Source organism: Pagrus major, chromosome 13 (genome assembly GCF_040436345.1).
Source record: "Pagrus major chromosome 13, Pma_NU_1.0".
Lineage (NCBI taxonomy): Eukaryota > Metazoa > Chordata > Actinopteri > Spariformes > Sparidae > Pagrus > Pagrus major.
In genome coordinates this window covers 2,852,543-2,990,006 of record NC_133227.1, presented here as the reverse complement: position 1 = coordinate 2,990,006, position 137,464 = coordinate 2,852,543, and the positions used below count along the sequence as shown (strand labels likewise).

The 137,464-nt window shown below is 40.4% G+C and overlaps 2 protein-coding genes across 2 annotated transcripts; one reads left to right on the top strand and one right to left on the bottom strand.

The window, feature by feature from the left end:
- Positions 1–4,541: 4,541 nt before the first annotated feature.
- Positions 4,542–12,708, bottom strand: LOC141007599 (protein phosphatase 1D-like). Its single transcript, XM_073479963.1, has 7 exons — positions 12,103–12,708; positions 9,884–10,112; positions 9,588–9,712; positions 9,284–9,465; positions 8,816–9,043; positions 8,381–8,468; positions 4,542–7,090 (listed from the first exon to the last, which is right to left on the bottom strand). Exons 1-6 carry the CDS (start codon positions 12,617–12,619, stop codon positions 8,385–8,387), a joined length of 1,365 nt encoding a protein of 454 aa, XP_073336064.1. The 5' UTR covers positions 12,620–12,708; the 3' UTR covers positions 4,542–7,090; positions 8,381–8,384.
- Positions 12,709–34,297: 21,589 nt separating this feature from the next.
- On the top strand, positions 34,298–117,497 carry LOC141007250 (roundabout homolog 1-like). Its single transcript, XM_073479599.1, has 29 exons — positions 34,298–34,355; positions 52,912–53,238; positions 91,975–92,132; positions 96,525–96,645; positions 97,988–98,126; positions 98,230–98,357; positions 101,294–101,418; positions 101,518–101,689; positions 104,248–104,453; positions 104,557–104,638; positions 105,274–105,442; positions 105,550–105,716; positions 105,838–105,959; positions 107,209–107,443; positions 107,815–107,936; positions 108,106–108,277; positions 108,582–108,779; positions 109,503–109,529; positions 110,231–110,270; positions 110,465–110,619; positions 110,769–111,134; positions 111,222–111,341; positions 111,434–111,569; positions 112,705–112,857; positions 112,969–113,414; positions 114,633–114,773; positions 114,869–115,090; positions 115,180–115,334; positions 116,242–117,497. Exons 1-29 carry the CDS (start codon positions 34,298–34,300, stop codon positions 116,254–116,256), a joined length of 4,677 nt encoding a protein of 1,558 aa, XP_073335700.1. The 3' UTR covers positions 116,257–117,497.
- The last annotated feature ends 19,967 nt before the right edge of the window (positions 117,498–137,464 follow it).

Sequence of the window (137,464 nt, the reverse complement as noted above, 5' to 3'; positions counted from 1 at the left end):
TGCAGACTCTAAGAACTGCGGGGGTCAGTTTCATGATTGACAGATACCAGTAGCTTTGGTACTAATGTAAGTGCTAACTGCCGGTAAATAGCTGCCTTTAGATAGTTTGCTTGGTAAGCGTCATGGTTAGCGAATCTATTTACTGACTCAGCCCCGGGGTCCTAGAAGCAAAACCACCAAAACCACATCAGTACAGTATTCCTTGTCTTCAAACTGGCCTCTGTCTTCTCAGAATCAGCGACGGACTGCTAGAGCTAATGGCCAGAGGGGTGGGGGCATAATGCATGTTCAGTGCTATTGGCTACAGCCGTCAGCTGTTCTGGAGCGAGATAGTTCATTCTTGAGTTTCATTTTCAGGTCACCAGATACCAATGCTTTTGGTTGGCCTGGTATTTGAGAACATTCAGCACCTCCAGACTCGCTTACTACACCTGGTGTTGTTCGACAACCAACAAAATAGTATACCTGTAAAAGAAAACCTTGTCTGACACCGTGGGAGCTGCTGAAAAGAGGCAAATTTCAGTCAGTGTCATGCCTTATAAATAGTCTATTTCTGTGTGACGCCATTTAAGAAGATGTTTTAACAGTACAATTGATGGAATGAAACAAAATAAAAGTAGACTATTTCTCCAAATGGTGACCAAAGTGTTTACATTTTAACACCACGGTTTACAGCAGGGCTCAGTGGCATTTTACCAGGACTGATTAATAGCCAGGAAAGTGGCTTAGAGTGAATCACCTACAGAGCACTGGTGCAATTAACCTACTACATTAATCCTTAATCTAGATCACCCACAGGTTTGGTGCATGTAAAACTGCAGGCAGCTGTTTCCAGCAAGCTTTTCACAAAAGTCAAGTACTCTGTCCACCCAAGGAAACACAGCAGAGAGCAAAAGTAGTATGAGCGCGTGTTTGAAGAGGAAACTGTAATTGTTTCGTGTCTCTTTGTGGTCGTTTTGTGTTTCTTTGTGGTGGTTGTGTGCTGCTTTGTAATTGTTTTATGTCTCTTTTTTAATTGTTTTGTGTCTCTTTGTGGTAGTTGTGTGTCCCTTTGTAGTCGTTTTGTGTTTCTTTGTGGTAGTTGTGTGTCCCTTTGTAGTTATTTTGTGTTTCTTTGTGTTTTATTTCTTTCCTAGGTACTAATTCCCAGTATAGCTCCACCCAGAGTAATTGAAAACACCTGCATAGGAGTGCAGGGCCTTTAAATATTGTATTTGTTTATTAAAAAGCATCATTTACACAACACACATTTAAAACATAACCATGTTACCTAAAATACAACATAAAAGACAACCTCTTCATTGGACATAAAGTGGACATTAAGCTCACTCCATGACTCTTTCTCGGGTTATGTTCACTCTGTGCACATGTGCCGCAGTGGGCAGAAAAGAGTCACTTTGAGCTTCAGGCAATTTCGATGACTGTCCCTGTGAGTTTTTGTCTCTGAGCAAAAGAGTGAATAAGTGAGTGGAGTGAGATACGAGGAGAAGAGAAAGCGATTGTGGAGCAAGGCCCTGGACTTTGTGAGCGAGCGTTGAAGCGGAAAGGGAGGGTGATGACTGTATTAGGAGTGAAGGTGCTATCCCTCTAAATGAGTGACTCTCGTCGAAGCAAAAGTGCACACTGTGGAAGTGGATTGGGAAGTGCGCTGTCTACCATGAGGGTCCATGTGATCCTTGTCAACAACACAGACCACACACCACCGGTTTGTAGGCGTAAAAAAATGTGGGGCCAGATCTCATGACCTACCACAAAGGGAAGTCATTGTGTCACAACAAGCCCCCCTATTCAGCAACTATCATCAAGATCAGCTAATGAGCATCACCAGAGGCATTCTGACTCATCACAAGATGCCCGTTAACCATGCCGGTCCAAGGCCCAGGAAGTCAGAGTTTGATTACAACAAGACACTTGGCACATGAATTAGACAATAATGCAATGTTTAAAATAATAATTTTAATGATGAAAATTATTTAATCGCGCTCCTATCTGCCTTCTTTGAGTCAGAGAAGGGGAGAAAAGGAGGGCACGTCATCTCCCATCATCTGGAGAAGTCTTTCTCCTCATAGCACTTACTCTGGAGCCTCCCAAGAGTGGCAGAGGGTGAGCCATTAAAGGCCTGTTGAAACACTACAGATACTGTCAGAAGGAGACAGGAGACCTGGGAGGAAACAAGTTTGACAGGCTCCACCAAAGGCTGCAGTGTGATGGTGCCAGATGAGCATCAGGCTAATTTGATTATCAAAATTTCATGGGACGCTCTTAAGGGAGGTGCGAGGTTTGAAGCTACATGTAAATGTTTGTAGTATAGGTTTTAGAGACAAAAAGAGGGAAAGTAGCAGTCAGAACAGGTGGATGTTCTCTCAAGGAAAGGCAACTTAAAGTGTAAAGCATTGGGCCACCACAAGCTGCCGGACAGCTTGAGTTTCAGGTCTCAGACCTCTCATGACCTGTATGGCAGCATTTGTCTCTGACTCTTCCTCAAGCACCAACATTAAATTATCATTTATGGTTTTAAAGATGCAATATGTAGCTTTGGAGAATACATTACAACTCAGAATTTTAATATTTACAATAATAATGAAGTAATAATACAAACTCAGAAATATTTTTTTTCACCAGTGAATAAACAAGCTGTTCTGAGAGAAAAATAAGGTCCCCAGAAAACTGTTTGAAGCTATAAAGGTGGCAGGGTCCGCCACATATAAACAAAGTTAAAAAAGTCAAAGAAGATCTTTCTCTTCTGATTAAAATTTTAATTACTATTGGATGGTTTACCATCAACTTTGGTCCACACATTCTCCCTTTAGGATGAATCTTTTTGGCGATCCTCTGACTTTTAATCGACATGTTGGTACCAGTCAGAGTGCATGTGTGAAATCCACCATTTAACTACGGGGTCAATTAAATGAACGTTTTTCCATTGAATCCATATTCTCATGAATATGGGGAAAATAAAGGTTTTTCACTGGTGGCAATGTAAAATGAAGTGGGTGTCTGAATTGTATATATTTGCTGTACATGAGTCCCCGCCAGTTGCTGTGATGATGCTTATTTTTTAGTAAATGTGAGGAGGAGTAGGAGGAGGAGGAGGAGCAGGAGGAGTAGAGGGAGAAGTGTTGGACACTGTGATGCTCCGCTGGCTGATGTACAGTGACAGACTGTCTGCAGAAAGAGGGGAATGTTGCATGTTAGGCAGGTCAGCAGATGCTGGGCTGACAGTCAATAAAATATTCAAGCCAAGACGGTGCTATCATGGATCTGATGTCTGTAAAGTCTCAGAAACAGACCATGGTTAAGGGCAAGAAATGTGTTAGAGTGTATCTCACAGGGACATCACAGCACAAGGAAAAAAACTAATTTGGCTATATATCAGTCAAGTTTTCAAGGATAAATGACTGCAATGGTGGGAAGGCTAAGGTACAATCTCATTATCACTACCCGTATTTATTTCAATACCTAACCACAATGTAAAATCCAATGCCAATGAAAGAGTAAATCTTAAAACAATTACAACAAACAATAGTGTTCCTGGAGCTCCTTGCGCTCACTTGATGAAGGTGGAAGATCGATAAACATCGAGTGTTGCCAAAACTGCCATCCATTTACTGGGCAATCTTCAGAATCAATCAAATTTGAGTGACTATATTTAGACCCATTAATACGAATAAATGAATGTGCAGTCTACATTTAAATTTAAATTTCTCTTCTGTGATGGCTTAAAATTTGAGGGGTGCCAGGTCATTCTTCACCTAGGAAACAGGAGTTGACAAAACAACATAAATCCAAGGTGCACTTACTTGCTTGTTGAACAAGTAACTACAAATGTGACTGACAATTCATTTTGTGTATCTATGTAAAAAAAGGAAAATGAGAAATAAAAAAGTGAACCCCACCTTACTATGAAGACATTATCGACCACATTTTATATAAAACGCCGTGATGTATTGATATGTACTGGCCTATACCTGTGGATTTTAAAGTGATTGTAGACATCAGCTTTTCTGATGACCTAACACTGTGTATGAAGATATTAAAGAAGTAAGTTGTCACAACTGTTTAATCCCTTTACATTGCTGCCATCTACTGGAAGATGACATCATTACCACCGAACCCTGAACAAACACGAGTATAACTGTATATTCCAGCTACACACTAGCTAAAGGGGATATGAAAAAGCTTCCGGTAACAAAGTTGATCAACATGTTATTTGATGAAACAGAGACCGTTCGTCCTCCTGGATCCACACTTTTCACATGTATTTTATAATCTACTTGTATCAAATATCTTGTCATTGTAATCTGTATGTGGGATTTTGTGTGGCTGTTCTATACACGCAACATCTGTGGGTCTTCCTGAGGTTTCTTCTATTTTTCCCCTGCCAAAAGGTACAGTACAGTACAGATTGTAGAGCCCACCTAGCCAATGTGATTGTGATTTTCGGCTATATAAATAAAATTGACATGCTAAAGTCATTAATAACAGTCACATTAACAGTTCCATGATTTAATAACAAAGACGCCACAACAGTCATAACAGCACCGGTTGGAAAATGAGAACTTTATTACATCACACAGACACTGTATATCCAGTCACTTTCAAAGCATTTCACTTATACAGTTAGTCCTGAAAACTGGCTGCAGTGGATACGGGAGCCAGACCGAAGTTTTGTAACTGTGAAAAACAAACCACATGCCCATTAACATCCATTACCTCTGAACACTTCACAACAAACAGAGTAGATCTGAGCATGCCAGACTCCTGAAAAACCCACTTACTTTGCATATTAATGTACTGTACAAACTTCTATTGCATATTGACGTACTGTACAAAACCGACAAACTGCTTTGTAATATAATTGGAAAACATCGACCAGGTTGTAGTGAGCTGCAGCGTGAATGGTGACATGACGTTGGTGAAAGAACTGAAAGTGCATGATAAATAGTTGAGGCTGGGCCATGGTCACACTTACACTGACGCAACCTAGAGATTCTCACCTGCTTGAAAACATTTGAAAAAGCACCTCTGACTCAGTTGTGCTAAGGCAAACATGACATTTATGAAAGACGAAGGCAAACAAATCAGCTAGAACAGTAACTGAGCTGCCATATTAACACAAGTTAGAACTTTGATCACTTTCACTATATATATTACCGTGAATCGGGCACTTCTTGTATTCCAAACATGTACCAAAAGGTGTTTATGTGCAGATTAAAACACAAGTTATGGCTGCACATCATGCACAAGGGTATAATATATGAGACGAAGAGGAAGACCTACTGAAATGGTGTTAGGGCTTAGTGGACACTTCAACTAGGAAATGGACGTTCCAAAAACAAAAATCAAGGGCAAAGCAGACTCAAATTCCAGTGAGGTACAGGTATTGACCTTGGCTTTTACATCAACATACAGTACCATTGCCCAACAACCTGTACTTCTGATTGTACCATTAATTAAAATACTTAGTAAGACAGGCCCAAGGTTTTAAAAATGGCATACAACAGTCATTTAATAGGGCAAAGTATGAGATGGGAGAAGTCTGGAATAGACTGACTCTTAAAAGGGTCAGTTCACTAAAATACACATATTGACAGTACCTACATGGATAGACACCACAAGGCCAAGGGAGAGAATATGTTTAAAAGATGCATTCTGTAAAAAAATATCTTGAAAACATTCAAGACTTGACTAAAATTATCAGGAATAACTGTTCTGGCATCATGACATCTATGTACTGTGTTGCAATGTTTAGCATGCTAGCCAGCTAGACCTGGCCCATCTGGAATTCTGTGCTAACACCAACAGTTTCCTGGTGCTCTGAGCTCCCTGTCCAGGCCACTAGCTTCAAGGCTAACTGAGCTAACTAGGTAACGGCAGCAGTTAGTGTTTACTCTGGTGATACGCTGCTCCTTATTTGTTGTGAGTATCAACTAAACAGTTGGCCAATTCTTACAAATTGCACCTTTAATGTTTTTTTTTTCAGATTTTTGTGAACTGACCCTTTAACACCTCCTCATAAGTGATGCATAAGATACATTAGTTAGGAGAGTAGCAACTGGGATGCCATAACAGTACATAATTAGTTACTGGTAGAGACACCGAACAAATAATATAAACTTGAAATCAATACCCTCAGAAATACCTCAGACCACTGCTTGTAAAATTTCTTCTGTTATTTTTCACCCTCGTATTACAACTAGTAACATATTTCATTGAGGAGGAAAGATTCCAAACAACTGGTCTGAGGGTCAAAATATCGTAAAATAGTTCATTTTTTTGGTAAATATCTAAACTGGATTGCACGTGTCGCAATTCTGCTGAACTGATGTCACGTCAAATTGTAATGATCTATCTTCTTCAAAATACGTCTTTTGGATATACTATACATACTCATAAGTATGAAAATAGATTGTGTAGATTCAACAGATCTAATATTTAAAATTTAAGGTCACACTAAAATTAAAGGAGAGGGCAGGAAGAATAGCAAGAAGAAAAGGGTCAAAACAGCAACACATTTAAAATTTCTCACATATTTACAAAAACAAAGACTTTGTATAAAAAGTATACATCTAGGAATAGGCCTGTGGCACACCTGATACATGAGCAAACGGTGCAGATCCTTATAGTCTCAGGGCAAGAACACTGTTTCTGTGATTCAGCACACACACAAGGCAGAGTTGTGGTGCTGTGGTAGGATACTGCAGTCCTCGGAGGAGCCTTTTTCTCCGTTATCAGTTTGGTGGGTTTGTTCACTTTGTACATTGCTATGAGGCGTCTCCTCAGGTAAGCTTTTGTTGGAGGACCGGCCAAGCCGACGGGGAGGACCTCTAAGTTCTGGGGGTGTGTGCGGAGAACGGCGAAACCTTTTCAACGGAGGAGCAGAAGCAGCGCAGTCCATTTGGGTTGTCGAGTCTTGCTTTTCGAAAACATTCACCGAACCGTCTGAGGGGGGCAGCGGGGCCCTCACAGAGTCTATGTCGGGTAAGAGCTGTGCGGTGGCACAGAAAGCTGCTTCGTACAGCCCAAATGCCTGCTCCAGAGTTGTGCAACTTTCTTGGAAGGGGGAGGGAGCATTTGCTGCATCACTCCGCTGAAAAACAAATGAAAAAAAAAGATTGCAATTAAAACTGATTCATTATTAGCTATCAACTATTTTATCTAATCAATTACTGGTATAAATAATACAAAGTTATTTGTACATTTAAATCAGTTAAAATTGTCTGTTTTTGTCAAGAATAAAAAGGGGAAAAAAACACAGCTTGTCATTTATCAAACTGAAATTGAAAATGGGACACACAGATGAATGATAATGATACAAGTGATAATGTGGATTGCAGAGAATGTAGGCAGGAAATACAGACAAGAGTTTTAGTTGAAAGAATACTGAGGCAGGGTAATTTAGGAGGTAGAAGCATTCTCAATGCTCTTTTGTATTGTATCTATTAATGTTTTAAAAATATAACAATCTGTTCAAAAGTATTATGGAGGCAAAATAACAAAGATCGAACAGTCACCTTCTTCCCAAGAACCTTCCTCTCCTCTTAAAATTAGATGAGGGGACAGGATTCAGAATTCTAACTGAGGACTAATGCACAGAAAACCAGTCATATTGTTTCTTAAAGGAACAGTTCACCCAAAAATGAAAATTCAATCATTAATATCTACTCACCCCATAGTGATACAAAGTCAGGACTTGTTTTAAAATGTAAATTAAAAAAAGGCTTCATACAGCTCATCCAGTGTAATCCAAGTCTCTGGAAGCCCCAAGATCCGAAATTTATTTGAATACATTTTATATATATATATATATATATATATATATATATATATATATATATATATATATATATATATATATATATATATATATATATAAAAAAGATTATATTCGGGGTGAGTAGATTAATGACTGAATGCTAATTTTTGGTTGAACTGTTCCTTTAATCTGATGTCAGCTGTTAGCTACTTATCTGCGCATAATATGGCTTTCAATTGGGCATAAGTGACTATGTTCAGGCTGTTATTGAAATAAAAAATAAGCCAGCAATGTCACTGTCTCCCTCTACTGGCTAAAGTGGGAAGATTGCTTAAAGATGGCACTGTTGATGGTTATCTCACTTTCATGAATGACTTCGGTACTTACTGAGACAACGTATTTAAAAAAAAAAAAATAGTGATCTATAGCTCTCGTATAGCAGCAAATTTGAATACCACCACAGAGAAGCATAACCAGCTGAAAGGGAAGGTTGTCATTCCAAATAGCAGAATTTTGCCATCAGGTTCAACAGGTCGAGCCTGGCTATTCGGCTAATAGATACATTAAATCATTGGCGGTTCATGTTTCTGACACTTTGATACATTTTTATAACTGAGCAGTCACCTCACTACCACTCCAGGCATGGCCATCCCTCATGTTCTTCTCCAAATATCTCATCTTCTTCATAAAACATGTCATCCTCATGCTCCGCCTGTTGGCCCCGAAAACAAAGAGTGATTCGTTGAGACCAGTAGTCCACTGATAGAAACTGCAGGTGTGACCTAAAGTCAACAGCCATGTTGACTACAAACCTTCATTATTTTAACTGGTGAAAGCATTAAACAAAATGACACTAAAAAATGGACTGGAATATAGAAAGGACAATACAGTGAAGAGCAAACAAACACACAAAAACATTCAGTATATTTTTCCATCGTCAGCGTGGTCCTGATGTACCCACTCTGAATTAGGAAAATAACTGTCATTTTGCTGTATGATTTATATGGTTTATCCCAGTGAAAACATTACGGGACTATACAAAAAAGCTATGGCACTGACCTTTGGGACCTCACACGTATTATAAGTAGTTCCTGGGTATGGAACATGGTCGATTCCTGTAGCCATGTCAACAACGATCTCATCTCGATGCATAGGTATAGGTGGGCCTCCGCGCTCCTGGAGGGCCAGGACGATAACTGTTGTGTTGTCTGCACGGAGCATGCGTTCTTTCCAAAACAGTAGAGCGGTGCAACCCAGACGGCGGGCGCAAGACATTCCCTTTGGTCCCTTGTAAGAAAAAAAGAAAGAAAAAAGGAGCAGCAGAGGTAGAAAGAAAATCAATGACCTCATAAAATCTTGTCAATATCAAGATCCTGTACAATCTATAACTTACAGGCTCCAACAAGTGTAAATATAATAATAATCTGATAAATACTGATGACTATTTTTGTCAAAATTGTATCTACTATAAATATAAAAAATAAATTACACTCTACATTATTATGTATTAGTCGTACAATTACATACCACCATTTTGTCGTGGCTATAACACATATTAACAGCATTCTTGGGCGGCATCATATTCCATAGTCCATCGCTGCCGAGGATGATGTAGCGATGGCGTTTGGGGTCAAGGGTCATCACGGTGGTATCAGGCTCTGGAGAAACCACAAACTCCCCACTATAGAAATCGTAGCTCCACAGATCACCTTTCGACAGATGAGAAAATATCATCACATTTAGAGGAATACTTTCAACAAAAATGATTCATTAGCAGCTCACTTGAGAATTTCATGGACACTAATCTGGACAAATCGGGTGTCATCTTTACCGAGGGATCGGGCCACAGCTAGGAAGGGGATCTGATCAATGACGGTACTCCTCCTCACAGGGCCGTTATGGGTCAGTCTGGGCCTCTTCCACACGACACGGTTGACCCCAGATTTCTTCATTACACTGCAGTTGCAAGAATAACATATCGAGTTTTGAAGCTTGACCAAAAATACAGCAATGTTGAAAGGAACAAGTGCGAGAAAATATCCGACCTTGACCTTATAATACGATTCAATCATGAAACACGCCTCCACCAAAACAAGTCGTCAATGGAGGTCTACTTCACCGACTCACCTGCCACCCAGTCGTTCAATCCTCTCTTTTTCTTTAGGAAGTTCAGGTTTATGGTCTTGTGTTACTTCAAGAGCCTGGAGCGTGATATCAGAGTCGTTTTCTTTCACTCCAACTACTACTGCTGAATCCCCTACATGGGCGACATACATGTGAACTCCACGGATTACAATCACGCTGGCCGTGGTGCCTGATGTGCTGGGCAGGCCAGTGATAGTCTTTGGCCACTCCGCTGGAAGGGAAAAGGACAAATAAAAATCAAAGTGATTAATGCTACTCACTGATCAAATATGGTCAATGGTCAAGGAAAACACTGTTGGCAGTATGAGTTAGGGCATTTTTGTATTGATTTTTGTAGATATATGTTTTTTTCTAATTTTTATGCCAGTAGCACATTTCAAACAAGTTGGGACAGAGGCAACAAAAGAATGGGTGATAGTATCATGACTAGGTATGAAAGAGGCATCCTTGAAAGGCTCAGTCGATCACGAGGAAGAAGAGGGCAAGGTTCACTACTTTGTGAAACACATGATTGTATAAAAGGATATTACTACATAGGCTCGAAAACACAGTTCACTTGAAAATGACTGCATTCTGTACTTTTACACAGCATCCCAACTTTTTCGGAATCAGGGTTGTAAGTAGTTAAGAAGCCTTTCCACCTGGCACAAAGGTGTTGTGTACCCCAGTCAGGAAGTCTTAACTTCCTCATTTTTTTGACAATAATCGACAACAAGAATGGTTAGAAAACACGTGTAAACAACCATGTAAACTTAAGTTCAGCCTGCGAGCCAGCCAGAGGCAAATATGCACTTTTGAACCCAGCCGTCATACAGCCTATGACCTTGAAAGCTACCCCAGGGAACTGGTGGTTCTGTATCCTCTGTATCTAGGGTTGCAAAGGTATGACATTTTCATATCATCTTAGAAAAAAAACAGGATTTCTCACTTGATATAAACTTGAAATATATATATATATATATATATATATATATATATATATATATATATATATATATATATATGTATATATAGGATTGACAACAATATGTTAAAAATGAATACCACAGATAAGCAAATGTACACAACATGATAACTGTCAATTTTCACACCACAGTATGCCTTGAAGCTAGTATATTGCTGCAGCCCCATCTGTATCTAAACTGAATTAGACCACAGCTTCACCAGGGAGTTAACAAAAGTTACACAATCTCTAGATTACTTAATTTGGGAACATTTCACCATTACATAGCACTACTGAAGAAAACAGCCACCCATCAGAGGGATGTTTTTATAAAGCATGATGACCATATAAGCCAGGCAACCAGACTGAACTCGGCATTCTCTCCTAAACGTCTTTTTGGTGTTGTGTTTTGTTCATTTTCTACTTTCATATTGAATTCTTCATATTGCGTATGTTCCTTGTGCTGCTCCATGGTTGTGGACATAAAGGTTTTCTTAACCTCATAATGAATTGACGTAATCTGACTTCCGTGTGTCACGCCTGTGTTTTAAAGTCACGAGTGAGGAGTTCTTAGCCCGAAAAACGCAGTCTGCTTCTTGTCATTTATCCATTTAATCTGGCCTCGTGTACAATCCTTTCTGCAGAGATATATGCACATGTGCAATGGAGAGTATCTCATATTAAAAGGACAATGCATCGTGTTTCTGTCAAATTAAGTCAAATACAAATTCTTCAGTAAGAGCATTGTTGATACTGAACAGCCACAATCATACATCTAGGTAAGTTGAATTTCCCATCAAAATTAAAAACAGACTGGCTTCTGTTGTAAGCCCTAATTTAATTTACAAGATAATGGTCACAGAATGAGACTTTATTGATGTTTTCTGGCATTGGTTTAGGTTTGTAAAAGTACTTTTCACCCTTTTGACCCTTTATCCAGTTATACCAGCTGCAATGATGAAAAAAAAACATTCTTCAGAGTTATTTTAAAGGGGTTATGTCAACTCTGAAAGCCTTGTTGTGGTCAGATGATGGCACACTGTGTTAATCTGTTATGGGATGGGCCAGTCGGCAGAGGATTGGGCATCATCACACCAGCTGAGGAGGATGCTGCCTCATGTGACACCGTTTGCTACCTAACGTCGATGAGGCTGTGACACGATGAATTGAGAGCAACACGCAGCAATAAACACAGATAGAAAATACATATGAGGAGAGAGAAAAAACACAAAAAGTGATCTTAACTTAGGTGACTTACGTAGCTCTTTCCACATCGCATGGTGACAGGCGATGAAGCCCTTCCGAAGAGCAGCACACACTTCACTGTGATCCTTTGACCAAAACCCCCGCTGCCTCTTCAACAAATCCCACAGATTCTCTCTGGCGAAATGCGCTGCCTCTCGGCCCCCGTGGCCATCAAACACGGCGAAAAACGCCACAGACCTCCGGGTGTCGACTGTACGCTCTGCGACTTTTCCCTCGGATACCGGTGCACTGTTGTTGCCACTGTCCTCATTCGATAGACTCTCTACCCACATAGCAGAGACCGGTCCAGACTCGGCAGGGACGTCGTGGTCTTGTGTCTCATTTTCAGTCCGTTTGGTGGGTTCGTTCTCGGCTTTCCCCTCTCCTCCATGCCTCTGCGACTTTGGATAATCTTCGACTGGCGACGGCGTCGGCTCGTACTCGATTCTTATCTCGACAACATCCTCCATGTATTTCCTCCCTCCTTGCTCGGAAAATGCACTCATACGAAACACCACTGACTCGTCCATGATTGTGAACGCGTAATGTTAAATAACTAAGCAATAAAATGACACATGTAGTTGCTAACTGTAGCTCGCAGGCTAAAATTTTGAACCGATTTTGCCGCGATTGTATGGCCGAAGGCTTCCTTCCTTTTTGTTTATCTTCTCCGAGACGTCCCGCTGTACGCGATGACGTCATGTTTTTTCCGCCTATCAACTTAGCAACGACGCATGGCACGCACGACTATGCTGCATTTACAGTCGCTTGAAGACGTTGGAATTGCATGAAGCGATCACATTACACACCGCAAAAAAAACCACCAAAATAGTCTTGAATGCGGCCCTTTAATGGCTGACTCGATTATATCACCCCCAGTTCGTCACAGACGAATCCCAGCTGATGTCATACGTGCTTTCGCATTGTTATGATAACTTATGATAACTTTTAAAATTTGAATCTTTGAGGGATGAGGGGACATTAAAGCAGCACATTTTGCGCTAAATTCACCCTAGCGTGTAATCGGTAAGACAACAATACTTAGTGGTTTTTCTGTCGTAAGTATGAAATTTATGGTTGTGACGACTCATGGTTTCATTGTTCACAAGTTTTCTGAAGCAATACTGCAGCTTGCAGGTATGCAGCTTTTTGATATTGAGGAAATTTCCATCAATCATAACTGTAAATTAAGCTAACTTTAAACTAAGCGAAGCTAAACCTGCCCACTCAGAGCCACCGTAGTGGTCGTTTTGGACAGGAAAGAAGTAAAAAAAAAACACTTGTTCAGGTTTAAACCTAATTTCCTTGTTGTCTTTTAAATTAAAAAAAGTGTTATTCTAATGCTTTGCTTGTGAAAACTTGGCGTGGCCCAGAGTACTTCACACTTGATGACCTTCATGACCTCAGAATATAGACCCTTTTCAGACATTTTGACTTGTCAGAGCAGGAAAAGCACAGGTGGTATTTATAACATTAATGATGGCCGCATTCCATTTAGGTGAGCTACTTCCAGAGCTCTGGTATTGTGCACGCTCACTCACTGGCATGGCTTATTGAGACACTGAATGGAATGGAGCCACCATTAACGCAACTGGTCACACCCGTGCTTTTCCTGTTTTAAAGTCAAAATGGTGAAAATGGTCTATAGCTGAAAAACTTAAATGTTTTTTGTTTTTTTTTATCTTAAAACCTAAAACTCAAACGTCACATGGGAAGAGCACAGGTGTAAACAATGAAATGATTAATGACTGAATCTCATTTAGCAGCATTGTTTTCATGGTCCTGATATTGTGTAAGCTGGCCCACTGTCACACATGGCTTACTGGGTGCTTGGAAAGAACGAAGCCATTGTTAATGTTATTAATAACATCTGCTGTGGCCTATCCTTCCTCCTCCAATGTCAGGTCAAACAAGATCTACCGGACAGCAACCTCCTCTACACCCCAGCTGTTGTAGAGGTGTGCCAGCCTATCCGTTACTTCATGTGAATGTATTGAATCTGGCTTATATAGATATTTTTTGTATCATGGCACATTTGCTGTACAACCCACTGTGAAGATGCTTTTTATTGCAAGCTGCTAGTCCAGAATTTGTCTTCCATCTGGGGTTGTGTTTATGACTTGGGGTGTTAAACATGTTATCTCAAAGGCAAGGTGCGTGGATCTCCGCAACTGAAAAAACCCCCACACATTTGCACATATAGATCCATTATGTGGTGCAGTAGCTTGGATTACAGTCTCAATGAACACCATTGTGACAGCTTGAGATACTGATTCTCTCACAAAATAATTTGCTAAGCCAAGAAGTGTTTCAGCCTCAGAATCACATAAATTAGTTTGACCATGTAATACAAATGATTCCCTTAACACCATACTTGTTTTTCTATAAGTAAAATTAAAATTTTGCATACATCCCATGCTGTACTCTCTGGGTTTTGTGGGTTGCATTGTAAGCCTAATATAATTTTAAAAGAAAAGGACATGGTCATTTCGTAGTAAGCAGTGTTTAAACAAATTTATAAAAAAGACACTTTAAGAAGAAATGGTAATCATAGTTTCAATAGGGTTTTCTTGCAGCAAAATTGGTGTGTTTGCACAAGCTCTGTGTTAAGTAGTGCTACAGTAATGCCAGGTGGAGGCAGTGTTAATCCAATCACATAACCTTAATTGTCCACCCTTGTCCCTCTTTTTCACAGAAAATCAACAACAGGAATTAAAAAACAAACAAACATAGTAACAGCACATACACAAGTAAAAAAACATAAAAAAAGTCTTTAAGGGATCACCTATGAGAATTTGTCATTATCATGCATGGCCTTCATACAGTGACCACCTTTACATTCTTTGTCATATACACACACATTGATTCATGACTTTACATGGTAATCCTACTCATGGTGTCATGTGTATGTTTATGTATGTACTGTTAATGTGCGTGTGTAAGCATGTATTTATGCCTAAGGTCACAAGTGACAGTGTTGAAGTAGTTCAAGTTTGTGCAGTGTGTTCAGGATGCACAGTGTGTGTGTGTAATGCTCTACCTACATGCCTTTTTGACCTTGAGAGATGTGGTTGTTCACGTTGCAATGTCAAAATGCTGTTTTTATTCCATAAATACACGTCTTTGTGGAAGTGCACAGACATTTTCAAATCTGTGGGTTTCTTTTGAGATGACTGCCACAGTAAAACGATTGGCATTAAAATTAATTTGTCTAACAAGACAAATTGAATCCATGTGGCTTTTCAAAAGAGAAATCATTCTTGTGTTCAAACATTCTGAAAGATTCTGAAACCTATATTTATTCCTCTCGACACTGCGCTTTGCTGATGGATTTCTTTGCTTCTTTCAGGGAAAATCTTTACATCTCTCTCTTGTGTGTGAGAAAGAGAGAGGTAGACAGAGAGTGGGAGAGAGAGAGGATGTTTAAGGGGAGAAATAGGAATTTCCCTCATTATGCTTTCCCTCAGTGTCTTCATCCCTTAATACCCAAAGCTCTGACCTTGACTTTAACCCTGAAAATCCCATATATTAACATCCACTTTCTTTCTTTCTTTCTTTCTTTCTTTCTTTCTTTCTTTCTTTCTTTCTTTCTTTCTTTCTTTCTTTTTCTTTCTTTCTTTCTTTCTTTCTTTCTTTCTTTCTTTCTTTCTTTCTTTCTTTCTTTCTTTCTTTCTTTCTTTCTTTCTTTCTTTCTTTGCTTCTCTTTATCTCTCTCTCTCTTTCTTTCCTTTTACTGTTTGTCCATTAATAGTCTAGCCCTCAGAGAGGTCCTGCCTGCACACAGGCCACTATTACAGATGAAGAGGCAAAGTGATTTCCATGTAAATGGTGTCAGAATGTCATTTTCAAGTGAAGCTGCTGAGAAAATGAATTCCTGAAGACGAGAGAGATTACCAAGGGGCAATGACACCTGGATTGCATTCTCACAGATTCCCCTCGCAGCTCTTGTATAATGGTCCATCCATAAAAATAGCTTTGTTTGGCTTCTTGACTGTGTGGATGCTGAAGTGTCAGTCAGCCCAACCAAAGAAGAGAAGGGGAAAGGGACTCAAACATTACCATATAAATGTATGGTAATATAACCATTGGTCATTTTTTGATACGAAGGAAAATATCACAGTGTCTATGTGTGTGTGAGAGACAGAGTAATCATACTGACAGTTTGTTTCCTCATCAGTGTACAGTATGATAAAAGTGTAATGATTACTTGGTGAAGGTTAAAGTTAGATAAATAGTACTTGGATCTGAGTGGACCTCAAGGCCTCATCAGTCTATGTGACAGGTTCACCATACAGCTTAAGAAACACATGTTAAAACCAAGACCAATAATGGGACAAGACAAAGAGAGGGGTCATTGGGTTTCTCAGACCTCAAACTAAATCTCTTTTTTCTTTTTTTAACAGAGAGAAGACACATCTGGAAAATCAGCAAGATGTTCACAGAGGTAAGAGCCGTATAAGTAAAGGCTTATCATCTCACTGCTTCTGTGTGATTATCCTTAAGTAGTTTTTTGTGAGGTTTGAAATAAATAAGACATATAGGTGGATTACTCAACACTAAAACATTTTCAACACAGTTGTTTACTTGAACAGTCGATAAAAGTAAATATGTATGTGCTGTATTTACCCTGAAATCTGAATTAGTATAAATACATAAGTAGTATGTGGAGGTGATCTCAGTGTTTAGAAGGTCATGGGTGATGCCGTAGTTTATGCACAGGGTGAGAAAGGCCAAGATGTAGTGAGCAAAGATGGACGATTTATTATTCCATAAATCTAATAAGATTTGTTGTGTTAAAACAGACTTTTTCCCTCATCTTTGAACTCCTAACATGTATAGCAAATTGCAATGTGTTATCTTTCTCTGAAGCTGTAAAAGATGTCACACCAGTGACAGCCTTCTGTATTGGAGTGTGTACATGCTCTGCTTAGTAAGTCAATGAAAGCAGTTAGGCTTTATATCATCATCTCAATTCCAAAACTCCGACTCTAATTCAACCGATACTGATACATAGCCGATAATATAAGTTTCCCAGTAAAGTGCAGATCATTTATCAGTCAGATAATATCAGCTGCTTTAAAATGTCCTGCAATTACAGATGCATTAGGACCATTGAAATAGCAATTATTATGTGTCCTATTGCTTTCTGTGAAAACTCACATCAGTAATGACCATTTCCTTTATTTCATAGCTTCAAACCATCAATTTATATTAAATAATGGCGGGATATAAGAGCTCAGATAAAAATTTGGATTTTATAGTATAAGCTAATCACATCTATTATGTTATGCACAATAGTTCAACAACAGTTTTCCTGCATATGTAGGCTGTTCTTAACCTTAGTTTATAGTGTACCTCATATGTCAGGTTCTGGGTTATAATTTTGTCATCATTTTGCACCAGAATCAGCAGCAGACAGTTACAAATGAAGGTGATGATGGAGAGCAAAGGATTCTCATTAATTAACATTTCTTGGTGCTAGATACTTTTTTAGATTTTTAACAGATGATACTTAGTATCATGATGATGATGATACTTAGAATAGTTGTGATGTGTCCCCAGCGTCCCTAGTGTAAATGACACCTATGTAATACAATCACTGAATTACAATGAAATAAAACACAATGCTTGCCCTCATCTGGAGTTTGATGTACACCTTTTATTTATTTGAAAGGGACGGTATAAGGCTCAGAGATAAATGTGGCCATTTGATGTGCTGTACCAGACTATAGCTTCAGGCTAATTCACATAGTCCCTTGGCAGGTTAGAGCAGAGAAACAGTGAGATAACAAATAGTACAGTGTAGAAAAAAACAAACAATGTCTTACAAAAAAGAAGATAAAAGATGCGCAGTACAAAACCAAACACAGAAGCCTATCACAAATGTATGCCTGTCGAACAGAAGCAAGTCATGGAGACCAAACGATGGAATATCAGTATCAGTGAGTGCAGAGATGAGTGGCTTTTAACTTTTAAAATTAGTTTTGAAGGTGCTGATAGGGCTACAGCTAACCATCACAATTAGTTGAATATATAATTAAGGCGAGGATGTGTACATATATTTTAAAGATAACACAGATCAGAAATAAAAGTAATGTAGTAAAAAGATAATGTTGTTGCTAAACTGCCTTCGCAACCTAACCAAATGTTTGAGTGTTGAAACACTGAAAGGCTGAAAGGGAAGTCTTCAGAAAGAGAGGTAATTGTTGTGCAAAAGATGATTTTTTATGTTCAGCTGTCACACATTATCCATCTTGGTGCATCTCACCCCAGGTTCAAACCGCAGGTGACTTGGTCCTTCTGACCAGTAAAACAGCGTTGTTGCCAGAGAAGACCACGCTTCCTCTTGAGATGATTATCTTTCCAATGTCACACTCACAAGTCTGCTCCTGTCAGCATGATAGATGACCATGATATTGACTTGAGGTTGATTCAAAACGGCACCGCTGAGTTAGATGAAGGATCTCGATAAGAGTGCTCTTGATAAGAGTGTTGTTGAAAAGAAAATTGTCTTGGGCCACATGCTCTGATGTCCCTCTATTGCAGCATCAGACTCTATATATTTCCCCATCGTCTATTCTAAAGAATACCTAAAGGCCACAGAGCTGAATGGATTAAAAAAGCTCTTAAACTCATGGATGTGTGTTTGGGTCTATAGTATACTGTGCAAGTGTCAGGCTCCCTGTGATGTTTTGTCAGTTATGAGTAAACATTTGACTCTAGAGATGAACATACCTGAACAAGAAACATTAGTAGACTTTGCATTTGGTGGCAATGGTTAGGAAACTGGTTGGACTCAATGTAACACAAAATTATACTTGAAGCACGTGTATTTGCCTGATTTGTATAATCCACTGAGCCCGTCACATTGCTATATGGTAGACTGAAGTGAATAAATAGCTGCTGACCAATGTTGCGGATCAATTCTCCTTTTGTTACACACACCATTACACAGAAGAAGATGCATTCATCAGTCATTGTGGACATTGTTTTCAATAAGATAAGAAAAATCAATTATTGTAAAACACTATTCATTTGCTGTGAGTGCAACAAATAATGCTAATAAAATACAAAGAGAAGTGTATAAGGAGACTATAGAACAGCGACATGCAAGTCAGGTAGACTGAAAAATCCCAAATTTATATAGGTGTAAATGTGTTTGTCTTTGCTATCTCTATGATGAATTGTTTTCCTGCCTTGCTGCGTATGCATGCTAAGGTTCCAGCACCCCCACTCTGTATACCTGAATAGGAATAGGTAGCAAAAATAAATGGGTGAAAACCAATTCAGTTTCACTGAGTGAAAGAGATAGAGGCAGGCTGCTTTTGCTGCAGGTGAACGTAGACCCTGTGGGATGCTTTTCTGCAGATTGTGAACCACTGTGCAGGCATGTTTGCCCATATTGAATCAACACACACTCTGATTCTCTACTCATTGTGGCAGGTAGCTTGAGCTGGATTGCTTCATTTGGAAATCCATTAAAAATATACAGCATATATATCCACACTTGACTCCAAATTGTGTCAGACCATGGGTAGTAACAGCTCATTTTGCAATACAGTGTTCTGATAAATAATAGATAGCTGAGAACTGTTGATGCTCTAAGACATGCTCACTCTAGAAATATTCAGGTAGAGTTTTATTCAGAATAAACTACATTAACAGAAGGGTTTAAAAGTACATTTAATGAATGCAGAATGATCTTCAACATGCCAAATGTTTATTATCTAGTCCATGATGAAAGGATGAATTGGAAATTGAGAGAAAAAAAACACTTTCTCCTTTTTTTCTATTTTAAAATAAAATCAAAATGGTAATTCTGCTGTTAAAATTCACCATTTGTCTAATGTCCTTGAGTGTGTGAGGTGTCAGGCTTAATCTGTAAGAGTAAATTGTCTGAGTGCAGCCTTAGGACCCTGAGGATATTGGACCTAGGTTGCTGCAGAGGTAGGTTTGTGATTTGTATGCACCCCATCTGATAGCGTCTCCTGGATCACAGATGGATTATTTAGGCTTTTCGTTCAGCAAAAGCTCCTTCTTTTGAATTTATTTTCTCCTTTTTCACATGTCCACATCGTGTCTTCTTTTTTCTCTCTGTCTCTGCTTTCATTGTTTGGTGCTTGGATTCCTGGAAAGCACACACTGGCAGAGATTTGGCTTTACCGGAGAAAATGGAACAATAATGAAGGAGGAATAACCTGGAGGGGTAAGTTGTAAAGTTGTACTCATATTCATATTAGTAAGGCTTGGTTAGTGAATGTAGTAATTTCACCATTGTGAGTGCACATGTTTTTGGCATAGATGGCTTCAGAGGGAATTGAATCCATTCCCTGATCATTGATTCACACAGGAGCAGATGCTGTCCACGTGCTGTGGTGCTGAAAGTTATTTGTGGCTTACACACATTTGTAGTGAATCTTAATTGTATTCTGATGAGTGCAGGTTGCCAAACAAGCAATGAATACAGAGCATACCTCTGATTCTTTAACGTTTCTTCTTTATGTATTTACTTTGACTGGTGGGAAGTTAGAAGTGGATTTCATAAAATGATGGTAGAATTTTTATTGTTATAAAGGTTGTTATTTTTAAAAAAAAAAAGCTATATTACAACTTAATTTCCCTTTGACATCTTTAAGAATAAAACATCATTCCATCATATTGCTGATTAATCTGAATCTATTATAATATAGATTTATTTTAAAGATAAGCTAAAATACCTCACAGTTTGCTCCAAAATCAAGGTCTTCAGGTTTTCTCTCCCTCTGGTCTCTGTTCTGTTTTATTTCTCAGGCTTCTGGTTCTGAAAATCCTTCAGTGGTTTTGAAAACCCTAAAGGGATTAAGCTATGGATGTGTAACAGTTGCTGGAATTACATTTAAAAGAACCCCAAACTCATATCTGAGAACATCACTTAATCTGGTGGATTTGGTTTATTTGGCTGTACTATCGACTCAAACACCCTTCATTGTCAATGTAATGTTGCTGTTAACCAACTTGTTTGGCTAAACAAAGCAAAGGTATGAAGTGTTGTTATCTGCAAACAGTGAGAAGATATGATGGTTATTTTACTACAGTTCTGTGCTGTGAATAGGAGTATTGTCTGAAAAATCCCTTGTCAAGTTGAGTGCAGTCGGTGGATTCAGTTCCTTTTAAATCCTTTAATCGGAACGCCTTCAAGTGGGCCTGAGGTGTTTATCAAGAAGGGATGAGACAACGGTTTGCTGCAGTAGGCGCCTTGCTGTGTGGTCATCAATATTTTCTCCTTTCCTCTTAGCACCTAAATTCTTTCTCAAATCTTTGTGCTGCTGTTAAAATCAGCTAACGGCATGTTTAGACTTCTACGGTTTTGCTGATATATCAGTGTCATTCATCCTCTGGGGCCAAGGGTCACTGCCCCTTGCGTCTCCTCCATGGGATCATCTGTTACTCCTCAGGCTAGTTTTTCTCCTCCACCCTGCCGACTCAGCCAACTATGACTTGTTACTATGAGCCCTGACATAGCTCCTGACATTGCCTTTCATACTTTTAATATCCTTTGTCTTGCTCTAATAGCTCCCTTAATGCTTTATAGTGGCAGTGATGAAAACCCATATTTGTCTCCCCATCCATTTCCCCCCAAAAGACACAGCCATATGTCAGCGACAACTGCCAGCAGTTGATAAGAACTCTTCAGTCTTACACGAGGAGATGGTAAGCCTTGTATGTGATGTAAAAATACTTGATTGACAGTAATATATGCCGGCTGTTTGTGTGTTGTGTGTACATCAAATATCTGAGTCACATACCTCCCACTGTTGCCTTGATTTAGACTCCAGTTCTTGTGCGGAAAATAGTCAGTGAATCATACTTCCTGGTTGTGCCCCCCTGCTTTCACTCAGCACCCTGGTGGAGTTATATACTACACAGCTTCTGATTAACCACCCCACCTGAGTCTACAATGTGCATGGAGATGTATGCAGATTTTATTTATGTTTGGCCTTGACATGAAATATGTAACTCACACATGCAACATTTCTACTAATATAGTCTTATATCCCTGCAAATACTTGGTGCATTGAATTATCTCTGCTTTTCCTTGCGAAGTAAATATGTCTGTTTTATTTAAGTATCCCCTGTACACCTTTTGACATGGCATATCTGGTGTAACATATTGCATTACACGTATCTGCCCCTGCAAGTACAGGGGATTGAAGTTAAGAGGGAGAAAAGATTGGGAGGGGGATGCTGAAAGCTGATTCTGTTCACGCTCCAGTGCTCTCTACAGTATGTGATCTGTCTGCCGTGGTATAGGGGGAGCTCCTGTTCTGTCTTATTGACAATATGTTAGATGGTAAGCTGTGATTATTCCCCAGCAGACAGGAGAAGGAAGGGGAAATCAGCAGTCCTGTCTTCTTTGATCTGCAGACTCTCCCCATTAGCTCAGAGCCTGTGCAGATGTCTCTAATAGATATTTATTGTCATTTATTTTTTAGGGAGGGAAACTGTGCAGTTGTGCATGTTTGTGAGGATGGCAACTACTGTGTATTACAGAGTATAGAAGAGCACTTTTTTTTCACTAGATCCATTCCTTCCTTAGTCTTTCATATCAGGTTTTTAGATGTCTTGGTGTGAAGGTAACATTTTTCCACTGGAGTTACCACCATGTCACACACACACATACACACACTTTGGTGCTTTTTCTGTTGCATTTCTATCCTTTTTCTCCCACTGGCATGTTTTTAAATTACATCAAGGATTTATTATGTTTTTTTTTCCCATCTACACCCACTTCTCTACCATTCTCCTTTCTGTATTCCCCATATAGATATGTTAGATAAAACTAAACAATGCAATGTTATTATTACCACCCACATTTAATATTCAGCACTCGACAAAATGCAATCTTCCCTTCTCATTATGTTAGTAATATACCCATGTGTAGTATGTATCGGCAGATTTTAATATGAATGTTATTCATATTGAATATTATATTACTCTGTGATATTGTTGTTTCTGGCTTTCATAGCTTTTGAAACATCAGCATATTTTCTGGATGGGACAAACACTGTAAAATCTTTAATAGAGTTTATTTTACTAATAAATCACAACACAATAGTTTTTTTTTGATAGTGTAGAAATATGCTAAGCATAATAATAAAAAAATATGATAATCCGACCCAGAATGAAGAACATAACATATAACCAAATGACACTAATATGTGTCTATAGTCTATATAGCTACAAACAGCTCTATGAGGCGTTGCGGCCTTGCTGACAATGCCGATATGTTGATGTTCAGCAGGTGTAATGTTTACCATGTTCACCATCTTAGTTTAGTTTGCTAGGATGGTAAATCTAAGTGTTATATGAAGGCAACTGGACTTGCTTGAGTTTCTTGAAGGCGTTTCACCTCTTATCCTTCTTCAATTCTGATTGAATATTATATTACTATGTGATATTATTCTTTCTGGCTTTAATAGTGTTGGCATTAGCATTACAACACTGTAAAATCTTTAGCGGTTAGAGGTTATTTTGCTAATAAATCACAACAGGATAGTTTTTTTTTTCGATAGTGTACAAATTTGCCAAGCATAATAAAAAAAATATTAGCCTGGTAACATTTAGTAATTAGCGCTAAACTCAGTTTAGTACAGCAGTATAGCAGAGTTTGAAGGAAATCTCAGTAGTTTTGCAATTATTTAGTTATAAAGCAAGGTATTGGACAAATTAAAATTTTGAACTCATGGTGGCACTAAATGAAAAGTGAAAGGATCACTGAAGTTATGGCTCCAAAAGTGAGTCAATCCCCATGTTAAGATGCCCAACTTGGTACAAAGCACAGTTTTGGTCTCTATAGCTAATTTCCTTTTTATTACAACTGTACTAGGGGTAATTTTTTACATAATTAACCTGTTAACATTGTACTGAGGCTTAAACTTATGCATAATTAAGGCCTAGCCATTTGGACTGTCAGTAACCAGGCTTCATTCGGCCCACCTCAGCTCCACCCTTTCTCCAGCTCTGTCAAGTGGCTAGAGCCACCACACTGAGCTTCACAGAGGCTCCTCAGAAATGTATGGGTCACAGAGACTTCCTCCATGTTTTATAGTCTGTGGTTTGAACCAAAGGGCTGGCCAACTGACCAACAGACTGATATTGCCTTCCCTAGAACCACGCTACTAGCACCGCTAAAAATTACATTTCAGACCTTCATATATAATAATAAGTAAGTACATAATATATGTATTATGATTACGATGGATTATAATAAAGCTTTATCTGTATATGTATAATTACAGGTATTAAGAAAATATAAATAAATAGCCATCTTTTTTCCAGGTTTTAAAATAAAATCAGCTAAATTGAAGATTACTGTAAATGGCCATTTTTTAGCCATTTCATGAAAGATTGTTGACAAAAACAAACCCAAAATATTAAACTTGTACAGTAACTAATTAAATCACCAGTTTGTAGTTTCAGTCTCAGTCACAAAAACAATAACCCCTCTCATCACCATTTGCACAGAAAATTCACTTTTGCTCAACTTTTGGCGCATTTACAATGTTGGCTGTTGGTGCGCATTTCTCAGAACAATTAAAGTGGAGCATGGAGCCGGTGGCCACTGGGTGCCAAGACATCCCAGGAATCTGGCTGTCCATCAGACAGCTAGGATGAGTCGCAAAGCTGTTTGTACCACAGATGGCTGATCAGTACAACTGACTTCCTATTCCTCTCGCCTGGCGCTGTCACCGTGTCTCATCACCATTCCCACTTGAGAGTGTGTTTTATGTTGTGTTTGTGTGTGTGGAGGTGTGTATTTGTTTTGGGGGCTTAGGTTGGAATATGCAGCAGGTAACTGTGAGCATCTTTGTATGGTGTTTGACTTGGATTATGTATGAGCACATGCAAGTTTCATGGAGCACTTGAAAACAAAGCGTCTGCATACACAGTTTTGCACAAAGCACATAGGGAGCATATTTGAGATGTACTAGAAGCTGACTCGTGTATTGGAAAACGATGGGAAAAGCAATACTGGAGCCGTAGTAATCTGCATTCCCTCGCTATCTGTGGATTGGATAGGACTGAAACAGACAGACTCAGAGTTTGGCTGTGTGCTGGGTGGGTTTCAGAGGAAAGTCCATCTGTCTCCCTCTCTTCTTTATAGTGGAATTTCACACAGGAACATGGTCTACATTGTGGTCGCCAGCAGGGTAGATGGTGGACAAAGAGTTTGTGTAATTTCACAACTCCTTAAAACAAAAAAAATAATATTTACCATGTTAGGATTTTATTATGCTAATAAGTGTAATAAAAGTCTATTGTTATTCTAGTGAAATTTCCTTTTTTGCAATACTCACAGCAGAATGACACAAGAATGAGTCACACGTCCCATATAGCAAAGGTGGTCCCACAAACACTCAGCCCACATACAGCAATGAATTATGGTCCAGAGGTTGTCGAGATCTGGTAACCGGAATACATGTGCCCATTACATAGGCCTGAGTTCTGAGCATGAATAGGACCAGCTATAGTCATACAGTTGGCTGAACCCAGGCCTATGTCAGTGGCTGCATTGCCCATCACTGTCCCAGAACAGCTTTGGTATGTGGGATGTCCTGTAAAACAGAAAACATCAAGATAATCAGCATGAGGTCAAAATAAAAGCAAAGAATCGGGCTAACTGAAAGCTCAATGTGTGTGATGTCACAATAAGTTTCACCTGTCTCTTGGTTTCAGGTTTGTTAAAGCCTTCTTGAAGGCAGGCAGGGCCTTTTGGGACCATGTTGGCTCTACAATCACCTATCACATTCCTTCTCACCAGCCTGCTCTGTGTCAACCAGCTGCAGCAGGGCCTTGCCATGGACACTTCAGGTGAGAATCTCTTCATTAACCAGACACATGTGACATAGCATCGCCAAAAGTATTTTTTTCTGTCTTGATTAATGTTTTGTTGCATTAATGTAGTGTTCTTTTATGATGAGGAAGTGTTGGGTTGATTTTATAACCCTACTTTGGTGAAAACACTGTAGAAAATAATTTTACTCAATTTTAACTTTACTCAAAATGGTGTCCACTTACAAAAGCAGTTTGTGCACTGCAGAGATCAAAAGGCTGTGAGGGTTTGGGGTTTTTCAGAAATACAAAGATAGAATAACTTTTAAGACAATATTTTTGAACAGTTTTTCACATAAAGCGGAATATATTCTTAAACAGAATACTATCTTCCTGGTGATATGGTTGCCATTCTGAATACCCGATGAAATGCTTTGAAATTGACTCAGATGTCAGCTTTTGATCTATATGAACAAAGAAAAATATATTCACCAAAACTCTTTTAATAGCAGAACTTCAGCACCTTATAGGTGCAGTTATGCTGTCCTCTTGTGGCTAAAGACTTTAAGACACAGAACTCAAGACATGTATTTATTATTTTTGTTAAACGTCAATAAAGCAGAGCACCCCCAATTTGGCTGAAGCTTTAAGTTGACTGAAGTTGTCTGTCCTCATTTATTCAGTATTATAGTAACATGTATGATATAAAGACAAAATGTAATCCCCATGGGCAATTATTTGAGAGGAAAAAGAAGCAGTTTCAGCTATTCAAGAAAGGTTTAATGTCTCACTTCATAAGAACAATGAAATGTATCATAACTTCCACATAGACACTCATCGTCACGGCTTTGTTATAGTGCGACTAATGTCTCTTTATGCATTGCAACCATACAAAGTTATTGTACATCTCTGGCTTTCAAATAGACATTTTGATAATCAATAGCAATTATTTCATAGTCGTAAATGAATTTCTAGTTTATACACATTTTTAAAATCTGCACTATAACACGAGAATGACAAAAAAGAAAAGTGAGATACATGCCTTGGTTAGTGCTTATTGGCTTTAAATCCAATGACATGATGAAGTAGTGGCACCCTCTAGTGGTATATCTTCATACAACATCATGACTAGAGGCCATTGCCACTGTCACTGTATAAAACATGGGTAAATCAATGGAAACTTTATGACTTTGCATGTAAGCATTTAATAAATTGATATTACGTAAAATTCTCATTTTTCAGATGGTGTTAATCAATGATGCAGCAATTTCGAGGGCTCCTAACTGTGCTGAAGGTTTATTGGTTGCTCAGTCAGTAGTTTCAGATGTGTGCTGCATTAGATTTAGTTTTTGCTTACACAGAGGAGATCGTATTCCTCTTGTGACTAAGATGTTAATGCCTTCCTACACTTTGTGTGACTGCATGATTAAATTTGATTACACCTTACAGAGTAGGCACTCCTAATGTGTGCTTCCAGAGCAAAATGTATTCATCTAGTGGCAAGGGAAATATGTCTGTCCCTTCATTCATTTATGAAACAATCGCAAACTAACTTCAACTTGATGAGTCATCGTCTGACTCAGATTGAGTCATTTCTTTATACAGTTTCAAAAATGATCATAAAAGTTCTTTGTTTAAATAAAGGGTAATCATGCACTGGAGAGTAATAGACTGTGTTCAGGCAGCTTGTGTAATCAGTGTTGTCACTGTGATGGCAGCAACAGTTTTCAGCATCTGTAGGTGCTGTATTTCATCCATATATATCAAACTAACGGTGTCTGCTTTGCAGGACATTGGTGCATTGTTGTTTGTTTGTTTTTGATTTTGACTCTATTCCACCACCCTCTTGATAATGAAGACACATCCTAATAAGATGAATAGATATATAAAAGAAAAAAATGGAAGACTTAAATCTACCAATCCAACTGTTGGCAGCCTATAATAAATATAATACTGAACCTTGAACCAAATAGTAGTATAGGAAGATTCCCATACAAGCTGGTCTGAAGGACTAAAAAGACAGTTTTCTTCAGCGTGGCTGCCCCTTTAAAAGTCATTCATCTGTCAGTGAGATTTATTGACTTAGTTTCCTGTTCATGGTTTAACTCAGGCAAAGAAAAAAGACACCCATGTCATACATGGATTAGTTAAAGCCCCCCTCCAGTCACAAAAATGTGTTTCTTCTCGTTCTTACAGTTGAATGTTTGAGCTTGATGTATGTGCAGAGTTTCACACTAGAAGGGTGTTTTCACGTTCATTACTGAAAGTCTAAATCTTCTCTTTGCTAACTGAAAATTAAGGAGGGAGGGCAAGAGCATGTTTTGTGACATGGTGCAGTATTCAACATACACAAGTGTGACTTTCAGTGCATATACACTGAGAATGGACTTTACATAAAGTAGGAGACATCTTACAATTATGTATGTTTTCTTTTTAATTGTACAGATACAGATAGACACAGAGGGAACCGTGAAGTCATCACCCAAACGCCTGCATCTGAACCAGCATCTGAACAAGACAACAGCTTTGGATACAAAGGTACTGTCCTAATGCTAAATGCAGCCCTGTTTCCTAGAAATTACATTGATACAACTGTGTGACAGCTAGTACAATTTGAGAGAAGTGTAATGGCGACCAAATTATGTTTTCTATTTACATAATGAGGAAATGTTCTTAAAGTTCTTAACAAGTCCCAAAAATGTTGATACTAAACGTATCAGTGAAATTTTTATTGACAACATACTTCATGCAGTCTTGCACTATCCAGTCGCAGTGAACAGAACATATTGATTTTAGGTACTGACAGCACTTGTTTACCAAAAAAAGGCAACAGTGAGTTGAGAGGTAATATTTTTGGTATCACAAGCTTTCTCTAACCTGAGTGCTTTTGTGGCCTAAAGTTAACCACAGACTGGTCCTGACATGAACCCTTGACTCTGATGTGACAGTCCTGCATTTTGAACGTCCGCCATCAACTGCAGCCACCTCATTGTGACTCCAAGGCATTTAATTCACTCATAGAGAAGTTCTCTCTAAACATAATCCAGTCAGCGATTACATTGTTCAGCTTAATACACGATAACGAAAACAATTAAGTAATACACAACTCTGCTGGATATGAAACAATAATCATACTTCCCTTTAACAGAGCAATCAAGAGCTATCGTGTAGATCTTACCTGCCTAGCGCTCTGCGCAACATCGCTATCATTCTTCAGTCTCTTGTCATACACCATGGTGTTGTTACTGCAGCCTATAGAGCAGTTAATCCATCATGAGATGCCATCAGTCAAAAGTGTACTCTTGCACCTTCTCCAAGTCAAATAATATACTTATGTTACTGATAGCAGAATATGTTGCTCAGTCTAATAAAAATAGCATTTTGGTTTTTATCATATTATTTCTAAGCTGTCTACCTTTTCCTTGGTTTATCTTGTAAAAACTGTTTCAAAGAAATAAGCTTTGACAAAGGCAGCAGTCAGTAAAGTGGTGCTCAAGGTTGTGCTGATTCTGTATTTGTCCTTTGACAGACACAATGTTGAACCCAATTCCCAGGAAGAGGACTCAGTTTCCTTTTGCTGACAAAGACTCTAATACCACTTAATGCCAGTTCAGCAGCCGAAGACCTTAAGTGCTGTGTCCAAAGCCAACGCAGTTCAATCCCCTCTCCCTTTGCTTTGACATTTTATGGGAAGGGCTCTGACATGGGATGTAGTGGGATAGAACAAAGCTCAACGTTTAAGAGTTCTTCCCTCCTGATAGACACCATGGTTTTGAAAGTTGACAAAATCTGACTTACACGCTGAGCAGTCTTTGCTGACACCTGGAGCAAATTATAAATTTAACACAAACAGAAAATGAGATGCTAAGATAATAATGTTTTTTTGCCTCGTATCTAAATGGGCACCATATCATTTTTTTTTCTTTTATGGAATCTAAATTGGGGCTTTTACTGGTTTTCCATCTGACGTAGTTTATGTGGAGCTAATGGCTCAGACAAGGCTTCTTTATCTGTCTCCTTTCTCAAGATAAGAAGCCTATTTTTTCATACCTAAAATCTTTGTGGCCCAGCAGGAAAAAAAGATGACAGTAAGATTGTGAGAAGTTGAAAGGATGGCCAGGTCTTAACGACTGATAAGACCATCCGGGTGGCTGCGGGTTTGCCAATTTGGAGGGAGATCGAGAAGAGCAGAGGCATGGCCGCTGCATGAGCTTTTCTCACTGTGTTGCGTATGGTGAAGGCTGTCCTCATTTTGCTTCAACACTTTGTGCGACCCTGAGCTACTGACAAATAGGCAGGGATATAAACGAGTGGGGGGAAATGAAAGACCCAAAGAGCTGTCACAGATTATAGGTAAAAGGTAGAGTGGAGAATCAGTATGGAAAATAAAAGCTGGAGTGGGGAAAATAATGTTGTGAAAGGTGCAGCTAATGGCAGTGATGTTTTACAAACACATTGTCTGTACATACATCTGCACAGCTCATACAGTTGACTGCTTTTCACTCCTGATATCAGGTACGGACACAAAAAAACAACAGTCTGTATTTTTCATGGGCAAAACAATCAACAGTCACTAATAGAGGGCTCGTCGAGGCCAAGTTTGTTGCTCTGTGGAGATTCCAAATTATTTATTCCTTCATAAATATTTTTGGGATTTGGCTTTGTGCTTTTTGGAGATATTTTCTCCCCCTGGCTCTGCACCAACTGGAAAGCTACTTTGGAGTGAAATAAATAAATAAAAATAGGTCTCTGTTCTTGGCACTGCCTCCTTGAAATCCTTGCCATTTTCTGTGCTGTGTTGCCATGAAGACGCGCATGTCTTTGTGTCCATTTTTTCACCATCTGTTCCGGGAAATATTGGTGTTGGAGATGCTTTGGATTGTGACCAAATGTGAAATGCATGATGGAACATACCAACTCCACATGTATTGTGCACTGTTGAGGCCACACATGCATAAAGAGCTCCGCTGTTGAACCATCATTTGTGCTTTAGCCCTAATGTTTGTTATTCCTGTAAATGTTATGAAATGAGACTAATTATGCAGTTATTACAATACCAAGATCATGTTGTCCTCTACAGTGTTATGGTACTACTGCAGTTAATCAGTCTCAGCCAAGTGAGCTGCCAGAGTCATATAGTGGGGATAATATTGACTTGGAAGAAATATAGGAATGTGAACAATCAGAACCCCTGTTGATTGTCTCGTAGGGAAAAAGAAACACAATAGCAACAATGCAAATAATTAACGCAGAATACTGAGGGAAATGGCAAGAAAAATAGCAAAAATGTAGGCTATATATATATATATATATATATATATATATATATATATATATATATATATATATATATATATATATATATATATATATATATATACAAATTGCAGTACCATTATGTTGCTGCAAACATGGGAGAAAAAAAGAAAATGCACACAAGAAGGCAACGAGGAGTGTGAAAGGGTTTCATGATTGGAAAAAAATTGAGTGCATGTTTTTATAAAGGCAGAACTGTGCTCGTGGTGGGACTGTAATTTCACATATTTTACTGGTTGTTTACCAACTGTGATGGCTCATCTTAGAGAGCAGGCTCCATTCAGCAGAGCCACCAGTGGTCCACAATGGGCAATTAAAGGATTTGAGGCGGGAGGTCAGGGAGGGCTGAGAACGTAAACTTATTTTATTCAGTCTAAATGTGAATTCAAAGACAAGAAGCATCATTGCTATTTTTCTGTGGCGTGTGAGTGAGACACAGAGAACGAGTTTTGTTTAAATACATAATTATCTCTTTTCTTCTGTTACTAATTTTGGCAGCATATGTCAAGGAATTTTCAAACATTCTTTTTATTGCAGAAATTATGCATGTACTCAACTTGGCATATTTTTGTAGTGTCATGCAGTTTGTGCCTGCCTGCTTATCCAACTGTGGCTCTGGAGACTTCAGTGTGGAGGAAGGAGAATTAGGAAGCAAACAGAATTTTAACCTTGAATACCAATAATGTATTTCAGAACAAAGACTAGAACCTCCTCAAAATTGGCAATTTGGGTAACACTTTATTACAACCGTAATTAATAAATGGCACATTTATAGTTAATTAAACATTAGTTAATAGTTAGTTGCTTTAGAACTCATTTATAAAGCAATTGTAAAGGTTTATAAACATCAGTTGCTACTTTAGAGTGAACAATGGCTTAATGATTGGTTACAAAGGATTCCTTTTCTTTTTGTTAAAGGACAAGTTCACCCAAAAATGAAAATTAAGTCATTATCTCCTCACCCCCATGCTGATAAAAAGTCAGGTGAAGTTTTGTAGTCCACCAAAAATTTCTGGAGCTTCACAGCAAAACAGCATTGCAGCATTCTCCTAAACAAATGAAGTAGACAGGGACTTGTTTTAAAACTTAATAAACAACTGAAATAAAACATGAAATAGCTCCATGCAACTCGTACGGTGTAATCCAAGTCTCCGGAAGCCCAGAGATCCCAAAATGACGTAAAATAAGACATTATTTACACCCTAGAACGACTTGTGCGCCTACTTCAGACAGGTACACGTTAGCACTTTTAGCTAAGCAGGAACTGTGAATATTATGGCTTACAAAAGGGTATAAATAATGCCTTTTCAAATCCATTTGGGATCTTGGGGCTTCCGGAGACTTGGATTAAGCCAGACGAGCTGTATGGAGCCAGTTTACTTTTGCTGTATTTTTTTTTTACATACACAAATCCCCATCTACTTGAGTTGTTTAGAGGGAATACTGCAATGCCATTTTGCTGTGAAGCTCCAGAAATGTTTGTGTGAAACTGTGAAACAAGTTTAATTAACCGTACATTTAACGTTTATTAATGATGTTTTTTAAAGTGCTACTCTAATTTATAACCGCAGTGGAGGACATAGGGGATGTCATGGCTTTTGCTATTACAACTGCCTTTGCAGCAGACTGTGCTGCAGGCCTGCAGCCAGCAGAGGGAGTGCTGGCCTGCTTAGATAACCAAAGACATGCTGAGGTTCACCAGGTCAGTGATATACACTATATTAACTGAATCTTTCTCAATTTAAAATGCATTTTATTGAAGTAGAATTTCACTCAGGCTGAGTGATTATTACTTCAACATGTTTGGTAGCCAGACATAATATGTTCGGCATTATGTTTCTAGTGCACTTTGAATGTCATTTAATTTCCCAGTGGTGTGTTGAGAGGTCAGAGGGTGAAAACTCAAAAAATCGATTTTTGTCATCGAAAGAAGAAGAAGCACATTCCTGCTGCTGCTGCTGCTGGGTGTGGATGAAGGCACATTTAATAGCTCATTAAGAATACAGTATTCTTCATATGTGACACCTGAGCTGCTTCCTTTGGGTTTTTACTAAGGACCCAGAGAAAGTGCACATCCCTCTGTCTTGATAGGAGGATGAAAACAATATAAATCATTCATCAAGGTCAAAATATCTTTTTATCTTCACTTTCAACTGTAGACACGCGTTAAAATATTGAGCACATTTTTGGTTTGGGAATTCCTCAGTTCATAAAAGGCTCTTCTTAACATATCTGATCATGATGGACACTTAAATCGTTTAATTCTGTGCAGCCAATCCGATGCACAGTCTGCTTCAGCTTGAAACCACTTGTATTACGGGACTTGATATTCTTACTATTGGATGTAAAAAAAACTACAACAACCACATCCCATGCTTTGCAGTCATTTTCCTGTTTTTCCAACATTTATCATGCTGTTGTTGCCCGGATCTTTTTTCATAAGGGGCTTCATGTGAAAGCCTAGTGGAGCCTCGTGTTGTGAATGTATCCTTATGCGGTTAAATGGTGCCTGACTCGCAGGAATCTCCTGCGCACAACAGAAAAAGCCTCCGACTGGGTAGGAAAACCAAACCATCAGTGAGCGCAGAGACGCACGGCGCCTCATCCAACCAGCGCCAGTCCCACGAAACCGGGGGTAAAACTACACATTTGAACCATCAAAGTGAGCCCAACTACACGCTTTTCTCACTCTCTGGCTTCTTTTGCTCTCTACTCAGCCGCGGAAAGCTCCTGAAGTGGAACTTACAGCGCCTCTGATCACCGATGAATTCCGCCAAGTTACCAGCATTTGGAAGTGAGGAGTTCGACAGAAGGAGCGGAGGAAACCCAAGTGGCGCTGAGCGGATTACTTCTCAACGATGTCTCCGACTGATCTGAACTTTGATTCAAACATAAATTCACTGTGCGAGGAGCAGCTCTGAACATTATTATCTCTTCTGTGTGCGGAGTTCAGGAACTCTCCTCCAACCCGGACCCCCTCACCACCGGCTCTGCGGTAGAAGTTGCGGTTTTAGATGAAATAGACAACCGGCAAAGCGCATTCTGACTGGATTTACACCGTGTCCAGCTGCTCTTGAATGATGCCTGCCTGTTTGACGGGGATTTACTGTCTACTGGCATTTCTACAGATTTGTTCAGGTATGATTTGCTCATTGCTGATGCAGCTTTTTTCCTTATATCTTACTTTTCGGGACGGGAAGTTTCAAAATAAAAGCTCAAAAGTAGTATCAGTAGCGATGTTGGAACAGAATCGTCTAAGTTTGATCCGTGGCACAGTGCGGGTATTTTCGGACACCTCTTCTCTGTGTCCGCATGTGGCCCCTTACCCATGCTGCTCGCTGCCTGGTGGCTGAAAGTGACCCATCTATCTATATGCGCAAGCAGCTGTTATCACACTAGTGGAAATGAAGTGCCACAATAAGTATAAAAAAAAAGAAAGAAAAGACAAGAAAAAGGAAGATAGAGTCAGGTTCATGTGAGAGTGTGTTTTATGTGTATGATAGCGTCAATGGGATGCACAGATGCATGTGAGGAGTCAGAGCAGGACTAGTAGGTTATCATCCTCAGTCCTCAGTGGGCGCATGCATTACATGAGTTGCAGGTTAATGAGGAACAGAGAGACTTGGGCAGTCCCATTGCACCAGTCAGGCTTGTGAGGATGTGTTATTGCCAATAGATAGAAAGGAGGCTGTATCTATGTCAATGTCATGTATGGTTCATTCACTGCCAGACAGAGATATTTCAATGAATGTTGTTATTTTTGAGAGAGAGAGGGAGATTCGTAGGCACACTGCTATTTAAAAGATAAAAAAATAAAGTAACTTCAGGCAGTGTGCTGCAGACAGAGAGAAAAAAAAGCATTGGATTACATGCTGTGTACCTGCCATTGGTGCTGTTTTGTGTTTAAAGGTCAGTGTTCATTTAGGGAAAATTAACCCAAGCATAACACTGATATAAAACTGAGATTGCAGGTGGTGAGTGTGGTACACATCAGCAAAGAGCAGTTCTTTTTAGAGTGCTGATTATCCTGGACGTAATAATTGTAATTCAGATATTATCCAGATTATCATCAAATTGCACTATAGCGCTTAAGAAAAAATATTGCGCTAATGGAGATCTGAGTGCGAACTGGAATGACTGAATACGTTTCCACACATTTGATTTAACTTTTTTTGTGTGAGGATACTATGCACAAGCTGCACTGTCAGCCATGGTGACAGGGTTAGGATTTTGGAATGACTGAAAAGATGCGGGCTCCACCCTTGTGCCGATTAAAAAAAAATCCCCAAATCTATAAAGGACTGTACGTTAATGATTATCTCGACTCAGGATTACCCTGATAATGGAAATTCAAAAAAACACTCAGGATAAGGATCCCCGATAATATATTTTACTGTCTCATCTCTACTCACCACTATACTTTATTGCCTCAAGCACATTTTTTTCTTTAGACTTGATCCCAGTTGACTTCAGACACTGTGTCACAGTCAAGCAGCAAACCTCACAGGTGTGTTCACTGAAGGAGCATCCGGATACATCACCTCCTCTACCCACTAGGACTGAAAATGCACAATAACCATCCGAAATACATTACGATAAACACCAGGGCCAACAGCACACCTATGCAGAATAATGACTGAATGGATTTCAAAAAAGTTGGGATGCTGTGTAAAACATAACAGAATGTGATCATTTGTTAATCCTTTTGGTATACACCCATATTATAAATATATGCATAATCTGAATTTGATGCCAGCAATACGTTCTAAGAGCAACAAAAGACAACATTCCACAGGTAAACAGGGTTAACAGTAACAGGTGAAAGTGTCATGATTGGATATGAAAGGGGCATCCTCCAATGGTTCAGTCATTCATTAGCAAGGATTGGGGGAGGTTCACCACTTTGTTAAAACACATGATTGGATAACGAGCATTTCTAATTGGGCTCTGGTAAAACTGGTTGCATTCTGTTTTTATTTCCATTTTACACACTCTTCCAACTTTTAAGGAATCGGAGATGTAAACATATATACATGGGCTATACTGTATATGTATATATTGCATATTCTAAGCTACTGAATGGATTTTTGTGAAAATATTCACCAGTAACCTTAGAAAATTCGGGTCCCTCAGATTCCCCACCGGCGCCAGTTGTGTTCACACTGCAAGACAAAGACAGCTGTCAGTAACATTAGCAGTGGTCACAGAATGAAAAAAGAACAATACGTTTGCAGTCTGACAGTGAGTGATGTCTTTCTCTGCTGCTGGACTTCCTTTATTTGACAGTATAGAGGCAGATTTTTTCCAAGCTTTGCCCGCTTCAGAATACATGTGGGTTTAACGTTATTCTTGGCTGTTTCACCACTCCTCGAAATTAACATATTATGATAAGTATATTTATATAACACTTTCCAAACCGAAGATGATTCACCAAATGTTCTTCCAAACATCCCATAGCAGAAGCTGCGTGCTGTACAGTGTAAACATGTGGATATAATACAGACTTTTACCAACTCTTTTCTTAAAATTCAGTGGTGAATCTAAAAAGGAAACATACTAAGGCTTGTCTGTCCACATCAAGAGGACAAAAATGTGTATGACACCAATTTTCCACTTCGTTGTCTCTCAATTTCCAAACTGACAAACTTGGTAACCACGCAATCCTGAGAGTTTCAGGAGTATTCAAGGAGATGTGTGCTTAAGTTAGACATGTTGTCCTGTTCCCCTGTAATCTTTGAGCAAGTTCTCTGATTCTTCGGCAATTTGAACTTAAGTGCAGGCAACAAACTGTCAACAAAGACTTCAAGGGTCAATAAAATCTTTTAATTGCTCCTAACTGTTGCTTTATTCACTTGAGGAACCCGTACAGGAAACCTAGCTCCTACTGGAGGAATGTATTCAATGATCTTGACCACCGAGCAAAGGGAGCTTTCTTCTTCTTTTTTTAGTTTCTGGCCACAGTTACAGTGCAATCGAGCATATCTGACATATTGTCTCTGATGGGCCCAGTACTGCAGTTGTCAGCCAAAATATATAAGTTGAAAGAGTTGATAAGGAACACTAAATGCACACGGCACATCCTGTTTAAACATGCGTGTGCGTGTGTTTACCACATCCCTATCCCCCCGTAGATTGCAGGGATTTTCAAACATTATAGCTGGGAGAGCTGCCAGGCTCATATGCCTGTCCTTGAAAACGATCCATGCTTAACAAATTGCAATCAAACATTTTTTTCCAACCTGCTTTTGTTGAATGTATACCAACTGATCCCCTCTATGGTATCCTGACTGTAGCATAAAAACATGAAATGGTTCATCATTAAAACATCGAGCTCCTAAAGTCACTCCTGTTAAGTGACTTCATCGTACTCGGAGCAAAGGGAAACCTGAACGCCCCTTCGCTGAGAGTTTAATATCCGCATAATAAATCTGCCAACGGTAATTGGATGATACATAATAATCTAAATGGTGGCCATTAAAAGCATATGCTTGTGTCGAGATGGCTTTGTCCCTTTCATCCCGCGGATCTAAATTATGCATCCCCAGAGTGATGCTGTGACTAGCCTTGCCATTCTACCTGCTTTGTTCGATGGCCTGTAAACACTATCCAAAAAAAAAAGGAATCACTGGAGAATAAAAGAATGGCCCCTCCTGGTATTCTTTATTTTCACGGTTGTCTCACAATTGCAGATTTCAAAGCGCACAGGATTAATATCGTCATAACTGAACTAATAACTAGGCTAATTACTTTAGCAATAAGTGACCAAGGTCCTCTGAGGCTTATTTTACCTTTACAGACCCTCTCATCAGTGTGTTACCAGAGAACGAGCGAGTACGAGAGGGGCTCAGAGACCAGCAGAACGCAGCTTAATTCCATCACTGGTGCAGTGCAGTGTGCAACCCCATAGGGAACAGTTTGACTGAGACATGTGGCTGACCTGCTGGAGTTAGCTGCGCACCGGTCAGAGTTCACATGTACTTACTCACGCTGCTTCGGCGACTGACACTCATTGCTGCGAGAGGTTGACTGTTGTGACCCAAAATACTGCACGGCACTTGTTACAGAACGCCGGACTTTAAGCAATGATGGCTTGATTGGGTAGAGGCTGGCCTACTGTGTTGCCCCCTAAGCTAACAAGAGTCCCTGTAGTCTTTGTGATGGTGACAGTGATGAGCTGAGTCCCACTGCTAATGAGGACTTCTTCGCTATGGATGATGGGGCCGATGGGACATCTTTGTACCGGAATTCCTTTGTTTGCTGGATGGAATTGTCAAATTCCTTCTGTTCTTTTCTTAGGAATAATGCAGCTAATAAGCTTCGCTGGAGAACGGCGTGGTTGGAAAAGCATCTTCATTAATGTTGTTTATTCGTTGGAATACTTCAACATCTGGGAGAGGAATAAGAAATGTGTTCAAGGTGTGGCTGCTCTCTGCTTTATTCATGCTGACTGAGAATGTGCTGAAACTACTCTGTTTCTTAAAGAAGGTGCACTGAATGCTAATTTAGCATGCCTCTCTGGCAAACCTTGCTTTTTCAGCATCGAATCCTTTAGATCCATCAAACCCGGTTTTCTGGACTTCAATCAGCTGATTCTGCAATTATATTTTGATGGAGTTCAGTCGGACGTCCACCTTAAACCTTAGACTGTGAGCTCATTGCCATACAGAGCATCCACACACTCAGTCCTCGTAAAAATGAGGTCATGCCAAATGAACGTTGTTTGACACAGATGTTTTCGGGTCATTATTACTCGACAAATACTCATGAGAACTCGAGAACTATTCTAGCAGAATAACCGAGACTGTTTCCCTCTTGTCTCTCAAACCCCAGCAGACCCTGCCGCAATTGTTTGGATCTGACTGAATGTGCATAAATGCATACTTAATGGTGTTAGCGTAAGCTTGTTTTTATTAATGTGTGTTTGTGGATTGTGTGCCGAAAGCTGTGATTCATGATTGTTTCCCTTGTTTACTCGCTGGTTTCCTGTGGTGCTGTGAGGCCGAGCGTGGTTGCCAACCCTGGGGAGGGGGAAGCTACTGAGAGCTTTAACAAGTGCCTGTGGGGCCTGGAGTTCACAGGTCATCACACCTTCACACGGGCGCACACATACCTACACACTCCTGCACACACTACTCCTTATTTTGGCGGATCAATTACTATCTTACCTCCCTACAGAGGTAGCAGGTTCTGTGCCTGAGGGATCCTCACACAGCCCTCCTTCAACCTCATCTCTGTAAAAAGAACCACAGCATAAGTCATTTGTCCAGTCAGCTATTTCAATTGTTTGCATGAGAAAGCTCTTATTAAAGCACAATAATGCCTTCTTGAGCAACTATAATGAAGATAATGATATTTTACCAAATATTGACAGTATTGTAGGGATGACCATTGGTACGTTCTCAAAATATTAACACAATGTGATTTTCGATAAATAATCTTCATTAATGTGGATATAATGACTAAGTGGGTAAAGTCAAGTATTAGGAGAAGTAGAACAGTCTGGAAAGTTCATAACATGATATCACTTTACTGTAATGCAGCCTTTAAAACCAGGAAAAGACAACACTTACTCCATCTAAGAAGATATAAAGTCTCATATAGTGATTAAGTAATGAAATTATTAAAACAACACAATTTTACTTTGAAGGTACAAAGGGACGAAGCTGAGCATAAAGTTGAAATATTAAACTTGAAGTTTCGTGGTCACTGCCACCTCAGTGATGTTCTAAATTAGCCAGACACAATTTGCACTAACCAAATTATTCTGTCTATCTATTTAGGCTGATAAAATGTGGCTGTGTCGACTGTGTCACAGATCGCATCATAAAAAAATGAAGGTCGCAGACGAACGCCACAAAAATAAGCCGAATATTGACACGATATGGCTTTGCAGAACTATTTGTCATGTTAAGTTAATTTGTTAATCTTTCTGCCACCCCGAGATGCTACTCTCAGTTCCTTTCCAAAATAATTGTGAGGAGAACCTTAAATAGTGAGCCAATAGCCATGCTCATCTGGATAGACTGGCTCAGAAATTCCCGTGGGTTTGTGGTTTTCTCCAGGCTGTTTGTTCTCCTTTGGCCTCCATTTCCTGTTCTGAGGTCAGTGTCCAGCTGGCTGTGTGCTGAGGCACTTTGGATAATTACTTCTCTAAATAAATCTGCTCTTTATAGTTTTCAGTTTTTATAAGTGATTTGTGAAGACATCCCACACCTTGTACACTCTAATTATCAAGCCTGTCAGATCTTTCTTTTTTCTTTATCAGACAAACAAAACTAAAACAAAACGTTGTATCCATGTGACCTTACAGCTTGTCCATCTGTGCTGGCAGTGATTGAAATGCTGCAGTGATTGCTTCCAGAGTGACGCTGGACAGTGTTCCTCGAGAGTAATGGGGAGAATTAATATTTTGAAAGGACAGCTTTAAAGGTCATAAACCTCAGAGATGCTTCTCAAGATTACCTCTGTGTGAGTCATCTCCTCGCCAGTCAGGCGGCTAATAATCAATAGAATCCATATGCTCCCGGTGACTTGTCTTATAGAGTCGATAAGCCGAGGCTCTGGGAGCTGCTGATGCGTTCAGTTCAATTGACTGTTAAAAAAATGAATCAATTTTTGAAACATTTGTCAGGCTTGATTTGATGATTTTATGACATTAGCTTGCCATTCTAATATCAAAATTTATTCTGACAGCCTTGATCAGAACACATCTAACCCAGCCCCAGTCCTTCAGCGATGATGAGGAGAGCGGGTGGATCAGTATGAGTATTATGCCCTCAGGACTGACCTTGTTATTACAGGGAGAGGACCTACCTAATGTTACCTTCATTAAGCAGAGGTTGGGGTCGGAATGCGGTCTCTCAAAGCATCTCGAGCATTTTGACATGCAGGCTCATTAACTGGTGGGAGAGCCGGTGGGAGATATTTGTATTATGTAGGAATTGCATGACGTGCGACGCGCTGTGAATGATGATTTAAGGGGAGATATTTGCCAAAGCAAAGCAAAAGTATTTCTGTTCGATCTCTTCTTAGATTCTTAAGCTGATTTCCTGCATTCTGAAGCAAAATTTCAACCCTGTTAAAGAGATTGTTTGTTTACTTTGCTTGATCCAGGGATTTACAGCATCTAACAAGTGATGTGATAGAGGAGGTGGTTATGATATGCCATTATCTATTCCATGGTAATAATGGCCATCATTGCAATATCCTAAGCTTCTTTGATTGCATTTCCCTCATCATATTACAGTGCCTTTATTACATTTCATTGAGGCTTTTGATGTCTCCCTGACCAGTTCACAAGAAAAAAATAATCTATTTATTTTCTCATCAAGAATCTTCAAATTTTCCATCTGCTAATTCAACCCGAGAGTTTATATAACTAAGACTTGTGTCATCAAAAAAGAAGAAAAATAGCGCCTTGGATCCGGGCTGTACTTTCTTACATTCCATTTTCCCCATGCAGCGCTGGGTTACAATGTAGCCGAAGGCCATCTTTCAGAAGTCCATACAACTAGGGGTTGCAGAGTGGTATGGTAGCCAATGGCATCTTATCATGTTTGAAAAAAAAAATTGCCTCAGGTTAATGGGGGCGTAGGAAGGAAAGGCAGTGTGGGAAGGGAGAGTGTCAAGGTGTTAGGAAGAGTGGTGCACTGTGACATCTGCAGACTTTGGTGGCCGTGTTCTGAAACGCAGTAATTAACTTCATGTTCAGAATCTCTATGCATGAACACAGAGATAAAAGGAAACGTCAGACAGTCATTAATCTCGCAGACATTTTCTCCCCATAGCTTTCTAAGCCAATGAGAACTAAGGGCAAAGAAATACACTTTATTTCCAATCAACCAAAATACCTGCACTGTTTTGCTCACTTCAAACAACTACTTTATTGTGACGTACAAGATTGGTATCAAGTGTGGACTGCAGCCAGACTTTAAAAGCTGCTTTATTCCAATCAGTGTTGGTTTGGCAATGAGAGTTATGACAAATTGTTGCCTTCAGCTTTTTTTTCCACAAATAATTACAATAACAGTTAACAGTTGAGTGAACGTCTCGTCAACCAGCAGATCATTATAACTTTTGCCAAGATTTTTCAGATTATAAGCTAAGTTTTGCACTCTTAAAGCAATTTATTAGAGCACACAAAGTCTACCTCAGAAACACCAGGTAAAGCATTTTCTGTCATAATAATCATCAGGAAAAAGACTCCCGCACACTGTCCACTTCACTTGCGATTGTCATAATAATCATGAAAGCACAGAGAGACTTTTGGACTCATACCCTCAAAGTCAATCCACACAACATGGCGATCCAGACTGGAAAGCTGGGCTTTTCTGCCTTACGTCAACAACCAAACCCCTGAGCCCAGTGCCAACATGTGTGATCAACAGCAGCTCTGCGAATGGAGCCAAATAAAAAGCTGTTCACACAGATAAATTCTCAAATTACTACCAGATGAGCAGTTTTAATCACCTTGTGAAAATCAGTTGGAAAAGCTCATCAGAGGGGAAGCTTTTAACTATTCAGCGATTTAAAAAAAAAAAAGGATTGACGTCAATACTTCATAGCAAAAACGATGTGAAAAGCAATTTGTCAGGAACACAGTTAAAATGATATTTGGCCAGTGGAAGTGATTGACACAAGCAGGTTTGCTGTGAAAAAAGAGGTCAGGATATTATTGAGCCCCAGAAGCTGCTTCTCATCCACGCTGAACTCTGACTTCTTGGCTGCTTCCAGTGTGGTGCTTTATTGCCACTTGTAGTATTGCTGCTCCCTGCAGGTACTGTTGTTAGACTAGTGTCTGAAAAAATACATACACATGTTAGGTTTACCTATTATACACTGTATTTATAGATGAAGCTCTTGGCTTTATGTATTAACTCATTGATTCATATCCCCACAATTAATTCAAGATATTAATGTTTTGAATAGGAAGTTGTTGGAGGGACACACATTTGTTTCGTGGCCTGTGCGTGCTGCAACTCAACAAGCAGACTGCGTCAGAATTTCTTGAAAAAAAGATTTACAGTTGTATTTATAATTAAAGTTGCATATTTTCCCCATACTTTCCTTTCCTTTTCCTGATTTCCTGCAACATCAAAACCTGTATATTAGGTTAATTCTCCAGCCAGTGCCCTTGACCAAGGCATTAGCTTAGATCTGGAACCCACTGGCTGCCCACTGCTCCTCAGGATTGCGTCAAATGCAGAGACAAGTTTCACGACGTTGAACATTGTATGATTGATAAATAAAGATTTATCTCCTTCTTAACAAGACCTAATATTTAAAATGTGGACTTTATTTCCACCAGATAACAATGTGGCACCACCAGCAGCTGCGGCAGCAGCAGCAGCAGCTGTGTTATGATAAGATATCCATTTGGTTTTCTTGGCTTGTCAGCCGCCAACACGTCAGACAACCGTTGCTGTTTTCAGACCGTCAGACTGCTGCGTAAAGATTTGAAAACCATTTTGAGTAACACCAAAGCACATTTGAGGTAGCGTGTTAATTTGTGAAAAAGAACAAGTAACATGCCAAGCTTTCATAAATCTGTTGCTTGACGATACATTTTATTACTTGCTTTTTAATCATAGTTTGCATATATATAATTAATTCTATATAGTTAATATATAGAATGCATATTTCTTGATATGCATTTGTAAATGTTTTTCATCCTTCATGAAGTCTTTGTGCACAGATGTTACCAAGAAGCACACACAAGTGAGACAGGTGGCAGGCAGCTCAGATAACTGGACACCAGTATCACGAGAGGGTGTCATGTGGTTTGAAACAGAAAGAGGAGCCCAATATTACTGTTTTAACCGTAGATCTTTGGGCTGATTTCTTTTGCTAAGCTAGGCTAACTGTCCCCTGTTTCTGGCACCCTACCTAACATTTGAGTGGTATCAATCCTCTCATTTAATTCTTGGCTTGACAGTCAGAATATCTTCCAAAGTGTCAAACTATTCTGTGCAAATCAGATATAAATGTTCTCCAACTATAAGGGTATTAAAACCATAGAGCGGCTACCCACCTACTCTCACACCATGGGGCCTTTGAGACTGATCGTCCTCTTCTACTACTACACTGGTTATTAACAAAATTTGAGTGAATCTACACAGCACTAACCTATAATCTCCTGTAGCTGAGTGTACCCTCTCATAAATGTCCTCTTGGACTATTAAGCTAATGCTGTGATTGCTTTTAGTGCCATTGCAGTCCGAAAATATCCATCGCTGTGGCCACTCGCTCTGCCTCTTCATTACAGAGACAGTAATTGAGAGTCAGATGAGCGATTTAGAGGCAAACGGGAGCTTGTTTCTGTGTTGGAATTTACGTGTGTCTGTTGATACGTGTCTGCATGCACACATGTATGGAGTGAGACTTTAGAAAGCAGAAGTCCTGAGAGAGAGCTTACGTTCTGTAGATGGGTTTGATGCTCAGGGCAAAGTCTCACTCCCCTCACAGTGTGACAGTCCGTTCACATCTGGGCTGCCACTACCAGGGGCGCCATTAAGGCCGAAAATAAATGTAGGTCATACAGACATGCACTTTGTGACATGCAATGACACAGCATGAAGCTAATGCAATATTAATGTATTAATTCAGTGTAGTGTTAGTAAGTGTAGCAAGAATGTTTTACAACTTTACAACAAGCCTCAAAGGACAAGAAGGAAACATGACAAACTACAGATGGTCAAACATACATTATATAGTCTGTTTAAGTGTTAACACTAAATACTGCAGACTACAACGTAACTAAGTGATGAGAAGATGAGGCAGCTGTAGCAAATCAGTCTGAAAAATCAACTCAAAGTGGATTCTTTCTTTTGAAACAAACCATCTCTTTGCCACTTCAGGGTCTGTCTGTATTCATGGGAAGTTTGACTTTCAAGCTCTGCCTGAGCGATAATCATTGGCCTATACAGCCACTTTACTTTCCACTGAACATTTAATGGAGTGAGGATAAGCCTCTCAGATGGGCGGCCGGCCTTTCCAGGCAGTCGTGTGCTCCTAAGGTGTTTCTCATCGCAAATATAGGAGGTAAGCCGCTTACAATCAGACACCTCAGCTTAACTGTTCATATGTCAGAGCAATATACAGTACAGTCTGTGTATAAAAGGCACAATGTGTAGGAAATACTGATAATATTTAACATAATAAGAGATTAGCAGTAAACAGTATTTGCATAGCTGGGAATATGCCATGTGCATTTGACCAGCAAATCATTTGAATGTGATATATGAACAAGTCAACTGAGGCAACAAAATATTATTCTATTCCTTCTAATTGCAGGGATATTAGATGAAAAATGCAGTATGTTTTGCTCCCTATGTTTGTTTTTGCTTGTGTGTCATTGACAGCCCAATGAATTTGTTCTCCAGTTGAAGTGTCCCGGTGACCTAGTTGGCTCAGACGTTTACCGTCTACCAGCGATGTTCTGGTTCCAGACAGCCCTGGGGACTTCTCTGCTTGTTACCTTCCCACTGAGCATTTAACAGCTGGCAACCCAAAGTTTTTTTTTTTTTGGTACAATCTTGGATTATTGGGCTGGAAAAAACAATTTAGGCCCTGGCTTCATGAAGCAATACATAAATGAATAACTAAATTGCATTTTAAACTATTTTCTGACATTGTATGGACTAAAAGATTAATTGATTCATTGAAAAAAATAATTGATAGATTAATCGATAAACAAATCTTTCTCTGCATCTTGTAATATGAATTCTTAAGCCATCCCTGTGTTAGCGTATTCCTCATGCATTTCCACTTAGCTGGTATCTTGCCTGAACATCTGGGTGCTGCAGTTGGGAGGTGTTATCGTGTCCATGACCTTGACTCTCCTCTCTGGAGATTGCCTCATTGTGTATTGTGTTGTCAGGACGGGTGCAGAGGGAAGAAACTCTGATTCACAGCATTGTAATCATAGTTTTTCATAACTTCCACGTGATTAAAATGACCTGTACAAATGTAATTTAAGAAGATCAAATGTGTCTGCACAAGGTAAGAGAGAGTCTGGTTGCAGACACCTTGTCCTGGCCACACACAGGCATAGAAACACACTCACATTCCTTCCCCCACATACTTGGGTGAATGACAGTCTTCAACTGTTCCACTTAATTGTAGTTTATACAGCCTGAGAAAGAATGTCTGGCATTTATTGGTTGCCTGTGTTTAACTTTACAAATGAATGAGTGTGTGTGTATGTTTGGAGTATGTGTCTCCAAGGGATGAGCAACACAAATGGTTTATTTTCCAATGAGTCAGCCTGCTGTAAGTTGGGAAATATGCTTATTCACTTTCATGCCGAGAGTCAGATGAGAGCCGAGAGATTGATATCGAACTATATGAAACTAAAGCCAGGAGACGTAACATGTAGCTCAGCTATTGCATAAAGGCTGCAAACCATAACCCTAACCCTGTCCTGTCCCACTTACCTGGATTGTTAAAGCTCACTTATTAACACATTGTATCTTGTTGTTTGTTTAGTCCCTACAGACAGTCGTGGTTTTAGGGGGTTGGTTTTATATCTTGGACTGTTTCTTGGCAGGGCATAGCTTCGCTATGTCTCTTGACTCCATCTTCATATTTAAAAGGAGTAATTTGTAAGATATGGCAAGAAATTTGAGGTTAAAACTTTCAAAAAACCAACATTATCAAAAGAATGTGAATAAACAACAGTGTTGACGTGTCAAAGATGTATATGTACTTCGTCGCAGATTCTAATACGCGTTCCTGGTGTCTCTTATAGCACCTTCGATGCAGCGCTGAATTCAAATTAGCCAGAACTCGGCCTGAGACGAGAGGATTTGTTGGATGTTTTGCTGACATTTCTGTATAATCAGATGTGCTTAAAATACCAAAGGTAGCGCAGTGAAGCACAGCAAACACTTGCATAATATCACCCACTTGTCACACTAATACTTTGCTGCTGTGATTTAAGTGTCACAGAGTCAGAAGGCTGTCTAGTCTGGGTCTGTGAAGTGTATTTTGGGATGGAAGTGCTGACAGCTCTCATCCAGCAAAATACAGTTATGCTTAATCCATTATTTTTGTCTGATGGAGACTTGCGCCGTTTGTCAGGCCAAAGGTGGAGAAGTGCCGACATCCATCTGACAATTTCTGAGCTAATTCATACTGACTGCACATGAAACAACTGCAGTAGTTCACTTAGTTCATTTGAGGCTTTCACTGCAGTACTCTTTGGTGCTATTGTGGTCCTTTCTCTGTGTAACTAAAAGCATATAAGTCTGCATGTGTCATTTAGCTTTGTTCTCTTGATATCTGCCTTGTTGATCTGGCCTGGGATAGCTCTCTTTTCAGACATGTGGTGTCATTTGACTTACGAGAGCATTGCTGTGAACTCAGACACTTCTGGAAATCTCTGTCTCGCCATTAAAACCGTAGACTTTGATCCACGATCTAGCCCACGGATCACAAAAAAAGACAACTAAATTACTTTTACAGACTGAAACAAAAGGGATTTCCTTAACAAGACATAGCTGTTCCATTTACTGCACACTCTTAAGCCTCCACAAAATCTGCCTGCCATTGTTAGCTGACTGCTTCTTTTCCAGAGTGGCATTGGCACTCGAGCACAGGTAATCCCACAGTATGGCAGGTGGAGATTTGCCATTTCCACCACTGTGGCTCTGGTAGGCTTGGTGTCAGAGTCAGTGAGCAAGCTGATTGTGTCACACAGCTGTCAGCAGCAACAAAGGGTGGCAGTCCGCAGCATTCTACATTGATAAATGTCACCCACAAAGAGACAATTATGTAGATTTATAAGAAGTGAATTTGGAAGTTTTTGAGTTTGAGCATGAGACCGAGTTGAAAACTGTAACCTAAGTCTCCAAGTGATGCTTCAGGAACATGTGTGTCAGTGTGTGTGTCCATGTGTCTGTCAGCCTGTCTGTAAGGATCATTTTTCACACTGAGCTGACAGCGAGTGTGACCTTGGTGTAGCACGCTAATTTGATTGTGGTATTTGATATTTCCTCTGTATATTTCTTTGGTTTGGTTCCAAACAGTCATAGTAGCCTCCTTTCACTGTACTGTAAATACATACAGTATTGTACTGTAAATGACACTGGGGTAGGTCGATCCAAGACCACCAGCGCTGCTGTAAATTACACTCATATTTGTCACATTCTGTTATTATAATCTCAGTGCTCATGATTTGTTGTTTTAAAGCCCCTGCCTCCCCCCTTCATCGTCTCCTCTTTTCCACCTCTGTTCCTCCTATAATTTATCCCCTCATGCCTTCTTTTCTACCCTAGTCACCAAACCTACTTGAATAAAATACAAAATACCTTGTTATTCTACATACTACGGCTTTCTACTCAGTTTTTTTTTCTGCATTTTTAGTTGATTCTCTAGAGAGTTGCACAGTAGTGGAGAAAACAGACTCTCTACCCACCTCTTTTCTCGCTGACTGAGACAGAACTACACAGACATACTCCCTTCTCTTTTGTGTTTGCTGCTCTTCACTACCATTCTCGCCCTAGATCTTCACAAGACAACAGAACTGCCTCAGGGATGATTGACAGAAAAAGCATATTTGTAGGGGCACAGGTGCTACAAATGACCTTTGCTGTGTATGTATGTACTCCATTGTGCATCTGTGTGCATGTTTTTGCATACTGATTGTACGCTGGCTGCTGGCCCTTTGCAGATAAAGCCTGTTCTTCTGGGGGCCCACTTGTGGCTGGCTGATATTGCCTTTCTGTAATGCCAGGGAGCTTAGGGAGCTGCATGGACCCTTAGGCATCAGCCAAACACAATTAAGAAAGGTAGGCGGCATGTGTGCACAGCGGACACCTTGTTTATATTGTTTTGTTATAGGTTTAAATGTCTAGACGGTGTGTAAAATTACACGTGAATGAAATATTTACAATTTGTGCCCACTGCTACACAGTGGTTTTACTTGGAATAGCAATATGCTTTTGTTTTCATGTGGTTTATGATTAATTTCCCCATTTTCTACATGATTCAGAACTCTTTCAGCATTAATGCGACAGGAAATTTCCTTCAAGTCTGTGGGGCACACTAATTAGTCTTAGAGCAGGTGAGAATCCAGTTCTGAGCTGTTACCTTCCTAGGCTGTGCCACTGAAGATTGGGTTTATCCAAATTTCCTTATTCGCTCACAGCACTGAGAAATGTCTGAAAATGTTCTTTGGTCAGTCCCCTTAGCTGGTAGAGACAGAGCAGACTATATATATTGTAGTGACTAAGTGTATTATGTACAATTCTGTTGCATTTTAAACTAGGTCCACAATAACATGTAGGGCAGCCTATAGCAGCATGTATAAACAAGTCAGCAGCAGTTGTAGCATGGCTAATGTTTAGCACATGAGTCCTCACCCTCTGTAATTTCTCCGATGGCTTCTGAGGCGGAGGGTGTGTCAGAGTCCCTTGCTCGATAAGTTACTAAACAATCCATTGTGGATCACAAGAATGTCTGTACACTTGGAATAATAATACAGATAACTGGCCAAGATGTTTCAATAATACGTAGTTCGCTGTCTAGTTTGCTGTTTTGAATAGGGCATCAATGTTGCCTAAATTAAACATATGTTTTTTATGAATTAATCTTTCTTAGTAATATGTTGGATTCATGTCAGTGTGTATTTTTAGACTCATTTAAATTAAAATAAAGGACATATTATCAAACAATAATGTGGTGGCCCACCTGCAGTAACTCCAAGACCTCTAAGGGGGTCGCTGACCCTGCATCATCACATACACTAACTAATTGACATTCCCATCAGCCATACTTGGATTTTGTGTTTTTTGACATTGGCATGTTAACATTGTCATTGTAAGCATATTGGCATACTGACTTTAGCTTTTTGCTGAAAACATGGCTATAGCTTCACAAAGCTGCTGTCATGGCTTGTAGACTTGTTTTAATTAAATTCCATTGATCTCATAAATCTCAGGATATCTTAAAACCTTGCCAAAAAAATCCCAAACCATCTCCGTAGCTTGGTACAATAGGGGTAAGTGAAAAAAATGTGTTTTCTTGTAACCTGTGTGAACTTTCCATCTTAAGCTTGAATTTGCTGCATTCAAGTCGACTTGTTTTTAATGCACCATGTAAGCCCAGTTATTCATTTAACTAGCTTTGCTCATGGCCTTAACTGTAGAATATGAACAGGCTTACAGTTGTGCTGTCTTGTTATTTAATTTTGTAATGACAGACTGATGGACACCCCCTCCCATGCTTCATAGCTTCGTCAGCTTGTTACATCAGGTTGAAACTGAAATGGCTAGATTGGTAGGCATGTCAAAATTCGTTTGAATCAGTGTTCTGTGTGCAATAATTTCCCCCAAAATATGATAGTTTTAAATCTCTGGTAGGATAGTTTAATATTTCCCATCTGGAAAGGCTGCTACCAATCTACTGTACATTAGAAACCATCAAGCTATATTTGCACCTTGCCAGCACAAAGAAACAACCTGCTGGTGCTCTTGTTAAAAAAAAAGTCCAGGAGTATGTAACTGAGGACGTTTTTAGGTGGGTAATTACCTGCCTTTGTACAACCCTTTGTCAGTTTTTGCACTCATTTAGCCTTGAGCTATGTTGACCACTTGACAGCATTAAAGTAAAAGGAGACAAAGGAAGCGAATGGAAGGAAAGAAAAAAAACCATAATGTAATAGTCAGGCAGTGGGAGGGCTTATCGCAGCGGTCCAAATCCATTTAGGCAGACTGCTACCATTCAGGTAATGTGGAGTGTTTGGATGCAAAACATGAAAATGTCAGCATACCTTTCAGTTTTTTTAATGATAAGCTTGCACACTTATCAAGCGCCTATTATTCCTCAAATTTGGTGTAAGAAAGGGGGTTGTGCTCTACCTCCTAAATAATATCACATTTTCATTTGTAAGCTATAAGCTAAGAGACAGTAAAATGTAGATTAGTGCAAACACACAAAATATAATAAAAATGTGTAGCCCACCACACAACCCAGTGGATCAAATTCTCATCCGTTTCACAATGTGTGAGGTGTTATCTATCTGGGCAAACACTTGTCTGGGTGGGATTTATTGGTTGCAGCGGGAGTGTAGGAGCTCATCACTCTGTAGCACGGTGGTGATTATCTGCTTTACAGGGCCATTGGCACATTAAAGCGTGACCTGCTGAAGGCTGTGTAAGCTAGTGTTTGCAGCAGCATGAAAGAACGGAAAAGCGTTCCCACATCAATAAAACAGGTAAACAGCAGTTGCACGTCTGACAATAATGCCACATTTCCTTCATCCTCTCCGTCTGTCTTCAGTCTCTCTCTGTCTTGTGTTGATAGCGGGTTTTAGGACAACTGCTCGTGCATTTTGGTTCAGGATTAAAGGTGATTTTAAATCTGTGCTGTGGCTGTTTGGAGATTCCCCACCAGATTCTCCTGCATCCACACAATACTGAGGAGCAGGGAAAAAAGAGAGAGAATGAGTGAGAGTGTGTGTGGACGTGGTTGAAGGGGGGCTGGAATGGATGGAGATGTAAGGAATGTAAGATGCACAGAGGGAGTTGTGTACCTGGATCTCATTAAGGAGGTTTGCTTTGTCCTCTGCCTCACAGGGACTCATTGTTAGACAGTTTCTTTGAGAAGACCAGCGTGATTGACATCTCAACAGTGTATCAGGGATTAGAGGTGATTTTGTGGTTTATGTTGTGTGAGTATGTTTGGAGGTATTGATTCGTATCTCTGTGGCTGGTTTAATCATTTCACAGGCTGTGGTAAAATTGGCTCCAAATGGTGAACACAGAGCAAAATAAATGTATACTCCAGCAGCGTGAAGGAGGGAAGGTGATGGCTCATGTTGAGAATGGGTTTCCTTTTTCTTTTGCTCAGAATATCAGAACAGGGACACTGCTACATGTAGACCTTTGATTAGATTTCCCACCATGTTTGTACATTTATACCTTCCCTGTATTGTCAGCCTCAGTGGCAGAAGTTTTATACACATTTAAAATTGAATTTTGAAATCAATGAATAAAACACAGGCAATGTCTGTTGTCTTGTGTCAGTGGAACCACAGATATTTGAATTTTATTGAATCGTTTTTATAGTTTTTTTTTTTTTTTTGGAACATGTAATAACCAATAAAACGATCGGTAAACATATACAGAAAATTCTACGTAAATAAAACAAAAAAAGACTCAATGCCCAAAAAGGAGTAGGAAGAAGTATACAGTATAGTAAACCCATTTATTTCAGTCTTGGGAGCTTTTTCTCAAAAACTGTTTAGTCTTTAATCTTCCTTTACAAATACTGTCCATGTTTTAAGGCTAGACATGTTGTGAAAGATATTACTTTCTGAGGAGTTCACATGTCAGCATTGTTGTTTTTAATTTGCAGTGCCTCACAGGGTTCCAACTGCTGAAACAAAAGCAAAACACTTCATGAGCGACACGCGATTGTGTGGTAATTACATTGTCAAACTGGATTATTGTTAATACAAGGCACTTGCACAGCAATAATAATGTGCCATGTCTAATTCCTTTAGAGCTGCTGCTGTTTTGATTAGTACTACTCCTTTTTGTTTTGCATGGAAGGATTACTTGATGAATTTTGCTATCGCTTTTTGTGGTGCGTGTTTTTGTATTCCATTTGCATATACAGTAAGTCTCATATACTAACCTGGAACTAATTCTCTAATCTGTTTTGTCACCTTTGCTCCCGTCTTCCTCTCCAGGGTCTCGTCTTCGCCAGGAAGACTTCCCTCCCCGCATTGTGGAGCATCCCTCTGACCTCATTGTGTCCAAAGGGGAACCAGCCACTCTCAACTGCAAGGCAGAGGGCCGTCCAACCCCCACGGTGGAATGGTACAAAGACGGGGACCGCGTTGAGACGGACCGTGACAACCCCCGTTCCCACCGGATGTTGCTGCCCAGCGGGTCCCTCTTCTTCCTACGCATCGTCCACGGGCGACGGAGCAAGCCCGACGATGGCAGCTATGTGTGTGTGGCCCGAAACTATCTGGGCCAGGCAATCAGTCACAACGCATCCCTGGAAGTAGCCAGTAAGTTCTGTTGGTGTGTGTTTGTGTTTGGATGCTACAGTGCTGAGAGCTTTGATAGATTTGTTAAAGGTCCAGTGTGTAGGATTCAGTGGCATCCAGAGGTGAGGTTGCAGATTGCAACCAACTAAATACACCTCGTCTCACCAAGCGCGTAGGAGAAACTATAAATGCAGTAAAACATGGAAGGTTCTCTCTCTCGAGCCAGAGTTTTGTTTGTCCCATCTGGGGTACTGTAGAAACATGGCGGTGCATCATGGCGGACTACATGAAAAAATACATAATACATAATTATGGATATTATGTTCCTTTTCTGCCAATGTCTCCCCTAATTCCTACACACTGGATCTTTAAAAACGATGCAATACACATGCACTCATATTACACATGGTGTAATCATCAGCAAATACACCACATAGAAATGGCCGTAGTCACACATTACTAAACAGACCTTGACTGAGAATAACCAAGAAGCTATCTCTAATACCCAGGCATAATACGCAGATATCCAGATAATAATTATCTTAGCTCTTTTAAATATTTTAATTGATTTTCCAATCTCTCAATGTGCATGATGAGAGCAGGGATTTTAATTTCTCACTTCAAAGAAAGTAAACAGCTTTTTTGAAAATGTTAAACCTTGGAAAACATTTCCTCAGTATAACCTTGAGATAATCTCCTGCAAAAAGTCTTGAAGCAAGAAAGTACTTTTATTTTTACCAAAATGCATGTTGTTATAATTACTTTGCATTGAGCGTTTTGCGCTTAAAGCTCAACCTATTGTATTGATCTAATTAATCCAAGTAAGCCAGTTTAATTTTTTTACTTTCGTTCCAACGTGGGTCATCTTTATGGTTGAGGGACAGGTGGAACGTCACTATGCGACCCACCTGTCAGACATGCAGCAGCTGTGTGTCTGCTTTAGTCCCCAAGGCATAAACAAGTGCTGAGTGTGTCCTTAACAGGTGACAGTGTCAAAACACTGAATCTCACAGTTGCAAGTGTCAAGTGTATGCCAGTTAAACCGCCTTTCACTGCAGTATCTGTCAGGTTCCATGCAGCAACTAAATGTATGTGTGTAAAGATATATGTTAGCTACAGTGAGGGAATGAAGCTTGTGGAGAAGCAGACAGAGGGCAGAGGGCAAGAGGTCAAGGCTTACGACCATCAGAATAGGGTAAGTGCAAATGGTCTCTGAATCCCTATGGAGCACACATCCAAAAACACTTGAATCTGGTGAACAACATTTACTTCCGCGCTTTCTGTTTGCACTGGAAGAAGGAAGTGTGGTGACAAGGGTTAACAACCGCAGCCATGCCCTCATATACTGCACAGCTCCCCATCCTTTACTGTCTCTACTCAGCTGTGTCAGCGCACAGAGCACTATCCTAGCTAGGTCTCCTGGGCAGACTTTTTCGCAAAGGCTTTAGAATAATAATACGCCTCTTGTATCCATTTCACCTTTTGAATTATAATGAAAGAGATGGTCAAACGGTATCACGGTAATGCTAGATCAGCAATCCAACCCTGAAAAGCTCAGGCCTCTAGAGGGAGAGTTTATTACCCGGACTTCACTAAATTTACTGTCAGGTTTTAAGGTCGAGGGAGAACACAGAGAGGACTTGTTGAAGCTGCCCAGATAAGTTATGGCCCCCTGCTTCATCCACCCGAGGTCACACAGATTCATGGGTCACCCCAGGGCTGGATAGTAAAACAGAAGCCCCTTCAGCAAATGCTGCTGAGTTAGGGAGTTTAAAAGAGGACTGAGAAGCTGGGGAGTGTTAAAAGGAGGATTGACCTTACTCTGTCAATAGACCAACGCTTCAGATCATTTGTCCTGAGTTGTTAATGTGATAGTTGTTAATTTTGTGTAGGGTTTAATTGCTTCGAGGATGCTTAGTCTTAAGGGAACTATTCACAACGGTTTCCAGCTTACGTGTTCTGTTTGTGCGATACACAGTAAACTACTGTTTTTTGAACATTTTGCTTTGACAAACAATTTGTGCACATACCCCATCAAATTACCATCATTTTTCACTTATTATGTTTGTCACTCAAAATTTACTGAGGCAATACTACTGCATGATGACACTATAACAATAAAGCAGACTCATGGATGGCGATCATGTACCATTATAAAGAGCTGGAATTGAGCCTGAACAGCCATATCATTATGGTAACACCCTTCACCAGAATAGGTTCATCACAAGTGCCAACATATCCGCATGGCTAAAAGACTGAATAGGTCGATTACCAGTGACTCCCAAAATGACATATTTCACCGTTTCCATTACAGCATGACTGTTGCAGCGTACCAGTGACAGGTTTATGCTATACCTTAGTCATACGATTGCAGTTTGGTTAGGTTTAAGCTCTAAAACTACTTGGTTAGGTTAAGGAAAACATTGTGGTTTGGGTTAAAATAAGTCTCTTAGTTACATACACAACGTCAGTTACGTTATGTAGTATCACTTTACTATATCAGTAAGCTAAGATAACTCACCATTGACTTTTGGTAACACCCTGGACACAAAGTCTCCTAGGTGAAAGTCCTGTGCACATTTAACCCAACTATCCATCCCCGACCTTCTCTCTATGTGGACCTTGTTGTGCTTGAGTTCCTCCTTTGCTGCCGTATTGTTACTAAAACCACTAGATGTCGCCACCTCACAAGAAAGGTAAATATGGTTCGTAATAAGCTGCTTTCACAGTTGAACTATATGGTTGTTTTCTGATGAGGACAGGCAGGCAAGTGCGTAATGGTCATGGCGGATGGGGGTGGTCACATCCCCACCAATATTTATAATCATCAGTCATCAAATACCAAAAATGGGTGTTCAGTGAATACATCCTGCTATATTAAATATAGTGTCTTTATATCATTTCAATTTGAGTATATTCATAAGGATTAAAACATCATCACCATCATTCCATTTCTGTGTAACACAGTATCCCATTTTTTTGGAATGAGGGTTGTATTAATAACTATTAAATATGTTATTGACTTATTTCAGTTACAGCAATTGATGCACGCTGTGACAGTAAAGTACAGTATGTAATATTCTAACAAACATCAAATAGTCATAGTTAATTTACATGATTGCCTGTCTTGAATGTTATATCACTTTATATGAAATGATAAGTATAAGGACTGGGCTACTCATGAAGGGATGATACAGCAGCATATTGCCAAGAATCTCACAGAGCATTAGTCATTTGAGCTCTTATCGACAAAGTAAATGTGAAAGCTAAAGAGGAAAATTAATTACTCATAAAAGCCTCAACTCAATTCCAAATGAATTTACCGTTTTAAAACTTCTTCTGATGCCACTTTTGTTCAAGCGAAATAAGGCAGAGATGGTGATGAAAAGTGTGGAGACTGCTGAGAAAAGACAGCCTGACAGATGTAAAGTGATGGGAGCAGGAATGGAGTGACAGAGATAGACGGTAACAGAAAAGAGAGAGAGAGAGAGAGAGAGGAAGACGTGTCTGTCCTTCAAGGCACAGAAGTGAAACTTGTATGCAGAAAATTGAGGTGACGTGGTAGAGACAGTGACAGATGTAGTATGTGCTGGTGCCTGAAGCGTGACCACAGGGTCGAAATACTGTGTAAGCACACACAACATGCTCACAGAAACGTGCACACACTCACACACATACATGCACACTACAGAAAACCATTTCTGAAAGTGAAATAGATGAAATTCGGGAAAAGGGTGAAAAAAGGAGATATAATGTAGTTCCTATCCAATAAATGTCACAGAAGACACTCAGCATATTTTTTTCCCTGCCTGCAGGGACCCTCGAGGACCCTGGGAAATGAACATATGTCCTATTGACCTCAGCCACTTGATTCAATCATGGAGCGCTTTATTGAGGTGAAGGCAAAGTCACAGCCTGTGTACTCTAAAGGTTATTGGATAGTAGACTTGTTTTTAGGTTCAGTAAGGAAGAGGAATAAATTATATCCTAAAACTAATTGGACAGTGCGATTTGCTAGTGGAAAGTGAGGCTTGTGGCAGGGCTGAAGGTTAGACCACAACACTGCAGTGATGAAGTAATGAGCCAGGGGGAAAGACAACTGTATAGCTACAACACTTCCTACACATGTGAGCACATGAAGAGAAAGACAGAAACGTCCCCTCTGATTCCTTCAGTTGCACACTCAGATAGTTAAGTTTTTATTTACGTGTCATGCATATGTATATCACACATGGGATTACAAGACGCAGCCGCCAAAGGCAAAAGAAAAAACATCAATCATGACATCATATGCTGTATATATTATGAATGTAAACAAATACATGATTCGAATATGAAAAGAATCCAGTTTTCGTTGTAACATTTGTCCTTTCCCCCATGGCTGTTGCACAGCTGTCATTTTTACTCTTCTTACGATCTTATATTTAAGCCCAGTACTTTGTGTCACTCAGTACCCAAGAAACTCCAGAGCTGAAGTTAGGGGACTGTCTCAAAAGTATACAGTACATTTACATAAGAACTGTACGTAAATACAAATTGAAGTGATTACAGTATTTAAGTCTTTTCATTTTATGCCACTTTCCCATTGTACCATGCAAGAAAGGCAACAATTTCCCTCTGAGATGTAGGTGGGTTCTGTCAATAGCTTTCTCATTAATTTTTTATCACACTCGGGACTATTTTAAAACACTCAAGACCAAATGTGTTATTTATTTTAACTGATGAAGTTTATTTTCATCTGGACTTTCTCCAATTGCACACAAACCTCCTTGTAAAAAAATATACAACATGACCAAATGAGCCACTATGGTCTATTTTATTCATCAATAGCTTTTTGATTTTTTTTTATCATACACCCTTCAGACAAACTTTACATTCATGTGGCCTTTCATGGGACCTGCTAGCTCCTTATGTGTACACAACTTACAGTTTTTAAAGAAAAATGCATGCATACATTATACTGTAGCCCAATACAACCCTGAATTTCTTACTGTTTAATCCCATGTTTCTATTTACATTATATTTTTCTACCTAGACCAATAACAGTTGCACAGCTTTTACATTGACTCACTTTAGAATTTTTTTTAGGATAATTTATTCGATTAATTTAGGTGCACAGTTATATATACAATATTTTTCTTAAAGTCATATAAGAATATTATAAATGACAGGAAATTAAGTAGTATGTAGATTTCTTAACAACTCTCGGTGCATCTCCTGCCAACTTTTGGTATACAACAGTATACAGATGATGAACCACATATAGAGTTGTGGCATTACCCCTAATTTTTATACACAGTACATTATTTAAAGTAACATACATACAGTATCTTTATGTAGAGGAGGAGTACGAGGAAACAGAGTAATCACAACTGCTTTAGGCCATTTGTATTTGTATTTGTATCATTATGAAAGGCTTTCTCCTCTTCTCAGGCTTTCCCCAAGTAACTTACAAACCCACTTAAATACCAGATTTCAACTGGACATACAAATCCCTGCTTCTTAGATAAATTGTATGAAACACACCTCACCATACTCTATTTCATCATCCTAAATGTATGCAGTTTTGTTTTCATATGTTGAAAGGGAAAAGCCAGTGGGAGACATGTGATGGCTTGTGGTAATTATATGAATGCATTACCATGACAGACATGTTCATCGCAACACCACACTCTCTGAAGTGGATCATGGGATACGCGCAGCTCAGTCACACTGTGAGATTGACAGCTTAAGGTGGGACCCCTGGTCTGTCTCCCTGTCCACTCCTCTTTGATTGTAATCTTGCTCTGGACATGAGCGAGAGCAGGAGATGTACGAAGCAGCAAAGAGAGAGGCGGATTCTCAGAGGTCAGGTTCCCCACTGCCTGCCCCTATCCATTAACTAATGGTTCCTCACTTCAAATGGCTGTCACTGTAGCTGACAGCATCCTGTTGTTGTCACTCTGGATACACACAATAAAAGATCCTAAGTGGCAGCAGAGCGCTACGTGTTGGATAGTTGTCATTTTCTCTCCATATAGACGAGGAGTGATATTGTTTGATACATAAACACTGACACATTGTAAACGCTCTTCATCCACAGCCACAAAGTCAGATATCAGTGTTTATTTCCAATTGCCTGTGACAGTCCGTGAACGCCGCGCTAGCCTCTTGTTCCTCATCCTGTTTTCCGCTCCCTTGTTCTCTCCCAGTTGGCCTTTAGTTAGATCAGTCAGTGAGTAAGTATCACACTCGGGGGACAGCTGGTTTGTGTTTACAGTCTGGAACGAGTGCACTGCAAGTATTGTCTAAACAATTTTAGTCGCTATATTCCCTTAGGCTCAGCATTTCCAAGAGCCAGATCTGTGCCAGAGTGTCAGGACGCAAGGAAAGAGTTTGTTTGGCTTGCAGCAGCCCAGTGAGGGGGAAAAGAGAAGGGAAGTACTCTAGAGCTTCAGACGAAGACCGTATGGTTTCTGGATGTGTGGAAATATTATCAGAATTGAAAAGTGTTTCTTTTGTGTGCGTCTGTGTGTACATTATGTCAGGATTAAGCTGTATGTATACGTGTGTCAGCTGAAACGACAGTTGCTAGTTTGACAGGAAAGAAAGGACTGACCTTGACACCCTGACGTTCTTATTATTATTGAATGATAATTACAACTTCATTATGTTACAATTTTATTTCACAGTAGAATACGTTGGCAAGATAATAAAAGAAACATCTAGCTTTATGTGTGATGATAAGCTGACAGGTATTATAGATATCTGCATTGTTGAAGGATGTCTGCATTAGACATATGTAGCCTCATTAATAGACCGTTGTGTGTGCAGGTTTTTCCTTTTTTGCTTTTCTTTGAACAATAACTTGCTGACGAGGAGAGACAGATGTGCCAAAGGGGGGAAAGCAGTTCTGGAGAGTCATGTCAACAAATCTGTCTGTTGAAGATAGACTTTATATGTAGAATGCTTTGGGTTTCTCTCAATTTCTTCTGCATGTCACCCTACATCCCTCCAAATCATGTCGGATATCATCTTGTTGTGGATAATGTATTTCAGCTCTGGTTGTTGCCGGGGAGACACTGTTTGGCTCGGCCCATTTCCCCCGACACTAAATCTTTTCCCCCTCTTTTCCCGCTCGGCACTGAACCTCAGCGCTGGTTGCATTTCCCTGCAGCCTCGTAGCAGTAATGCAGCCAGATTTTATCCATTTCCAATAAATCTCCATGCTTGCTGTGTCAGGTTACTCTGATGTCACACTCATTTGCTGATTTGCGACACGGCGAGAGAAACTTCCCGGTGGGCCAAATAACCAGCACTCATGTGCTTAGCTACAGAAGTGTTTGTAACGACTGAAATTAATTAGCAGTGAAAAGCCATCATCAAGTTGCAGCTTGCAACAAACCCTGTTCTGACATAAGCTACGATATGTCTAGTGTGGCCTATATTTTACTTGTGAATTTGTCAGTGTGGCGGTATTAAAGGCTTACAGCATGGTTGAGTAATCCTGCTGTCACTGAGAGAAGAGGGATGGTTGTGCGTTTGCTCAGATATTAGCCTTATCCATCCTCTATCTGTCACTCTGTAACGCTACAGTCAACAGCACCCACCAGCCATATCTGTGCTCAAGGTTAATACTATCTTCCTTGTGGGGTCAAAGGTCATGTCAGTTTTTCATTTCAACCCCTTGTCAGTTTTCATTTGCTAGAGCTTTCTGCCTGCTCTCTCTAAATATCTGCTCAGTGTGATATCATATCACCTAGTAAAAGTTAACTGTAATTCTGTAACGAGAAATCAAGCTGAGTAAAACTCCCCTCAGGGCGTGAAAATGAAAAATGAACTCTCTCCCAGATGTGTGCCATGTAATTGTGGTTTGATGTTTGTTAGTGTTTCTGATTAGGATGCCAACTTCTTAGATTATCATTTAAGCTAATCAAAATTCTTATGTTGGGCAGACACTTTGCTTTATCGCTGCCAACCATAATCAAATATTCAGAGTGAATACCAGACAGCCAAATTGCATGGAAATTTTACTCAGTGTTTATGGTTGGTTTTTAAAAGGTTTTAAAGTAATATAGACAAACATAGCTTTATCACTGTTTGTTCTTAGCCTAAGAAGTAGTAGTAGTAAGGTAAAATGAACGAGTTAAAATTTGAATGCCTTGCTTGCTCTTCGCTTTCGGCAGTGGTCTTGCTGTATCTCCCACATAGGCACACAGTCTCTAATATACACAGATTAAGCTCATCATTGAACTATTATAGCTTGTGTCAAAATCTTTAATACACTACTGCATTATGTATTCATGAATTGTTGGCTCTGTGCAGTCAGACCAATTCACCATTAAAGGTATAGTGTGTAGGATTTAGGGGGATTTATTGGCAGAAATGGGATATGATATTCATAATTATGTTTTCATGATCACCTGAAACTAAGAAACGTTATATCTACTGAGGGTGCAGGTCCACTTCCAGGAGTCCACTGTGATGCACATCCTTTTGTTTCTGCAGAAGCCCAGAATGAAGAAACCTAACAGTGGTCCTTAAGAGGGCATTTCACATTTTTTTGCGACCACCGTAGGGGAGTTTGTTGCACACTGCAACCTCAACATTAGATGCCCTTACAATCCTACAAACTGGACCTTTAAAGTCCAACTAAAATTAGACTGCAAGGTATATTCTGCTCCAACGTGCACATTTGTCTGGTAAATCTTGTGTCATGTGTTCCTCATTGGAAAAAAACAGGAAGGAAAGGGAAACATTGTTGCATCTTTTTGGTCTCTTGATGTCGTCCCCTATCTTTTTCATTAATCTGCCTTAATACTGTTCCAGTCTACATAGTCACTGCCTACATAGAGGTCGTACTTGATTTTATGTAGCCAATGAATTCACTTTATTTTTAAACCATAGTTGCATAAAACTTGGACGTTGCCGTTCTATGATAGGCAGACTCATACTATAACAGCCAGACAGCAGACTGTTACACAATACAGGAACCCCAGAACCCCAAATCCCATATCCCAATCCCATCCCTTTCCAGATAAAGTCTCCTTCTTAGATATATTAAAAAAAGGTGAACATGTCTTGTCCTGGACCTTAAATTTTTGTACAAGCTATTTAGCTAGTCAGCTGCAGCACATTAAACAGAATGTATTTGTGTGTAACTGCAAATACCACTTTGGTTTGTTTAGATGCTGCTGTGGACGTTACTCTTCACTGCCACTACTTACAACACAGTATCTGTCCACGGCTTGTAAGCAACACAGTGCGGGTTTGCTTTCTTTCTAGTTCCCTTGCTGCTGCTCTGCCTGCAAGCTGCTGTCAATCAAACGGACACGACCTTCCAGTGGTTGAGAGTGTTTCTGATATTTCCTCAAGCCATTTTTTCCCTTTCCTTTTAATAACGATTAATGAATTGACAATGAATTCAAAACTAAACAGGCAATATTCGGACAACAGAAAGGGATTATATGGAATTTTAGCTGGAATTAAAAATAAAAATATTAACCTGTTGCAGGCTGTTTTGTGTAACAGTCTTTAAATTATGTATTCTAACTTTGGAAATTTGCTTGGTGTATTTAATCAATATGAGCAAAACAGGTATGTAGCCAACCAGCTGCAATTGTTTGGGTTACCTGTGAGATTTAGCAACATATCATCTGCATAGTGATGAACTCAGATGCTACTATGCTACTACACTGTACACTGTACAGTACTTCACTGAATTACTTCGTGGAGACGAACAGACAGTTGCAAGTGCAGCAGTATAGTAAAACACTGTTTGTGCAGTATTTTTCATCCTGCTTACCCAGCACAACCAAAGATTTGGGTATCTCCTCTAATAGGCTGCAGATGTGGTGAATTATAACATGCAGAAAATAGGGGAGAAAGAGTGAGAGAAAGGAGTGGTTCCTCAATGGAAAGCTGAATAATGAGATGAACAGTTCCAAAGCACTACAACCATTCCTGTGCCTCCCTGGCTGTCAGTTCTGCATCCCTTATTTTCTGCCATTTTCCTCCTCCTCCTCCTCCGCCTCCTCCTCCTTCTGGAGCATCGCTTCATCTCTCTCCTGTGGGAATACTTGGGAATGTGCAGACAGGTTTGTGATGGGGCTGCTGATGCTGAAGCTGCTTACTGAAAGCTTTGATGACCAGCGATGTGTTCCCCATTATTGTCACATACACTATATACAAATTGTGTGTATGTGAGTGTCTATCCATGTAAGGTGCATAGTATGCAGCAGCAGACTGTATAACAAGGGTGTGTCTGTATGTTTTCATGTTGGTGCTGCTCTATGTTTAAAAAGCTAGTGCTGTTTTTTTTATTTTTAATATTAATGTTGAACCACATGTCAAAACAGCAAAAAACTATTTAAATTAGATTCATTCAAGTACCTGAAAAAATAATAAAATAGTGCCAAACCTTGCTTTTAAAAAAGCCACTTTAAGGCGCTGTGTTTTTTGTTAATCTTTTAAACATCAACAGCCTTTTGTGATGTTGACATTGCAGAATTAAAATAGGCAATTTCAATATTTTTCCAATTAATTGTGTTGTGTGCATGTAGTAGTAATTAATATTCACAGTTTGTGTTTGCTTAGCTGGCAGCTTCCTTCCACACCCTGAAATTCCTTTTTTCTGTGTCATCAAGGCCAATTTTCAAGGTCTCAGTTTTATTATGCGAGACAGAGACAGTGAGAGAGAATAATTGAGAGTGTTCCTCAATCTACTACACCTAACAATCTAGTACAAGTATCTACAAGCACCTTTTGGTGTTTACAGGTATGGTTTTCCTTCCATTCATTCTCTCAAATATAGGAAAGTATAATTTTTTCAAATGCAATAGAATATGATAAAATGGAATATTTCATTATGCACGACTCCCTCTGCCAATAAAACCCTCCTCTCTGTTTGCTCAATCTATGTTTTTCTCTGTGGAAAACTCCCCTTACTGTTTCTCTCAGACTTCCCAAGGCTATTGCAGAGATATAACAAAGAAGCACAAATACAGACAGCATGAGATGAGGCTCTGGCAGCTGAAGGAGAGGATAAAGCTGAGAGGTAAAGGAAAACCAAGAGACACCGAAGAGGGACTGGAGATAATTAAAAGGATCTTCAAAGCGACATAGCTCTTAGCGTTGGAACTCATTCTCATTTACACACATATAAACGGCTGTCCACACACGTACATTCAAACCACATAATGCAACTATACTCAAGGATGTGTTGTTTTCATGCTACATTCACGGCATAAATCTGTGTCTTCTACCCGCCCATATGTTTAATGGGGGTTATGCAAAGCACGTCAGGATTCTGCTCATTTTCATAACAGCAATCTACTGGCAATTTATCACAATCAAGCATGAAAAATCTGCTATTATGCCGATGATTTTTTTTGTTTCAGTGTAATATATTTCTATGTTTCTAGGAGAACAATGCAATTGCATTTTTAGGATTAAATGTCACATTGAAATATGGGCGTGATACTAATGAAACGGATTCCTTTTGGAAGCAAGGGGTGTTGCCCTGTTTCACCTTCTCTATCCGTGAGACTTGCATGCAAAAACACAAACACATGATCAATGAAAGTTGTGAGTTTGCAGGTAATCTATCTGACGAATAGGGGATATAAAGAATAAACAACTAGTCTACTATCAAAACCACTAGCTGACACTCGGCATTGTTGTAGATTAATCTTTCATCTGTGATTTTAGCACAGTGTACTATTGAGTGACATCATAATGCATCATATCTGTAGTAGGCTATTTAGAGCTTTTGAGATGACCTAGCTACAGAAGGTGGACATAACCTTAGTTGTTATTGAACAGATATTACTTTAAACAGTTGTTTTCTGCACTATTCCATGTTAAACAACAGAATTCAAGGTGAATGAACAATGTCATCGGCCCAACCCTACCCCAGTATCCAATGCCATACCACCACACTACAATGCAGCGTCTTTCCTCAGGCTCTGAGACTCCTGAACTCATCCTCAACACTCCACTATAAAAAAAGAAGAAGCTTTTTTTCTCTTGAAGCATAAAGGGACTACAACTTGTGTTGTAAAATTAACCTTTGAACTTCTAGTTAAATATTGATCATCTTAATTAACTTACAACGAACGCCATGTGTGACTTTCAGCACTGTCACCCTGCTGCTATGAAGTGTTGCTTAGGGCTTGTAATCATGGCAGTTCTGTCCAGGGTCTCGGAGGTCAGAGGGACGAACAGCTGATTTGACTGTCTGACAACCTGTCAGCAACTGGTCTCCCCCCAGAATAATGTGTGTGCATGAGTGTCAGTAAGAGAAGGGAAGATGAGACAAACACCACCTGTTACTGTGTGAATGGAATATTTCCATCAGACCTCTCATATTCTACTGATTGCTTCAGGGTAAAATAGATGAGAAAGTAGGATTTTAAGATTTTTGCCATGAAACCAAAATAGGGATAGGGCAATAGGTAATCAAAATAGCACGCATGTTCATAAAGCATTACACGGTTTGCTAACAGTGAAATAACTATTGACTAAACTTTAATTACCTAAAAAATGCAAGTGTGTATTCATCAAGCAAACCTGATTGCATGTTATTATTAAGTACTGATAAATGCACAAGGTGACACAACAAAACACAACCAGACTGAAGAGGAAATTCTGAAATAATAACATGAAACACCCGTATGTGTACAAAATTAGGACAAGGACAGGCAACTTTATTTGCTCTGTGCTTGATGGCTTCTCCATTTTCTAGAGCCACATTATCTATGAGGTGAATGACAGGTGTGCTTTCCTGCCCTAATGCACGAATTTGCCTCGGCTGCAGAGTGCTAATGTGGCTGCTTTTAAACATAAGTATATTCAGATGTTCCAGAAAGTCAATATGGACTAAGAGAAAACAAGGCTTTTATACCATTTATGTCACCTTTATGGCTTGGTAATTGATTTCAGTAGTACTCCAATGTCATTACATCCAGCATATCCTAAGAAATGGTTGGCTAGTGTTGGATATATTTGATAGTTTTAGTGTTTTGTTGAGAGGTACATTCTGTCAGATCTCTCCATGCACTGCTACACTGTGGTACAAAAAAGTCTGATCTTCATCTGACTACTTTGTTGACCATAAGCAAACTCCATCTCTGGCTTTTGCATCATCTCATGAAAGATTCACAGACACACATAAGAATATACTTTTCCAGGCTCCTTTCCAATAATTTATCCCAGCAGCCTCCAAGCAGAGCTGGCTAATTATCCACTCGATGAATTTATTTGGAGTGAGTGAAGTGAACTAGGAGTCATAGCTGGATTGATAATTGAACTGATTGCGTGCTGGGTTTCCCGAAAACCTCTCTCTTCTAATATGGTTTTGTGGACCTTTAAATGAGTGCACTAATGTCAAGAAATTAAAAGTTTTCAGTGTGCATGTATGTGATTGTGTTGGTTATGTTGCTGTTTGTTTGTGGAAGCTATAAATACATAGTTTCTATTGGCTACTTTCACCTCTGCTGTCTGTTTTGTTGCTGTTTTGTTTGCTGCTGATGTCTCAAACCTTTCCTCGCATCCCTCTATCAATTATGTGTACGACATATACTCTGTGAGAAATGTGTTACTAAAGGTCTTGCACCAGAGCATCAACAGGCAATAAAACATACACACCCACCTACCAGAGATGTACATCTTCCTCGTTCACTCTGTATCTCGAGTGTGAGAAGCCTCTCTAGACGGGTGGTTGTTTAATTGACAGGTGCTTCACTAACTGGTTCCCTTCACTGACAGATGAGGAAGTTTTTCACACTAATAGCCATCGGACACCTGTGTGTCTTGTCAGTTTTTTTTTCCTTGAGGTTTGTTGACAGCATGTGCAGAGACAGCACAGCCAGTGTGATGTAGGAGCACTGTCAGTTTGATGTCTTATATCCCCGCTGTCACCTATTCTCACTCACTCACAAAGTGCCATTTATAAATAAAGCCGGAGCCATGTGTTGTTGTTGTTGGCATGCATGTCTTTCAGCCCCCTGCATTTCTAGTATCTAGAAAAAACAAGCAAAAAACCATATCAGGGACAAGGACTGATCATGAGCAGCATATCTGATTTAATTAGGGGTTTCATACCTTCTTTTCATGCATTTATTTTTGAAACACATTATATTTATATTCACTTGCAGATTTGTCTTCTTATTTTTCCATCGCTTGTTTTTGTTTATCCCAAGTGCACGGTGTACCGTTTCCTGCATGTGTTATCATTTTAATAAGCTGATGTACAATAAATAAACTATAAAGTCTGAAGAATTCATATGAAATATACTGTACGCAGACAAAAGAATTGTAAATATTTTGGGCCAGGGCACTCATATTCCCTCCTCTCTTAGCGTATTTTCTTTCCCGGTTTTGCTTGTTTGAGTGAACTTGGCCTTGGGTCTGCCTCTCTCCGCCCTCTCTATCTGCTGCTGCTCTGTTGGCATTGATTATCTCAGACCCGAGGTATCGGCTGTGTGTGTGTGCACGTACTGTACGTGCGTGTATCTGTTTCACCGTCTCCAGCTCCACTGCATGCTGAGAAGGCAGATATCTCTGGAGGTTCTGTAATAGAGCGGATACTGTTGCCCGCCTCACATTGCCATGGGGGATGAGGGAGGGAGCGTGGAAAGTTGTTGGGGGATGGAGAGGTATAAGTAGGGGAGAGGGCAGAGGATGAGAGTATCCACCATTTACTAGATATGAATGAAATCCTATCTGTTTGATTAGCCCTTTGACTCCACTGGTCACAAACGCTCCTTGAGCTAATTGAATTATGTTTTTTTCAGGAGATCATACAGAATGTACTGTGCTTGTACTGGAGCAGGTCACTGGTGGGTTTGCAACTATTAATTTAGGGTTGGGCAATATAGCGATAGTACATCATTATCATGATATTTATTAACACATATTTTGTAAAAGTACCAAAAGTCATCCCTACAGTTTTGTCCGAATATTAATATTGAGGCCTTTGGTCAAAAACATCATAATTGATTTTGTTGTCAGTCCAAGCCTATTTGAAGTGCTTTTATCAGATTTGAAATATTGAGATATATATTGTGTATTGCAATCTAGCCTAAAAATATTCAGTGTTTCCCACACAGACTTTACTTGGGCAGGCCGCCTGAGTATATTTGGCAACCCACTTTATTTTTTTAAATGTTATTATTTTATCTGTCCGAGAGAAACAGAGAGACGAGGTAAGCAACTGTGGGTGAATTAAGGGCAAAACTATGTAGTCAAACTTTTAAAGTGATTCTGAATGAGATAGTTGATTTATGAGTCTCATTCTGTAACTTTGGTGAAATGACCCTGTTAACAGCACAGTTTTAGAAGGTAACAGCACAAATCCAAATTCAATAGCAGCATTTATTTCCAAAAACAGTGTTCTGTTACTCTGGATCATACTCAGCATATGACATCAGGTGTTGCACTTTCACTATTTACAGCAATCCTGTATTATTGCCATGGCATATTACAGCCAAGTTATAGCAATCGTGTAGAATATACTGTAAAATATTCCTGTTTGATTAATATTACCCGGAATACAATTCAAACTAAGGAGTTTTGCTGTAACAATGACATATGGGACTGTACTGTAGGTGTCTTCAGTAATGTGCTGTTAAATCTACAGCGACATCTGAGAGTGTCCTTCTCAACGGTTTCCATAGGGACTATTATTTTATTAGAAAGCAGTGCCATTGAAAATTCCTCATGGTGATGCTGTTGGATTATCCAGAGTGATGGGACCACTTGTTCTGGAAAGACACGTAGCTTTATGTGCTTTTTTTCAATGCTAGGAACTCCACAATTCACCATTCATCTCCATTGTATTGGGGGAGCAGCCGAAGTCTTAGAGTCGTATATCTCAGAATCAATCAAACCAAAACTATCTGCATATACAGTGAAGTGAGAAAATGTTTTTTGTAATTTGAGTGAATTAGCCATTTAATGAAAAGAAAGTGCGCAAACAGGCAAGAGTGTCATTAATACTTTGGGAATTGACACATAACCTTAATAGATATTAATGTTTTCTCCCTGAGCGAATGTGTGTAGTGGGGAGCAACAGCACAGCTAGATGACTTCAGTACCAAATTGCTTCTGGGAGGAAGAAGTGCACGAAGCTTCACACTCCCGTGAACACGCAGCAGGGAATGTGCTGTACATTGTTTACAGTATACACAGTCTGCCATGTTAAATAGCCCTCGCTGTCACTCCCATTTGGTTTGTGAACAGAACGACAAGCTCACAAACACCGGGACTTTAAAAGCTTGCGCATGTTAGTCAGTACGCTCCAATGGATGCTATTAAACACGGGTTACCTACTGGGTGTAATCACAGGTTTCAGTCCCAGTAAATCTCAGTGTTCCTTGCCTTGTAAATTACTGTCAGACTACTGGAAATGTATGTTGACCTCCCGCTTTTCATTCAAACCCCCGAGCAGTTGCATATTTACTATATCAAGCAGAGCGGAAAAAAACAGCGCGCCCCAACAACAAACCAATTAATTTGGACACATGCTGCCATATGAGACTGAATCGAAAATTAAGAGAATGGGAGTCAACCATGGCTAGACAGAAAAAACCTTGGTGTAATGTGGAGTTCGGTGGTTTGTTGTGTGGGAGGTGGAGATGCGAACACCACAGACTGGAGCGGAAATGATAATTAACAATGACCTCGACTCGACCCTGATTCCCTCCTTTACACATGCTATTTTTTTCTCCATGAAGGCTTCAGAGACACAAAAGCAACTCTCGCTGCACAGACTGTGAAGGACAACATTTCATTTGAGTCGACAATGTCAGAATAGTCTTCCGAGAAAAGGTTATCCCTTTCCTTGACTGCCCTCTTTTCTCATTTCTTCCTATTTGGATCCAGACAGTGCTGAGTTCACTATGAGGAAGACAGCTGGAGGGATTACAGTCAGCTAATTATAAGATATCTGTCCATAATTGCAGTGGATTACGCTATTATTCATACAGAGCTTAGCCGCGCAAAATGCCTTAACCACCATCACATTACGTAGCATATATCGCTATGTATTAGTCACTATTTATACAGCTGAAACTAAATAGCACAATTCAGTTTCAGTAGCCTTGGTAAGGGTAAAGGATAACCAAACCCTATTACCCAATTACAGCTCTTCTCTCAGTCTGTAACGCATCATTGATGACTCCATTAGGCTCGTGCATTGAGGTTATTGTTGGACAGAAATGAGGAGATGGCATTCAGGTAGCAGATCAATTTATGAGAGTAATTCCAGGGGGAGTGCGTGATTTGACTTCTGGGCTGGCCTTAAGAGGACAAACAGACACTTTAGTGGAGGAAATGACTTGAGCAAATAGCAGATTTGAAGAAGAAGTCCTGTCTTTTTCTCCACCTACCCACTCCTTTCAAACGCTTTAAGAAGTGTCTGTGTGGTTAAGAAGATACTATTTTAAAAATCCTCTTTTTTCTTTCTTGTGTTTACTCATTTATACTGTTGGCGCTGTTGAGTAGGGGTGTCACATTATAAACAAAGGCACAAGTCAATTCAATTTTCTGTTTAAACATTTTTTCTTCTTCAATGACAACTATGCCATTGTTAGACTATGGCATCTGGATTTGTTGAGCTTAACAAATCATTGTTTTTCTGCCCTGATACTGTCATTTACTTCTTTAAAAAGATAAGGTAAGGTAGTTTCTTTACAGCAGCTATAATATTCACTAAAAATAAAGATTCCAGAGTTCAACAAAGAAAAACACCACCTTTCTAGGATCCAACAATAAACAACGAAAGATAGAAATACAGTATGTTAAAAAAGTTTGGTTTCTTTTGGTAAGGATCTCTGAAAAAGGAAATAAACCCAACATCTCCAACTATGGGATGTAGCTCCTTTAGTTGATCATCTTTGTGCACGCAGGATATATGTCTGGAAGTGCAGCTGCAGAATACTGCGGAGCTAGTTGTGTAGTCATTAAGAGAAAAAGAATACTGGGTGATCCTGCTCATTATTTTGATGATTGAAGCTCGTTTCGATCTATTTTCAATTTGGAATTGAAATGGTGACGCCCCTATATGGGAAGTGTATTGATCACTTATAGTTCTTTGGCTATGACATAATCATAGTTTGCATGTTATATTAACTAGCTAAAAACAATCTCGTGTGATAAGTCAAGTATTCAGTATTCCTGACTCAAGTAGGCTATGTTTGTCCAAATTTAAAGATACTACAAGGGCTGTTATAAAACATTCTCAGTTAAAGACTTTTGCCAGTCGCTGGGTCAGAATCCATTTTATGCAGGTTGTATAAGTTACAAAGTGAAACCTACTTTTAATGGCAGGCTGCTGGGGATAAATTGTGGAGTCAAACATCCAGACAAAAGAGGCGCTGTAGTCCGGTGGTACGGTACGGCACTAAAACAAAGTTTACCTTTGTTTTACCATTGTCACTTCACAGTTATTAGACTTACATAGCCACGAATAGATACATTCCCTCATCATTATGCATCCTGCAAACAACATGTGCCTAGCCAGATCAAAAGAACTTTATGTCATGAGGCAGTGGTGCTCATACTACTTTTGACCACAGGGGGCGCCAGATCCAACACAAAATGAAAGTTCCTTGTAGCTGCTTTAATGAACTCAGAACTGTGAATCTGCAGGAAGTTGACATCGTCAGACAAGAGAAATTTGTCATTTTTTTGTCATGGGATTCAGCGGACGTGAATGAGCGACAAAGTGAATATTCACAGAGCATGTCCCTCCTTCCATCTGCATATATCTGTAGCCAGAATGACAGTATGTTGTTTATCGCCCTCGCTGGTTTTTAAGATAATCTATTTAGCAATATGTTCCCTTCACTCCCTCCTTCCTCCTGCCCATCACAGCAGCTGTCTCTGCACACATGGCGCAGCAAACCAACCTGAACGTTTTCTTTGCACTGCTGCTAAAACCAATTAAATTTACGGCAAAGAAATCACCTGATTACAAAGCCCCCCTCATCTTTCCCTCTGGTGTGTGCATTCATGTGTGCACCTGTGTATGCGTGCCACCAAGGGCAATGTTAAGAGCTGATCAGGTGGGAATGTGACATACTTTCTGGTTGTGCGTGTGCCTGTCTCTTTCCAAATCCATATGGGCGCAGCACTAATTAAATCCAGCCGGCTCAACCATTCACACCACCGGCTGCTTGGCACTGAGAAAAAAAAAAAATCTGCTGGTGTTCTGTCAGGTAATATGACAAAACCAGCAGGAAGAGTTTATGTGGGTGTGCGTTAATGTCAGGGAGAGAGAAGGGGGTGTGATTGAGGCTGCAAAATGACTTTGTTTGTGCGCAAAGAGCAAGAGGGAGTGAGCCGGCCTGCAGAGAGAGAAATATTAATTCTAGTGTTTGTAGATGGAGCAGTCAGATTGGCTGTTGATGATGTAGATGTCTTTGTACGAGACAAGATTTTGTCAGCGGGGTTAATAGCGGAGGGGGCGTCATGTCACACAAAGGCCTCCTCACTGAGCTGACCGACAGGCTGCTCGTATCTCCAGAAGTGGGTGCCTCTCTCAGCAATTTCCAGGCCTTATCGAATCTAAACAGTATAAATGTGTTCCTCCCCTCGCCCCTGACCCCATCACTCCTCGTGGCTTTCCACCAGCCCCTTCCATCTCCACAGCAGCAGAAACGTATTACTGTGTTATAAGTGAGGTGACTTTAGCCCCAGATTTATTCTCAGAGTGCATCCCTTCCATTCTGCTCTCCAGAATTGTTTACTAGTATTTTTTTCTCGCACACGTGCATGACCGAGGTCACTTGCACGCACTAATTTTATAATTGTCCTCTTGACGTGTGTTTCCCAGTAATTTCACAGCTGATATGTTGATCTTCTCTACGGATTCCGCTTGGTTTGTCCGTGCTGCTTGGGAGGGCTAATGTGTTGGTTTAACGGCGTTGTGTTAACAGGATAAAGATTTATGGGGGGGCAGAGCAGCATGTGTTTTGTGGTCCACACAACAGATAGATAAATAAATGGAAATTGGGTCCATTTGTCACTGCCCGGGCTTGCCTGGGATGCCGTGTACCTGTGGAGTACAGAGCCCAGCAGAGATGTGACACCTTGTCCCAGCCGGTGCTTCATCGGGTCGTCCGTCACACGTGTTCCCGAGCTTGTTACACCCCCCTGTGCGCATTACTACTGGGGAGAGAGAACAAGGCAAAGAGCTACACCTCTGCTTGAATTCCTGCTTATTGTGAAGCACTGGTTGAGTTTGTTTTTGTAATAAAAAGCCACATGAAGCTTGGAAATAACATCCTGAAAGAGAAGGACACTGAAATCACTTTCTTTCAAACAAGGCCCATATTTTGCATTGATGTGAGAATTGTAATTTGCACCTGGTACTCAACAAAATGTTTTTTTTTATTCCTAATCAACCTCAGTTCAGTTAAAGAATGTGACACATTGTTGATAAAATAAAAACGTAATTGGCACAGTGTAATGGTTTTCATTCACAACATGAATGTCAGTCTCAAATAAGATGAGATTTGTCAGAGACATCTCATTTGTTAACCATACACTAAATCTGTAATCTAAAAGAAAACCACTCATCTAAGCGCATCTGTTATTGTAGGAGATGGCAGCAGCCCTTTGTGTGTCAGATTGACTCGAATTATTGTGTCACATTAAAGACGCAATCATACGCAAACTGACACCGACGTTGTTGTGTAAGTTAATGTCTCATTTAAAGTAATTACCTGCAGAGACCTGGTTTAGGCAACAAAAAGACTTTGGTCAATGTTCGGAAAATGATTGCTACATTTAAATGTTAACTAACATCGTCCGTCAAGTGCTTCAAGTCCTTGGTTAGTTTTGTTTGCAAAAACATTCAGTACCACCATTATGTTGTTGATTATAGTGGGATACTGAGATCATTTACTCAAGTAACAGTACCAATACGGCAATGTCAGTATACTACATTAAAAATATATAAGTCCTGCATGAAAAATTGTACTAAAGTAAAAGGAATCGCAGGATTCAGCAGCAAAGTAAAATGTTGGTAAAGTTGTAAAGTAAACTTGCAGGTCATTTGAACATTTATTTGAATTGAAACCATGTGGAAAAGTTTCAGGGGGAAAAAAAATCACCATTTGGTAGAAATGCAACTTATATATATACAACTTATAGACGTCTGAAATGTGACCCCGATTACAAACCTTTTGTAACGACACAAGCCAAAAAGTTTGGAAACCACTGCTTTAGTCTTTAACAATTTGTCGTATTTAAAAAGCTTGTTATATTATCCGTAGACTGGAATAAGGAATAGGAATAAGTCCTAAAACCTGAAAATAAGTTAGCATTTTTGCACTTCCAGTTCCCTTGTCTTTAAGTCAAGAGGTTTTTTGAATGATTAACGGTAAATGGTTAACACCAGCTTAAGAGATTTTCACTTTTTGCTCTACAACATATAATACCCCAGTAAATACCAGCCTTTGAATTATATTATATTAATTATTACTTGTATTATTTATATTATATTATAGTGTTTATAGTATCTTAAAACAGGTGGTTGCTAACAAGTGGCTAAATGAGACTACAGAAGTTGTCGGGGACATTAACATGGACACTTATCTACTCAATAGTCCGTCTTTACAAGCGGACTTTAGTTGCAAACTATTGTAACTCTAACCTTACAACTTGTAGATTGATCAGTTTATAGTTAAGTGTGTATAGTATAGCGTAGTAAGTCGCTGAGGATTGGTAACCGTAATGTAGTCTATTTATAGCCTAACCTTAGCTTTTTACTTCTGCCGATTTCATTTCAGATTTTAATATATCATAAAAGTGGTGTTCAATTGTGAAGATTATTCTGCTGAACAAAAAGTGCAAGTATGATAAACTTGTGTTTGATAAAGAGCTTATTTTTGGCAATAATCCAAAATCCAACTGGCTTTTTGTCAAGGGAACCAGAGTGTTGCTAACCTCCAGGTTAGCCTACAAAATAAGTCCTCCCTGCAGAACTCTGTTGGATAAAATCCTCATCTTAAAAGTAACTGTGAACTAAAACTGTCTAGTAAATGTTTTGCCTCTGAAATGTAGTGGAATGTAGGAATAAAGCAGCATATAAATACATATACTAATTTACTCTCCATCACTAACATTTCCTCAGAATGTTAATAAATAATATAATCATGTGGCATTATGTTTCCAACAAAACTTATTTAGTGTTGCAAATTAGTAGTGTCTAAACGTCATTTTTAGAAGACAGGATCATTTATTAAACACATTTCCCTATAATTTCCTCAGGGATACACGCTGTGGCACAAAATGGGGAAAAAATCCTCTCATGCACAGTAAATGCTGAGTTTACCAAAAGCAACAGCAGTTGCTTTGGAACATAGGAGAAGTGCGTAATTATCATGTTTAGTGATAGCTTCCATGGCTACGCGGACAAAGGAAACACAAACTTCAGCAAAAAACCCAATGAAATATATGCACACCACCTCACTGACTCCTTTTCATCAAATATGTGTTAAAGATTTCATCAAATAAAAGAATAGACCGAAGCAGAATCTCACAAGTGATCTTGAAATGACAAATGTGCGTTGGCCAGCATGCAACAGAGTGTGCTCCTGTTGGGTTATAAACTTGAAATATAAGACGGAGCTGCATAAAGTAAGTCAAATCTCATTGGAGTCCTTTTTCAGCCGGCAGTTTTTCTATTCATTTTTCTCTCTCATGTTTTTTCATACATAGAAGAGAGAGAGAGAGACGTTGAGGCAGAGACAGACATGAAGCCACAGTGCAGTTGTGTGGTTTACTCTGGTATTCTGCTGACATGGGATCCATTAGGAGGGTTTGGTGGGGGGGGTGGGGGTTAGTGGGGGTGGAGAATGCACAACAGGACTGGGAGAGAGAGTGAAAAAAAAGGAAAGCGTGCACGGGCCCTAAAAATCAGTGAGGGAAATCTAGCATAGTTGAAAGACTTTCGAGAAGGTTTTGAAGCTGAAGAGAAGAAAGAAGAAGACTGGGAGGAGCAAAGCCTTGAGAGATGGTTGAGATAGCTTCGAGGAAACAAAGGAGATGAGAGTAAGCAAAGATTGAAGCTGGAAGACAGGAAAGCACAAGGGAGAATGAAGAGCGATGAGGGTGTACAGTAGTTTACATGCAGGAAAAGAAAGAGAGATGAGAGGAGGCTCGGTGGGGGGCTGATTCACCTTACTTTGCAGTGGCGGAGAATCAAAGCCTCGTGGAGGAACCTATTAAAAAATGCAGAAGTGTGTGTTTAGTGTCACTGAAAAAATATTCAGGTGTGCACTTGCCTCAACCAAAATTACCTATGATGCGCACTCCTGACCTCATCTCGGTCTTCTAATATGCTTCCATCCACTTACATGAGTCACCTAATGTTGCAGACTGAGTCAGGATAGGTGCGTGTATTTCAACAGAGCTTATTCACGGAATGTCTCCTGCTAATGATAAGGCAGGGTGTCTGTGCACACACTCAGTGATCTTTCCTGTGGTGCCCAAATGATACCCTCCATCCCTGTCATCACTGGAGCCTCGCACGCCAACCAATGGGAGTGCCACTGTCAAGGAGATTGAAAACACCTGGAGGCTGGCATCATCCAACGGCGCATCAGTCACTCTTATTTACACGGAATCAAACATTGACAGATGAATGTTTGTAGCCACAGGGCTGCGGCAGTGTTTGTCATAGGGATTTGCGGAATAACACAGAGGGGATGGAGATATAGGATGACATTATTTTCCAGTGGGCTTTATGTTATTACAGATGCTTCTCAGGGATGCTCACTTTTCTAGGAAGATTTTCACATGCAAATGTCCACTCCCCCTGATCGTACCTCTGACCACAACATCAAACAGAATGAGCTATCATAGATAAGACCAGGCGAAGCATCCAATATCTTTTTCTTTTTTTTTGTGTATAATCACATTTTTCTCTCTTCCTTTGCATATCATTTCGAGGCCCCTGCTCTTCCCTCCCCCATACCTATCCATGAACTCTCCTCGTCAGAAAGACAAATTACCCAGTGGGCTGCTCTTTTAGCTGTGCTTTCTGTACAATAATCAATTTGAGGACGAGAGAAAGAGAAGGCTAGAGAAACGTGAAATTATTCATCAGGGTCTCTCAGTAGCAGTGCTACTCGAGGTGTGGGGGATGGTAGGGGCTACCTCGTCCTCCGTGAGATAATTAGGGAGAGGACCAAAAAGCAGAAATAAGGGAAAGACTGTAGGCCAGTGGCGAGGGGGAAAAAAAGACAGAGATGGAGAGTGGTAGGTGCAGAGATGTGGGGATCATTTGCTTCTCTGAGAGCAGTTTGTTGTTATATTTGGAAATCTTGAGATGTTTAGTGTGTTGTCCCAGCAACAGACAGATACACAGGAGAGGATGGAGGAAAGACAGCCGGGGCTGGTGACGAGTGAAGGGGAAGCACAGAGGACGAGGGAGGAGGAAGAGCTTTGAGGGGAGCATGACTCGGAGTTAGCTTCAGTTAAACTACTCAGGAGAAAAGGAGGAGAGCTCGAGGAGAGGAAAAATGAGCCCGGCTCTCTCTTGTGGCGGGTGTTTATTCAGAGACCTCTTGTTTCCTACCAATTAAAGGGGCTGGGGGACTGCTTCAGCACAATCCTCCCGGCCTCCCTCCCTCCTCTGCTCAATCTGTCTTCACGCTCTTCTTCCCCGTCTTCTGCAACGTTTGCTCCATCTGCAATTTTTGATCATATAAATATCTCACCATGCACATGTGTTTTTAACTCCTAAATTCCCCCATCTGACAGCGTCCCTCTATTTGACAGTCAGACACATAAATTTGACATCTAAAACACTTATCACTGCATCTGCTGAATAATCCCTTATGTGTTTATCTTGTTTTGATGACTTGTATTATCTACAACAGCCTGCAATTGCTCCGTTCTTATCTACACCCTTCTCTGCACTGCAGCAATGACCCGTTTTCCCCAGAGGGATCATTAAAGTTTCATCTTTCACCTCTCACTCATTTCTCTCTTCGGTCATTCCTTCCTGGTGCAGCTCGATCCAAACCAAACAAGCCTGTCGTTATACTCGATTTCTCTTCCCATTCCTACTTTAAATCACCAGTCTTTAGCGTCTCCATGACTTGAAGGCGGATAGGCGCCAAAGACTACTGTTTGTAGACTGTTTTGTATTGTAAAACAGTGCATTTGTCAAATTTGTGGATGAACGCTGTGTTTCTCCCAAGTTTATGGAAGACTTAGCTGGATAATATCATGTTAGACCATTGTTATTACCAACATTTTTGTACAAAATGTAGGACAAGCTGGAGCAGATGATAAATGACCAACACCCAAAATGATAAATGATAAAACTTGCTAAAGAAGTCCACTGGGAACTAACTACAACCATAAAATCTGTCATTGTGACAATGTTAGAATTAAAGTCATACTTTTGTTCATTAGAAATCACTTGCCTTTAATTAGAGAAATACATTGATCTAGTTAAGCTCTACTTTTCCATTGCATATAGCACATTAAGAGTCAGATTCGATCCATATTTACAAGGCCATTACATAAAATGGCAGTAAATTATGTTAAAACATATATGTATTACCTAGAAACCTGTTTTTTAACAAACATATACCATATTTTGAATGTCTTTTTTCTGTAGAAATTAAGGTTTTGCTTAATGATGAAATGTTTGAGATATATTGCAAATCTGTAATATACACAGAATAATACCATGAATTTTAGAGTAATAACATGCTTGTGAAATTACTGTATTTTTCCATGAATCTTACCAAAATGTTTTCTACACATGATGGCAATAAAAAATAAAGTTGGGTACGCTGCATCTAAACCTTATAATGTTATAATGTAGTTTTTCATATCTGAAACCCCACTGAACTTGATGGTATTTTGGTGTGTGTACATGTTCGCACCAAGCTCAGACTTTTTCTCCAGAAGCCTCCTTGGGGGGTGATAAATGATTGAGAATTGAGAATGCAACAGAATGCTTGAAAACCACAGTTGTTTCACACCCTCTGCTCTGGAGTGAGTAGTGGTGATGTGGTGCTGTGCTTACCACATCTACTTCACCCCGCCTGCACACATCGTTATCAGTATCAAACACCTGACATGCTGCACTAAATGGCTCGAAATCAGCCTATCATTCATCATTTTTCTTTTTTATGTCTGTGCCGCATCTCGTCACACATATCCATCAGTTGTGAGGAAATAATGTGTATAGTATAGAGTCAAATGCAGCCTCTATACACGCTTAAGAATCACGTGATTCTGCTATCTGTACCTGCACTGTCAGCGTCTTTCCCTGTCACGCGAATGCAATTTTCCCTGCTTGAATAAAAGCATTGTTGCGTTATGTTGTGTATCTCACTGCACAATATATGCCTGTCAATCAGCATAATATAGCTTGGAATATAATGCCATAGTCTCAGATATTTGTGTGAAAACAGCCCATGATTCTGTCTGCTATCTTGGTCTGATTTATATCATCCTTTTTTTTCCCCCCTGTCACACTGGAGAGTGTAACATACCTGCGCTGAGCCTCTTTCTCTCCTGGGCCCTGAACTGTCTCTCAGATTGATGACAGGGGAAGGACTAGGGCACCTCAGGGTACATTAAGATGCGGAATATAGCTGTAAATGTGAGTGTGCGTGCTGTGTGTGATTTGCGTGCACGTGTGCGTGTGTTTGTTAGGACCGAACTTTGCCTATTTTGGCAACCGCCTCGCCATAAAGCAAAAGAACTGCATCGCTGACGAGTCTTCTCTTCCAGTCTTGCGTTCGCTGTATCTCTTTGTTTCTTTGTGTCTGCATCTCTACTCCTACCCATGCTTGTACGTCTTTGTCTTGCTCACTTTTCTCTTTGTTGCAATACATTGCCCTCCCCACCAGCAGCTCTTCCTCATCCTCCTCCTCTCCATCGCTTCTCTTTGTGACCCGGGTGCACTCTTCCCTCGGAGCGTCTCTCCTGGGTTTTGCTCTTTATTATTTCTATCCTACCCACTCTGTCTTCTTTCAAAAACTAAGGCCAGGTAGGAATTAAGGTAGATACTCTAAACAAAGAGTAGCCCACTAAGCTTCAGATTTATGCTCCGTCTGCAGTGTGTAATTGCACATAGCCTGAAGTTTGCCCCCTCTTTGCTTTTTTGTGTACAGTTCATAGAAGGTGCTTATTTAGAACTCAGCCTAGCCCACGGAGATATTTCCAAACACCACTGCTAAGGTCATGCTGCTCAAACAAAGGTTTCCATGGGCGATATACTAGAATACATTTGTCTCAAGGTCTGTCTGCTGTCTGCTTCTTTTGTTTTGTCAAACAAAGCCCGCAAAGTCTTTCTCACCAACCTCGCTCCTTCAGGGGGATTCATTGGCCTTATTAGTGGAAAAATCTCAAAATGTGTTTTTTTGTCAGTGGAAAAAAAAAATTAATTGACACACTCGCACACACAATCACTTACATCCACGCTTCCCTCGGCTAACCATATTTTATCTACTCGTTAATGTTCCCAATTACTCCGTCAAACACTGCCAACGTTTTGCAGCATGGCACGCTTATTGAAATGGTAATGCAACCGTCTCAAAGTGAAAGTCTTTCATTCACTGGCTTCTAAGTGGATTTATTCATGACAATTTACTCTCCTCATGCAGGATTACACTAATGAGAGGGTTAAAGGGCGGTGTGTGTGTGGCTTTTCTCTGCTTTCATGCGAGGGGGACTCTTGCCCCGGAGAGAAAAGAGGCCACGTTTCGACTGCCTCCAGCTCTCTCCATTATTCACAAGAAGAGGACTTGATTTGGTTTTGTTGCGTTCTCATGCTCATTGCTGTGCACTTCCTGCTATTAAAAATGTTCAGGTGTCTGCTGTTGTTGTCAGAGTTTACGGTGGAAACAGCCTGTTTTTTTTTTTCTGAGATTCTGTCTGATTTGAATCACAAACCATCTTGATTGTCTCGACTGAGTCTGAATCGTTTCACACCTGGAGCAGACCTTTAATGTAATATGCTTGTGTGCCACAGGGCCAGATTGTGAGCCATCCCCATGCACGAGGTCAGGTCCCTCTGGGAAGGTATTGTTAGTACGGATCTCAGTATGTAGGTCATTGTGCTTTGAGTTCAACAATCCCCAGGTATTGCCTGTGCTCCCTTGCCATTTTAACCTGCTACTGTCAACGCCCTGTCATACACCTCTCTGTGTCCGAGTGTGTGTCGCTCATTAGTGTCATCCACCCAGCATTCTCAGTTGTTTGCTCCCTCACCTCTTATTATCACTCACACCAGAAGGAATTCCAGTTTTGTTTGGAATAATTAAAGGCTTGTTTCTGTGTGACTGGAGATTATGGTCATTTCACAATCATACTTTTTTAAAGCTTAGGGAAGGTAATTAAAGTAAATGACATTCTTAATGAGTTTAATTCACAACATACAGGCAGTAATGTTTACCTGAGGTGGTTGTATGACTTTATGGCAGTGGGCTGAAGTGAAGGCTACTTACAAAATAACAGGTGGCAAGAGCAGACACCACCCCCATTTATAAACATTTCATTTTGACTCAATCACACGATGCTTGCATCATCACAACAGTGAGAGAGCGGTAAGTCCTTGTAAATATACGACTGCATTGAAAATAGAAAACACAGCAACTTTATGCATCAAATAGACGTCATTTTGACAACACGTTTTAGAGAACTGCGTCCCTCCATATGCATCGTGTTCCCTGAGCAGACACTGAAAGCAATTGCAATGATTGAATGGACCAAGCTGCCATGTTGAGTCTGATTTACTTTGCTTTCATTTATTTTGTTAAACAGAAGCTTGATTTAATGAATCTGCAGAGCCTTTACAAAATTAATTGGAAAACATTCAAAAGTGGTTACCATGTCGTAGGGTTTGGGTGATTGAGTTTATTCAGTTGATGCTAGAGGAAATAATTTAACACAAATAGTATTTAGATCAACCATTTTCTTGATTATTTTTTTCTTTAGTGCAGAGTAAGGAGAGGAAAAACTCAACTTTAACACGCAACAATGAACTTCTAACTGCTTATGGAACAGCCTCGATTTAATTCCGATTCCTCCATTCGACCTACATAAGCCAACGAGACCATCAGCGGAAGATGTCTATTTCTGTATAGTTAATATAGTTATTTTTAACGCCCATCATTGGGTTGGATTCTGACTTATCCATGTCTGATAGCTCATAAAATTAAAACAATCTTTTATGGCAGGCATTACCTTCTCTTCAATCACGCTATTGCCTGATAGCTTTGCACCTACATGATGTGCTAATAACCAGCCTCTCTTTCCACGGTATAGCACAAAAACAAAGTTTACTTTGTTTCACAATTGTTATATTAGCTATTGATCCTGCATACCTACAAATATATACATTACCTCATTGTCAGGCATCCTGCAAACAGCTGGGCAGTCTTTGCACCTAAGTGTGAAGACCTGGAGGATTGTGGGGGACTTAGTTCAGTTTAAATCCCACAATGAACAATCTTAATCTGTGGATCCCAACACAGCTGCGTTGAGACTCTGTAAGACAATGTATTACTTAATATTCAAATAATTGTGGCAACAAATAGGTTACACATACACAGTAGTACACTCATCAACACAATAAACCCCCACATATAGAGGGACAATGTTATGGTAAGATTATAGTTTATACATAGAGCAGATTGGTTGAATACAATGTCAATTGGTTAATTGTTATTTATTATGAAATAATGAAAAAAAGAGATTTGGAATGGATTCGTGAAGTTTGATCAGGTGGTTGACATTTATCAATGGAAAAGGTTCCTCAAATCCAAACATAATCTGATCTGATCCATGTACTGTTCACTGTAGACAGTGTAAACATCATCCATGACACTGGGATTCTCTACAACAGGCAGCAACAATGTTGAACCAAGGTCATTAAACATGTTATACCACTCTTTCAATATAGCTTCTATTTACTTTCTTAAAAACTTGCACTGTGATGTACAGCAGGTGTGGCCAGTGTGATGTATTGTTTGGATCTCCAAAGGTAGAGCGCTCTAGCTTTATGTTGTCTGCTCCAGAGTAAATGAGCGTAAGTTATGTGTGGGAATGTTTTCTATAAAAACACTATGTATCCCATAAACAAAAGAACAAGTGTGTGTGTGTGTGTGTGTGTGTTTCTCTGAACATGTGTAACAACTTGTCGGCCTGTTTTTCCTCTCAAGCTCTCACAAAGCCCGAAGTTGATACAGCTCTCTACGGCTCATAAAGACGTCCACAGCACCGGTTCTTAAATCTTAAAAGCAAACACAATGTAATGTCTGTACAACTGTACTCACACCTTTTCTATTTGATTCTTAAATGATTCAATATTTGACATCGATTTTGTTTTATACTGTACTAGCAATGAGCTCCAGTGACTCTAAGTAGGGAAGCAAAGACTTACAGACATGGTAGTTGTGTCATTTTAGATGTCTTTTTGCCAATTTGTCCTCGCTGCATGCTCTCTGAACCCCCCTAAACCCCCCCATTGAACAGATGATCGTGTTTTGCTTTGTTGTCATGAGGCAAAACGAGAGAAATCAAGACTTTTCAGGCAACAACAGAAACTCAGTCAACCTTTTGCACTTTTCTGTGATTGACAATTTTCCTAACCTTATCAGAGCTGTTTCACCCAGCTCTTCTGCCACTTCACTAATTCTCCTAATCTGCTTCATGTCCGTCTGTCTCTCTGTATCTGCCCTCTCCTTATTCTCAGCCATGCTTTTCCTCTTTCTCTTCCTCCCATCTTCCTTTTTACAGAGGGATAGGATGATTGGAGGAGATTAAAATGGAGGTTACACAATCCTTTTAGCTGGTTTTAATGTCTGCCCCCTCACGAGTGATATGTTCTGCACGTACATCAACAGGATTAGAGTGTCAGAACATTCAAGAACTGATGAACCGGTGCATCCATCCTTACACGCACACTCAGACAGCATCGTTGCGCACATAAAACCCCTGTCAGAACGCAGTGCCTCTTAATAGGTTGTGTGTGTGTCCATTGCACAGGTAACATCATTTCTGTCAGACTTTCTTCTGACTTTAAAATCTGTTGTCATATTGTTTTAAAATAGTGGAAAACGGCATAATTTAACAGATTTAGTTAATGGGGTAATCTGAAAGCATGACTGTTGGTTGAAATTAAGACACAAAAAAAACAAACAAACAAAATAAACATAAAAAAGCAAAAGTTTACTGTGACTGTCAATTTTACATATTCAGTTTCGTGTACAGTTCCTGCAGAGTACGACTGCATATGTGAAATCGGTAGTATAAAGCTTTTGTGGCTCCAGAGGAAGCTGGATGTAATCTGATAAATTGCCTCCAGTGATGTCACTCAGGTGCTAAAGTGTATTGTGGGTAATGTTGGCACTAGGCTTTGAAAAGCTGTCCACTGGTCTAGCTTTTCATTCTTAATGCTGTTGGAAATATTTTATTCCAAGTACGCTTCTTCCTTCTTAGAAACCTGGCGCCTACATTATCAACAATGCATTTTAGCCACTTAGTGACATCAGTGTCGGCAAGTTATCGGATTACATACAGCTTCCTTGGGAGTCACACCAGGCTGAATAAAAAAAAAATTCACGTGTGCAATTGCACTCCCCAAGACCTGTAAACACACTTGTAAAAAATGTGTAAAATTGGTGGACTTCCCCTTTAAATGTGAAGAAGTTAGACAAAACAAAAAGTTGTGTGAAAGTGTAAAATTTGGCCCAAAAATATAACCGAGCGCTTCATCCCTGTAAGTGAGCCTCTATGTTGAGTTAATTGGCACGCCAAACCTAAGATAGATTAATGGCTCTGCATGCAAAAAAATCTGGTTGCCCTGGGACTTTTGTGAGTAATGATTTCTTTGCAGAAGATGAAATTCAAATAGGGGGAGCTCGGGGAGGACAGGCGAGGAATTTTTGTTTCCTTTATAAGCAGTGTGTGGTGTCTTCAGGATGCTAGTGTGTTGTTCCACAATTCTCACGTGGCGTAGTTATGAGACTGAGCTAATGCATGTATCCTAATTTGTATGTGAGACCATAAGACCTTCGTTTTTTATTGGATTTGCTTGGTTGCAGCTCATATTATGTTATTGGCTTTGGTATGTACTTGCAAAGGGGTGCAGGGCCCACTGGCCCTCCTGTGTGTGTCTGTCTGGCTTCTTTTTTTTTTTTTTTCGATCCATCTGACCAGCTATACAGTACATGAGCTGCACATATTGGTTTTTCTGTGGAGCAGCTGTTTCTCCTGCAGCTTTCTGTCTCTCCAGACTGCAGCTTTCTTAGAGCAGAGAGGAGAAGAAGAGGAAGAGGAGGTGGAGGAGGAGGAGAAAGGGGTAGCTGGGTCAAAGCAGAGTGAGAGGGGGTAGGGAGAGGTCACGAGATAGATTGTGAGAAAAGTCAAAGATTTCAAATCTGCTGGGGTTGGATGATTGCTGTATTTTTAAGGTTAGCTTTAGGTATTTATTATATTTTTTGAAGCCAGTGCTCTGGGATATTTTAGTCAAAGACGGCTGGTTTGTATTTGAGCTTAAATGGATGTTTTGAAGCACTAGGAAACATTAAGACTTCAGGACAGTGTAATAGATGCCAGTACTTATTTTAACTTATTACTACTTGCTCTTGGAATAAGTGCGGTTTCAGTCCAGGGTGCCATGGAACAGAGGAGGAACCATAATTCCAGTGTCCGCCTCTGTCTTTTTTTCCATTTCAGTATTTACATATCACTGCCACGGTCTGATGAAATAGAGTCACACTTTACCTACAATATGTAAGGAATAACAAGAGTATAGGCAGTCATTTGTAGAGAAATGGTCTACCTCTGGCTTTCTGTTTTTAAGCTCGATTTTCTAGGCAGCATTTCAATGAAAGTTTCATTTTTCTCCGCTCACTATTGAACCATTTCAAGGAATCCAGAGTGTATGAGATACTTGAATAAGTAAGTGATTAAATCATGCATGTATTCATTAATAATGGATAGGTTTCCAGTGGATTAAGACTGTTATGGTATTCAGTGAATACTTTTGAATACTGCTCAAATACTGTCCATTAAATGTCATTCAATCAGTGACTTTTTCTTTTAACTGTTTACGTTGTATTAAGTAAAAATCAAACAGCTGTGTTTTGCTTGTCATCGGACCGAACATTGAATACTGTGCTGGGCTTGTTTGGCTTTTAGCCATATCATTTTGAGCTTTTTGTAACCTATGATAGGCAGGATTACTGTATTTTTAACATATTTTTCCATTTTAGTGGGATTCTGTTTTGGCTAAAGGAATAGTTCAACATTTCGGGAAAACCCTAGAGTCTTGTCATCACCGTGAGGTTGCCAGGCAACCAGCGCAGACTCAGGAAAGTCACTGCTCCAGGCCAAGTAACAGTCGAGCACAAAACCTCCCCTTGAAACCCCTTTAAAATGTTATTTATACAGATTAAACAAACAAGATCTGGTGTGTTAATTATTGAGCTTTAGAGGTGCCGGTCGGTGGATTTCAGTTTCTCTTAGCTCTTTCCTCCCGTTGACTACTGTAAGCTAAACTAAGTGGCTGCTGGCTGTAGCTTCATATTTAGAAAAATTATATTTCCCAAAATGTTGAACTATTTGTTTCACCTAACCTCATTTCGGCTCCTTAATCATTTTGTTAGTAGGCTAATTAGCTCATTCATTAGTTATGTCTGTTGCTAAGCACACAAATCCTTCTTTACAATAATTTATTAAAGGTGCACTATGTAACTTTTAAAGGGCCTATAAACAAACAGAGACAGAGCTCTTGATACAAGGAAAGGGTTAACAGATCAAGTCTTAAACCTCCCTAATATCAGTTTTCACATTTTTGTGGGGTGATATCAAAAAGAGCCTATTGCCCGTCTAGAAGTCCTACAGTTCAAGAATATAGATAGAAAACAGTTACATAGTGCCCCTTTAAAATGTTTCAACCCAGGCTATTAAAGCAGAGGGAATCTACGAAAATCAAACTGACAACCTACTAAAATGATGCATTTTCCTGTACTTTTGTATATATGATGTTACTTTATCAATTGTGAAAACTGATAACATATTTGAAACCCTTTCTGCAAACAGAGAAAACATGTCTTCAGTTGTAGTCTGTTCTACTGGATCTTAATCTGTTGTTGAAAAGTCAGGGTTACGTGTCTTTCCATCTATTTTTCTCACTCAAAACACTGTATTTATTTCACAGTTGGCAGCTAATTATGCTTATCACACTCAGACGCTGCTGATTGTAAAAGTTTTTCACATATAAATCCTTGAGCCAGCAGTGACTTACACACTAGGGTATGTTTCCTAGCTTTTGTTTGTGTTCTATCTAAATATTCTGATAAATTACAAAGCAAATGAAAATATGAAACATATCAAACTAATGATGTGGAATTGCCAACGTTGTTCTACTCTCTTCTTTCTGCAGTCTGTCAGAAGTCTCTAAACGGGCATTTGGATAAGCTGATTGCTAATTGTGTTCCTCCACTATAATATGAGTCAGAAGCAGCAGCATGCACAGCTGTTGTTCTGCTTTTGGCAAATCTTAAAACTGATATTCAAACCATCATTGCTTTGCAGTAGTGTTGATGGTGACTTTGGGACATGCAGATGATTGCTGTGTAAAACTAGTTGCACAGCTGGACCTGCAGTATGTTAAAGCATTTTGAATGCAAAATGGAGTTACAAGGGAGGGTGAGTTTGGACTTCGGCGACCAAAGGTGCCTCTGGCTGTCACATGCAGTGATGTAGCGTGATAAGGTTACTGTTCGTGCCCCATCCCTCCCCTGTCTTGTGTTCCTTTTTGGTCCAGTTGGACTCTGCAGAGAGGATTATTGGAGCCTGGCTGCAGCAGGCCTTTCAAGCTCTGGCACAGGCTCCAGAGGACTAACAACAAGTCAGACACTGTCAGATCCAGGGTAGTGAGGCCAGGGGCTGATCCTTTGAAGTGGGCTATGAGATTCTCATCTGGAGGGATCAGATGGAGGGAGAAAAGAAAGACAGCGAGAGGTGTAAAGCTCCAGCTAAACAGGCGAGCCGAGCTGGCTTCAGAAGCTGTGGAAGTGGGTTTCATAGCCCACATACTATGAATGACTGCGACAACCTGTGAAACATTTGTAGCTTGTGAAATAAGCGTGATTTGCGAATAAAAAACTAGACATGGTAGCATGCAAAGCCATTAAATACAGATGCAGGAGTCTAAGAGAAGAAGAAAAAACAAGATGAAAGTAAAGTAAAAGCTTCAGTTGTTGAAGTTGACGGGGAGATACAGCAGAAATATTAATGATTCTGCAATCAAAGACATGCTGAGAGAAATGATGTCTGTGTTTTTATTGCAGAGGGAAGAAAGAGGGTTTAATTTGTGGTGATTGACCTCTGCATAATTTGTGAAAAGTCCCTGAAATCAGGGCTTATCCTTATTTTATTAATCAACTTTTAGCATTCAAAGAATGTATGCATCCATCAAATGGAGCCTGGTTCTAAAAACGCCAATGACTTAAGCGATTTAGGGTCAGACAGAGAGTACAGCTTGTTACTTGTACTTTTGTTTTTTGTATTTGTGTGTTTTTTATCTTGTGCCCCTGACTGCAAATCAAGATTCCCATCTGGGATAATAAAATGACTGAACTGAACTGAACTGAACTGTTGGGCTAAGGTTACAGATAAGCAGAAATTACATGAATTGTGCAGAGCAAGAAAAGGTATTCAAGGCTGTCGAGAGCTGTCTTAGCATAGTTTAGATTTTGAGAATCAGGGTGCTTACATTTGTGTATGCTTGCATGGTTTTTACTTGGGCATGCATAATTTCTTATTATGACTTAATAAGCAGATGCATTTTCCCCATCTGAGAGTATAAACAGTCAGTTTTACAAACACATGTTTCAGATTATTTGTGTGCTTACCCTGCACATGCACACTCACGAGAACATTCTTCATTAACCTTCGTAAGCTTCCTTTGCTTTTAACCCCTTATCTCTCTTTGACATATTTCTTAAACTATCTCCAACGCTATCACACAAAATAAATCTTTTTGAGGAAGGGGTTTGAGGAAGTAGTGCAGGCTTTCAGATCCTATGGAGACATTTGGACCTCACACGATAGTAAAAACAGATGTGTAACCTGATTGCTATTAGAGTTATGAGATAGTATCAGTCAATCAATCAGTGCACACACACACACACACACACACTGTACGTGCAGTCGCGATGGTCTCACTTTCTTCCTGTCTGAGGTAACCTCAACCATGTTTTTTTGTCCCACGAGGAATGCCTTTTATCATGTGACATGGTGGTGGTGTTGGTGGGGGGTGGCGGGTGGGGTGGGGTCATCAGACAGCTGTTTCCCATCAGCGCTCAGTCAACTGCAGTCAGCCAGTCGCAAACCCTGCTCGGAGGATCGCAGGGGCAGAGCAGCAGAGTGGAGCTCAAAGAAGTGCGGGGGCCAAAATGCCTCCAATTAGAAGGTCATCCCAATTTGTTCGCCCATATCCACGGGGCTCATCAGGCATCTCAGGCCGCCTTGTCCAGCGTTACGTACAAATCCGCAGCCAGAGGTGAACGGGTTGCCGCCATCTGGGAGTGATTACGCCTTTTTCCTCATTGTTTCCTGTCTTTTCACCCCAACCCAGCTCCACTGAGTTCTGCTGTTCTGCTCTCTCTGTGTTGGCTCAGCTCCCTTGGCTTGTTCAGGTTCTAAGCCCCCCATGTAATTTAAGACTGGGAATGCTTAACAGCAGTCACTCATGCACAGGCATCTACATTAGCACATGTTTTTCACCTCATCAGGGGCAGAAATTCACACAGTTATATAAAACAAAAGGTTGTTTTCAATCGTGATGCCCCCTTTTCTCTTACACATCCAGATTCCACTTTCTTTCTCACTGTAATCCTGCAGCGTAAAGCCCTGACATTATTCCAGTTGATTTTTGTTTTACACACAATGATTTGCAATTTAGAATTGCAGCTTATCAAAAAAAATCCGCAGTTTGGAGCTTGAGGCTGCACAGTCAAGACCTTTATACATATGGTCTATGGTGGAGACAGGAAGGAGCTGCCTGTGGCCACTAGAAATCACACTCTTCTGTTGGGCTTGTAGGAGTGGATGCGAGTTTGCTTTGTCTCCAGTTCAGCATCTGGTTGGTGGGCTCTCTCTCTCTCCCTCTCTCTGTACGCAGGCTACTGGTTGTGGAAAGATGATAAATTGCTGTGGTGGCTTTCTGCTGTCTGCTAGTGGAGCCGTCTGGATCTCACCTTTCCGCATTGCTCTGTAGCAGTGTATCTTCTTGTCTTACTGTCAGCCATTCAGACAAGCCGCTTTCTCAGCAGATTTTTTCAATAGACCTCGTCCCCATGCTCAAGTAAGGAAGTAACGTGGCAGATTGTGTCAGTTACATTGCTGTGCTGATTAACATGATTATATATATACATGATATAATGGATATCTTACAGCTCATCTCAATCAGAATCTTTAATAGTTTTGTATTTTTTTGTATGTTTTTAATTTTTTGTTCATTTTTAGTTTTTTGCTTTCATTTTAGTTTAATTTCAGCTCATTTCCAAAGTGATTTTGTTCCTCCAATGGTGACCCTTTATATTAAAGGTCATATTGATAACATTTTTATGTACAGTAGACAATTATTTTCTTAAAAATCAGACATCAGGGATCTCAGCGTTACGTACATGTTTACTTCAAGATACAAGTTTTCAACACATAACTTTGTGACCTAATGAGTTTTGTTTGTCGTTAGCACCTGCATTACATCTGACAAATTGTTGCAGACCTGGGATTTGTATTTACCACAGTGGTGTTGCACTGAGAAACTGTGGGGGGCGCCAAATCACACAAAAAGCCAATTTCCACAAAATGCTGCTTTAATGTAACAATAAACGTGCTTATGATGCAATTATTAATGCTTATATAGTTGTATTAATGTTAATAGGCACCTGAAAACGACTTACAAGGGCATTTGACCAATTAATTAACACATACTACACAGACTTAAATATAAATCATTACTGCTATTAGTTTGAATAATAGTGATGTTTTTTTTAATCATAATTTGGGGGGTATTTGTCAGGGGGGAGATTACAGGAGTTAAGATTAGGTGCTACAACGCAAACACAACCCTTGGTGAAGACATATGTATTTTCATTTTGTTTTGTCAGCACTCAATATTGTTTTATTAGTCTTGTTTGAAAAAACAACCTTAATCAACATAATGGCATTTTGGGCAGGAGTCGATGTGCTGCGCTTCAAATATGTGATGGACAGAGCTAGCAAACAACCCTTTATGATGCTGCCTTCAAATGGAACTTGTGAGGTTGTAATTTCGACATGTGAAGTCAAGTAAAAGAAAATGTCCTGCTGTTCAATTGGTTTAGGTCTTGTGTATAGTGTTGCTAGGTGACTGACAAGAAAACTAGTAGTGGCCTTGTTATTTACAAAAGTGGAGATCATTTTGTGTTTTGTGCATTTGATTGCCATTCTAGGAACAAGAAAAGAGGCAGACAACAGGAAAAAATAAAAAAGCTATTTTCCTGGTTTCTGACATTTAAAAAGAAATCAGCATACGGTTTGTCACATTACATTCCCACTTGTGAAAAACTGTTAATACCACATCAGTCAGTCACTGAAATGGAGGCTTCTTTTTGACACAATAAAAAAAAAAACCCACTTGAAGGCATGAGCAAATGTTCTGAATGTGGTGTCAAACCATGGCCAAACGTCATTAAATTCCACTCTAATGACTCTTCTGCTTTCCTGTGTGTTTTCTAGTTTTACGCGATGACTTCAGACAGAACCCAGTGGACGTGATGGTGGCAGTGGGCGAGCCAGCAGTGCTGGAGTGCCAACCGCCTCGTGGGCACCCTGAACCCACCATCTCCTGGAGGAAAGATGGCACCAACTTAGATGACAGAGATGAACGCATCACAGTAAGAGATGGCCACATGTACTCCTGACCTTAAAGGAATAGTTCACACACAATTCTATAATTGACAGAAACACTGATTACTGGTTGGTTCATTCACCTGATACTAAACATGCGCTATTGTATCACACATGCAAGTGCTTTGCAACACTTGGATTGTGCTTCAGAAGCTATTTAGTGTAAGTCTTTACACTAAATAGCTATTTAGTGGTATTTAGTTGGCCTTTTTAGACTTTTAGAGAACCAATTACCCCTCCCCTTGGGAATTTTAAAGTATAGAAAAGGAAACTTGTTAAGTCAGGATCACAAAATAACCTTGTGGTCATGAGATATACAGCTGCAACTAAGAATTATTTTCATTATCGATTAATCTACTAATCATTTTCACAATTAATCGATCAAACCTTTTGTCTATTGCTTCTTGTGTCAACAGTGGCCAACAGTCCAAAACCCAAAGAATCTTCATTTACAATAATTAATCACTAAGAAAAGCAGCAAATCTTTACATTTAGGTAGCTGGAACCGGCAAATGTTTAACATTTGTGTTTGTAAAATGACTGAAACTATCAGTCAGTCATCACAATAGGTGGCACATAATTTTCCTTGGATCGATTTATCAACTTATTGTTGTAGCTCTATTGAGAACACCAAATGATAACATCATATGTGCACATGTGTGATCCTGCACATAGATGAAACTGCCAGAAGAAAACTATTGCATGTGCAAAATATATTGCTTTTTAAAATGGCAAAAATACACAATTACAGAAAACATCAACAAGCTGGCATTAGTAGGTGTCAATATATGAGCCACAGCATGATATATGAAGTCATCATGTGGCATACAGTTCAGAGCAGTGAGTACCTTCTTGAGTTGAGTACCTTCAACTCAAGAAGTGTGTTGATTTGTTTATTTGAATGTCTGCATGCTCCCAGGGACACACAAGAGCAGATTCAAGCTCATGTTAGTGCGGAGTGACAGGTAGAGTCTCTCTGGGGAACTGTGATGGACAGAACAGCTATCTCTGATTTAAGGAGAGGCTCGGATCAGAGACAGGAGGGAGTCTCCTCTGAGGGAAATACAAAGGCTGATTTTTGCTTTGTACTTTCTGCGTGCCTGTCTTTGTCCTTTCTAATCATCTTTTTCTATATGGAAATATGTCTTTGCCATGAGAGTTCACTCAAAGACATCACTTACTGTACAAAGACCAAAGGAGTCCACCACAAGTTATTCATGGCTACTTGCCATTCCCCTTGTGGCCTGGTCATCATTTATTAATACTGATATGCAGATAAAGTTGTGAGTTAATTCTTAATAACAAATTTTTAGAAGACTCTCACACGGGAAAAGTGATTCATGGATTTTAATTTAAAAAGCAAAACCTTTTTATACAGTAAAATCCATGTAAATCACAGTATAACACACTATAAGCAGCTTCGGGATGTGTGTGCCTGTAGGGCATTTGAGGCTATGTGAAGAAGAAAGAGAACACACTGACACAGAGCAGAAAAACGAAAGCTGAGGTTTCAGTGTCCGAGATGGAGGATAGACAAACCACATTTGGATGTCTTAGCAATGGAACTGCTGCTAAAAACGAGGAGCGGTCAGTCCAGGAAATCAAAAAGCGCTTGGTCTGCTCTTTAATCAGCTGCTAAAGTTACTAGTGCAGCACTATTTACAGCAAACAGTGAAAAGTTGCAGAGCAGAAGCATAGCATTAGTCAATGGTGCTGGGAAGAGCAGGATCATCTTTGCAGTCCTCGAGGAATACTTTTTTGGCGTCATTACATTGCCAGAAAATTTGATATTGGTTCATTCAGAGACAGTTATTACTCAGCAGTCCAAGTGCAGACGGATGTCCGATGGATCTAAGACACAAATCTCTTTATCCAGGGTTCAGCTGAGTGACCTCAATCACCTGATATTAATATGGTTGTGCATTTATTGAAAATATCAGTGCTTACTCTATGGAATGGAAAACCACAGAATGGGAAAGATTATGAGCCAATAATAGATGGGCCCACTGACATTCAAGTAAATGGAAAAACAATCCTTCATGTCACAGGGTCCCTATCTCATATTTGCTGCTTTATTGTTTTAATTTTATGAACAACTATGAGTTCATTTTGTGCAGTTGTCTTATCTTTAATGTGCACCTTACTGCCATCATGGCTGCTGCACCTTCAACTTGCTTTTTACACCCTGTTTTTACACAGTACTTGTTGCCTCTATACATTTTTGATGTTATACAGTTTTATTGCTATTTATATTATGTTTACACTTATTTCCTTTGCACAATTCTTGTTCTGTTCTTGTTCTTGTTTTATAACGTATTGCTTACTCACTGCTGTATGCTCTGCTTTTTATTTTATTATTACTATTATTATTATTTTTTATACATCATATCTACTATTTCTGTGGTTCAGTCTCTTAGCCAGAATTTCACACAACATACACACATACATTTTTAAGATGTATTTGTTTTGGTCTAATAAAATAATGTAAAGATAAGGCTAGGCTATATGGCCCTTCAAAAATTAGTTAGTTCAGAAAATTACATGACTTTACTGTAATGCAGCCTTTAAAACCAGGAAAAGACAACCCTTATGCCATATCACAATATAATGATATCCAAAATCTAAGACAATATCTACACTCAACATAACGTTATAAAATGTATATAATGCCCATCTCTATGTAAAAATACTGCTGCTGTCTGCCAAGTGCAGCCTGTCTTTGCTGCTGAGGCTCCAACATTGATGTAAGATATCATTCATTGGTCATTCCAGTACGCAATCGTGCTATTATGCTTTTATATATATATATACATAGAACATTTTGCCTTGACTCAAATGTGAGTCCGCACATCCAAACCTAATCCATTAAATACTGACAGGAATGGCTGAATCTGCAATACCAGCTCCCAGATTCCCCCACTTGCTCCTTGTGATTACTGGTGGTTGGCATTGTCTATGCAAAGTACACACGACCACAAGTCATACCACAGTTTGTTAAATCTTCCTTTTAAAACCGCAACATTTGCAACAGATTTGGAATGTCAGCCGTACTTAGGCCAGTCTTGGTTGTTTTTTTTCTTATTTGGTGTACAGTGTGAACTGTTTGTGGTGGAAGGTTAGCCTGCAGGGGGATGACTAATAAATGAAAGGCTGTTGGTTTCGTCCCTGCAGCAGCAATTTAAAGATGTATTCCATCTGTACGCTGGGTGAGTGGATAGTGCTCGCCATGCCAGGTGCTGTGTGGCATGAATCCCTTGCCTGCTTCTGTAGGCAGCCTTGACCTCTGACCCCTGTTAAGAAATAACAGAAATGTGCTATTACAGGCTGTGTGTGTCTGTAGCAGGCATGTATGAATCACTTAGTGTGAGTGGGAAAAATAAAGCTGTCTTTAATCACAATATGGGGGGCTAAAAGTTTAATTGAAGTTGATGCCTGGGAGAAGGTTTCAGATGTCTGGGTGTAAGGAATGACCCGGTGTTTGTTGTTTTTTGAGGTTTTCAAATCAGCATTCCCGCTATAGTACACATACCAGAGCAGCAGTTCACATCATCTCACTGTTGCTCTGGGATCACCTCTAACACTGGGTAGCGGCAGACCGTCGGCGCAGTAGCTCACATTCAAACACTTTAAAGACCGCTATCTTGGTCTGTGGGGGCGTATGGTGGTGAGGTTATGAAAAGAGTGAAAACACTAAGGAGTGCATATATCTTCCGCCTCTTTGTTGTGTATGCGAGCCTGCTTGTGAGTGCGTGTGTGTGTGCAGATCAGTATAGAGACGGTAAAAAGTTTGGGAAAGGCAAAGTGGGCTGACTGAACATCTGAGGAAGGTCTCTACAAAGAGCCAGTGTCTTTGTTCCCAGGGTTCTGTGCTAATGTAGCACTAGATATGAATTATGTAATTTCATAATGGGTGACCTTCCGCGCAGCTTGAAAGGCAGCGCGAATTCTGTTCCTTAGATAAAGAGATGCATACAGATGCACACAAGCACACAACATCACTTGCTGTAACGCCATCAAGGGCATATAAATGTACGTATACATTTTAAAATGGAAGGAAAGAGATGTGAACACGTGATTGTACGTGGGTGGCAATGTGCATCAAAGTCTTGATGTCGACATTTTATCACAAAATGCACTGTTACTGGCTATATTATTGAATGTATTCTTATGTATCTAACAAAAACAATAAGGATTCTAAAGGGGGGCATGATATGGTAAAAAAAAATCCTGTTGGAATTATTTTGACAGATATTGCGATTCCAATATGACTCACAATTAGTGGGAATGAGCATTTGTGCATTCTCAATTTTCATTTTCACTGAAAATACGAATGAAATCATGATGATGTGACATTTGTTGGACTCTGTGCTTTCTTTAAGATCCGCAGTGGCAAGCTGATGATCACCAACACCAGGAAGAGCGATGCAGGGAAATACATCTGCGTTGGAACAAACATGGTGGGAGAGAGGGAGAGTGAGATCGCTGAACTCACTGTGCTCGGTAAAATTTGCAGCTTTGTGATTGCATTTCACAATTTCGCAGTGCTTCACTTAGTCTAAGTACCCTCTCAGTTCACGGTGGTTTAGTTTGCCAGTCCGCTATGTGAGGTCTTTGTCACCGGGGTATAATGACCCATTAATTACATTGATTATGCAGCGCTACCATCTAGTCTGCCAGCTTTGGAGAGGTTTACCACCAAAAACGTGCTGAACATCTACTGCTGCTACATCTAACGCTACAGCCCCTTGAACCTTTCAGTACAAAAGCTCCTAATGCTCCCTCCAGCACCCCCCATCCCAAATGCCCGTTTCCAGCTTCAATTCTCCATCTCCCACCTAACATTTCCCATCAGACTAGAGCTCTTATCACTATCACATGGTTAGATGACCTTGATTGAGGCTGGGAATATATTGTCTCACAGAGCCATTCAAGGGTATGAGAATGATCCAGCTGAATGCAGACACAGGTCAAAATATGTTGTTCAACAAGTTCTGCATACTAAATGACTTTGGAGACTGACATGATCATCATGAGAATATATCTTTTTTCAAACTCTGTGATAATTGCAATATGTAGATGAGTTTCTTCAGTATAATTCCTTCAGCAATTGGTGGAAGTGATGAGATCAGACAGCATTTGTAGTCGTAGTCGATCAAATGCTCGAGTAAAAGGTGATCTTTCTGTCAAAAAGTGTTTTCCGTACCTCACCAGATATCTGCCTTACTGTGCTCATATTCAGTCTATGAATTCCGAAGTAAATGGTCTTATTTTGCGATTATTGTTCCTTGCGTCAAGTGAATATTATTGCAAATTTATGCAAGTAAAACCCTTAAAGGTCTTATATTGTAGAAAGTGAGCTTTCCATGTGTTTCTTTTATTATAAAGCAGGTCTAGGTGCTTTATAAATACAGTGAAAGTATCAAAACACTCAATCCATGGCAAAATGCACACAGTCCATATTCAGAAACTGTGCCTTTAAACAAGCCATCAGGATGTCCGTAACATTGTGATTTCAAAACTTTACAGTCCCCGCCTTCAGCCAAGCCCCCAGCATGGCCGCAGTTGCCAAAAAACAGGAAACAATTCTGACCAATCAGACCTTTTCGAGAGGGGGTCCTTAAAGAGACAGGCACTAAAACAGAGACAAAGGGTGAATAGAGGTGCTGCAGCTATGGACAGGATGAGGAAATAATGTGTTTTTTTAACATTAAAGCATGTAAACATTTTTTCATGGACATCCAATATAAAAGTATGAACCTAAAAATGAGCATAATATTGTACTTTTACTCAAAAGACAATAGACAATGATAATTGTGTTTGTTGCCGCTGTGCTACACTCCAGAGCGCCCGACCTTCCTGAAGCGGCCCAGCAGTGTGGTGGTGTTGGCAGACGAGAGCGTGGAGTTCCACTGTGTGGTTCAAGGAGACCCTGTTCCCACTGTCCGCTGGAGAAAAGATGATTCTGACCTGCCTAAGGGCAGGTAATGCACAAAGGCCCTCTTGACACATTAATTTACCATGAAAGCCATGGCGTTTCAACTTCTTCTTTCATCTCTTGATTTTGTGTGTCCGTCCTGCCTACAGATTCGAAATCCTAGAGGACCATACCTTGATTGTTCGCCAAGTGACCTCTTCGGATGAGGGCTCCTATACATGCGTAGTAGAGAACATGGTTGGAAAATCGGAAGCATCTGCCACGCTTACTGTACACGGTCAGTACAGCTCACCCCTTACATGTAATGTCCTCTAACCACAGCACAGCCTTCTCTTCTGTATACAGTTCACGCACTTTTTTCAGAGCCCCTTTTTTGAATATTTGCAAGACAGCTGCTTCTAGCCTAAATGAAGAACTAATCCAGTCGCGAAGTGTCACAAATTAGCAGGCTGTGACTTTTACCTTTCCTTTTATCCAGACCTAGTTTTCATTATTGTGCCTCAGGCAGACAGGCAGAATTACCTCCTGGGTTTTTGTCTGTGTGTGTGCGTGTGCGTGTGGGTTTTTTTTACTTTTCACTTCCCGGCTTGAGGTCATATAATGTCTGCAGAAGACTCCTAAACAACAAGCTATATAGGACATTGCAGCAGTTTGTTTACAGCATAGTTTCATAGTAATGCCCTGTATAAACTGAGAAGAGCATGCAAAGTAAATGTTTACGTGACCGCGGAAAATGGATTCATTTGGTCTGAGATGTCCTGCCACAATGACACCCTTTAGTCCTTAAATCAGTGGCAGGAAATGAGCAGTAAGATACTTCTCATCGCATCACACACAGAGCCATATATTTACAGTATATACTGTACATATACACATACATAAAACACACACACTCAGCAGTGGCACAGTGGGTGACACAGACTGTGAGGACAGTAGGACTTAATTAAAGATAAGGCAGGGCTGGTTCCATGCTGGGAAATGACATGGTTCCAATTACATCGTGTCCCTCTCCCTCCAAAAACCTGAGAAAACGAGCGTCATGGGGGACCATAGCTAATTTGAGCAGGGAATGGAGAAGGGCAGGAAGAACTGGGAGATGAATAGAAGTTGTATTATGGGAGGAAACAGAGGGCTGTCTAAATGAATGTGCATTTCAAAATTAAATAAAAGAATTCTCTCTGTGATAACCTACTTTCTATCAGTCTTAACCACAGAGTCATTTTTTCCGATTAAGAGGATTTGGTTGATATTAAACAGTTGCAATTTGAAACAGATGTAACAGGCCAAGGAGCACAGGTCCCAAGTAGGAGATCAAATTACTTTTCAGGGTTGTCTGTTTTTTCATTCATTAACTTGGGAGAAACTTTTAGATGATCAAAAGTTGCCTTTACAGTGCATGATGCACCTCTTTTCAGACAGTTTTTCTGCAAAATCAGGAACTTTACTTCTTTGTAAAAAGACATTCATTGAACACAAAAATGTTGCAATCACCGCAGTCATCCTCTCCCAGTCGTTCCAAAACCAGCTGGTTAGCTAACCATTCATTTCACTATAAATCTGCTTTACAGATGTCAAAACGAACAGTAGTTCCCATCTCTAAATGTGTGGTTGTTTGTCTTGTACATTTAGTAGAACAGATGCCTGCATAAAACCAGCAGCTCTCCCTTCTACCTTTTATCCAGACACAATGCTCCTTTCTCACCCCACACAGGTTTATGTCCTCATTAGTGGGTTATATCTCTGTCCCAATCCACCTCAAGGCTGGCTGGCTCTGCAACTGAAACCAGCAATTACATATACTTTTAACACCTCGCAGTCAACTAGTCTACTGGGCCTAATAGGGGCTAAACAACAAGCCATGTCCTTTGTTATTTTTTGGTCATTACAAATTTAGGCATCTCAATAAATATTTAACTTTTCATTCCAAAAGCATAAACACTTTTCATGTACTTAAAAATGTATGAGAACATATAAAAGAGTTGTTCATCCACACTGAATGTATTTCTCTATGGGGAGGTCAAATTTAATTACGCATATAAAATACTAAGCAAATGTGTATTATCCCAATATGAGATTGTAATTTCTCTTTCTCTTCTTTTTCCCCTCTGCCTCTCCATATTTGTGTTTAAAATAATAATAATGAATGAATATCCTCATAAACACTAGGTTAGGGAAGAAATATTATAGAAATAAAATGACACTTTTAATGAAAGGCACCTTTTCAGACCTGGAATTCACATCCGTCCTGAGTGATCCAATCACAAGTGGACAGCTCAAAGTTTGTCAGGCATTAACATGCACTCTACATGCAAGTAAACACATACATCACTGGGACAAACACAATGTGTTTAACACAAAGAAAGAAAGAACTTAATGTATAACATCTGCCGAATTGACAAGAAGGCCTAAATAATTAATAATTTGTCATAAACAGCCTTTTATAAAGTTTATAAAGTTTCTCCTAACTCAACAACACACAGAATTGTATGATATTTTAAGGGAGTCTGGGTACAGTCTTCACAGGTGACAAAGAAGCAGGCAATATTGGTTTTTATTGACTGTATTTGAAAAAAAAAAAAATGTGTGCGTACACACTGCTAAAAGAATGTGTTCACATTCAGCCCAGACCACCTCTGACTGAGGTCTCAGTGATCTCAAATGCGTCCTCAATGCGTCTCGGAGACATTCACAGCTGTATTTAAAGCTGTCCACTTATGGTTGGATCACTCAAGACGCACGTTGATATCAGGTCTGAACAGGGCCTCTCTTGCACCCTAATATTACTGACTGTCTAATGTTTTTTCATACTAATTCTTTAGTTCACATTCATTCAAGCATGTGCCAATACTGTTGTGGTTCCATGTTTGTATACGGTCCTCCATTACTCATCGCACTGCTCTTTTTTTGTCTGTGTCTTTTCCCTTGTAGTCAATACTGGTAAGTTGTCATCCATCCCTCATCTACCATCAGACAGCAACAGGAAATCATGAGCCCCTGTTATTGTCCTATCTGGCACTGTAATTCCATCCACCAATACAGTATGTAATTTATGTTTTCTGTGGGTAAATTGATAGAAATTTGCCTTTTTTTTCATTTTTAAAAGGTAAATAATGACTGTTTCTTGAGCTTTTTATGCATACTGAGATGGTCATAAACTGGGAATGATGAACATGTAACAGGCTGCCATGTAATTAGGACCTTCTTCCTCTACAGTGCCCCCAGCATTTGCCATACGCCCCAGGAACCAGGTGGTGGCAGTGGGCAGGACAGTCACCTTCCAGTGTGAGGCCACTGGCAACCCACAGCCTGCTATCTTCTGGCAGAAGGAGGGCAGCGAGGTGAGACTGACCCTCAGTCTGTCATCACACTAAATCACAGCTCAGTGCAAATAAAGCCAGTGAATGGTTTTCTAACTCTGTGATCTCTGTCTCCTCCAGAGTCTCCTCTTCTCCTCCCAGCCTCAACAGCCCTTTAGCCGTCTTTCTGTCTCTCAGATGGGCAGTTTGACCATTACCGATGTTCAGCGCTCCGACGGCGGCTTCTACAGCTGCCAGGCTCTCAACATCGCTGGCAGTGTTATTACCAAAGCTCTGCTGGAGGTCGCAGACTGTGAGTGAAGAGATGATGATGGTGTTTCTAGCTTCAATGTTTTGTCTTTTGGCTAAACAGACTACTTTGCTGCTGCAGCTTTCATGCGTCGAGCAGGTGTATTAGCCTACAAACTGGCCTTGGTTGGAGACTGGGGTGAGCTGCCCTCCCTTATAGGTACCACACCTATAAGGGAGGGTAGCTCACCCCTCCCCTGAGGTTGGCCTTAGTTACTAAGTGTCGGGGGAGGGATTTCAGGAGGGAAGGGATTTCAGGAGATGTGGGGCTCAAAATGCTCTGTTACCATGGCGATCGTGTGTGTAAAGAGTGTCTGGCTTTATCTCTCTTACCTCTAAAAATATAATTTCCTAACTTGCAACTTAACAGTATATAATCTAAATGAAGAGGCCTAGGGGACATAGAATAATGATTACCTTTAGTTTCTATTAATACAACACAGTCTACTGTAGTTTTCTGCAAATTAAGACTGCAGGATTGATATGTGATATTTTTTTAGGCACTTTTGGTGTGAGGGACTGCAATCCAAATCCTAGGTGATGAAACAACTGTGTTAATTGTTTAAGAAAAGCAATTTAAATATGCTTGGAGGCCCACACCAGTAATTACACACCGCCAGCAAAGTCTACAAGCTCCCAATTAAATGACCTGTGTGATTATGAATACATGTGTCTGGGTAACTTTGTACCTTGTACGTATATTAAATTAATGAAAATAATCGCTTCAGGCTCAAACAGACAGTTACTGCATAAACACAGTGAGTTGTTGGTGCAGCCCTATTAGTTTTAAAGGATTATCTGATGGTAGTGCATTCTGCAACCACCTTAGTAGGGAAATGAGACTGGTCTATAGCACTGCACTCTCTCCCCTCTACCTGTTTCTCTCTACTCTCCCCCCTCCCCCAAATTCTCTCCACCCCACCACACACTCCTCTCATCCCCTTTTGGAGTGGTGCATTTGTATGGAAATAACCGGTCCGCATTACCTCAGGCAGTTTTCAAGGCTTGTTTCCATCACCTCTTTTTTTTTTTTGTATTTTTATTTATTTATCAAGAACCTCTACCCCCATCCACCGGGTTTTAAAATGTAAGAGAGAGAGAAGAGAGCTCCGTTATCTAAGTGGGATTGTTATTAGTTGGGCTTTGCCGTCATGATTGGAGTCAGCTCCAGCAGAACCCACTGTCGAGCGAACGATTAGTTGCTCTCCGCTGGAGGGGAAAAGTTGATTTCTTTTTCCTTCACTGCCTGCACAGCCACCTAAACCTATTGTTCTCTCTTTAGCAATTTGCCTCTCAATATCTTTCACATCTTATCTGTCTTTCATTTTTTGACGGCATTTCGTTTTCATTTTCTCTACTTTCATCTTTCTCACTTTTATTTCCGTCTCTCTCTTCCTAACTTTGATCTTTTGTGAACATCATTCCCCAATTTCCACTTCCATAATATGCTGTTGACTGTGTACTGATTTTTGGCCTTAATCCAATAGTGATAGTGGGGCTACAGACAGGAAAGGCAGGAAGAGAGACAAGAATAACATGCAACAAAGGTCACTAACTGGAATTGAACAGGGGACATTGTGGTTACACGGTATGCATCTTAGCCACTCCGCCTCAGCCACAGTCCTGTGACAGACTTGAGATCTTTCTTTAACCTCATGCAACAAAAACCAAGTGTTTTTGTTGCCTAAGCTAAACCTTACTTTACCCATATTGTGCTTGTAATGACAACCTTGTTCTCCAACCTCAAACAAATGATTTTAGTTGCCTAAACATGACCATCAAAACCTTAAACATACTGTATTCTAGTTGGAATGGCTTTTGTCGACAGAAAAAAAAAACAAAAAAACAATTGTTTATTGAACAATATGAATAATTTGTGTTTGGGGTAAACAGTGAACAGTGATCTTCTCATTTCATTTACAAAAAAAGATACAGGAAGGCAATGAAGTAGAAGCACTGCTGGGTGTTTGTGGTGACCATGCACAGGTGCTCTTTGAATACTTTGGGTGCTTATTCCATCTTGTGAAGGTCTTATTTCATGGATGTAATATTTTCTCAGTAAAATATGTATATCGTATATGTATAAATGTATATATATCAGTATCGCCGTATACAGTATGTTGTCAATATTGGCCGACATGAAAACTCTTTGGTTTTAAAGAACACAATGCAGAAAAAAATACTTATGGTGATTTAAAACTATTAATTTCTCAGTGAAGTTTGCTGTTTCAGTGCACTGCTGTAAAAAAAAATGTGTGTATATCGGCCGATATATCAATATCAGAATTTTTTCAGTGTTGGGTTTGTCTGTTCTGGGCTACTGTAGAAACATGGTGAGGCAACACAGACTCTGTGTTAGAGGTCTTGCTACATCTGTAATTAAAATGGCTCATTCTAAGGTAATAAAAACACAATAATTGTTAGTTTCAGGTGGTTATACACTAATGAAAACAGAATTATGAATATTGTATCCCATCCCTGCCTCTAAATCCTGCACACCTTTAAAACACTCATATTAACATTATTAGTCTTTCACTTCCCTTCTTTTGTTTTTTTTATTAGCTGGGTCAGACCACCCTCCTCCTGTGATCAGGCAGGGTCCGCTCAATCAGACTGTGCCTGTGGACAGCACAGTGGTCCTGGGGTGTCAGACGGCTGGCTCTCCACCTCCAACAATTCACTGGAAGAGGGATGGTGCGGTTGTGTCTCCAGTGGACTCCCGCATGTCCATAGCAAACACAGGTTCACTAGAGATTCGCTACGCTAAGGTAGGGGATGAAGTAATTCATCAGTTTTTAATTAGTAGTTAAAGCGACTGCACTGAGCTGAAACCAACCCACTAATATCTCTCACTGTACTTTCTCTCCTCAGCTGGGAGACACAGGCTTCTACACTTGTGTGGCTTCTAGCCCTGATGGAGAGGCTTCCTGGACAGCATACTTACAGGTGGAGGGTAGGTGACAAAATTGAGATGAAGGTTGTTAAACCCCCATGTCGATGGAAAGAAGTTTAGTTTTGTAGTCCACAAAAAATTTTCACAGCAGCATTGCAGCATTGTCCTAAACAACTGAAGTAGATGGGGACAACCCCCCAAAGAGAAACGGCATAAAATGGCTCCATACAGCACACGAGATCGCTGAGATCGCAAAAAAGATGTTATTTACACCCTCAGCTTGCGGTCAAGCTTGTGCACCCACTTTGGATGGGGTGCACAAGCTCAGAATTGTAGCTGCTAATCTAAAAGCATTAGCTCCAAGCAGCAAGATTCCAATTTAAAAAACAGTGTCAATCTCGTCTTTTCAAATTCATTTGGGATTGCTGGGCTTCCAAATTACACTGGACAAGCTGTATGTAGCCATTTTTACATTATATTTAAGTTGCCAGTTAGTCCCCATCTGCTTTAGTTAATATGAGCTCCAGAAATGTTTTGCAGACCACATAACTTTCCTCTGACTTTCCATTGGCATGAGGGTGACTAGATAATGACTGAATTTAAATTTTTGGGTGAACTTTTCTTCTAATACATGCTGAAGAGACCTACGTTGTGAACTTTATGAATTCATTAATTCGTCGGTATCTCCGTTGCAGAGTTTGGAGTTGTTGTTCATTCCAGTCACCCTATAGACCCCAACCTGATTCCCGGTACTCCATCTAAACCCGAGGTGACTGACGTCGGCCGCAACTCTGTCACTCTGTCGTGGAAATTGAACCCCAGCACTGGTGCAACACCTACATCTTACCTAATAGAGGCATTCAGGTTAGACTTGTGTAGTATCTAGCATGTTAGAACTACTTACTTTTTCTTGTATTTATGATCTGATGTTTCCTTTTATGTGTGTATCATTTCTTCAACTCTCCCTGCAGTTATACGTTAGGCAGCAGATGGGTGACCCTAGCTGAGCATATCAAGACACAAACCTTTGTCCTAAAGAACCTGAAGCCTGCTACTGTCTACCTGTTTATGGTCAGAGCGGTGAATGCTTTCGGCCTCAGTGACCCCAGTCCAATCTCTGACTCTGTCAGAACACAGGGTCAGTGTGGCTGCTTTTCATTCCTTTCTATTAGCTCTTTTCACCTTGCACAGATATCATTGCGACTGCAGATAAGCTGTATGTTTCTTGTGTTCAAATGATGTTTCTTTTGTACCAACAGAAAGCACTTCCACCATGCAGGGAGTGGATCACCGGCACATCCAGAGGGAGCTGGGAGACGTGGTTATCCACCTACACACCCCGACCGTGCTTTCATCTTCTGCTGTCAGGGTGCAGTGGATGGTAAGATGACTGTCCTGCACATGTTCAACATTTAATGTCATACATACTCATGTCAGAGCTAGGATAAATATGGGAAAAGGTCAAACGTGCAATTGTACAAGTAAATGTAAACACATGATGCACTCAAACAAATGATATAAAAGCCAAGGGGTTATGGATAAAAAAAATCCAAGACTGTCTGTAGATGACAGAGTTTTTTTGATCAGGGCTTACTATATAACTGACTCCCTGATATCCTCTGATATGTTTTCCCTTATTCCTCCAAGGAACATGAAGAGGTGAGCTCTCACTGATTAATGAGCAAATACACTTCAACATAGAGATCTTAATAGTTGAGCAGGAGCATCTGGGCAAAAACTGTCTTGTGTGAACACAAAGTGTTTCAAAGATTTATTTCAGGCTTAAATTACGTCTATTTTTCTCTCTAAACATTTATCAACAGACAATGAATCCACTCCACAGAGAATTTATCTGTGGTGTGATACATTGTGCTTTTCTCCACAGAAATCTTTTCAGGAATCCTTTGTCATAATTATGTGGTTTAAATGGAAAGTGCTTAGTCTTCTCCAGGCTTGATTTTAACCAGAACCATGCTTAGGGGAAACTATTAATGACCTCATATTATGGTTTACGGTGAGAATTCTCAGATATGAGGAAATGTTCAACTGTGTCACCCTAAAGGCAAAAAGGGAATTAATTGAGTTTTGACAGATCCTTCCTGCAGGATGTTCACTCTCATACAAGATGAGGCTCTAACCTCAGAGATATATGTTTTTTGGGGCTGCAACTAATGTTCAGTTTGATTGTCAAGTATTTAATCACTTAATTGGTTGATGTTTGGTTTATAAAATGTCAGGAAATGGTGAAAAAGGTCAATCGGTGTTTTGCAAAGCCCAAGATGATATCCTCAAATGTCTTGTTTTGACCACAACCCAAAAACATTCAGCTTACAGTCATAGAGGAGTAAAGAAACGAGGAAAATATTCACATTTAAGAAGCATGATTCAGAGGATTTAGACTTTATTTCTCTTAAATAATTACTCACACTGATTAAGCAATTATCAAAGTAGTAGCGATTCATTTCATAGTTGACAACTGACTGATTAATAGACAAATTGTTCAAACCTCAGACTTTACTTGCGTTAAAGTAATAATAACTACAGTGCGTCCACACATCTCTTTGATTCTGGCTCTCACTATCACATGAAATGAAACACACAGCATGTTTTATCCCCTGCGCCTCCACTAGGTCGAGCAGCAGTCCCCATACATCCAGGGTTACAAGGTGCTCTACAGGCCGTCCGCCGAACACGGCCAGCCAGAGGGGCAGTGGAGCGTCATGGAGGTACGCGCCCCACGGGAGGACGGGGTGGTGATCGGTCAGCTGAAGAGAGGATCCATCTATGAGTTCAAAGTGCGCCCCTTCTTTGATGAGTTCCAGGGAGCTGACAGCGAGGTGAAAGTGGTCAGGACCTTGGAAGAAGGTGACTGTCTGAGAACCTTTGTCCTACAGCATGAAATGCATCTATTATTATAGCAAAGAGGAATTGAATAACATTATTGCATTAAACTCGTTCTATTATTTTATATTTGGATTATGATACATACATTTAATGTAAAGGGTCACATTTAATGCAAAGTTTTTCTATCATGTTGAGTCAATGTGTTTAATTTAAATAACTAGACGTGTGATTTATTACACATTTAACTTACTCTTATTTAATTGACACATTCACACATTGACTCAACATGATAGAAAACTTTACATTAAATACATTGATCTTAACTTAAAGAACCTGTTTGAGGCTAATTATGCTTATGTTTTTGTGGCTAACTGTTTGCTTCATCGTCTTAGCCCCTAGCCGAGCACCCCAGGGCGTTACAGTGACAAAGAGTGATGCCAATGGGACCGCTATTCTGGTTGCTTGGAAACCGCCTCCACAACGGGAAGAGGCTGGACTCATTCAGGAATACAAGGTAGGAAAAGAAGGCTCCAGCCCTCTCCTGTACTCATGCTCCAGACCATCCCAGTTAAAAAATGGAAATGGCATCTTAACGAGGCTTTGTGATGGTGCCTCTTGTGTTGTCGGATGCATCCCTCAGGCAATCACTGTCATCTCGTCTCCTCCTCACCCTCTATCCACAGATCTGGTGCCTGGGTAATGAGAGCCGGTATCATGTAAACCAGTCAGTCGACGGCTCCACGTTCTCTGTGCTCATCCCCAGCCTGGCACCTGGAATTCGCTACAGTGTAGAGGTCGCGGCAAGCAATGGTGCCGGACCCGGGGTCAGGAGCGATGTCACTTTCTTTCAATTAGGTGAGAGAAGAAAGTGTTCATGTCACAAAACTAGACCTGAAAATGGTGACAGTATCTTTGGATCAAAACTTCTACTATGTTTCTTTGCCTTCTTTTCATTAGACAGTTTCATACATATTTAAATACAGCACCATATTGTGCTTAGGCTATGATTACTTCATTTTTTAGGTTAGTTTTTAAACAATATTTTGCATCTTTGCTGCTGCATCAACATTTTTCTACACACTGAAAGCTTCAGTTAGGCTTTCTGCACGTCATTTCTGTTATTTTCATGCGCATGTAGTAATTTCTCCCTCTTTTTTAGACTCTGCAGGCCAGATGATGGATATCAGTGAGGAGAGAGACACTCTGTCCCAGATCTCAGATGTTGTGAGGCAGCCGGCTTTTATCGCAGGCATTGGCGCCACCTGCTGGTTGGTCCTCATGATTTTCAGTGTGTGGCTCTACCGTCACCGCAAGAAGAGAAGTGGCCTCAGCAGCACATACACTGGCATCCGCAAGGGTGTGTGTTTCTCTGTTGTGTGTGTATTGTAGAGAAGCAGATAGATACATGTATGTATGTTCAAGATGCTAACCATATAAGCCAAGTGTGTGTCTGGAAAAACAGGTTATCATGTTACTTTTGTGGATGCATTTGAAGGTCGATATAACTGTAGAAGGGATCAAGCCATGACATGTTGCCGCCAAGCTAAAGAGCATTTCAGTCTTCATAGCGGTGCTATTAAGGAATATTTTTAGACGCTGATAAGCCCATCACATCAAAGGGTGAAATATACTCAGGTCTGATCTTCCTTTGACACCAAGACTTCAGAAACAAATTTGCATTTGCGGCTGTGCCGACAGTCAAAGGCTGACCTTTAGTTTTAGTCATTTGTAGAGTGTCATTTCCTCCACACAGCACAGTTCTTACAGGCACAGACCTGTCAACCTGCCATTACCCTGTCTGCTGCAATATTGCTGTTATTTTCCCCCTCTCTGTCTCGGGTTGCCTGTCACCCCCATTAACCTTCACCTGGACACTCATGTCAAAGACAGAGGCAGTGGTAAGGCAGCTGGCATGTGGTTATTTAAATGTTTGTACACATGAAGAGATGTCCGTCACGCAGCAGAGAGTACGTGCGTAGACGCAGCAAAACCGCATAGTGTAATTATCTAAGCACATGCAGTAGCAGTAGCTCAGTTTGCTCATCCTAATCCTCTACCCTGTCTTTGTCTGTCTATACAGTCCCGTCATTCACCTTTACACCCACAGGTATGTACAGTATGATTCATCTGCTAATGTTTAAGATATTTTATGTATATGGCAAGTAAATTATTGGAGTAATTATTCTGTTAAAACATTCCAAGATGAAACTGCATCCTGTTTCTTTAGAGGATTGTTAAGAGCACCATTCAGACGCAGGGCATAATAATGCATGAAAATAAGACATTAAGACTTCAAGAAAATGTTAAAATTGCATTTAAAAGACAATAAAAACAAAAGCAAGCAAATAAAAGGTTACAGATTACAGACAGTTTTAGCAGACGTCCAGTAGAAGAAGATATTGGAAAGGGAAGGTACGGAGGTAGAGCTAAAGAAAGATTGCTACATGTCAAAAGAACATATAAATGTGATAGACATAAACATGACATTTGATTAAGTAAGGAAAATGTGGAATGTATTCTACAGCAGATTTTCTTTTGTTTGATGATCTCAAACAGTCTCAAGCAGGCAGTTAAGTTATGCCGAGATCAGTACAGGCACAGGCAATTATTTGTGCTGCCTTCATGCACATTAAACCATGGAGTCAGACTCTGTGCCTTCAATGGAAGCATATATTGAAGTTAGTCTAGACTTGACTTAAGATTCTTGCTTCCAATGTCTACCTGTCTTTCATGGTTCCTCTCAGCCTTTGGCACTTCCTCTTTTTGACAGCTCATCAAGGTTTAATGTTTTTATGTTTCTCTCTGCAGTCGCGTATCAAAGAGGAGAATCTGTGTGCAGTGCTGGCAGGTGAGTGCTATTTTTGGTCTTTTATGTTATATAAAGACTAACAGGAGACATGCACTTGCATTGTGGAAACACTAGGGGGAGGTGTCTCCCTGCTTTAAACGATGAACCTCATGCATCCGCCCTGTGCTCATTCATCAGCGAAATATGAGAACAGCAGGTTTTGACTGACAGCTCTGTGGTCCTCCTTGTTGCAGACCTGGCCTTCTCAGCATGGGTGAACCTCTAAACCAGCTGTGGCTGCCAGACAATTGGCCAAATGCATGTGCCAATCACAAGGACTGTAGCATCAACTGCTGCAATAATGGCAACGGCACCAGTGACAGTAACATGACAACATACAGCCGACCAGGTTTGTGCAAGAATGAGTTCATGTCATAGTTCAGGTACTGAAGGAGCCTAAGCCTAAGATGTCTAATAAAAATCAAGCAGCATCCAGCGATACTAAAGCTTTGTGATTTGTGGTCTTGCTGTGTTCATGTGCTGCTTTGTTCCCCTCAGCTGACTGCATAGCAAACTATGGAAACCATCCAGAAAACAAACAGGCGGGACAGCTTGGTTCTGAGACGGCCATTTACAGCGATGTGAACCTCTCCAACAAGCTCAATGAGATTAAAACATTCACCAACTCCAACTTTGGCTACGTGAGTCCGGGCGGAGATTCAGCAGCCACATATGAACCCATCCCGTACGCCACCACACAGCTCATTCAGGCCAACATTAAGAATAAAGCAGCCAGTGGTGGTGCTATAGCTGAGCCTCTGGACATACCAAGCTGGAAACAGCCTCCCAGCTTGCCTCCAATACCGAAGGAGATGGCTGCACAGATGCAATATAACATTATTGAGCAGAACATGCTAAATAAAGGTAAAATAGGCTTGAATTTGATTTGCTTTACATCATTTATATGAAAAAAGAAAGATATTGCAAATTTCCTCACTCCTTTGTTTTCAGATCATCTTCAAGGGAGCGAAGGAATGATCCATCCCAAAACTATCCCCTACAACCAGAGCCGTGATCACAGCACAGGAGGCTCACACCACAGCTCAGACAGAGGCAGCAACAGCACTTCAGGTAAGGCCAACAGCTACACGGCACAGTGTTGAATTTTAACGAGGCATGCCATACGTCGGCACTTACCTTGATGTTTCCCTCTCATTTCTCAGGGAGTCAGAATCAAAAGAAGGGAACGCGGGCTCCAAAGATCCCAAAACATAATGCAGTAACCTGGGGAGAAGCCCCGTCTCCTCCTCATGCTAATGCCTGTGACTGTGATGAGTACAGCCTGCCCATGGAAAGGAAGTAAGGGGGAAGCGATACAGATGCTTGTACTTCTGCACAGCACACAGTAATACACAGACATCATTGCTCTTTCAGTTGGTAGTGTTGAAGTTTGGTTTTAAAGTAGTACTTTGCTTCAAAATGCCCTAAAATATGCACCAAATATATGATTTTATTTCTGTTTAACTGATTATCCAGTGCATAAGCCTTAGCAAAATGCAGCCCACCATATTAAACTGGGCATTAATGACATTGACATCCTAATTCTTAATCAGCATTCAAAAGCTGCCTGCAAAGAATTGTGCATGTCTCTTTATTCTGTTTGAACTCTGTAGTTGCAGATAAATATTAGGATTCACTAATGTTATTAGCATTATACTATTCCAGTGGTGACTGCATAGGATTGTTTACTATTGCTATGGCTCAGGACAGGAAGGCTCTACAGCGGGTGATTCAAACGGCCCAGAACATCACTGATGCCCATCTACTGAGCAACAGTGACATCATTGAAGTGAGATGTCTGCATAGAGCCCAAAGGATACTAAAAGACAACACTCACCCCAGCCACAGTCGGTTCACCCTGCTGCTGTCTGGCAAAAGATACAGAAATATCCACTGTGACATTTAAAAGTACTTCTAAGTCTTTGAACTCCAGAGCGTTGCAAAGTTTCAAAATCTATTTTATAAAGATAGATGTATTTATTTCCAGCATTCATGGCGGTCTAGCAGCAAGACTCAAAAAAAAAAAACAGCCCAATTAAACCGACTGAAAACAAACAATATTATGATAAAGCTATTAGGAGGTATGATATTACCTGCCTACCTGCAAAACATGGCTGTATTGTCACTGCCAACACCAAGCAAATTGCACAATTTCGATTTTTTTGTCATTTTCAGACATTTACCTAATGTAATGTACAATGAACAGAACAGAAGAGAAAGAAGCATGCTTTCAAGAGATGCAATAGAAAAACAGATGGTGCAGAGAGCTTATTGTTTATCATCATAGGTTTTTCTATGATGTAAATGTGTGTTTGGATGGAGGACCAGGGGGATTTGCACAGATGTCTAATGGGCTGTGACTAATCCGTCAGGACTTCCAGCACCCCTCATTCCTTTAGCCATTTCCTCATGTCAGTTGTCCTTTTCTTATCAGTTTTGATCCAGAGCAGAGAATAGAAGGCTGTCCTACTCCACCAGTCAGAGGGGCCGCTTCATCCCCTCCTGAAGTGTCCTATAGTCACCCACCTATCACAACACTACAGGGAGACCTGAGCAATGGCCTGCATGATGGGGCTGAGCACCTCAGGTAACCAGATTAAACCTTTTCCTGACACTGCAGTCAACCATTTTTAACTGACGCTTCAACTATTTTTGTTGTGACAAGACTTCAGAGATTTTTTTTTTATGCACTTTCCAGCCAACACATCAGCAGCCACCCTCGCCCTATTTCCCCAACACACACCTACAGCTCCATACCCATCTGTATGGACCCTGATGGGCAAGAAGATGATGAGGAGGAGGCAGAGGAGGAGACAGACGCAGAGCTCGCTGAAAGTCGCTACAGCCAACACGACAACCGGCAGAAGCACAAACACCAGCTGCACCACCCCTCTCCACACAAGCTGCTCCTCCACGGGCTGGAGCAGACCCCAGCCTCGAGCATCGGGGATCTGGACAGATCAGTCACAGGGTCCATGGTTAACAGCTGGGGCTCAGCATCTGAGGACAACATCTCATCAGGCAGGTCCAGTGTTGTCAGCACCTCGGAGGGATCCTTCTTCACAGATGGCGATTTTAACCAGGCAGTAGCCTCCTCGCGGGATATTGTAGGACTCCGCATGTGCAGATACCCAGAGGAGTCAGGTGAGAAGGCCTCTGGGGAGTAAAGCTTTGATTTTGTGTTCATACACACTCACCACAGCAGTGTTATGGCTCTGGGGATGGCAATGTCAGTCTGCCATATGGTCCACCACTTTAGTACAGACTGAAATATCAGGACAACTACTGTACTGGGTGGATTGCCATGAAATTTATAGACATTCATGGTCCCCAGAGGATGAAGCCTATAGTACTGAATTAAGTGATCCCTTGACTTTTCCTCTACACACGATATTGATTGGTTCCGAGTTTGCATAAAATATTGAACAGACATTCATAGTTCCCAGATGATGTATCCTAATGACTTTGGTGATCCCTTGGCTTTTTCTGTAGCGCCCCCATTAGGTTGACAATGTTTATTGCCGAGTAGGTTTTCACGTACAATGATACAAATATGTACAATAGTATTTTGGTGCATAACAAAGACCATAGTAAGTAGAAAGAATGATAAAAAGCAAGTGCTATAAGTCAAGAAGCATCAATAAAACAGAAAATTGACAATAAATTATGTACAGTAAATGCAAAATATGAACCACACTTGATGATTTTACTGTTTTGAAGACATTTCCTTGTTTAGTGAATTAACAGTTTTGATTTGTATTTCTTCAATGAAATATTTTTCATCCATGAGTTTGAATCTGTCTATGGACTTGTTTAATATCGCTCTGTCTCAACTGTTATTTCCGATAGCATTCAAGTGTTCTAGTTTTAATTAAGGCAAACGTAATTCATCAAAAAAGCTATTGAAAAATTCACAAATACATCCAATCTTTTAGCATATAAACGTTAGTCTAGATTTTATTGACTTAAGCAAATCAGGAATCTAAAAACGTTAGTTTTCCATACACTGTAACCCAAAGGTTTGAAAAGATTGTTCTCCATAAGTTACCATGGGCTTCTCAAATCAGTCACAATATTAAAGCTCTTGAAAACTTTAACCCTAACCCTTGAATCTGAGTATTTCAACAGTTATATGTTAATGACTAAATAAGCAAGAATCAGATAGGGTTAGTTCAACTGGCAAATTATCTGAGGAATAGTTTTTTTCTTTAGAATAAAAAATGATTCCCAAGGATATCTCTAAGTCAGACACTTGAAATGATTGCATTAGTATATATAAAACATTACAACTTTAAGTTCACTGTGAAATGTAACATTTTATCTGATCTCAAAATTTGTGTTAAATCTGTGTGATGATTTCAGGCCGGCGGCACCAGCGACCCAGCAGCCCCATGTCCACAGACAGCAACATGAGCCCTGCAATAACACATAAAAGGCCCAGGAGGCATAAACAGAACCAGTCTGGTCAACAGGACTACCAATCCAAAGATGTCTTCAATGATGGTAAAGACTGAGCCAGCAATAAGATTAGCAATTTACCCCTGTGTATCTCCTAATGGATCTAGCCTGTGGATCTCTGTGCTCTGCTGTGTCCCCAGACTCTTGCATGCCTCTGAGTTTCTCCAGCCAGATGTCCCACGGCGAGTACAAAGTGAGGGGGGCCACGCTGCCTAGGATGGGCTCTGGGGAGGCCCGGGGTCGACGAGGCAGCACCGGGACTCACAGGGTCAAGGAGGCTGCATGTGAGCAGAGAGAGAGCCAAGACAAGCACAAGACTCCACACGGAGGGAAAGGAGGCAGCAAAAGCCAGCAGCACTCAGGTACTGGAGGCGTTATATTTCACAATGTGGAACTTCTTAAAAAGTTGCTACAGCCAACTGAAATGTTATCTTTCTTGTGTCTTCTTCAGAATTTGGGGACATCTTTCTGTACAGTCGTCCCTCTTTCCCATCAGGTCAAGCTCAAAGGGAGCCTGATGGTACTAATTCATCCAGCTTTATGTCATGTGGGGACTCGAGGACCAAACAGAGAGCACAGGTGGCACCTACAGGACAGGTGGAAGGGGTAAATCAAAATGAAGATTCCAGATATAAAGTTCTCTGTTAGTTAGGTATTTGGTGTGAATTTATCATACCCATATATATTTGTCTTTTATTATCTATGGCTATTTAAGTGCATTAAAGGGAAATTTGGGAATTTTTAATTCGTGTTTCCATATTTTTTGGTGTTTAAATGATTTATATACTCACACTCGTAAGTTTTGGAATCTATCCAACAGATAGCTTCAGCTGGCAGGCGAAACACAGCTGCAATGGCTGCAATGTAGTCCTTTGGGGCAAGAAGCGACTGTCAAAGTTACAACCAAGTGCCAACTCACAGGCTGAGCGTATTTTAAGCAGCTGATAACATTGAGGACTTCTAGTTTACAATTAATTCTTAATAAGTCTCGCTCAAGGAAAAGTCTCGCTCTGAAATCTCATGAGTAGTTACAGATGTTGCCTCATCTAGATTGTCAAAATCAGTTAAATATTCAGCAATGACTTTTATAATGAATTGTTGCTGGCAGTTCTCCAAACTCCACTCTCCAACTTTGACTCATGTTTCCATCATAGTCTCCCTGCAGCAACTCACCTCTTGCAAGATTTCAGACTGAGACTGAGTTCATTCTCTGTACTAACCGTTTCTGCAACATAACTGACGCTTAGAAGAACAACCTCACCCTGTGAGTTGCACGTTTTCCAGATGTTAAACGTTTAACTACAACAGTTTCAGTTGCCCCAAAGGATTACATTGCAGCCATTGCAGGACCGTCGCTGCCGGCTGAGGCAATCTACTGGACCGATTACAAAACTTATTGTAGACATAAGTCATTCACACACCAAAATGTGTAACTATAGGGCCTGGGTTCAAAAATACCATTATTGCCCTTTAAGTTAAAGGAGATAAACATGACACTATTTTGTTTCCACAGTTCCTGAAAAGCTAAGAAGCAACGCAAGCACAAAAGGAATTTCCTGCAGTTGCTTCAGACGAAGGACTATGACCTTTACGATATGGAAAAAAGACTGCACAATACATGCTATCGTTTTCTACTTCAAATTTCTCATTAGGTGTTGGAAAAAAAGAAAAAGTGCTGCCATCTTTAAGTCTGTGGACTTCAAATTTGATGCACTGTTTATTGTTTGCTTTTCGGGTGACCAGCTACCAGGAGCCTGAACCGCTGGTTGCTCAGCAAAGTAAGATGAATGCACATTTGATGGCGGTCGTGAGTGTCTACACAAACATTGTCCATGACGACTGCTTGATGCGGTCCATACATGATCTTGTTGTCTTGTTATTTTACTGTAATTGTTATTCAGTCATTACCAGCCATCTTGTAAATTCTTGAAATTGTTTACTGCCACAGAAGTGCTTCAAATTCAAATTTTATATAACAGTGTTAATGTTTTATAAGTGATGTACATCTTGTCTTTGTATTATTTGTTCTACTTCGGTTATAAAAGCACAATCACTTAATTTTATTCAAAGTCATTATTATATGAATTTCAGTCTGGAGGAAATCAATCTTCAGAGTCTTGTTAATCATTTCAGCAGTTCACTTCAGGCTGAACAAAATGATTGTTAATTGTGATTGTGCATTCAGTTGCGTACATTTGAGCTGCTTTCATTCAGATTTGAACTATCTGTTGTGTGTACTGAGAAGAGAATTGCATGCAGATTCACCTGTTGGAGGTTTTACTCAACATCTTGACGGCTTTGTCCTCTCTTCAGGGTGATGAAAAACTGGCTGTCATGGACTGGCTCCATTTATTGTTTTCTACACTGAGTCTATTTCATTTAGTCCTGTGTTCTCTTGACCGTGGCCATAACTTCAGGAGTAAGGCTGGACAATAGCTTAATTTAGAAAATTACTGATATTACAGATCTAAATTCACTCATATATCAATTTTGAATACATAAAATTGACTGAATCTCATGTAATTAAACATAGAATAGCAACAACAACCATCGAACCAGAATTTCAGACAGCCAATCTGCCCACGGTCCAAAACTGGAAAAATATTAGAAAGCCAGCACAAGAAAGTAAATATTACTAGGCACTAATGTATTAAGAATATATGTATATTGTGTATTTATAGTTATAAAGCTAAATTTACATTGTGCTATAGACTTTGGTCATATTGTCCAGCCCTATTCTGTAAGTTATATATGGAACTAATATGTCACTTTAACTACTCTGTTTGAATAAATATTGCTGTTCCTTAAGCAACAACAAAAAAAGTCACTCATTCTTTTAACCTAATTCTTTTTTGCTTATCCTCTCTGCAGTTTCAAATTAAACACTGATTTTCAACCATGAATATTCAGAAATGGCAAAAAAAAACAAAAAAAAAAACAGCTCATAGTATCATAACACGTACTATACCAGCCCCTGATGAAAAATGCAGATGCCTGTTGATCATTTGCATCATTTCACTTATATCTTCAAAACATGTTTTTTTGGGAATGTTACCACCAGCAAAGAAAAAAGTGTTTAGTAATGTGATAAAGTACCTTTTAGGGTGCCCTTCCAATGGACAAGCGTGGTGAAGTGCCTTCTCTTCACTATAAATGTATCACGACTTTTTGCCCGATGGTGCCCCACGGCCCCCAGCCCCTCAAACATCTTGAGTTCGCCACTTTAGAATCTGTAACCTGAATAAGTCATGTATTTTTTTCATCTAGACCGTATTGAAGAAGATGATTCTTTAGTAAGGCTTTGAATTTATTGAAGGAGAATTTAATTTAACCTCTATTCCGTGTGTGTGTGTGTGTGTGTGTGTGTGTGTATATATGTATATATATATATATATATATATATATATATATATATATATATATATATATATATATATATGTATATATATATATATAGATATATATATATATATAGATATATATATATACATATTTACATACACTGATCAGCCACAACATTAAACCCACTGACAGGTGACGTGAATAACATTGATCATCTCATCACAATGCGATGTTCTGCTGGGAAACCGTGGGTGCTGGCATTCATGCGAATGCCACTTGACACGCACCACCCATCCAAACACTGTTGTGGACCAAGTACACCCCTTCATCACAACAACACTACCCGATGGCAGTGGCCCCCCAGCAGGACAATGTGCCCTGACACACCGCAAACGCTGCTCAGGAACAGCTCGAGGAACACAATAAAGGGCCCAAGGTGTTAACTGGGCCTCCAAATTCTCCAGATCCCAATCTGATCGAGCATCTGTAAGACGTGCTGGAGCAGGTCTGATCCATGGAGGCTCCACCCCCCAACATACAGGACCCAGAGGATCCACTTTAAAACGCCCTGGTGCCAGACACCACAGGACACCTTCAGAGGTCTTAAGTCCATGTCTTGACAGGTCAGAGCTGTTTTGGATGCACAAGGGGAACCTTCACAATATTAGGCAGGTGGTCATAATGTTATGCCTGACCGGTGCATATATATATATATATATAGAGAGAGAGAGAGAGAGAGAGAATCATTGAATAGATCTGCTTTATAAAATGTGAAAGTAAACTAGACAAAGAATGAGATGTGAAAAACCAACCCTTTGTGTAGAAGTTACATCAAGGAAAAGATTCTTTAAAGTAGACCATGAAAAATGTCAAAGAAAGCAAATGAAATTTAAATCCCACCCTTTCAAAAGAATCGTATAGGCAAGATTGAATTGGAAATTAATTAATTAATCTTCAAAGATATTTGTTCATTCATGCTCTAGTTCAGTTCCTGGTTTCCAGCTTTCACCGTTCTACCTGCTCACCGTCTTTCACTTCGTCCCACAGGTAAACCCTTCCAATTTAGTGATTGTGAAGTGAAGTGGGTGTGGAAGACAGGAGAAAGGAAAACTGTGAGGATGTGATGAGACATGCTGTTTAATTAACCTCACTTACGAACCTTCATCAACAGAGCAGCTGTGTGCTGTTGAAAGAAAGTTTTTCACACATCTCTTTTAAAATGTGTGTGTGTGTGTGTGTGTGTGTGTGTGTGTGTGTGTGTGTGTGTGTGTGTGTGTGTGTGTGTGTGTGATTGTAAGGTTTGACTCACACAGTACATGGTGCATAATCCGAAAATAATTACGGTGGTTTTTAAGATGATATGGAACACACTGTGATCTATTAACAAGGCTGATCCTGGAACAGCTCCCCCCACAGTGATAAGTGAGGTGGGTAAGCACTGTGACCTTTGTGGTCCTTAATGTCAGACTGTTTTACCTCAGTGTGGTTTCCTCTGATTTCACTCTAACACAAAGGAGTGACTCAGACTCCCAGATGAACTGGTTTAGAGAATCGTCACAGTGTCATTAATCTGAGACCTTCAGATTAGACAGATTAATTGGTATTTGTTCAGAAACAGAAATGTAGGTTTCTGGTTTGACTGCTTAATTAGATTAGATTTGGATTAAAGTAGAAATGATTAGAAAATTGATAATGGTTGCTGATTTTTTTCTGTAGATTGAATCTATAAAAAAATATATCTTTTCCTAAGATGTTATTTATTCCTGTTTGGTGGCTGATTTGAATGAATAAAGATCCGAAACACATAAAGCAGTTTTAGTCAATATTTTTGTGTTAACCCTTTGATGCACAAGCTACAGAAACCCCTTCTAATGTGCAGCAATGGTCAAAAATGACCTGTATTCATTCATTTCATTCGTTGTGTGTTTGTTTGTTATATCTTTTGAAATCAAATGATTTCAGAATTTTATATTCCAAGTACTCATTAAATATCCTGTATTGTTTTTGATTATGACAATATTTTATATTGTATTTTATTTTCATTTTTACACTGTCACTGTATGAACAAAAATAGTTTTTTTTTTACTACATCAAGTTTATACACATTGGTCAAAAAGCTATTTAATGAATACATATAAGTAATAAAATATATGTATTTCAAATATATAGAAAGGAAATACGCAGCCATGCACTATACCACAAGTTAATCGAGTAATTAATGCATTGCAAAGATAAAGCAAATAAAAACTCAGCTCACTTTTTACCCGTGCTGTGCATCAAAGGGTTAACAGTTAACCACAAGACTACTTGTATGTGAAAGGCTTGCTTTTAGTTAAGGAGAATGATTACCTAACTGCAGTTCCCCACAGCTCTACAAAGCCTTTTAGCATCTTTAAGCTTATTGTTTTGGTTGTCAGGCCTGAAGTCCTGCATAGTCATAAATATATCTCTATGTCAGCGCTGGAGAAACGTCTGGCTGCACCCATCATCACCTTGCTATAGGGGGAAAAACATTCTGCTTGTTTATATTTCTGTAAACCAATCACAGCCCAGGATGCAACAACGGTGCCCTGCGAGCCCTGGCATTAATATGGCAAAATCACTGCAAAAGAAAAGGCAACAAGTGCTAGTTTGCTTATGTTTCCACCATTGGTGGGAAAATTAGGATTATGGTAACCTTTCAATTTTAGCGTGTAGCCTGCTTGTTGTTGTACCCCACATAAACCTGGATTTTGAAAAAGCTAACACGCAATTAACTGCAGGGGAAGTGAATGCCAACTTAATTACTCGGCCTATAGAAGGCTGACACCTACAGTCTGGCCTGCAGCTTCACTGTTTAAGTTATTCACTTTCACTTCTCTCATCATCATCAAAAACTCTCAGCAGTCAGACAAAGTTGGCAACTAGCTGTTGAACATAGTGGAGTGTTTAGCAGCTAAGAGCCAGATATTTCCTCTAGTAGTTGATGGGTACCAAAAACAGAAGCAGAGAGAGAATAAATATTGGACAGAAATGAGAGTCCAAATGAATCCTTATTAAATTAATCCGGGTCTGCTGAATATATAAATAGGCAACTGTTTGCTAACAAGTTTGTCATAACTTAACTGTAATTACAGTTCATTTACACTGCCTTCATGTGGCCAAAAAGTCCATTATTGCAGGTTTGACTCAAGCTGTCAGTGTATGAAAATCAGGTAATACAATCTCCAATTTAATTACCCATTTCAGAAGGTCAACTGACCTGAAGGGGACAAGAAAATAGACATAAAGATTATGATGAGAGCCTTTTTTCAGTAATTACATCTTAAAATCTTCTAACAATCCGCATAAATTAGAAACAACTATACTCTTTACTTGGCTGTTTTTCAGCTCAATAAAAGTATGATGATGATGGCCACTCAGCACTATTAAACCCAGAATCACCAGCATCAGATCACTTTATCACCTCCAACAATATTACTGTATGTACCTTGTGGCTGCAGTTGGATCAGTCTATCAACTGTTGTCACCCACTTATCATCACGTTTGATTGGTAGTTTATTACCTTTCAAAATGATTAAATCAAGACTACTTTAAAGGTGCAATATGTAAGAATTGGCCTCCTGTCTAATTCTTACTCAAAACAAATAGAGGGCAGCATATTGGTAGTGTAATCGCTAACTTCTGCTAAATGTAGCTGCTGCTAGCTAGTTAGCTCAGTTAGTCGTGCAGCTAGCAGTCCTAAATGGGAGCTCAGAGCATCAGGAGTGTCTGTGTTTACACCACTAACATAGAAATTTTGGACTTGGATAGGTTGGGGCTAGCTGGTTAGCATGCTAAATTCGGTAGATATCTGCAACAGACCATGTAGGCATAATAACGTCAAAACTGTCATTCACATTCTGTTGATCATTTTAGTAAATTTTTCGTACATATTGCACCTTTAATGTTTTCCCTTTTACAGTCAGTGAAAGGCTCAAACTCTCAATAACACCTGTGAGATGGTGTGTGTGTTGGCTGACCTGCTTTACAGCTGTCAGCAGCTACGACACGGCGCCATCTACCTTTTTTTTGGTCCAATTATCACTTCAAGCTTGAGTGGTGTGATTGCCGTGACTGAATGCTGGGGGATTTTGAACTCACGCTGTGGAAGGTAATGTCCACTTGAATCAACGTCAGTGACCCATGATTGCTGGATTTAAAACAGTAGCTTACTATTTATAAGAGCATCAGACTCATTAATGACTCAGAGGTGATAATTACATAAAAACTGTTGAAGCACTGGAATGTGTATGGGTATAACTTAATGGAAAGCTGAATATTCAAAATGTAATGTTTTTCACATCATGTTTACTTAGTCACGCAATCAGCCTCTTCATGAATTATTCCAATAACTTGATTGCAACCAAAGTGAACTGGAGTGAGATTGAGTTGTGCTGTTTTCTTCCTTTGGAAAGCTACTTCTCAGCACCATGAATGACTGCCTTCATCCCCATCTATTTCTTTTGCTCTCTTTTCCTTTTTCAAGGACAACTGTCGGTTATTCACAAGTATGTGCCCTGGTCTCTAAGATACTGTGTGTGTGTGTGTGAATGTGTGTGTGTGTGTGTGTGTGTGTGTGTCTTCGCATGCTTGTGTGTGCCTGCCAAGTTTCATTTTCAATTTTGCTGTGTTTATCCAGCAGATTCTCTGCAATCTGTTGACAAAAAGCCGGCCGTGACAGCTAGGGCAAATGTGGCGGAATTGCTCAAGAGGCTGACAGAAAAAGTGAAACTGATGGCTGTCAACCCTGAACAACTCTTTATAAAGAGGACAGATCTATAGAGACAATATGGCTGAGTGCTGTACTGTGAATGAAAATGTCTCCCCTGACCCACCAGCTGAACTGCACCATATGTTACGTAGGTGTTCAATTTTCTCCATTATCACGCACCAAATGTTGAGTCTTGACGTAATCAAAATATTATTCTGCATGTTGAGGAAGTCTTTGGAGGTTTTGAACAACTGGCACACTTTGGCCTCTTGAAATGCTTGGTGAAATCATTTCACTCGTGATAGGATTTTCAACATACGGAGGTTTACTGAGGATGTGCAGGAGGCAGTGTTGCGGGAAAGAAGTCTTGGGGTGATGAAGACATTGATTAGCTTCACAGCTGTGAAATATACAGGTTGTGTCAGAGATAGGCAGCTTTCCTCAGCTCTGAGAGGCGATGTTTCCCCGTGTCATTGACATCCTCGGAGGCAAGGAGGGTGCCAAGGTTGAGGACTATACAGGATGCGGTGTGTGTTATGAGCGGAGTGGGGGCAGGAGCATTGAGTGCAAGTATATGATTTCAAATTTATCGCAGTCTTGTTTGAGGAAGATTACTTTCTCTTAAAGCAGGCAGTTGGGGAGGAATTAGGAGGTGTCAGACATAATGAATCTGGTGGCGAGGTGGAGCTCGATCCAGCAGTGATAAATTCAAATTTGTTTATGGAGATATATCATCGTCTGTCACTACAAAAGTTGACTGCGGACCAGGAGGAGGATGTGTCCCGCGATGCCAAGAGCTGACTTAAATTAGAAGTAAATGCTAAGTTGTCAAAAGCAGCACTCCAGGCCAAAAGGACGATGACGTAAGTTCATCTGGCATCAGGACAGAGGGGGGCAACGTACATGCAGTGTAGGAGTCTTGAAGGTGTAACGTGTGAGATATGGCCAGAATTCAAAGGTAGTTTCAAAAACATAGGGGGCAGCATAACCGATAACTACAGCTCATTATATTCTTAAATGTAGCTGTCTTTGACTGTTGCTAGCTATCGTTTGCAAGTTGAGTTAGTTAGCCATGAGGGCCACTAGCTGCCCTATTAGCTGACTGGAACCTGTCTTTAGCAACCTCCCAGTTAACATGGCGATTTACAGCGGCTCTCACCAGGACTTTGACTTCAGGGATGAGAAGAGCGTGCATCAGCAGAGGAGCGAGAGAGAGTCGGAAATAAGCTGTGGGCAAAATTGGCGCTTATAGAGCCAGAAGTTTTTCACATCTTATCCTGTAAATTAAGAAGAAGAAGAAGAATTTATTTCAGCCAAACCAGAGATGATGGGGGAAAACCAAACCAAGACTGTTTTAGTGACTTTTATTTCTTTTCTGTGTGTTTTATTATGCATTAACAAAAAAATTAAGCTTGTCTTAATAGAATTCAGAAAGCATAAAAAATGTTGTTTTGTAAGGAAAATAGGCTTAAGAATATTAACCTTCTTTACATTTTGTGAGTTTACTTTGCTTCAGACTTCATAGATGTCTTTGACACAACATCAAAACTGTTTCTTTACATTCTGTTGATAATGTCAGTAAATTTTTTGAATGTTTTTTTTTTTTTTTTACTAAAATTCTGGCAATATCATACACATTGCACCTTTTAAGGTGAGAGTACAAAAACTTTCCCCCTTCAGTGGATGAATGTGAAAAAAGCTGTCGAGTGCCAAACTCTGCACAGTCAAGATTAAACATCCAAGTTTAGCAACAATAAAAAGCTAAATTTATGAGTGGAGGGAGCACGATGTTGTCTCAGAATAATTTGATTTCAAATTAATTTGAGCAATAACACACTTGCTGTTATTTTACATGGTATTGTTATCTGATTGGCTTAAGAGATATTGCCCTGGCTCAATGAGATCCCTATGACAACATCAGCAGACCAATTGTAAGTCAGGACTTTTAAAGAAAACCCTTTGGGCAACAGTGCAGAGACAATCTGCCCATCTAGAGGCTAAACTACAAGCATACTACTCCACTCTCCCGGGGACCAGCTAGACACTAGAGCTGGTTCTTGGTTTCAGGATTTAACAGAAGAGCCAGTCTGGGCTGAGGCCTGAAGGCTATGTGAGAGCAGGTGTAGACAAATTTGCAGTATCAGCATGCAAATGTCCTTTCTGTATTTACCTTAATGCCCTCTATCAGAGACCTCCAGGACAGGCTTTGCCTCTTTGTCAGTGGCACAACATGCAGTGGTAACATGAAAGAAGTAGATGAAGCAGTGGGGTGAACAAGATGAAAATTAATTGGTCACTGAGGGAGCTAAAGGCCAGGAGACCACTGGCCTTTAGCTTACCCTCAGGGTAGCTGAGCCACAGAGCGGGACCAGCAGTCTCAGGTGGGGTGCATGTGAACCACCACACTGTACCAATGTTGCAATTAGCCAAATGTCATGAGTCACAAATCAGCCTTTCAAGGTAATGTTACACATAATCATAGTGAAAAGGTTGTCCACCACATGTTGGGAAAGTTTCATGAAATGGTGCAGCTCATGCAGTATTGAGATCTAAAAGGAAAGGGTGACTGGTTCCTTTTCTTCTCCCCTTAAAGCAGACATAATGAATAAGTGCAGAGTGAGATACTACAGCAGTTCATAAAGCTTATACTGAATCTAATATGTGGCTCATGTGCAGTATTCAAAGGCTCAACAAAATAAAGTATAAGGAATGTAGTCAGGTGCCTGAGCCTCACACTGTTAAATATAACAATCTAATTTGCAATTCATAATGTTGGTCGTGTTTCAAAATATACAGTGGAGCTTTACAAGCTCTGTCATCACACTGTCTACGGTGAAAATGTATGATTCTGACATTTCTTATGTCTAAAATTGGCTCCTCGGTTGGACAGCTCATACAAATATGCTAATATTTTTTGCATGTTGTTATATCTTGAATAAATATGACTACTGTCAGAATTGTGTGAGGCTGATTTTGTTAATGCAAGCTGCAGCCTGTATTTATTTACTTTCATCTAATTTCAAGTTCAACCAGATGAGAGGGTGGTTCACTCAGAGATTTTTCCTTTTTTGCATCCATCAAAAAGCCCATCTCACAGGAAACACTGATGGATTTTTGTTAGAATTACTTTCATTTTAATATCCTGATCTGGCTAGTTTTGCGGTGGCAAATGCATCTGCAGAGTGACGAAAAACATTGAGTTTGACGTGGGTACTTACAATTTCTTGAGATGAAGTATGTGATTTTGTCAGTGTGTTTGTCATTAACCTGAAACGGCGGATGGTTTGTCACAGGATCACAGGATCACGTGATTTTGCAAATTCAACAGCCTCACAAGGTAAGTTTGTCATAGACTCTGCTGAATAGAGGTCAACTCGTATTGTAACTATCCCCTGTTATGAGAAGGAAATAATAATAATAAAACATTTAACCTGAAAAATTCACAAAAAACTTTCTTTTGGCTTTACTAAAGGTAAAATGTTCAGGTCAGCTATGGAGCAGCTCTCCTGCTCCTCACCCCAGGTCTTCAAGTTGAAAGAAACAACATGAATTTTACATTAAAGATAAAAAAGGTAACAGAAAACACGACTCTTACCACCCACTCATTCAGTGGGTTCCAACACCTTTCATCTTCAGCTTTAACTTATAAACGAGGAAGAAAAGGAATAGATTGTTCACACTCACTTTATCACATTATTATCAGTTTACACCTGGTCAGAAGGACGGAGGATTTCAGTCATGGAATACAAGAGGTGTTTGAAAAATAATGGATCTTTATGTAGATGGAGTTCTTTTGATCAATTATATTGGAGATATCAAAACACTACTTCAAATAGATGCACTTAAAAGACTACAAGTCATCAAAATATGAACAGATGATGTGTCTACTGCCTTTATCAAAGCTTGAGGAGATGATGCTTGCAAAACGTACAGGGGAACAGCCACGTATCTAACTTACAGCATTTTGTTTGCGTATAGCACTGAATCAACACTTGACAAATGAAGTGCTTACTTAATGTATCTAGTCCCTTTAAAGTAACATTACGTAAATGTTCTTCCATAAACTAACAGCTTCAAAATCATTTTGGTGGTACAGTGTCTTGTAAAAGGGCGAATGGTGTCTCTGTCTCAGCGTTACATTCATGTTTGCTTCAAGATACAAGTTTGCAACACATAACATTGTTATGATTTTTGTTCGTAGTTAGCACCTACACCTACCACATTACGTCTGACAAATTGTCACAGACCTGGGATTTGTATTTACAACGGTGGTGTTTCACTCAAACTGCAGGGGGCGCCAAATTGCAGAAGGTGACAATTTTTACATTATGTTGCTTTAAATGCTAAACTTTGTTTGCTTGGGATGCATCGGTTATATAAGAAATTGTAAACAATGGAGGGAAATGTTTTATTTGTTTTTAATTTGCAGCAGTGCAAATTAAGTGTGTGTGTCTGCGTCTGTAATGTACATATAACTGTTGTACTGTTTCTGTATGTTTCATTAATGGGATGTTATAACATAAGAAAATAACAATAAACATAAAGTGGAAAAATAAGATTGTTTCTTTTAAATAGGAATCCAAAATAAAATGATTGAATTATGGTCCCCCATGCTTCCTGTAATCTTTTCTACTCATGCTTTCTGTAGATAAAGGGTTGCCACTACAAATATTTTACCGTCTTTTGTAGCAATGTTCAAAGAAAGTGAAGCAGTTTGAGGCCAAATTGCTCCCTTGAGTGCTGGGGGAAAAAAATAATAACCCCAGCAGTAAATAACGGTTACATGAAACTGCTTTTTCATCCAATCAAAAACCACAACAGCCCATAAAGTGAGTGCACCATTCCAACGACGGAACTGGAACTCTGTGAATGCAGGTGGAGCCTCGTAATTGGCCTCTGTGGGCTCGGCTGGCTGTGTATTTCCGCTCTTCCATTAAATTTGCATGTACTACAAGCCTGGCAAATTAGGAGCAGCTGACTCACGATTTGGTGGTGGGATTGTGTCGGGAGAGGGCGGTCTGGTCAAGGCAGCCAAATTGTGTCAAAGCGAGTATAGAATTGACTACACAATACCAATTCATCTGTCCCTGTAACACTTCTCGAGACCGACCCAGTTGGATTTAAAGCTTAAATGGTAGATTGCACATGATGCCCCCTGTCTGCACAGTATCAGCAGACAGTCCTAATCCCTGTCTATCCGTCTCAGGATACAAATATTGACAGGGTGTCCCACACTGTGCATAACACCTTTTGCACCAGTGTTGTCCAGATCTGAGCTAGGGGAGCTGTCATCAGGCCAAAGATATCATAATGACTTTCACTCCTGGTTCATCTGGATGGAATTAAGTTGAATGTGAAACTTTGGACAACCATTTTCTTAGAATTTTTAAGATTTCATGAACTGTCCCTGACAAACAGCGTGTATGGGATGCACATCAAGAAAAAACATTTATAGGTGCTGGATAAAAGAACAGACTGACGGCAAAAGAGACAGAAGATCAACACTGTGTACCAACAGCTTTCAGCAGCTTTAACAGAGCAGCGTCTTTTATCTGAAGAGATCTTCTTCAGGCGTTGTAAAATAACCCTCAGAAAGCGGAACAAGCAAATATGGGCACAAGCACATTGATCACTCAGGTGGTTGTGATCAACACGATTGAGAGTCAGTCTGCGCTCAGACTAGCAGAGCTACATGTGACTGTGATACTCCTATACAGAGGACAAAGCATGCCTGCCTGTATGGAAAGCCCAAAAATAGACAAAAACATTAAGAAAGATATTGAACAAACACATTGATCTTTCTTGAAAGTGGTTAAGGTTAGGCTTAGTTTAGAGGCAGAAAACTTACTTCAGTCAGTGACCGACGGTTAGGTTTAGGTTAGAGGCAGAAAACTGAAGTCAGTAAATGACCCATGTTTTCATGAAAAGTAGTGCCTCTCACCAAACCCAAACCCCAGATGAAAAAAATGTCACTACAGATAGGCACCAGCCGACTCAAAATGGCCCGAAACGCGCTCCTAAACACCTCCTGGAGGAACATTTGAAAAATTTCGCCCCTGACACTTAGTCAAATTTACCCTCTGATTCATCCCATTCTCACAAGCCTGCCTCTCACCAAGCCCAAAACCAAGATGAAAAAAATGTCACTACAGATAGGCACCAGCCGACGCAAAATGGCCCGAAACGCGCTCCTAAACACCTCCTGGAGGAACATTTGAAAAAATTTGCCCCTGACACTTAGTCAAATTTACCCTCTGATCCATCCCATTCTCACAAGCCTGCCTCTCACCAAGCCCAAAACCAAGATGAAAAAAATGTCACTACAGATAGGCACCAGCCGACTCAAAATGGCCCGAAACGCGCTCCTAAACACCTCCTGGAGGAACATTTGAAAAATTTTGCCCCTGACAGTCAAATTTACCCTCTGATCCATCCCATTCTCACAAGCCTGCCTCTCACCAAGCCCAAAACCAAGATGAAAAAAATGTCACTACAGATAGGCACCAGCCGACTCAAAATGGCCCGAAACGCGCTCCTAAACACCTCCTGGAGGAACATTTGAAAAATTTTGCCCCTGACACTTAGTCAAATTTACCCTCTGATCCATCCCATTCTCACAAGCCTGCCTCTCACCAAGCCCAAAACCAAGATGAAAAAAATGTCACTACAGATAGGCACCAGCCGACTCAAAATGGCCCGAAACGCGCTCCTAAACACCTCCTGGAGGAACATTTGAAAAATTTTGCCCCTGACACTTAGTCAAATTTCCCCTCTGATCCATCCCATTCACTTTGCAAGCCTGCCTCTCACCAAGCCCAAAACCAAGATGAAAAAAATGTCACTACAGATAGGCACCAGCCGACTCAAAATGGCCCGAAACGCGCTCCTAAACACCTCCTGGAGGAACATTTGAAAAATTTTGCCCCTGACACTTAGTCAAATTTACCCTCTGATCCATCCCATTCACTTTGCAAGCCTGCCTCTCACCAAGCCCAAAACCAAGATGAAAAAAATGTCACTACAGATAGGCACCAGCCGACTCAAAATGGCCCGAAACGCGCTCCTAAACACCTCCTGGAGGAACATTTGAAAAATTTTGCCCCTGACACTTAGTCAAATTTACCCTCTGATCCATCCCATTCACTTTGCAAGCCTGCCTCTCACCAAACCCAAACCCCAGATGAAAAAAAATGTCACTACAGATAGGCACCAGCCGACTCAAAATGGCCCGAAACGCGCTCCTAAACACCTCCTGGAGGAACATTTGAAAAATTTTGCCCCTGACAGTCAAATTTACCCTCTGATCCATCCCATTCACTTTGCAAGCCTGCCTCTCACCAAACCCAAACCCCAGATGAAAAAAAATGTCACTACAGATAGGCACCAGCCGACTCAAAATGGCCCGAAACGCGCTCCTAAACACCTCCTGGAGGAACATTTGAAAAATTTTGCCCCTGACACTTAGTCAAATTTCCCCTCTGATCCATCCCATTCACTTTGCAAGCCTGCCTCTCACCAAGCCCAAAACCAAGATGAAAAAAATGTCACTACAGATAGGCACCAGCCGACTCAAAATGGCCCGAAACGCGCTCCTAAACACCTCCTGGAGGAACATTTGAAAAATTTTGCCCCTGACACTTAGTCAAATTTACCCTCTGATCCATCCCATTCACTTTGCAAGCCTGCCTCTCACCAAACCCAAACCCCAGATGAAAAAAAATGTCACTACAGATAGGCACCAGCCGACTCAAAATGGCCCGAAACGCGCTCCTAAACACCTCCTGGAGGAACATTTGAAAAATTTTGCCCCTGACACTTAGTCAAATTTCCCCTCTGATCCATCCCATTCACTTTGCAAGCCTGCCTCTCACCAAGCCCAAAACCAAGATGAAAAAAATGTCACTACAGATAGGCACCAGCCGACTCAAAATGGCCCGAAACGCGCTCCTAAACACCTCCTGGAGGAACATTTGAAAAATTTTGCCCCTGACACTTAGTCAAATTTACCCTCTGATCCATCCCATTCTCACAAGCCTGCCTCTCACCAAGCCCAAAACCAAGATGAAAAAAATGTCACTACAGATAGGCACCAGCCGACTCAAAATGGCCCGAAACGCGCTCCTAAACACCTCCTGGAGGAACATTTGAAAAATTTTGCCCCTGACACTTAGTCAAATTTCCCCTCTGATCCATCCCATTCACTTTGCAAGCCTGCCTCTCACCAAGCCCAAAACCAAGATGAAAAAAATGTCACTACAGATAGGCACCAGCCGACTCAAAATGGCCCGAAACGCGCTCCTAAACACCTCCTGGAGGAACATTTGAAAAATTTTGCCCCTGACAGTCAAATTTCCCCTCTGATCCATCCCATTCACTTTGCAAGCCTGCCTCTCACCAAGCCCAAACCCAAGATGAAAAAAATGTCACTACAGATAGGCACCAGCCGACTCAAAATGGCCCGAAACGCGCTCCTAAACACCTCCTGGAGGAACATTTGAAAAATTTTGCCCCTGACACTTAGTCAAATTTACCCTCTGATCCATCCCATTCACTTTGCAAGCCTGCCTCTCACCAAGCCCAAAACCAAGATGAAAAAAATGTCACTACAGATAGGCACCAGCCGACTCAAAATGGCCCGAAACGCGCTCCTAAACACCTCCTGGAGGAACATTTGAAAAATTTTGCCCCTGACACTTAGTCAAATTTACCCTCTGATCCATCCCATTCTCACAAGCCTGCCTCTCACCAAGCCCAAAACCAAGATGAAAAAAATGTCACTACAGATAGGCACCAGCCGACTCAAAATGGCCCGAAATGCGCTCCTAAACACCTCCTGGAGGAACATTTGAAAAAATTTGCCCCTGACACTTAGTCAAATTTACCCTCTGATCCATCCCATTCTCACAAGCCTGCCTCTCACCAAGCCCAAAACCAAGATGAAAAAAATGTCACTACAGATAGGCACCAGCCGACTCAAAATGGCCCGAAACGCGCTCCTAAACACCTCCTGGAGGAACATTTGAAAAATTTTGCCTCTGACACGTAGTCAAATTTCCCCTCTGATCCATCCCATTCTCAGAAGCCTGCCTCTCACCAAGCCCAAAACCAAGATGAAAAAAATGTCACTACAGATAGGCACCAGGCGAGTCAAAATGGCCCGAAACGCGCTCCTAAACACCTCCTGGAGGAACATTTGAACAATTTTGCCCCTGACACTTAGTCAAATTTACCCTCTGATCCATCCCATTCACTTTGCAAGCCTGCCTCTCACCAAACCCAAACCCCAGATGAAAAAAAATGTCACTACAGATAGGCACCAGCCGACTCAAAATGGCCCGAAACGCGCTCCTAAACACCTCCTGGAGGAACATTTGAAAAATTTTGCCCCTGACACTTAGTCAAATTTACCCTCTGATCCATCCCATTCTCACAAGCCTGCCTCTCACCAAGCCCAAAACCAAGATGAAAAAAATGTCACTACAGATAGGCACCAGCCGACTCAAAATGGCCCGAAACGCGCTCCTAAACACCTCCTGGAGGAACATTTGAAAAATTTTGCCCCTGACACTTAGTCAAATTTCCCCTCTGATCCATCCCATTCACTTTGCAAGCCTGCCTCTCACCAAGCCCAAAACCAAGATGAAAAAAATGTCACTACAGATAGGCACCAGCCGACTCAAAATGGCCCGAAACGCGCTCCTAAACACCTCCTGGAGGAACATTTGAAAAATTTTGCCCCTGACACTTAGTCAAATTTACCCTCTGATCCATCCCATTCTCACAAGCCTGCCTCTCACCAAGCCCAAAACCAAGATGAAAAAAATGTCACTACAGATAGGCACCAGCCGACTCAAAATGGCCCGAAACGCGCTCCTAAACACCTCCTGGAGGAACATTTGAAAAATTTTGCCCCTGACACTTAGTCAAATTTCCCCTCTGATCCATCCCATTCACTTTGCAAGCCTGCCTCTCACCAAGCCCAAAACCAAGATGAAAAAAATGTCACTACAGATAGGCACCAGCCGACTCAAAATGGCCCGAAACGCGCTCCTAAACACCTCCTGGAGGAACATTTGAAAAATTTTGCCCCTGACACTTAGTCAAATTTCCCCTCTGATCCATCCCATTCACTTTGCAAGCCTGCCTCTCACCAAGCCCAAACCCAAGATGAAAAAAATGTCACTACAGATAGGCACCAGCCGACTCAAAATGGCCCGAAACGCGCTCCTAAACACCTCCTGGAGGAACATTTGAAAAATTTTGCCCCTGACACTTAGTCAAATTTACCCTCTGATCCATCCCATTCACTTTGCAAGCCTGCCTCTCACCAAGCCCAAAACCAAGATGAAAAAAATGTCACTACAGATAGGCACCAGCCGACTCAAAATGGCCCGAAACGCGCTCCTAAACACCTCCTGGAGGAACATTTGAAAAATTTTGCCCCTGACACTTAGTCAAATTTACCCTCTGATCCATCCCATTCACTTTGCAAGCCTGCCTCTCACCAAGCCCAAAACCAAGATGAAAAAAATGTCACTACAGATAGGCACCAGCCGACTCAAAATGGCCCGAAACGCGCTCCTAAACACCTCCTGGAGGAACATTTGAAAAATTTTGCCCCTGACACTTAGTCAAATTTACCCTCTGATCCATCCCATTCTCACAAGCCTGCCTCTCACCAAGCCCAAAACCAAGATGAAAAAAATGTCACTACAGATAGGCACCAGCCGACTCAAAATGGCCCGAAACGCGCTCCTAAACACCTCCTGGAGGAACATTTGAAAAATTTTGCCCCTGACACTTAGTCAAATTTACCCTCTGATCCATCCCATTCTCACAAGCCTGCCTCTCACCAAGCCCAAAACCAAGATGAAAAAAATGTCACTACAGATAGGCACCAGCCGACTCAAAATGGCCCGAAACGCGCTCCTAAACACCTCCTGGAGGAACATTTGAAAAAATTTGCCCCTGACACTTAGTCAAATTTACCCTCTGATCCATCCCATTCTCACAAGCCTGCCTCTCACCAAGCCCAAAACCAAGATGAAAAAAATGTCACTACAGATAGGCACCAGCCGACTCAAAATGGCCCGAAACGCGCTCCTAAACACCTCCTGGAGGAACATTTGAAAAATTTTGCCCCTGACACTTAGTCAAATTTACCCTCTGATCCCCCCCATTCTCACAAGCCTGCCTCTCACCAAGCCCAAAACCAAGATGAAAAAAATGTCACTACAGATAGGCACCAGCCGACTCAAAATGGCCCGAAACGCGCTCCTAAACACCTCCTGGAGGAACATTTGAAAAATTTCGCCCCTGACACTTAGTCAAATTTACCCTCTGATCCATCCCATTCTCACAAGCCTGCCTCTCACCAAGCCCAAAACCAAGATGAAAAAAATGTCACTACAGATAGGCACCAGCCGACTCAAAATGGCCCGAAACGCGCTCCTAAACACCTCCTGGAGGAACATTTGAAAAATTTTGCCCCTGACACTTAGTCAAATTTACCCTCTGATCCATCCCATTCACTTTGCAAGCCTGCCTCTCACCAAACCCAAACCCCAGATGAAAAAAAATGTCACTACAGATAGGCACCAGCCGACTCAAAATGGGCCGAAACGCGCTCCTAAACACCTCCTGGAGGAACATTTGAAAAATTTTGCCCCTGACACTTAGTCAAATTTCCCCTCTGATCCATCCCATTCACTTTGCAAGCCTGCCTCTCACCAAGCCCAAAACCAAGATGAAAAAAATGTCACTACAGATAGGCACCAGCCGACTCAAAATGGCCCGAAACGCGCTCCTAAACACCTCCTGGAGGAACATTTGAACAATTTTGCCCCTGACACTTAGTCAAATTTACCCTCTGATCCATCCCATTCACTTTGCAAGCCTGCCTCTCACCAAACCCAAACCCCAGATGAAAAAAAATGTCACTACAGATAGGCACCAGCCGACTCAAAATGGCCCGAAACGCGCTCCTAAACACCTCCTGGAGGAACATTTGAAAAATTTTGCCCCTGACACTTAGTCAAATTTACCCTCTGATCCATCCCATTCACTTTGCAAGCCTGCCTCTCACCAAGCCCAAACCCAAGATGAAAAAAATGTCACTACAGATAGGCACCAGCCGACTCAAAATGGCCCGAAACGCGCTCCTAAACACCTCCTGGAGGAACATTTGAAAAATTTTGCCCCTGACACTTAGTCAAATTTACCCTCTGATCCATCCCATTCACTTTGCAAGCCTGCCTCTCACCAAGCCCAAAACCAAGATGAAAAAAATGTCACTACAGATAGGCACCAGCCGACTCAAAATGGCCCGAAACGTGCTCCTAAACACCTCCTGGAGGAACATTTGAAAAATTTTGCCCCTGACACTTAGTCAAATTTACCCTCTGATCCATCCCATTCACTTTGCAAGCCTGCCTCTCACCAAACCCAAACCCCAGATGAAAAAAAATGTCACTACAGATAGGCACCAGCCGACTCAAAATGGCCCGAAACGCGCTCCTAAACACCTCCTGGAGGAACATTTGAAAAATTTTGCCCCTGACACTTAGTCAAATTTACCCTCTGATCCATCCCATTCACTTTGCAAGCCTGCCTCTCACCAAGCCCAAAACCAAGATGAAAAAAATGTCACTACAGATAGGCACCAGCCGACTCAAAATGGCCCGAAACGCGCTCCTAAACACCTCCTGGAGGAACATTTGAAAAAATTTGCCCCTGACACTTAGTCAAATTTACCCTCTGATCCATCCCATTCTCACAAGCCTGCCTCTCACCAAGCCCAAAACCAAGATGAAAAAAATGTCACTACAGATAGGCACCAGCCGACTCAAAATGGCCCGAAACGCGCTCCTAAACACCTCCTGGAGGAACATTTGAAAAATTTTGCCCCTGACACTTAGTCAAATTTACCCTCTGATCCATCCCATTCTCACAAGCCTGCCTCTCACCAAGCCCAAAACCAAGATGAAAAAAATGTCACTACAGATAGGCACCAGCCGACTCAAAATGGCCCGAAACGCGCTCCTAAACACCTCCTGGAGGAACATTTGAAAAATTTTGCCCCTGACACTTAGTCAAATTTCCCCTCTGATCCATCCCATTCACTTTGCAAGCCTGCCTCTCACCAAGCCCAAACCCAAGATGAAAAAAATGTCACTACAGATAGGCACCAGCTGACTCAAAATGGCCCGAAACGCGCTCCTAAACACCTCCTGGAGGAACATTTGAAAAATTTTGCCCCTGACACTTAGTCAAATTTACCCTCTGATCCATCCCATTCACTTTGCAAGCCTGCCTCTCACCAAGCCCAAAACCAAGATGAAAAAAATGTCACTACAGATAGGCACCAGCCGACTCAAAATGGCCCGAAACGCGCTCCTAAACACCTCCTGGAGGAACATTTGAAAAATTTTGCCCCTGACACTTAGTCAAATTTACCCTCTGATCCATCCCATTCACTTTGCAAGCCTGCCTCTCACCAAGCCCAAAACCAAGATGAAAAAAATGTCACTACAGATAGGCACCAGCCGACTCAAAATGGCCCGAAACGCGCTCCTAAACACCTCCTGGAGGAACATTTGAAAAATTTTGCCCCTGACACTTAGTCAAATTTACCCTCTGATCCATCCCATTCTCACAAGCCTGCCTCTCACCAAGCCCAAAACCAAGATGAAAAAAATGTCACTACAGATAGGCACCAGCCGACTCAAAATGGCCCGAAACGCGCTCCTAAACACCTCCTGGAGGAACATTTGAAAAATTTTGCCCCTGACACTTAGTCAAATTTACCCTCTGATCCATCCCATTCTCACAAGCCTGCCTCTCACCAAGCCCAAAACCAAGATGAAAAAAATGTCACTACAGATAGGCACCAGCCGACTCAAAATGGCCCGAAACGCGCTCCTAAACACCTCCTGGAGGAACATTTGAAAAAATTTGCCCCTGACACTTAGTCAAATTTACCCTCTGATCCATCCCATTCTCACAAGCCTGCCTCTCACCAAGCCCAAAACCAAGATGAAAAAAATGTCACTACAGATAGGCACCAGCCGACTCAAAATGGCCCGAAACGCGCTCCTAAACACCTCCTGGAGGAACATTTGAAAAATTTTGCCCCTGACACTTAGTCAAATTTACCCTCTGATCCCCCCCATTCTCACAAGCCTGCCTCTCACCAAGCCCAAAACCAAGATGAAAAAAATGTCACTACAGATAGGCACCAGCCGACTCAAAATGGCCCGAAACGCGCTCCTAAACACCTCCTGGAGGAACATTTGAAAAATTTCGCCCCTGACACTTAGTCAAATTTACCCTCTGATCCATCCCATTCTCACAAGCCTGCCTCTCACCAAGCCCAAAACCAAGATGAAAAAAATGTCACTACAGATAGGCACCAGCCGACTCAAAATGGCCCGAAACGCGCTCCTAAACACCTCCTGGAGGAACATTTGAAAAATTTTGCCCCTGACACTTAGTCAAATTTACCCTCTGATCCATCCCATTCACTTTGCAAGCCTGCCTCTCACCAAACCCAAACCCCAGATGAAAAAAAATGTCACTACAGATAGGCACCAGCCGACTCAAAATGGGCCGAAACGCGCTCCTAAACACCTCCTGGAGGAACATTTGAAAAATTTTGCCCCTG

Coding starts and splice junctions, on each gene's coding strand:
- LOC141007599 (XM_073479963.1), bottom strand. CDS start 12,619: ATGGACGAGTCAGTGGTGTTTCGTATGAGTGCATTTTCCGAGCAAGGA. Junction 9,466..9,587: donor AGCTGTGGCCCGATCCCTCG/GTAAAGATGACA, acceptor ATCTGTCGAAAG/GTGATCTGTGGAGCTACGAT. Junction 9,044..9,283: donor ATAGCCACGACAAAATGGTG/GTATGTAATTGT, acceptor TTTTCTTACAAG/GGACCAAAGGGAATGTCTTG.
- LOC141007250 (XM_073479599.1), top strand. CDS start 34,298: ATGCCTGCCTGTTTGACGGGGATTTACTGTCTACTGGCATTTCTACAG. Junction 104,639..105,273: donor AGCATACTTACAGGTGGAGG/GTAGGTGACAAA, acceptor TCTCCGTTGCAG/AGTTTGGAGTTGTTGTTCAT. Junction 110,620..110,768: donor GACAACATACAGCCGACCAG/GTTTGTGCAAGA, acceptor TGTTCCCCTCAG/CTGACTGCATAGCAAACTAT.